The following is a 144,179-nucleotide window of genomic DNA, read 5'->3' as shown; positions in this document are numbered from 1 at the left end:
CCCCCTCCTCCCCTTTCCCTCTCTGTCTGTCTGCTCGTGACAGTGCCTCCCCTGCCTGATCATGTGATCACAATCTCGGCTGTGAAATATGTTATTTGCAGCATTTATATTTATAAATCATACACAGAGGGGGACACAGCAATGGGAGGCAGTGCTGATGGTGTATACCAGGGGTAGGCAACCCCCGGCATTGGTGCTGCAAGCGGCACATGAATTCTCCTTTGTCGGCACACCCCCCCTTCCCATCAGCAGAACAGTGCAGGGAAGTGTCAGTGAGACACTAATGCATTCCAATTTCAGAATTCTCCACATCGAACCTGTACTGAGGGGGAAGCACTGTGCCCCCAAGCATTGTAAAAGATGGGAAACATTGTTTTGTTCTCTAACTCTGCTGTAGTTTCGATCGTCAGCTCTTGTTATGGGGAAGAGATTGGGTGCAGTTCTGCTAGGGGAGGTCGGTCCCTGTTTCCAGGAGGAGGAGGACTGTCACTGGCCACTGCTAAAGCCAATCACAGTCCTACTAGCCCCGCCCACCATCTGGAGGAAGAAGACGCCCTTGGTGGCCACTACTTATCTCAGAAAGAAGGGATTTCACTGTGATTGAGAAAACCAAAATCAGGTGACAGTTGTGGAATTAGTTTTTCTTCATCTGGGAACTTTGTTGAAAATTATTCCTGAACCTTTGTGTAGCGCTACCCCCGAAGGAGCCGCTGGTTGATTTGGGATCTACTCTCTTTTGGCTCAACTCACCCCCGTTTAACTAGCTCGAACCCTCCCTTGACACATCAGAATTCTGGTAGTGGGATATTGTGATCCCTGCAGGGCTGGAGTCACAATAGCAGGTACACAACATGCAATGACAATAAGATAATGAATTACCTGCTGTAATGGCTGGTCCATCCAGACAAGAAAAATACACTCCACACAGTGAATGTAGTTGAATATAAGAGATAAGTTTACTGTATAGAAACTTAGAAACAACAGGTATATAGTTTAGACATAAACACAATCAATAAGTGATAACCCAGTCTGATTCGCAAGGGCCCTTTCAAGAATCAGCAATTAATGTAGGTTGGTGAGATTTCTCTTTGAACCTAGGAATGGTACCATCTGTCTAAACTAAAAGGGAGTCTATACTCGTGAGCGCCCCTAACGGGCAGTTCTGCAGATCAGTCAATATCTGTGTCGCGGCCGGTTGGTGCACATTAAAATTGTAATCCACGGGTAACAGTTAATGAAATAAGCTGTGCAACAAAATGTCTAAAGGCAGCAGAATGTTGGTGGATTGATCGCTCGTCAGCGCCAATCTCTTCTATGGAACACTGATACGATTAACTGGGCCTCTAAGTTTCGGCTATGGGCCGAACACGTGTCTGCGGCCTGTGAAATAGTACTGGGTGACTATAATAACCAGAAAGTCAGAAGCTGAGCCTGTACTCTCTCACCCAACAGGCCGATCCGCCTGATTTATCCTCAGGAAGGGGCACGTTGGTAAGGCACTGCTCCACAGCACGAAGGATCCCGGACGAGGGTGCTCCACGGTTTCTTTTGTCAGCTGGGCTGCCTCTTCGATCTCCGGGAACACGGGCTGGATGCTGGGGTCTTGCTTCTGTCTGGAAGGCTGGTCTCTCTGTGAATTGGCCCAGGCTTCTGGCCTAGTAGCACGGCTGTGATTATCAGCAGCTCCGCTGAGGAGAGAGTGCAGATCCAGAGAGAGAGAGAGAGAGAGAGAAAGAGAGAGGTAAGCCTCTCCCTTCTCTTAAATAACTTTCCACGTCCGTTCTAACTGGCTGAATGGAGTTGCCACGTGGTCCAATGGTACGGGGCATTGCAAGGGGCGTAGTCTGTTTTCTCCTCAAAGTCAAATGGAGTCCATATCTCCTGCTACTCATAGCCCCGCAATGCATAACTTCATAACAATGTCTAACATATTTTACAAATGTGAATGTAATTCCAGCGGGGAGGACCAACCCCTCTGCACTCTGTGTCATCTACTACTGAACCCCTCTGCACTCTGTGTCACTTACTACTGAACTCCTCTGCACTCTGTGTCACTTACTACTGAACCCCTCCACACTCTGTGTCCCTTTAAGCCAGAGCCAGTATTCAGCGCAATGAAAATCACACCCAACTTTTTCTGTGGTGCAGAGCGCCCCACTTTTTCTCAGCTGCGGGGGCCAACTAATGATCCTGCACACAGGCCCACTGTTTTCAGAAAAGGTGGGTCAGCAGGATGAGTGTGCCAGGACAGGTAGATGTGTCTCATCTCTGCTTCCTTTCACCACTCTGCATATCATGCATATCATAGATGAGAAGAGGGTACAGCGGTGGGGAAAATAAGCAGGAGGGGTTCAGAGGTGGGACAGATGAGCAGGAGGGTACAGCAGTGGGGCAGATGTGCAGGGAGGTACAGTGGTGGAAGAGATGAGACAGGGGTTCAACAGTGGGACAGAAGAGCAGGGGGTTCAGCGTTGGGCCAGATGAAGAGGGGGGTTCAGCGTCGGGCCAGATAAACAGGGGGTTCAGTTTGGGCCAGATGAGCAGGGGGGTTGAGTGTTGGGGCAGATGAGAAGGGGGTTCAGTGGTGGGACAGAAAGCAGGGGGGTAGAGCAGTGGGGCAGATGTGAAAGGAGGTGTATTGGTGAGGCAGATGAGCAGAGGGTTACAGTGGTGGGCCAGGAGAGCAGGGAGAACAGAGGTGGGGCAGAAGAGCAGGGGGGTACAGAAGTGAGACAAATGTGCAGGAGGTACAGTGGTGGGGCAGATGTGAAAAGGGGGTACATTGATGGGGCAGATGTGCAGGAGGTACAGTGGTGGGAGGGATGAGAAGGGGGTTTGGCAGTGGGACAGAAAAGCAGGGGGTACAGTGATGGGGCAGATGAGCAGGGGGTTACAGTGGTGGGACAGATGAGTAGGGGGTTCAGTGTTGGGGCAGAAGAGAAAGGAGGTACATTGGTGGGACAGAGGAGCAGGGGGTTACAGCGGTGGGGCAGATGTGCAGAGCATAAAGGAGGTATATCGGTGAAGCACATGATCAGGGGGTTACAGTGGTGCGGCAGAAGAGTAGGGGGTACAGTGGTGAGACAGATGTGCAGGAGGTACAGTGGTGGGGCATATAAGAAAGGGGGTTACAGTGGTGGGGCAGATGAGCAGATAAGTTCAGTGTTGGGACAGATGAGAAGATGGTTGTTCAGCAGTGAGACAGAAGAGCATGAGGGTACAGCGGTGGAGCAGATGTGCAGGGGGTTACAGTGGTGGGGCAGATGAGAAAGGGGGAACACTGGTGGGGCAGATGAGCAGGGGGTTACAGTGGTGGGACAGAAGAGCAGGGGGTTACAGTGGTGGGACAGAAGATCAGGGTGCTACAGTGGTGGGACAGATAAGCAGGGGGTACAGAGGTGGGGCAGATGTGCAGGGGGTTACAGTGGTGTGGCAGATGTGCAGGGGGTTACAGTGGTGGGGCAGATGAGAAAGGGGGTACATTGGTGGGGAAGATGAGAAAGGAGGTACATTGGTGGGCAGATGAGCAGAGTGGTACAGTGGTTGGGCAGATGAGCAGGGTGGTACAGTGGTGGAGCAGATGTGCAGGGGATTACAGTGGTGGGGCAGATGTGCAGAATGGTACAGTGGTGGGGCAGATGTGGAGAATGGTACAGTGGTGGGGAAGATGTGCAGGGTAGTACATTGATGGGGGGGTACAGTGGTGAAACAGATTTGCAAGGGGGACAGTGATCTGAGGTGTGAAGGTGCATTAATTAAGGCTGGTCTGAGCAGGCCCATCGGAACAAGACAGGCAAAACAAGCAACTGCTTGGGGCCCCTGAGATGGCCTGGGGCCCCAGCAGGGCTGCAGCCTGTAGCGTGGCCAAGCTCCTCTTCCTAGTTCCTCCTGCAGTCCAGCCCGGGTACCGTGAACCACGCGGTACAGGAGATTCCGTTTTCTGTTCCCGGCCGGACTGACAGGAAGTGCACACACTCCGTGCTCACTTCCTTTCAGTCCGGCCAGGAACAGCAAACTGAATCTCCTGCTGTGCGGTATGCGGTAGGGAGGGGGGGTAAAAAGAACATGGGGGGGAGTAAGGGGGGAGACAGTCCGAAGTATAACCCACCGCTTATCAGAAGAAGTACTACCCGTTCAGCGGCGGCAGCAGCGCACCCCCCCCCCCACTTATCAGTACTACCCGGTTAATGATGCTTTCACAGCTTGCACAGTGACAACCCCCCGAATCCTCCCCCCCACCCCACCCCGCTTATCAACTTGCAATGACAGAAGAAGTGGAGAAGTACTTCTCTGTGTCTGGCGGCAGCTGCATCTGTCCCCCACCAACCCAACTTGAAGCTCAGCAACACCCCGTCCCACACTTCTTGCTTGGGGCCCCCAAATTCCTTCAAACGGCCCTAAGTCTGAGGCGTAAAAGTGCAGGATGTTACTTTCTCACTACTAAAGTAGTTTACAGCATTTAGTTTATAAAAAATCATTTGAAGTTGACATTTTTGTTATAAAATCGGCACGCTCAATTTCTTTGAAAACATTTTTCGGCACACTGTGCTCAAAAGGTTGTCTACCCCTGGTGTATACAGATTAGAGTGGTTTAACAACCACTTTAACATACAGCCAGAGCTACGATGGAATGGTTTAGATCAAAGCATATTCATGTGTTAGAATGTCCCAGTCAAAGTCTAGACCTAAATCCAATTGAGAATCTGTGGCAAGACTTGAAAATTGCTGTTCACAGACGGTCTCCATCCAATCTGACAGATCTTGAGCTATTTTACAAAGAATAATGGGCAAAAATGTCCCTCTCTAGATGTGCAAAGCTGGCTGAGACATCCCCCAAAAAGACTTGCAGCTGTAATTGAAGGGGAAAGGTGATTCTACAAAGTATTGAACCAGGGGTTTGAATACAAATGCACACCACACTTTTTACATATTTATTTGTTAAAAAAATTGATATCCATTTATCATTTTCCTTCCACTTGACAATTATGTGCCACTTTGTGTTGGTCTATCACATAAAATCCCAATAAAATACATTTACGTTTTTGGTTGTAACATGACAAAATGTGTAAAACTTCAAGGGGTGTGAATACTTTTTCAAGGCACTGTATTACTATCACTAGCCAGATTTCTCCACCAATGGGGTAGCTGGAATAGAATGGCTCTAGTGTGGAGACACAAAATGCTAGGCAGAAGAGTAGTCATGTACAGGCAAAAGAAATGGGCAGGCAAAAGGCAAGAGAGTAGTCAGGTAATTCAAAGGAAAGCAACAAGCAAGGCAAACAAAGTATTATTATTATTATTATACAGGATGGCCTGGATTCACAAAGCACTTACGCCGACATATCTCGAGATACGCCGCGTAAGTGTAACTATGCGCCGTCGTATCTGTGCGTCGTGCCCACAGAACTAGATACGCCTGAAAATAGGCTTCATCCGACCAACGTAACTTTCCTACGCCCGCGTATCGTGGGCGCATATTTACGCTGGCCGCCTCATTGCAAATATGCAAATGAGGGAGATACGTAGATTCACGAACGTAGTTGCGCCCGGCGCATAATATACGCGGTTTGCGTAAGGCTTACGTCCGGCGTACAGTAATCCCCATCTATGAGGCGCAACTCATGCAAAGGTATGGACCAGGGAACAGCCGTCATATTTTACGTCGTTTACGTAGTAGTACGTGAATAGGGCTGGGCGTAGGTTATGTTCACAACGTAGGCATTGAGCCGTCGTATCTTAGGGAGTATATTCGAGGTGATTCTGAGCATGCGCCGTTCGTTTTAAGTACTTCTACTACCTCTTACGCTATCTTACGTCAAGCGTATTTTTAACAGCGAGTGGGGGCGAGTGCTTTGTGAATCCAGTGCTTGCCGCTCTGCTCTACGCCGGCGTAGCCTAAAAAAGATACGCTACGCCAGCATAACTATGCGCCGATGTATGTGAATCCCGGACGATTTATATAGCGCTGACAGTTTGCACAGCGCTTTACAACAATAGGGCAGACAGTACAATCACAATATAATTCCATATAGGAAGAATCAGAGGGCCCTGCTTGTTAGTGCTTACAATCTAGGATAATAGCTCTTTGTGCTGTTCTCCTTATAGTTATTTGTACATTACATTATTAATCTTTATTTCTACATGTTTGTTTTCATGCATTTCTTTCACTGCTGCCATCTGCTGGCCAGAATTTGCATGCCACACGTCCCTGTTCTTGTTAGTAAAGTTTTTTCTATTCGGAGGCGTGGACTCTTGCTGGGCAGGTCTCTTCACTGGGAGCAGCCATTTTCAGTATCTCCTCATGGCTGTGTGACTAGACACTCCACATTTTTGGGCTCGAGAGAAGGCATCAGTTTTTGACCACGCAGAAGTCAGCAGAAGTCAGCAGTAGTTAGCAGCAGCTCAGCAGCAGCTCTGTAGCCACAGCAGCTAGCCTCAGGACATATTCTAACAAGTCAGCATTGATACCACTACTACAGAACAGTATTGTATCACCGTTTGTTGTCTTATCTGGATTGAATAAACCCACGCTGATTTCATCTTCATGTCTGAGTCTGGATCCATCTAACCTGAACATCTGCCGGTCCTGTCTGCCCCACTGCTTGGATACGAAGGTAAGAAGTCACACAGCTATTATCAGTTATACCTTCATTCGCCTTCATGTGGGAACAGAACAGTCAAAAACTGCCTTAATGTCCACACCCCAGTCACAGATTCCCTCAGAGTTACCACACTAAGGAATCTCCCTTGTAACAGGCCCATCTGCAGTGAATCTGCCCAGCTACAGTGCATGTTCCACAAGTCTAAGGGCAAGCACCGCATGTCCACAGTATCTTTACTGTTGCCTGAAAGCCCTCCACAACTCATCAAGCCGTTTCCTATATCCCATATCAATCTTTGCTCGCATAGCAGAACTGTTAACGCACACGGGGTCCCTCTCTAACCTAAACCCCCGCAAATCACTTAAAACACCTGAGGAACCTTGCCAGAGTGCCCCAGCGCAGCCACACTGCAATTTTCAGCCCCCAATTCAAAAGTTTATTTTCTTAAAGAGACAGCGCACCTTAAATCAAAATGGACAAAAAGGACCTTGCACAGTTCCCCAGTGATGAAACAGAGCTAATGCAGCCTGATACTGATCACCAAGAAGTACAGGAAGCAGAACCCACACTTCCAGCAGACCAAGTCGTGCGACCAAGACGCTCCCTCAAACCGACAATAAAGGTCAGGGAAAACTATCAAACCACAAAAGATGAGCTATGCGATAACCTGGAAGAGCTATGGGAGCGAGTTTCCTCCCTCATGTCAGGACTTAAATCCTCTGGTGATACCTCAAGCTTACAAGTTGGCATCAGGCGGCTGAACACAGCTCATGAAGGATACAAGAGACTGTTCACAAGGTATATAACCTTTCTAAAAAACGTTAATAATGATGAAGCCCTTTCAGAATTGAGCAAGGCAGAATCTATAGACATTCAAAGAGACACCATGGTGCTGCTTGCTAAAGATAAAGCGGAACTCCGCATCTCCCATTTGCAAGAAACTAGATCACACAGATCAAATTCATCCAAACATTCCTCTCGGTCATACAGATCATCGTGCTCAAGAAGCTCAACCCTAAGCGACAGACTACTAGAGGCCCGCATAAATGCACAGCAATCCAAAGTCAGGCGTTCCTTCACTGAAAAAGAAGCTCTGGCAAAAGCAGAAGCAGAGGCCAAGAGGGCAGATGCAGAAGCAGAGGCCAAGAGGGCAGACGCAGAAGCAGAGGCCAAGAGGGCAGACGCAGAAGCAGAGGCCAAGAGGGCAGACGCAGAAGCAGAGGCTCGAATAAAGATTCTTGAATCAGAGATGGAAGAGGAAGTTGCATTAGCTAAAGTAAGACTACTTGAGCAAGCATTAAGCCAAGGTCTTGATCCAGTCTGCTCGCTACCACAGGAGGTAGAAGATTCAGCTTACCGCACCAGCGACTATGTGCTGAAACAATTATCTGCATCACCCCCAGTATGCAGTACCGTCCAAGCTGACAACACCGAAACCTCAAAGTCATCTCCACCTACAGTGCCAGTGTCACTTACAGCACCCGAGAAATCTGATGGTGTTCACCCAGATGTGCCTTCTCAAGGACAGTTATTACGAAACTACAAAAAGGGCCATCAGGTGTTTCCTGGCCTACCTCCACAGCTCAAGCAGCAGTCCTCACGATCTACAGAGACTAGATCACAGCTCAACCCTGCAGCAGCATCATTCTACCTGGATGCATCTCACCCTTTCACGCCGCAAAGCCTACACGCCCCGGCGGCACCACAGGTTGTCGTGGCAACAAGCAGTGAGAAATCAGATATGTCTGAGTTGGCCAGGATTATGGCGATCAGAGAGCTAATTAACACAAGTCTCTCAAAATTTGATGACCGTGCAGAGAGCTACAGAGCTTGGAAGGCAACTTTCAAGGCCACCATTGCCAACCTCAAACTAGATGCAGAGAAGGAGCTCAACCTCATGATCTCATGGCTGGGTCCAAGCTCCACAAATCGCATCAAGAGCCTCAGAACTGTCTATGTGGGACAAGCAGAAGCAGGTCTCGCTGCCGCCTGGCAGAGACTCGAACGTACCTTTGGCAGTGCAGAAGCTATAGAGAAGGCCCTATTTAAGAGATTGCAGAACATTCCAAAGATCAATCTTAAGGACGTCCATAAGCTTCAGGATTTGAGTGACCTGCTCATGGAACTAGAGCTTGCCAAAAGAGACCCTCGTCTGATCGGGCTATGCTACCTGGATACAGCCCATGGAGTGAACCCAATTGTCGTGAAACTACCATACAGTCTGCAAGAAAAGTGGGCGGCATCAGTCTCAAGGTACAAAAGGGTGCATGACATCACCTTTCCCCCATTTATTCATTTCTGCAGATTCATTGAAGAACAGTCCCAGATGAGGAATGACCCCAGCCTCGATTTCCTGGAGTTCAACACTACAGCTCCAGCGACACCATCACCAAGGTATGAGAGTGCCATGCATAAACACAGAGACTTTAAGAGCAGCGTGAGTGCTAGAAAGACTAACCTACCGTCTTATGCAGCACCCACGGGTAAACAGTACAATACCTCATCAGGAGACAAGTCCTTCAATCGTGAATGTCCCATTCATAAGAAACCACACTCACTGAACAAATGCAGAGGGTTTAGATCCAAACCCATACAGGAGCACAAGAAGTTCCTCAGCGAGCTTGGGGTATGTTTCAGATGCTGCGCTTCATTGGAGCACATGGCTAAGGACTGTAAATCCATCATCAAGTGTGAGGAGTGTCATAGTGAAAGACATGCCTCGGCTATGCACCCAGTTCCACTGCCCAGAGACTCACCAGCTGCCGTCACCACCAGTCCCGCTCCAAGTCATGGCGGGGAGCCCCAGAACCACGCTAACGCAGCCGCCGCTGTTTCCTGCTCATGTTTGGAAGTATGTGGCGAGGGCCAGGGTGAGAAATGTTGTGCCCGAATATGCCTAATCAAGGTCTATCCAGAGGGACTACCAGAAAAGGCAGTAAAAATGTATGCCATCATCGATGACCAAAGCAACCGGTCCCTAGCAGGACCTAAATTCTTTGAAGCCTTTGGGATAAAGGGACCATCAGAACCCTACATCTTAAACACCTGCTCAGGCCGCATTGAGACTAGCGGCAGGAGGGCGCAAGGATTCATTGCTTCCCCCATCAGTGGGAATACAGAAATACCCCTACCAACACTGATTGAATGCGATCAAATACCCAACCATAGGGATGAGATTCCTACCCCAGAAGCTGCGTTTCACCAACCGCACCTAAGGCACCTAGCCAACGTTATCCCACCTATGGACAACAATGCTGAGATTCTACTCCTGCTTGGCAGAGACAATCTAAGGGTGCACAAGGTGCGCCAACAGTGTAATGGTCCTGACTACGCACCATATGCCCAGAGGCTGGACCTGGGATGGGTAGTCATAGGAAACGTATGCCTGGATCAACCAGAAATCGACTCCTTCAAAACGTACGTGCGTGGAGACGGACGCACAACTTGCATTAAGCCGTGTCCTCATCACTATGAAGTGAAGGAGAAGTCTCCAGACCTCGTACAACCACCTGACATCATTTCTCCCCTCTTTGCTGACGACTTGGGGAGATCAGTCTTTCGCGCAACCAAGGATGACGATAAGGTAGCCTTATCGGTAGAAGACAGAGAGTTTTTTAAAGACGAAACCAATCACTGCGTTTCTCCATTACCCTACGGAACCACCAGGGTAAGACTCCCAGACAATCAGGAGCAAGCGCTATCCAGATCTAACTATCTTCAGCGTACCATGAACAGCAAGCCTGAGACGAGAGAACACATTGTCGTACCATCCGAACTTAATCCAGAAGATCATGCCACCAGGCCTACATCTGTGGGTTCCTTTGCTAAATCTACTTGGCTTACAGGCCCAGAGTTTCTGCTAGGACGGGCAGACAAATGTGAACAGGAAGTTTACAGCATCCAGGATCCGGATAATGATCCAGAAATCCGCGCCGAAGTTAGCGCATTAGTCACTGAAACAAAGCAGACCTCCAGGCTTGACTGTCATCGTTTTGAACATTTCTCCAGTTGGATGAGACTTGTCAGAACCATTGCAAGGTTAGTGCACATCGCCAGATGTTATCACAATACTCAGAAAGATAAAGATTGTCATGGTTGGCACGTCTGCCATAAACCATTCTCTGCTGAGGACATTTCTCATAGCGAGTCTCTCATAATACGTCATGTCCAGCAGCAGGAACTTAACGTAGAATGGAAGTGCTTGAACAACAGACAGCAGATTCCTATAAAAAGTCCCCTTGCAAACTTAAACCCAATTATGGACAGTTTTGGCCTGCTCAGAGTCGGTGGTCGTTTGAATCAAGCCCACCTAGGAGTTGCGGAGCAAAATCCTGTCATTATTCCCAGCAAACATCATATCACCACGTTGCTGATCCGACATTACCACAAAAAGACTGAACACCAGGGCAGACAAATCACTGAGGGCAAGTTAAGGTCTGCGGGTCTTTGGATTATAGGTATGAAGAAACGTGTAGCCCAACTACTGCATGACTGTGTGCACTGTCGTAAAGCCAGAGGAAAACAGCTACACCAACAAATGGCCGACTTGCCCGCAGATAGACTATGCACAGAGCCGCCCTTCACCTACACTGGCCTAGACGTCTTTGGACCATGGATGGTGTCCGCACGTAGAACCCGTGGTGGTCACGCAAACAGCAAACGTTGGGCCGTGCTATTTACTTGCATGAGTGTGCGAGCCGTTCATATAGAGGTGATAGAATCTATGGACACATCCAGCCTCATTAATGCCTTAAGACGGTTCTTCGCCATCAGAGGACCAGTGAAACAGTTGAGGTCAGACCAGGGAAGTAACTTCATCGGCGCCTGTAGAGAACTGAACATCGACACTAAGCCTATCCAAGATCAGTTGGCGGAGAAAGGTTGCACCTGGATTTTTAATCCTCCTCATAGTTCCCACATGGGGGGTTCCTGGGAGAGAATGATCGGGATCTCACGCAACATCTTAAATTCTATGTTGATGGATGTAAACTCTTCAAGACTTACGCACGAGACTCTCGTCACTCTTCTCGCTGAAGTTTCAGCTATCATCAATTCAAGACCCCTTGTGCCAGTATCTATGGATCCTGAAACACCAGCCATACTGTCTCCGGCTATTCTACTTACCCAAAAAACGGACAATATGCTCACGCCTAGTGGAGAATTTACCCATGGGAATATCTACCAAAAACACTGGAAACGTGTACAACACCTGGCAGATTACTTCTGGAACAGATGGCGTAAGGAGTATCTCAATATTCTTCAAGGAAGGAGGAAATGGCAACATCAAAAACCAAACTTGAAAGGAGACCTCGTATTGATGAAGGAGCAACAAACCGAAAGGATCACCTGGCCTATGGGACTAATTACAAAGGTTCTTCCTAGCAAGGATGGCAAGGTCCGAAAGGTGGAGCTGAAGATCTTCAGGAAGGGTGAGCTTAAAACTTTTGCAAGGCCGATTAACGAACTCATTCTAATATTACCCATCGAGAACGTTCCCGAAGGATGAAAAAGGACTGAACTCGAACTTCACAGTTTTACCCGCTATGGGTCAGCCAACCCACTATGTCATGTTTATTGCATTTCACATGTTCTTTGTTACAGGTTGTATTATATTTTATGGACATTCGTCATAGTGAAATCTCCTTACGTAAATTTCAGACGGGGAGTGTGCTGTTCTCCTTATAGTTATTTGTACATTACATTATTAATCTTTATTTCTACATGTTTGTTTTCATGCATTTCTTTCACTGCTGCCATCTGCTGGCCAGAATTTGCATGCCACACGTCCCTGTTCTTGTTAGTAAAGTTTTTTCTATTCGGAGGCGTGGACTCTTGCTGGGCAGGTCTCTTCACTGGGAGCAGCCATTTTCAGTATCTCCTCATGGCTGTGTGACTAGACACTCCACATTTTTGGGCTCGAGAGAAGGCATCAGTTTTTGACCACGCAGAAGTCAGCAGAAGTCAGCAGTAGTTAGCAGCAGCTCAGCAGCAGCTCTGCAGCCACAGCAGCTAGCCTCAGGACATATTCTAACAAGTCAGCATTGATACCACTACTACAGAACAGTATTGTATCACCGTTTGTTGTCTTATCTGGATTGAATAAACCCACGCTGATTTCATCTTCATGTCTGAGTCTGGATCCATCTAACCTGAACATCTGCCGGTCCTGTCTGCCCCACTGCTTGGATACGAAGGTAAGAAGTCACACAGCTATTATCAGTTATACCTTCATTCGCCTTCATGTGGGAACAGAACACTCTTTTCTACAAAATATACTTGGCAATAGCAGCACTAACTATGTCACAGGCTAGAGCTTAAATACCCTTTTGGTTGGAGGACACACCGAGCGCTGTTTCTGGGAACTCTGGAGGTCCTGGCAGGGATTCCTCTAGTACTATAGGGATTCTGTGAGTACCATTGGCGTTCTGGCTGGAATTTCACGAGTACCTTTGAAAGTTCTTGCAGGGATTCTGCCAGCACTACTGGAAATCCTGGCAGGTATTCCGTGGGTGCGATTGGAAGACATGGCAGGGATTTTGCAAGTGCCATTGGAAGTCCCAGCAGGGATTCTGCAAGTGCCATTGGAAGTCCCAGCTGGGATTCTGCAAGTGCCATTGGAAGTCCTGGCAGAGATTCTGACAGTACTTTTGGAAGTCATGGCAGGGATTTTGCAAGTGCCATTGGAAGCCCCAGCAAGGATTCTGCAAGTGCCATTGGTGGTGTAGCTGGCCAGCTAGAACCTGTCCTAGGTAGCTAATATAACCTACATGTATATACAGCTAAACCTGCTAAGAACCTAAATGTAGTGCACATGTTTATATGTGAGAGACAAAAGCAAAGTTATTCACTGTGATTTTATGCTTGAATGTCATATAATAGTTGTATGCTGTGTTCACAGAAGCAAAAGAAAAAATATGCCTTTAAGGCCCCGTACTCACGACCAAACATGTCTGCTGAAACTGGTCCGCAGACCAGTTTCAGCAGACATGTTTGTCCGTGTGTAGGCCCGAGCGGACCATTTTCGGGCGGATCGGACAGGTTTCCAGCGGACAACTGTTTCCTGGACTTGCTTTAAAACAGTCCGCTGGAAACCTGTCCGCCCGGACATGTACGGTCGTCTGTACAGACCTACCGTACATGTCCTGCCGCCCGCCATCCCTCGCATGTGTCAAATGACTTTGACGCATGCGTGGAAGCATTTTAAAGGCAGGCCGCCCACGTCGCCACGTCATTGTAGCGGCGACACCGCGTCATCAACGCGGCGACACCGCGGACACGCCCCGCGTATTGTTTACGCGCGGACCTCTGTTCGATGGTGTGTATAGCCATCGAACAGAAGTCCCCAGGCAGACATGTCCGATGAAAACGGTCCGCGGACCGGTTTCATCGGACATGTCTGGTCGTGAGTACTCGGCCTAAGAATCGTTTATTTATATGACAGTGAAGGTAAGCTCAAATTACACAGTAGAATTCATACCAGAAAGCATAGAGTTAAGCTTTTGTGATTCATCAGTAGCCTTGGCCAATCACATCTAATCTCACATTGAGCGGAGTCTTGACCTATCACAGCTACCTTTGCATCCATTCTGTCTGGGAGGTTCCTAATACTATACATGTGCTGCATTCATTCCACATGAAGACAGAGAGCAGAGCAGACATACGGGGCCAGATTCATGTACAATGGTGCAGATTTGCACCGGCGTGGTGCATCATTTTTAGACTACACCGGTCCAGCGCGGAGAGGCAGTTAGGTGATTCAAGAAACTTTTTTTGTCTACGATGCCCCAGCGAGGCGGATTTTAGATGGCGTAAGGCGGGGTAAAGCCAAATGGGAGTCATCCTATGCTAATGAAGTGCCGACCGTGGCGCAGGGGTCACGCCGGGGCGCATCTTAGACCGCACATGCTCAGTGACATCCAGGGGTAAATGCCCCAATCTGCACATGCTCAAAACTGCACCCTGGCGTGACCCCTGAGCTACGCCGGCCCACTACCAACGCCCAGTCCATAAATCAGCCCAGACTTCCGCCCTGCAGGTGCAAATGTACTTAAGCTTTTTTTTTCCAAGCTAGGTCGTTTGCATTGTGGTGGGGCAGTTATGTCTGATGAGGAATCCTCAGGTGGGCGGATGACCAATTTCAGCCCAGAGGAGAGGGCTGTAATTATTGAGGGCCTCTCCCAACATGGGGACCGCCTCTATGGGCCACAGAGTGGCTGCCCCTGGCATGTTGGCACACAGATGTGTTGTCCAGCAAGTGTTGTTGCTCAGTTCGTTTGTAACGCTGCTGCTTTAGCTGCTCTCCAGCTGACCTGTGCAAGTCTGGTGCAAAGCTACCCCTGCTTTTATGAGGGGTAAATTGGCGCCGGAATTTTCTCTTCCGCTCACCGGGAGTAGCCTGCGCCGGACAAGCTTAAAGCGGGGGTTCACCCTATCGACCAAAAAAAAAAATATTTTTTTTCTTTTACCATAAAATCAGGCATTGTAGCGCGAGCTACAGTATGCCTGTCCCGAATTTTTTACCCCCGTACTCACCTTGTAGTCGTAGATCGAAGATACCGGGGAATGGGCGTGCCTATGGAGACGGAGGATGATTGACGGCCGGCTCTGGCGCGTCACGCTTCTCCGGAAATAGCCGAAATAGGCTTGGTCTTCACGACGCGTGCGCATATCCTGTGCGCAGGCGCCGTGAAGAGCCGAGACCTACTCCGGCTGTCTTCGGGGAGAGTGACGTGCCAGGGCCGGCCGTCAATCATCCTCCCTCTCCATAGGCACGCCCATTCCCCGCGGGAGCCGAAATCTACGATGTCGGATTACAAGGTGAGTCCGGGGTTAAAAAAATCGGGACAGGCATACTGTAGCTCGCGCTACAATGCCTGTCTCGATGGTAAAATGTGTCGGGGGGGGTGAACTACCGCTTTAAGTTGATGAATCGGCCCAAAAAACTAATTTGCATATTTAAAACACAAAAACCATGGCCGCGCCAGATCCGACCAGCGTAAATCTGCACCAACGCCGCGCCGGCGTGGAAATGTTACACCGAGGCGATGAAGTCTATTTGGAGGCGTAATCTGGTTCTCTGGGTACGGCGCAGCGATCCGCCGGCGCAAATCTGCACTTACGCCGCGCATCTCCCAAAAAAACAGTGTAAGTGCTACATGAATCTGCCCCACAGAGTTCAGTTTTATGGAAGCAACGGCCTAAATAGGTATGTTATACAAGTTATATATATGTTCTTATTGTAAATAGTGTGATCTGAACTGAATACTGATCTAGTTGTGTGTTCACTTGTAGTTCCACCAAACAAAGTCATCTAACCGCCCTAACTGTAGTTCCACCGAACTAAGCCATCAAACAAAGTCATCGAACTAAGTCACATACCCTGCAAACCAAGTTGAAAACCACAGTTATACCTTTCAGAGAAATCAGAGAATGCTTTGATAACTTACAGACAGAGAGAGAGAGAGAGAGAGAGAGAGAGAGTATAAATACTGAAGAAAGAAATATATCCACCAATTTATGTTGAATGACAAGATTGAATATTTGAACCGCCATTTTGTGATACTTATTCAACACGTGTTTGTACATGGACTGTCTGCTGCAAAGCAGCAGTGTTATCTATGAAGAAAAGTGAAGTTAATAAAGAAGTTATTTTAAGCATTTGGTGTGCTCTTTAAACCTTACTGCTTCCATAGAACGGCAATAGAGGAATTTTCAGAGTAATAGACAGTCTTGTTGGACTGAAAAGTCAGAGATAACACAATTCTTCTGATGCCACAGCGCATGAGGCACTTTATAGTGCTGCGCCTGCCACAGGTAGTCCTGGCAGGGATTATGGAAGTTCTAGCAGAGAATCTGAGCGTAGGCATTCTAAAAGTCCCAACAAGGTTTCGTCAAATACCATAACAGTATTGCATTCCTCTGAGACTTCCTCTGTGGGTCTCTACTGAAGTATTCTGTCATGTATTGTTAGTGTGCTTCTCCTTGCTGATCAGGGTGCACATCGTCAAGCTTAGATAAAAGTTTTTGAAAAAAGGTCTTGTAAAGAGTCCCATTGTACAGTCTGAAGAGCCTCCACATCGCGGCCAGCGGTGGGGCCAGATGTAGAATGAGCAGCGAAAGTTATAGAAAATAATAGAGAGATGTCCTTGCTGCAGAGAGAAACTTACCACTGACAATAGCATCTATTTTCAGGTTGAAATAGTTGCTAGGCGACTCGTTTCAAGGTTCTCCCCTTTTTCAAGCCTGTAAGGCCTCGTATACACGACCGAACATGTCCGCTGAAACTGGTCCGGAGGTTTCTAAGAAACATGTCCGCTGGAAGCCTGTCCGTCGGACATGTTCGGTCGTCTGTACGACTCACCGGACATGTCCGCTCGGCCGAAAGCCCTCGCATGCGTCGAAGTGATTCGACGCATGCGTGGAAGCATTGACCTTCCAGGGATTGCGCACGTCGCTGCGACGGCGCAGCCACGTCACCGCGTTCGCTGTCCACGGGAAATTTGGTCTGATGGTGTGTACAGCCATCAGACCAAAATCCGCCAGCGGACATGTCCGATGAAAATGGTCCGCGGACCGTTTTCATCGGACATGTCCCGTCGTGTGTACGAGGCCTTAAACTCCAGGTCAAGCACCTTTTTAATATAATTATTTAAATGCATGAACAGTGCTTATTATAATGCCCTATTTGCAAAGCAAAGTTCTACTCGGTGGAGTGGACAGATTTCTGTATAAGCACAGTCATGACTGTTTCTCTTTGGAACATTATTCCTACAGATGAGCAGTAGGCTCAGCTATCACACTGACGGCCTGCATTTCGTCTACATTTAACAAGAATTCTGATAAACTTAAATGGCTTTCAATAGATCATTTCACAACAAAGAATGTGTAATGAATGTCTCCTGATAATCCTGTCTTTTCCCATCTTTGTACAGCAACATGCTGGAATTCTGTCTCCTCAGCAAAACCTGTGAATTCATAGATATAAACATTCCTGCTGTCATAGTGGTCTGTTTCCCATGGATACAATGTTCTTCTCCAGAGCTGGGGTTATTAGTTAAACCACTGTGTCATTATGTAACATAAAAGTCATGTGTTTATTAAATGGCCGCCTATGACTCCCTGCATACCAGAAATCACAGTGAGCTAGAGAGCTTCAGGCTCCATTTCACTGCACAGTACAGTCCCCCTAACATATTTTGTATTAGTGCTACTGGACACCTCCCTCTCTCCATTTCTGTAACATAGGAGAAGGTGCTCTGTAGTTCACAGAATTAAGCTGGGCAAGGCTGATAACACTACCTGAGATAAGACTGCAGAGTGCACAGGACAGCACTAAATTCCTGCCAGGATCAACAGACTTTTTTTGCACTTATTAAAGCGGAGTTCCAGCCCCACTCTCCAAAAATGAAAAGTACGAATAGTGTAGCTGCTGACTTTTAATATTAGGACACTTACCTGTCCATGGATCCCACAATGTCAGCACCCCAGTCGATTTTTCAATTGGCTCTAGGGTGCTGCCACCACTATTTCTTCTAATGCCCCGTAAACACGATCAGAAATTCCGACAAGAAAAGTCTGATGTGAGCTTTTGGACAGAAATTTCAACCGTGTGTATACTCCATCGGACTTTCCGCCAACAAAAGATTGAGATCTGGTTCTCAAATTTTCCGACAGAAAAAAATCTGAAAATCCGATCGTCTGTAGTAATTCCGACGCGCAAAATTCCGACACATGGTCGGAAACAATTTGACACATGCTAGGAAGCATTGAACTTCATTTTCTAGGCTCGTCATAGTGTTGTACGTCACCGCGTTCTTGATGGTCGAAAGTTCAGAGAACTTTTGTGTGACCGTGTGTATGCAAGCCAAACTTAAGCGGAATTCCCTCTGAAAAAACATCCAAGGTTTTTCCAATGGAAAATCCAATCATGTGTACGCAGCCGGTTCCCTACTGCACATTCGATCTCGCCACGGCAAGGTACCCCCACCCCCCCAAAAGGATCCAACTATGGCAGCGGAGGGGGGGAGCAAACAAGTGGAGCTTCCTCTTTCAGGTGGAGCTCTGCTTTAAACAGATATAACAAAACAATATATTTAGAGAAAATAAAATAAGTTAATTAGGGCTGTAGTAGAACAGATCTAAAAGTCAGTATAAATAGGAAGAAATGTGCCTATTATATTACACCCAGAGGCACTTTCATCACACAGCAAGTCCTGCACAGGGCATTCCTGCGGAGATTGAAATACATCAATAATATCCATACAAAAACTTTCCCACTATACCCCAATAGGGCCCTAACATATTTATCGTATTTCCTATTTGCTAATACAATTGTAAGTCTCCCATAGGCGTGCGCACAGGGTGTGCCAGGTGTGCCTAGGCACACCCAAATCACCCTGTGCTGGGAAGATCTGCCCTGCTGCTTGGCTGCAGAGAAAGGAACTGGGGAATCTCTGTCCCCGGTCCCTTTCTTTGTCTCAAAAGTGAGACATCAGGGGCCTGTTTAGACCCCTGATATTTCACCAAAACCCCCCCATAGGAGCACCTAAAAAAATTGTTAATTTTTTTTTATAAAAATGATTGTATAAAAATACTATAAAAAATAATACAATTGTAAAAATGTAATTGAAAAATAAACTACTGACACCAACCTCTGCTCCACTGACATCATCCACTGCTCTACCGATGCTGTCCATTGCCCTACTGCCCTATATATTTATACACACTCAAGTGTGTTTGCATTTTTGGGTGCATACCCTAATGCAATAGGCTGCTCACACCTATGAAGTCTCCTGAATATAGTAGGATAATTGTTTACTGAGGTTACACTATCATATTGGTATAAGTCTCAGGAATTTTTCCTTTATCTGCAGATGATTCACACAGTGTATAGAATGTAATCCTTCTTCGAGACATCTTACCCCACATACAGAACCTAGACAATCTTCAGTGTCAGCACTCTCATCCCATAAAGATACCCTGTATTTGTACAGAGAATGAATAGTGTAACAATTGAACATACAGATGGCCACTTTCTACAGGGTTTCCATACACTGTAAATGGCTATAGATATTTTCTATTTTTATTGTAAGATTCTCAGACAGATTTTTTTTTTTTTCTCAGAAACAAGTTTATTAAAGAACAGGTTTTACAAACATGTCATACTTTCCAGTTCCGCCATAACACAGTTATCATACATCACATTATATCATCTCCACCCCACCACCCGAAGCATGGTAGAATCTGTGTACATTTCACGAAGGTTGTGCATCCATCCACATGGCCTGCTGCGCCTGCCATTGTCTACCGGTGAAGTGTTCACCTTGTTCGGTGTACAATTGACTCAACCCAATAGCCTATTGATTATAAGGTCCCATTAATGAGGGCTGGGATACCTCCAGTCACCTGCCCCTTATCTATCCAGTCATGTGCTCCTACTGAGGAGACTTAAAATGCAATGTTATAGTTAGGACTGCAGTATACAGAGAGCCTTGACGGGGCCTGCAACTTACACATGCATTTGCAAATGCGTGCAACTAAACCTCTGTTTTTAACACACACTGTTAGACAGGTGAATTCGGTTGGTTGCTGATTGGTCAGTAAGTTTGAGTCTGGATATTCCATGTTTTTGTATGTATATGCGTCCTTTCCAGCGCTCCTTATTGTATAGACCAGTCATAGGTAGGGGCAATGACTTTTGTTTGTTGTATTTATGTCATTGTGGTCAGGCAGCGCACTGGCACCTTTGCTTCCATGTGCTGAGTGTGCAGTGTGCTCCTGCCCCTTTAATGAGGGCTGGGATACCTCCAGTCACCTGCCCCTTATCTATCCATCAGCAGTCATGTGCTCCTATTGAGAAGACTTGAAATGCAATGTTATAGTTAGGACTGCAGTTTACAGAGAGCCTTGACGGGGCCTGCAGCTTACACATGCATTTGCAAATGCGTGCAACTAAACCTCTGTTTTTAACACACACTGTTAGACAAGTTAATTTGGTTGGTTGCTGATTGGTCGTTAAGTTTGAGCCTGGATTTTCCAGGTTTTTGTATCCACTGGGGATAAGCCCGGGGAACTCAACCATGGTTACCACTGCATTTGAAATTTACCAGGGCACCCCCTATGTTGAAAAATAAACTTTTCTAGCCTTAACGTGTCTCCCATCTTGTTAATCCATTCCTTGCTTGAGCAGGGGGGGATTCCACGCCTTCCAGTGTCGAAGGATGAGCAGGTGTGCCTGAAATAGGGCTCTAGCAATGGGTGGTTAAAAGTTGTTCTCTAGGGGAAGGTCTACACGATTTGGGGTCAGTCGGGATATTCACTGAAAAGGCAGTATTGATGGTGGTCAGGGCCCCTGTCCAATAGAGATGTAACTTGGGGCAGCGCCACAAAATGTGAATTAAGTCTCCATGGTCTCTCGCACACCTTGGACAGTCTGGGGTTGGCCGCACCCCCATCTTGGCCAGTCTGGCTGGTGTATAATGCACTCTCAGACAGATTATTTGCAGGGAATGGATTAGAAGGCATTCCATGCCAATTGTCCAGTGTATGGGCTTACAATAGCCAATGATAGCTTGTGAGGACAGCTGGTATCTGGATGGAAGATTCAAACGTGTGAAGGTGGTAATACAACACAAATGAAGTCCTTGTGTACTCTCTAGTAGTCTAAGAATTCTAGACATTAGTCCAGACAACCAAACACAGAGTGAGATCTGGACCTGTACAACTCTCCAGCCATGCTGGATGTACACTTTGCTAGGTAAGACACTAGAACACTTTAAGTTTGACCTCCCCCCGAGACCACATCCCCCAAAGTTGTCCCAGCTTCCTCCAGAAACCTCACCCCCTTACAGAGCCACTAACTCTGCTGCAAATTCCCCATCATCCACCAAAATCCAGAGCCCTCCAGCATTTAAATACATTTTTTGTATTCTCATACTTTTTTTTCTGTGAGTATAGTTTTTTGTTGTTTTTTTACTGTTGGGGTGTGGAATGTTTTGAAGTTTTGGAAGAATTTACTTATAATACCTTTAAACTCTTTTAGGTGTGATCGTTTAGGGCAACCCAGATATAGACAACTACAAGGTTAAAAATTCCATCATTTTATTTCACAATGTATTTATATAAAATCATAAGAAATGTTTGCCATTAATTTCATACAGGGCTAGTTTATATCATCAGGCAAATGCCTTTCATAATCATGACATAACAAATATGCAAAAGTAACAAACAAAAATAACAAACAACACAAAGCGGTATATCCAACGATTGACTATTGTATTCCATCTCTAATGTATACAACCCATACACTTGATGGTATCAGAAGAAAAGGGTCAAGAGGAACATGAAGATCCAGCGGAACGTGCATGCAGCATTGTGTTAGGTGAGAAGTCAACAAGAGAATCATCAGAAATTAAATGGGACTCTGGTTTGTCTGAATGTTTAGAATGGCAGAGCCCACAGATGATGTTAGAAGGCATGTAGAACGACTATGCATAAAAGAAGGCACCTGCACTAGCACGAAAGGCAAGTAGGCACTTGACAATGACGTGGAGCAGAATCGGAGGCAGAAGCAAAGTCACAGTAGAAGCTGAGGTCAGTAACAAGCGGGCAAAAATTATCAAATAAGGAGGAGCTGGATCAAGGTCAGGGATGAAGCAGAGGTCAGCAATGGGTAGAATGAAAGAATAGAGCAGGATTCCAAGCAGGTCAGGAGGAAACGCGGTCAATAACAGGAATTTCATGCAATACACAAGTCAGGGAGCAAGGAACATGCTGAAGACCAGTCTGCACTGACACTACAGTTACAGTGTCCCGTTAAATAAGCCACCTGGCGCCAATTCTGTATGCATGTCCATGCACGCACCACGATGAACACGCACAATGATGTGCGTTCTTACATACACACGCCTGGCTAATGTTTTTGCAGAAGTATGCACATGCACATTTTTTTGAAACAGTTGACTATTAGGAATTCCCTGATAGTGGGGAACACAGGCATCAAACACTCATTAAATTGTCAAGTGTTAATATAACCAACAGAGGGTGCAGCACTAGAACAGAGGAAGGGTAGATGACTCAGACCACTGAAGGGGTGAGTACAGTATAATTCTAGATAGGTTTTTGCCAGCGGCTGTACACACTGTATGTGACCAGCAGCAGCAGCTAGATTTATATTCTGGGTGAAGACAGTGTGCATCTAGGGTCAGTGCAGTTTGTGTGCAGCCATAGCACAGCATTTAGCTGTCTCTAAATGCAGCAAACTACCTGGAAATATGCATTTCTGTGAATGTAGCCTAAGTGCTCTCCTCTTCTAAGAATTTTTTTTGTGTCCTTATTGGGCATCAAATGCCCCCATCAGAGTGCCCCCTACAGCAAATGCCCCCATCAGAGTGCCCCCTACTTCAAATGTCCTCATCAGAGTACCCCCTTACATTAAATTCCCCAATCAAAGTACCCCTTTACATCAAATGTCCTCATTAGAGTACCCCCTTACATTAAATGCCCCCATCAGAATGCTCTCCTCTTCAAGGAAACATTTTTTGTGCCCTTATAGGGCCACTTTTAACTGTGATTGCAACACTTCCCCTTGTTCTGATAATCAGTATTCACACCTCTAGACATCCTGTAAAAGCCTGTAATGATGTTTCCAGAGAAAGACAGAAATATAAAGCAGAACATGACGGGGTCGGATCTAGCCTATTTGATCTGGGGGTGCCATTAAATATATATCAAGTGGCATAATGTCAATAGTGTGACAGTAATGCAGGGAACCAGTACACTTCTGTACCACAAGTCACACCCAGGATGTAAAGTTTGACAGTGCATGAGTGAACAGGGAACGCTAGTATGTATTAGGCTGTCCTTAGATTGGGATGAACAGAACCTGTGCCCTCTTATACTGTATCAGAAGTCTTCATCAGAATTCCCCCTTACATCAGGGTTCCTTTAAGTCCGCCCTTTCATCAAATGTCCTCATTAGAGTCCTGCTTACATCAACTGCCCCCATCAGAGCACGCTTATACATCAAATGTCACCATCAAATGCACCCCTACATCAAATGTCGCCATCAGAGTCCCCCCTACATCAAACATCCTCATCAGAGTGCGCCTTTACATCAATTGTCCTCATCCAAGTTCCCCCTGCATTAAATGCCCCCATCAGAGTACCGCCTTACATCAAATGCATCCATACATCAAATACTCATCAGAGTGCCCCCTAAATCAAATGTCTTCATCAGAGTCCCCCCTACATCAATTGTCCTCACTAGAGTGCTCCCTACATGAAATGTCCCCATCAGAGTGCCCCATGCATCAAATGTCCCAATCAGAGTGCCCCCTACATCAATTGTCCTCACTAGAGTGCTCCCTACATGAAAGGTCCCCATCAGAGTGCCCCATGCATCAAATGTCCCCATCAGAGTGCCCCCTACATCAATTGTCCTCACTAGAGTGCTCCCTACATGAAATATCCCCATCAGAGTGCCCCATGCATCAAATGTCCCCATCAGAGTGCCCCATACATCAATTGTCCTCACTAGAGTGCTCCCTACATGAAATGTCCCCATCAGAGTGCCCCATGCATCAAATGTCCCCATCAGAGTGCCCCCTACATCAATTGTCCTCACTACAGTGCTCCCTACATGAAATGTCCCCATCAGAGTGCCCCATGCATCAAATGTCCCCATCAGAGTGCCCCCTACATCAATTGTCCTCACTAGAGTGCTCCCTACATGAAATGTCCCCATCAGAGTGCCTCATGCATCAAATGGCCTCATCAGAGTACCGCCTTACATCAAATGCATCCATACATCAAATGTACTCATCAGAGTGCCCCCTAAATCAAATGTCCCCATCAGAGTCCCCCCTACATCAATTGTCCTCACTAGAGTGCTCCCTAGATGAAATGTCCCCATCAGAGTGCCCCATGCATCAAATGTCCCCATCAGAGTGCCCCCTACATCAATTGTCCTCACTTGAGTGCTCCCTACATGAAATGTCCCCATCAGAGTGCCCCATGCATCAAATGTCCTCATCAGAGTACCGCCTTACATCAAATGCATCCATACATCAAATGTACTCATCAGAGTGCCCCCTAAATCAAATGTCCCCATCAGAGTCCCCCCTACATCGATTGTCCTCACTAGAGTGTTCCCTACATGAAATGTCCTTATCAGAGTTCCCCAAGCATCAAATGTCCCCATCAGAGTGCCCCCTACATCAAAATGTCCTCATCAGAGTTAGATAGTTACATAGTAGGCAAGGTTGAAAAAAGACACAATTCCATCAAGTCCAACCTATGTGTGTGATTATATGTCAGTATTACATTGTACAGGGAGGGCCATTTATATGGATACACCTTAATAAAATGGGAATGGTTGGTGATATTAACTTCCTGTTTGTGGCACATTAGTATATGTGAGGGGGGAAACTTTTTAAGATGGGTGGTGACCATGGCAGCCATTTTGAAGTTGGCCATTTTGAATCCAACTTTTGTTTTTTTAATAGGAAGACGGTCATGTGACACATCAAACTTATTGAGAATTTCACAAGAAAAACAATGGTGTGCTTGTTTTTAACGTAACTTTATTCTTTCATGAGTTATTTACAAGTTTCTGACCACTTATAAAATGTGTTCAATGTGCTCTCCAGTGCTACGCTGTGGGCTCTTGCTGAATGAAGCTAGGACAGCCACTGATGTTTCTTCATTAGTGACAGATTTCATGCATCCACATTTTGGCAAATCCAACACTGAACCAGTTTGACGAAACTTAGCAAGCAGTTTGCTAACTGTAGCATGGGAGATGGGTGGTCTCGTAGGCTGTCTTGCATTGAAAAAATGTCCGCCATGGTCACCACCCATCTTGAAAAGTTTCCCCCCTCACATATACTAATGTGCCACAAACAGGAAGTTAATATCACCAACCATTCCCATTTTATTAAGGTGTATCCATATAAATGGCCCACCCTGTATATCCCCATATGTTGGGTCGTTCTGGTGCCTATCTAAATTTATTTGAACTTATCGATGCTTCCAGCTGAAACTACTGTCTGTTGAAGGGATTTCTACATCCTTGCCGCTCTTACAGTAAAGAACACTCTACGCAGTTTAAGGTTAAACAGCTTTTCTTCTATTTTTAGTGAATGGTCATGTGTCTTATTAAATTCCCTTTTGCAGAAAAGTTTTATGACCGTCATCAGAGTGCCCCCTTACATCAAATGACCTCATCAGCGTGCCCTCTGCATTGAATGTCCTCACCAGAGTGCCCCCTACATCAAATGTCCCCATCAGAGTGCCCCTTTACATCAAATGTCCCCCATCAGAGTGCCCCTTTACATCAAATGTCCTTATCAGATTACCCCCTACATCAAACGTCCTTATCAGAGTACCCCCTACATCAAATGTTCTTATACTAGTAACCCTACATTAAATATCCTTATCAGAGTGCCCCCTACATCAAATGACCTCATCAGAGTGCCCCTTTACATCAAATGTCCTTATCAGAGTACCCCCTAAATCAAATGTCCTCATCAGAGTGGCCCCTACATCAAATGTCCTCATCAGAGTGCCCCTTTACATCAAATGTCCTCATCAGAGTGCCCTCTACATCAAAGTGCCCCTACATCAAATGTCCTCATCAGAGTGCCCCTACATCAAATGTCCTCATCAGAGTTCCCCACTATATCAAATGTCCTCATCAGAGTACCCCCTAAATCAAATGTCCTCATCAGAGTGGCCCCTACATCAAATGTCCTCATCAGAGTGCCCCTTTACATCAAATGTCCTCATCAGAGTGCCCTCTACATCAGAGTGCCCCTTACATCAAATGTCCCCATCAGAGTGTCCCTTACATCAAATGTCCCCATCAAGTTTCACGGATTAGTGGATGCACACTCAGAGATCTGGGGGCACAAAAAAAATCTGGGAGGCACAGCCCACCCCGACACCCACCTAGATCCGGCCCTGGGACATGATCAGAAGTGATCTCTAGTCGCGTTCACAGCCCAGAATGTATAACTTGCAACAATTTGACCTTTCCTCCATAATTTACTTCATTTATCACTCAACGTTTATAATGTGTGGACATAGTTACAGCAATGGGTACATCTAGGAAGGCATTGTTACAGTGTCTGAAATGAGTAAAACACAGATTTACATGTGTTTTTCTTTCTAGTGTTTTACCTACATTCTTTACTGCAGGCACCCTTTCCTTAGATTCAAAACTCAAACAATAGCAAGAAAAGCACGCAGAAGGGGCTCGGCTGCTACAAAAAGAACTAAAAAAGCTCTCAGGAGGAGATTTCCTAAGGCAAGTATGTTTTATGCCAAATCAGCCAACGGATGTTCACATTTCAAGATCCAATTTCATTACAGAAATGCATTGGTGTCAAAGGGCCCCATTGCTGATGTCATTGGGAGGAATTGTGTCCCATTATTGTTGTCGCTGGACCCCTTTGTTGGTCTTATTGGAAGGAATTGTATCCCATTGTAGTCATTGGACCCATTTATATGTCATTGGGAGGAATTATGCTCCATCACTAGTGGGAGGAATTGTGTTCTATCATTGGTGTCAAAGGGCCCCATTGCTGATGTCATTGGGAGGAATTGTGTCCCGTTATTGTTGTCGCTGGACCCCATTGTTGGTCTCATTGGAAGGAATTGTTTCCCATTGTAGTCATTGGACCCATTTATATGTCATTGGGAGGAATTATGCTCCATCACTGGTGTCATTGGGAGGAATTGTGTTCTATCATTGGTGTCAAAGGGCCCCATTGCTGGTGTCATTGGGAGGAATTGTGTCCCATTATTGTTGTCGCTGGACCCCATTGTTGGTCTCATTGGAAGGAATTGTATCCCATTGTAGGCATTGGACCCATTTATATGTCATTGGGAGGAATTATGCTCCATCACTGGTGTCATTGGGAGGAATTGTGTTCTATCATTGGTGTCAAAGGGCCCCATTGCTGATGTCATTGGGAGGAATTGTGCCCCATTATTGTGGTCGCTGGACCCCATTGTTGGTCTCATTGGAAGGAGTTGTATCCCATTGTAGGCATTGGACCCATTTATATGTCATTGGGAGGAATTATGCTCCATCACTGGTGTCATTGGGAGGAATTGTGTTCTATCATTGGTGTCAAAGGGCCCCATTGCTGGTGTCATTGGGAGAAATTGTCAAACACAGATTTAGGGGGCACACCCTAAAAAATGCATTAAAGATGGTGTAGCCATAAGACCATACAGACAAAACAAAAGATTACAGCGCACACATACAAAAATTTAATTTTTGTGACAAAACACCAGAGCATATTCAGAAAATATGGTTATTTACTTACACCATATGGCCATATAGTGCTAAGCCCACTACTACATCAAAGTACCCCATTATCAGTGGGTCCTACGCTATCCATAGAATGGAAGATCCTTCTTCTCTGAACCATGGGAGAAATACTGAATATGCTCAGGTGTTTTAAATAGCCTTGCAGGAGTTCAATGTAATTTTTGTATGTGTGCGCTGTAATCTTTTGTTTTGTCTGTATGGTTTTATGGTTGCACCATCTTTCATGCATTTTTTGGGGTGTGCCCCCTAAATCTGTGTTTGTCTATTGTACGGATTCTAAAGAAATTCCTTTGGGCAGGAGCACTCCACCCCCCATCATTGCCTCTTATTAGTGTTCACCTTTGTTATAGGAGGAGTCCTGTAGTTCTCGCATATAGAGGAGTGTATTTCTCCCATGGTTCAGAGAAGCAGGATCGTTTTTGTATGTGTGCACTATAATCTTTTGTTTTATTGGGAGGAATTGTGTCTCATTGTAGTCTTTGGCCCCATTGGTATGTCATTGGGAGGAATTGTGCCCCATCATTGGTGTCATTAGGAGGAATTGTGCCCCATCATTGGTGTCATTGGAAGACATTTTGCCCCATCATTGGTGTCATTGGAAGAAATTGTGCCCATCATTGGTGTCATTGGGAGGAACTGTGCCCATCATTGGTGTCATTGGGAGGAACTGTGCCCATCATTGGTGTCATTGGGAGGAACTGTGCCCATCATTGGTGTCATTGGGAGGAATTGTGCCCCATAATTGATGTCATTGGGAGGAATTGTGCCCCATAATTGGTGTCATTGGGAGGAATTGTGCCACTTCATTGGTGTCAGTGAGGGGAATTATGCCCCCTTGTTGGTATCGTTGAATGAAATAATGCCGCAAGGGCCAGTTGAAAGCGAGCAAAAGGGCCACAGTTTGGAAACAACTGATATAAACCAAAGAAGTTTAGCAATGACAATTTTTATATACTGTATATTATATATTGGCCCAGCTTGTACCAATGTAATAAGAATAATAATTATTATTATTATTATTATTATACAGGATTTATATAGCGCCAACAGTTTACGCAGTGCTTTACAATATAAAAGGGAGACAATACAGTTATAATACAATAAAACACAAGAGGATTAAGAGGGCCCTGCTCAGAAGAGCTTACAATTTAATAGGGTGGGGCAGGTGTTACAAAAGGTAGAGAATGGGAGAAAATATTGACAATAATTCATAAAACATCTAAAGCGGTTAAATATCAAGAGAGAAACTGCAAAACAGTAATGAAATGGTATTGGAGTCCAATAGCGTTAAATAAAATAAACAATGAAAATACAGAGATGTGTTGGAAATGTGAGGGGACTGTGGATCACATTTGGTATGGATGCCATCTGGTGAGAAACTTTTGGAATAAAATAAAGGCGATATATCAGAAAGTGTCGGGAATAGAGAAGAACTTAAGTATAGATATCTCATTGTTATCTCTGATGCCAGAATCAATAAAGAATATTAAAACTGATATTCTTCATCATATGACAACGGCAGCAAGAACAATAATAGCTTGCAAATGGAGGGACAACAAAAGTCCAAACATTACAGAATTTCCTTTAAATGAGAAGTCCAACCTGAGCTTTTTAGGCTGGGCTTCTCCTATGGGTCACAGGAGTGCAATTTGTTTTGCATTCCTGTGACCCGTTTTCAGCGGAGAGCGGTCTGAAGTTCACTCTTCGCTGACGTCACTGCCATCAGTCAGGGCAACGTGTCATCATGACTTCCAAGTCGGGATAGGCCAGCTGCCTTGATTGGTGGCAGTCTCAGCGAGCCACTGAGACGCTGAGATGGCCACTCCATGCCCCTCCATGGCTCAGTGCTCCAATAAGCACGGAGAAGTAGAGCAGAAGCGATGCTGACTGACAGTCAGCATCGCTCTGCTCGTGGAGGACTGAGAACCGAGCCATCGGCGGTGTTCGGTGGCTTGGTTCTCAGTGCAGAAGCTGGGGGACAGATGCAGCATCAGTCTGATGCTGCATCCACCGAGCTAAGTATAACTAGCAAAAAAAATGTAACTAACCATATTTAAGCTTGTATTATGAGTAGGGTTGTCCCGATACCACTTTTTTGAGACCGAGTACAAGTAACGATACCTTTTTTCTAGGGCTGTTACTGATCAAAATTTTTGTGTTCGATTAATCGATTTTTTTAAAATCGATTAATCGACTAATTTCGATTAATTATAACGCACATACAGATCCAACTACTTTTAGCTGATCTCCTTGCAGGCTGATTCCCAGTGCAGCTACCAACCACTGGAAAAATGGATAGCAGGATACAAAAAACACACAAAGGCAGCGCTCGATGGGAATAGCATTAAAACTTTTATAGTCTTCAAATAGGTAACAAAATAAATATTGCACTGGAGATAAAATCGATGTAGCTACATAAACTGTAAAAATGGTGCGAGTAATACCAAACGGTACCAAAAGCAGTCATAAAAACATGTAGCTAAGTATGATACTGGTATAAAAATGTGTACAACGATGCCACTGCTGAATCCAGATGAGGAGAGGTTAACATCAGCCCGTCGGCATGTAGATGTCCCGTGAAGGGAACTATCACAACTCCCAGTGGATGGTTGTAGAATCCCAGGTTGATAGAGGGAAGTGATAGAGGGAAGTGTAACAGCCCTTGCGTGTGGCAGATAGTAAGGTCCCGCCGGCATGCAGATATGAAGGCACAGCAAAGGAGCCCTTCAGATGGACACGGCAAGCGTCACCGGATCTCCGACGGAACTCCCTGAAGGCCTGGAAGCCGGCGGAGAGGTGAGTACCAATCAAAATAATTGTGATCGATCAAAAAAATTAAAGATTAATCGATTAATTAATAGTTAATTTCCACAGCCCTATTTTTTTTCAAGTACTAGCCAATACCGATTACCGATACATTTTTTTAATGTCATGTGACAGTGGCAGTATATTCTTTTCTTTTACAATTTTTTTTTTACAGTGATTTCCTTTTTTCTTTTTTTTTATTAGGGGGGGGGGAGTGGATTGTCAGTGTGTTTTTTTATTTTTTTATTTACATTTTTAAAAATTATTAATTGCAATTTATTTATTTATTTTTAATCAGCCCTGTTGGTTGGGGGTCTTTGGTGAGATATCATGGGTCTTAACAGACCTCTGACATCTCCCCTTTAAGACAGAGAAAGGGACTAAGGACACAGATTCCCCAGTCCCTTTCTCTGCAGCCTCAGCTAAAATGAATGGAGAGAAGCTCCTCTCCATTCATAAACTGAAGCATCGTAAACACAGGTTACAATGCTCAGTTATATGAATGGACAGAGTCAGTGATTCAGAGTCAGGATTTAGCGGCTCCTACCTCCGCTCTCCATCCTGAAAAATTGAGGGGGGAGAAGACAGCACGGAGGGGGAGAAGACAACACGTAGGGGGGAGAAGCCAGCAGGGGGGAGGGAGAAGACATCATGGAGGGGGGGAAGACAACACGGAGCACGGAGGGGGGAAGACAGCACGGAGGGGGGGAGACAGCACGGAGGGGGGGGGGGAGACAGCACGGAGCACGGCGGGGGGAAGACAGCACGGAGGGGGGAAGATAGCATGGAGGGGGAGGACAGCACGGAGGGGGACAGTCAGCGGTGATCGGTGCGGCTTTGGGGGGAGTTACAAGCACCGATCACCGCTGTATTACTTTAACCAAAACAGCTGAAAAGCGGGCAGATCAGTGCTTGCAACTCCCCTGCTGCACCGATCACCCTGACTGCCCAGGTATTGGGTGAAGCATCGGAGCATTTCCCCCGAGTACAAGTACTCTGGGAAATGCTTGGTATCAGTACCGATACCGATACTAGTATCGGTATCGGGACATCCCTAATTATGAGGATGGATTGGCTAAATCTTATGCTATGCATGAATCTACCCATTAACCATATAGGGGGGTGGCGTGGACAGAGGGGGCGGTGCCCTTGCACCCTTAATGGACGGGCCACCCCTGGGGACAACCTGCAGTTTTCCCCTTTTGTATTTGATAGAAATCAAAAGTATTGTAAAGTAATAACAGTACACTATTTGTTGAAAGAGATTTGAAACACACGCAATAAATTTTGAGAAGCCCAGTCCTTCCCATAAGACCGCCGCTACACTAACAGTGTAGCGTGTACAAAGGATAACATCAGTAGAAGAGAGAGTGAGTCAAGTGGAGGATGAGGTGTACACTTTAAAACAACAGATGCAAGAATTAAAGGAACAAAATGGATGGCAGGCATCTAAACTTGATGAAATTGAAAACAGGTTACGCAGAAACAACATTCGGGTGGTGGGCCTCCCGGAACACAGTGAGGGTACTGACCCCATAAAGTTTTTTGAAAAGTGGTTCAGAGACACTCTTGGGGAAGATGTCTTTTCACCACTCTTTGCAATAGAAAGGGCCCATAGAATTCCGTAAAGAGCGCATCTCAAGGATGGACACCCCCGGCCCTTACTACTGAAGTTTCTCAATTTCACTGATAAGACAGCAGCACTGCAAAGAGCAAGAGAGAAAGGGGACATTTTTCATAATGGCTCAAGAATCTCACTATTTCCAGATTTTTCTCCAGAACTCAGTAAACGTAGGGCGGAGTTTACACCTATAAAACGTAACCTATTAAAAAACAAAATGAAATATGCACTACTATATCCAGCATGTCTAAGAATAATAACAGCAGAAGGCCCTCAATTTTTTGATACACCAGGAAAAGCAGCACAGTGGCTGGAACAGAACAAAGCACAGGAATAAACTATGAGCTGATTGACTGGATAATATAGAGAAGACTGAACAAGGGTTACATATTGGGAGGAGGGAGGGGGATTTTTCCTTTTTTTTTTTTTTTCTTTTTGTTTGGGGAATAATTGGGAATTATTTTTTGAAAAACCAAGGAAGGGAAAAAATAGAAAAATTAACTCACTTTTAACACATATTAAAGGGGGAAAAAGGAAGGGGGGAAAAAAAAGAAAATCCACATAAATAGATAGACATGGGGTAGGGGGGTAGGGGGGAAGGGAAGAAAAGGAGCACACACCTATATACATACTTATATACACACGTTAAAAACGTGTGCACATTAAATTAGAAACCCACCACTGGTGGGGGGGGATTTTCCCCTCCCCCTTCTCTCTGCCCCTCCCTTTTTCTTTTTCTTATTTTTTTTTTTTTTTTTGGGGCGAGTGTAGGGGAAGGATCTGCACGGGATCACGATAGATATGGATGGTAATGTAAGGGAAGGATGGAAGGGAGAGGTCACATGTACAGCTCCAAGGGTAGGCCTGGATAGGCAGGGCGGGAGGGGTGGAAGGCGGGGGGTGGGAGGGGGGGAGGGTAAAAATATATCATAGCACAAGTATCACGTTTCACCTATTAAGTATAAGGGAAGGGAGCATACTTGTATATACATTTAAATGCTTTTTTCTTTTTTTCTTCTTCCTGGGTAGTTTTAAAAATGGTATACATTTTTTTTTTTTTTTTTTTACCTTCTGATGTTAAGAGTCTGTTTTGGTTTGATATCTTTGGCCTGGTATGAGACCTAAAATGATAAATATAGGCTCCTGGAATGTCCGGGGGATGGGGGACCCAGTGAAAAAAGCTGCAGTTTTTACTTCCCTGGAGTGGTATGGGGTGGAGGTGATTTGTATTCAAGAGACCCATTTGACTAAAGAAACAAAGTTAAAACTGGTTAATAAAAGAAAATATCAAAGCCAGTATCATTCTGTCCACTCTTCCTACTCTAGAGGAGTGAGCATAGTGGTAAAAACTGGGGTATCATTTGTATGCATGGAGTCAAGAATAGATGAATTGGGCCGCTATATCTTTTTGCACTGTTTGATAGAAAACGTACCATATGTATTGGCTAACATATACATACCTCCTCCCTTTAAAATGGAGGTTTTATATAAATTAATGGAATTCGTGGTAAACAAGGTAAATATTCCGGTATTAGTGGTTGGAGACCTAAACAACGTGCTAAATAGAACGATGGATAGATTTCCACCGGGGACACGGAGCCTAGGGGAAGGAGAGGGGCATCTAAGCCAATTTCTGAAAGAGGTTGGGTGGTGGGACATCTGGAGGGTGAAACATCCAGACCTACGGCAGTATTCTTGTTTCTCAGGTACACATTCTACATTATCAAGAATAGATATGGCTCTGGGAAACGATGTATGTTTACAAGCAGTGAGTAAAATATCCTACTACCCAAGAGGGATTTCTGACCATTCCCCTCTGGTGCTGTCACTGAACACAGGGAAAAAATGTCCCCCAAGTAATTGGAAAATAAGTCCCTTCTGGCTAGAAGTGATGGGGAAGCCAGAAGAAATTAGCATCAAATTAAGGGAATTCCTGGACTTTAATGCAGGGACAGCATCAGAGGGAGTGGTGTGGGACGCCCTTAAGGCATTCCTTAGGGGTATATTGATCCAGCAGGTAGCTAAGATTAAGAGAAACTCAAGGGAATGGGAGGAGAAAATTAGGGAGGAGGTCCTAGAGGCTGAAAAGCAATATGTGGAAAATCCAACACCGTCTAAACAACAACTATGGCTGGAGAAGCAACAGGAATACAAGTTAGTGGTTAATAAGAAAGTTGAAAATAAGCGTCTATTTCAGGAGCAGAGCGCTTATTCGGAGGGGGAAAGTGTGGGCCATACTTTGGCCCTCCTAGCGAAAACTAATATGGCACCCTCTAAAGTACCAGCAGTTAGGACGGTAGGGGGTGGGATTTCATTTGAAACATCTGTAATAGTGGACATGTTTGCAGCTTACTACAAAGATTTATACAGATCAAAAAAGGGGGAAGCTAAAGTGCAGATGGAAGAATTCTTTAGAGGAATAGGAACCCCAGTTCTGTCAGAGGAAGATAGGAATGATATGGAATCCCCAATCACATTGTTGGAACTACAACAGGCAGTCAAAGGACTCTCCAATCAAAAGTCCCCAGGGCCAGACGGCCTGCCAGCGGAGATTTACAAACAATATGGTGAGGTGCTGCTCCCGGAATTACTAATAACGCTGAACTGGGCGATAGAAGGAGGAAGGCTACCCCCCTCAATGATGGAAGCAATTATTATAGTGCTCCAGAAGGAAGGGAAGGATCAACTAGATACATCATCTTATAGACCCATATCTCTGCTTTGTTCAGATGTAAAAATATTGTCTAAGGTATTGGCAACGAGAATAAATAAATATATTCAGAAATTAATACATCCAGACCAATCTGGATTTATTCCAAATCGGTCCACGAGTATAAACATAAGAAGGCTGTACCTAAACCTACAGACTCCGGCGGAGAATGAGGGAGATAGATCTATTCTATCATTGGATGCCACCAAGGCCTTTGATAGTCTGGAGTGGGACTATCTCTGGCATGCTCTGGAGAAGTTTGGGTTCGGTCCATCTTTTATTAAATGGATAAAGCTACTGTATAATTCCCCAAGGGCCAAAATAAAAATAAACAATGAAGTCTCACAGTCGTTTGAATTGGAAAGGGGAACGAGACAGGGATGTCCATTGTCCCCCCTTCTCTTCGCCCTGGCAATTGAGCCTTTGGCAATTGCTATTAGAACAAGACAGGAAATACAGGGATTTCAGAGAGGATCAGAGGAGGAAAAAGTCGCACTTTATGCGGATGATATCCTTCTTTTTTTGGGCAATTCAACAACCTCCCTTAAAACGTCAGTTCAAACAGTAGAAGCGTTCGGTCGATTCTCGGGCCTAGTAATAAACTGGGAAAAGTCAACACTCTTATTAGTGGATCCGGTAAGCAATATTGATGGAATAGGAATTCCTCAATTAAAAATTGGGGAGAAGATGGAGTATCTAGGCATTGTGGTAACATGTAACCCAGAACAATTTATAAATAATAACTTAGTGCCACTTCTGGCTAAATTTAAACGCAAAGCGGAGATATGGGGACATTTGCCACTATCGGTGGCTGGCCGCAGCAATTTAATCAAAATGATATGGATGCCACAATTGCTCTATATACTCCACAACTCCCCAGTATGGATTGATAACCGATGGTTTAAAAAGATAGAGACCCTCTTTAGGACCCTAATTTGGAAAAAGGGAAAATCAAGGATCAGTCTTCGAACGTTGCAATTACCAACAAATAGAGGAGGGCTAGCGGTCCCACACCCGTATAGTTACTTTCTGGCGGCTCAGCTGCAGCACCTGGGGGGGTGTAGTATAGAGGGGGGAGGAAACGCAAGCGGGAAAATGATATTAAGAGGATCTCCCCATAGATCTGTAATAGAGACCCTAGAGGCCAACTCCTTCTCGGTGAAAAATCCAACAGTAAAGATGGTGGTAAGAATATGGCAAGCAGCAAAACTAGCTTTGGGCTATAAAGGATTAACAGAATATTCCCCATTATGGGACAATAATAATCTAAAAGAAATTTTGGCCATGGGGAAATTAAAAGAATGGGATAAACGGGGGATAACCAGAGTGGTACAATTGTACACAGGCTGCATATTAAAACCCTTTTCAGAGCTAAGTAGGGAATATAATATCCCAAACTCCATGTTTTTCACTTATTTACAGGCTAGACATGCACTACAAGCCCAATTTAAACTACAGCCGATAAGATGGCAAAAGCTCACGCATCTCCAAAGACTAATCAAGGTGGGGGTTCTGAAAGGTCTTATCTCGGAATTATATGAACAGATTAGCGATCAGTTAATAGGAAAAGAGAAGTTGAGCAGAAACAAGCAGAGATGGGAGGAGGATATTGGACTTTTAACGAACGACCAATGGGACAGGATACTGGAACTAGGGACAAGGGTCTCATTTGCCCCGTCACAACGGGTCTCCCATTTATTCCTCCTACACCGGGTCTATTATACCCCAAAGAAACTATATGGATTCGGATGGAAGCAGGATGATAAATGTCCCAGATGTCAAAACACAGGGGACCTCATCCACATGATGTGGAAATGCCCAAAATTGCATAGATATTGGGTTAAAATTCTGGACACTATAAATGAAACTTTTAGTACAACTCTGGAACTTGAAGCTAGGGTCTGTCTATTAGGATGCATTGAGGAGGGAATGGGGCAGAGGGATACATTAGAAGCAGTTATAAGATGCCTGTTCCAGGCGAGGAAACTAATAGCACTAAAATGGCAAGCACAAAATCCACCCACAGTAGAGGAATGGTTGAATGTAATGAATAGCACAATTGGGAAGGAAAGGGGAACATGGATTAGAAGGGGTAACCTTAAAAAATGTAATGCAATATGGGAGCACTGGTTACGTAAAATAGGCCGCTCACTTTAAATCAAGCAAAGATGGGTAAAAAATAATATAAGGAAAAGAATGGAACTAAAAACGTGTATGCACTTTAAAAGTAAGATAGGAGGGAGGGAGGGAGGGGAGGGGCGGGAATGAGATGAATGGACATTTTAAATCTTTGTATGCACATAAAATGTACTAAGTATATATATATAAAAAAAAAAAAAAATGAACATGTAAAAATTTTCTTGGCACTTGTATGGAAACAATAAAAAAAGTATTGAAGTTAAAAAAAAACAGTGTAGCGTAAGCTGGCGGGGACTCTTTCCGTGCTGCCCCCCTGCAAAGTGCTGCCCTAGGCCTGGGCCTTGTTGGCCTAGGCCAGGATACAGCGTTGCATAGAGCTGATCGGAGACCAGAATGGCTCCAATCATCTCTATGGCCTAGGAAACCGGAAACTGGGCATTTCATGACTAGTTTTACCGGATATAAACAGCACCAATGGGAAATTGGAAAAGCATCTGATCACACCGATCTTGGTGTGGTCAGATGCTTTGAGGGCAGAGAAGAGATCTAGAGTCTAATAGACCCCAAATGTTTCAAAAAAGAGTACCTGTCACTACCTATTGCTATCATAGGGCATATTATTATTATACAGAATTATTATACATTATGATATAAACAAGGATAAATCCAAGGAAAGATCCAAGCTTACTCACCGGCCAGCCCGCTGACCTATCTCACAGTATGGGTTAAAACGGGGATTTAGTCTGCACTCATGTGCAAATACATGCGTAAGCCACAGAGCCTTGCCAAGGCACCCTGGTATCTGTGGTCCTATCACTAGCTTATGAGCAACTGACCTCCACCTATCCATCAAAATGCATGTGCTTCCATTGTGGAGTCACTCATAAGCTAGTGATAGGACCCCTGTTTTAAAGCATACTGTTAGATAGGTTGATTCGGTTGTCAGGGGGGTGGCCGGGGAGTAAGCTTGGATCATGTTTATACCATATTTTGCCTTCCAATGCTACTTGCTGCAATGGCCAGTTATAGGTGGGGGTAGTGGACACATTTTTTTGTAGTCATTTTTACATTCCCTGTGATAACAATACAAATTATAAAAAAAAAAATGTTTAAATGAATGGGACAGTGTAAAAAAAAAAGTTAAATAAATAAATAATTAAAGCACCCCTGTCCGCCGTGCTCATGCGGAAAGGCGAATGCAAACATCGGTCTCATGTCATATGTAAACAGCAATTGCACCATGCATGTGAGGTATCACCGTGAATGTCAGATCAAGGGCAGTAATTCTAGCAGTAGACCTTCTCTGTAAATCTAAAGTGGTAACCTGTAAAGCAGTGGTCTCAAAGTACCGGCCCGCGGGCCATTTGCGGCCCGCGGACCAGTTATAAATGGCCCGCAGGCAGGGTGGAATTTTTTTTGAGCTGGCGCCATCTGGTGGTGAGCCGTTGGTATTACAAGTTATTACCACCAGATGTGAGCTGGCGCCATCTGGTGGTGGCCGTTGGTATTACAAGTTAAAGCGGATGTGCCACTAAAAACATGTATTAAAAGCCAGCAGCTACAAATACTGCAGCTGCTGACTTTTAATATAAGGACACTTACCTGTCCTGGAGTCCAGCGGTGATCGCAGCAGATGACGAGCGATCGCTCGTCACCCTGCTGCTCCCCCCTCCATCCACGGTGAGGGAACCAGGAAGTGAAGCGCTCCGGCTTCACTGCCCGGTTCCCTACGGCGCATGCGCGAGTCGCGCTGCGCCCGCCGATTGGCTCCCGCTGTGTGCTGGGAGCCGAGTGTTCCCAGCATACAACGGGGGACGGACGGGAAGGAAGGAAAAAACCCGTCCTTTGCCCGTATCGTAGGGCCGGAAATGGGTGCAGATACCTGTCTGTAGACAGGTATCTGCACCCCCCTCCCCCCTGAAAGGTGTCAAATGTGACACCGGAGGGGGGGAGGGTTCCGATCAGCGGGACTCCACTTTAGAGTGGAGATCCGCTTTAAGCATTACAAGTTAAACAGCAATTCTAATGTCATTTTACACTATTTTCACTGCCATATTCTTCCCTCTAATTAAAACCCCCAAACATTATATATATTTTTTATCCTAACACCCTAGAGAATAAAATAGCGATCGTTGCAATACTTTCTGTTACGCCGTATTTGCGCAGCGGTCTTACAAGCGCACTTTTTTGGGAAAAAATTACACTTTTTTTAATTAAAAAATAAGACAACAGTAAAGTTATCCCCATTTTTTTTAATATTATGAAAGATAATGTTACGCCGAGTAAATTCATACCCAACATGTCACGCTTCAAAATTGTGTCCGCTTGTGGAATGCCGACAAACTTTTTTACCCTTTAAAATCTTCATAGGCGACGTTTAAAAAAATCTACAGGTTGCATGTTTTAAGTTACAGAGGAGCTAGAATTATTGCTCTCACTCTACCAATCGCGGCGATACCTCACATGTGTGGTTTGAACACCGTTTACATATGCGGGCGCTGCTCACGTATGTGTTCGCTTCTGCGCGCAAGCTCGTCGGGATGGGGTGCGTTTTCTGGCCCCTAACTTTTTTAGCTGGCTCCTAGATTCCAAGCAAATTTGTCAAACCCTGACTTACACCAGTGCTGGTGGTAATAATGCGCTCGCTGACACCAGTGCTGGGGGTTAATAATGTGTTCGCTGACACCAGTACTGTTTTTGAAGTTTGAAAGTTTGCATGCGGCCCCCCATGGCATATGAAAACTTGTCTTGTGGCCCTCAGGTAATTTGAGTTTGAGACCCCTGCTGTAAAGGCTTTTAAAGGTTTTTAAATATGAATATAGTTTGTTGCCGCTGCACGGGTGTGCACAATTTTACACCATGTTGTGTTTGGTATCTATGTACTCGGCATAAAATTATCTTTTATATTTTACCAAACATTTGGGTAATATAGTGTGTTTTTTCCCCCAAATAAAATTGCTTTTGAAAAATCGTTGCGCAAATACTGTGTGAAAAAATGTTTAGGGGTTCAAAGTGATTTTCTAGCAAAAAAAAGTTTTTTTTCATGGAAACAAAAATTGCCAGAAAGGGCTTTGTCTTCAAGTGGTTTTAAGAGCGGGTGATGTGTGACATAAGCTTCTAATGTTGGGCATAAAATGACAGGACAGTTTAGAACCCCCCCAAACGACCCCATTTTGGAAAGAAGACACCCCAAGCTATTTGCTGAGAGGCATGTTGAGTCCATGAAATATTTTATATTTTGCCACAAGCTTTGAGGAAAATTACAAAAACATATATTTATTTTTGTTCAACACCAAGTTGTCACTAAATGATATATTGCTCAAACATGCCATGGGCATATGTGGAATAAAATCCCCTGAGTACGGGGATACCACATGTGTGAGACTTTTTGGGAGCCTAGCCGTGTACTGGACCTGGAGGCATGTTGAGTATTTTGCAGATCTCGCTTTTTGTCACACATATACATTTTTCTTTTCTTTCTTCATTTTCCAAAACAAGTGAGTTGAGTCCAATTGAGTTTATTGGATTTTTTTTAGAACAAAAAGTTGAAAATACATTTTTTTTCAAAACTTTCGATCTTTTTTCGTTTATATCGCAAAAAATAAAATTCCCAGAAGACAATCCCAAGACATGTGGCTGAAGTAATCAAATACCACCAAAAGAAAGCTCTATTTGTGGGGGAAAAAGGACGCAAATTTAGTATGGGTACAACGTTGCATGACCGTGCAATTACCAGTTAAAGCGGGGGTTCACCCTAAAAAAAAAATTCTAACATTACATCCAGCATACTAACGACATTTACAGTATGCAGGTTTTTTTTTTATTCCATACATACCGTTATATTGTGATTTTCTCCCCGGCTTCCGGGTTCTGATTCCCGCGGGACTGGGCGTTCCTATCCCTGGGTTAGATGATTGACGTCTGGTGAAACAGATCCCATGTCGCACAAGGCGCGTCACCAGATTTCCGTAAATAGCCGAGCTGCGAGTCAGCGCTATACTGCGCCTGTGCCTGCCGTGTAGAGCTGACTGCGCAGGCGCCATATAGCGCAGACTCGCAGCTATTTACGGAAATCTGGTGACGCGCCTTGTGCGACATGGGAACTGTTTCACCAGACGTCAATCATCTAACTCAGGGATAGGAACGCCCAGTCCCGCAGCAATCAGAACCCGGAAGCCGGGGAGAAAATCACAATATAACGGTATGTGCGGCGAAAAAAAAAAAACCTGCATACTGTAAATGTCGTTAGTATGCTGGATGTAATGTTAGAATTTTTTTTTAGGGTGAACCCCCGCTTTAAAGCAGCGCAGTGCCAAATTGCAAAAAGTGTTCTGGTCATTAAAGGGGTAAAACCTTATGGGGCTGAAGTGGTTAAAGCAGAACTCCAGGATTTTTTAAATTTGCAAATTAACGGGTAACACCATTTTCCTTAAATCTAAGAAAAAAATATTAAAAAAATTATAGCGAAAAAATAGCTATATACAATTGCTATACATGCCATGTTGTACTTTAACCACTTGTTCCACTTTAACCACTTGTACCAACTGTACTTTAACCGCACGACTATTTACGTCCGCAAAATGGCACGGACAGGCAGAAGGGCGTATATATACGTCCTTGCCTTCTAGTGGGTGGGGGATCCGATCGGGACCCCCCCCGCTGCGTGTAATCAGGGACGACGGCGCAGCTATTCGTTTATAGCCGCTCCGTCGCGATCGCTCCCCGGAGCTGAAGAACGGGGAGAGCCGTATGTAAACATGGCTTCCCCGTGCTTCACTGTGGCGGCGTATCGATCGAGTGATCCCTATTATAGGGAGACTCGATCGATGACGTCAGTCCTACAGCCACACCCCCCTACAGTTGTAAACACACACTAGGTGAACCCTAACTCCTACAGCGCCCCCTGTGGTTAACTCCCAAACGGCAACTGTCAAACAATGCAATTTAAATGCATTTTTTGCTGTGAAAATGACAATGGTCCCAAAAATGTGTCAAAATTGTCCGAAGTGTCCGCCATAATGTCGCAGTCACGAAAAAAATCGCTGATCGCCGCCAATAGTAGTAAAAAAAAAAATAATTAATAAAAATGCAAAAAAACTATCCCCTATTTTGTAAACGCTATAAATTTTGCGCAAACCAATCGATAAACACTTATTGTGATTTTTTTTACCAAAGATAGGTAGAAGAATACGTATCGGCCTAAACTGAGGAAAAAAAATGTTTTTATATATGTTTTTGGGGGATATTTATTATAGCAAAAAGTAAAAAATATTGAATTTTTTTCAAAATTGTCGCTCTAATTTTGTTTATAGCGCAAAGAATAAAAACCGCAGAGGTGATCAAATACCACCAAAAGAAAGCTCTATTTGTAGGGAAAAAAGGACGCCAATTTTTTTTGGGAGCCACATCGCACGACCGCGCAATTGTCTGTTTAAGCGACGCAGTGCCGAATTGTAAAAACGCCTTTGGGCATTTAGCAGCATATTGGTCCGGGGCTTAAGTGGTTGATGTTATTATAAATGACTTTTTCCTTTTCAATCTGCAGACACTGTAATTTTCTGTAAGTGAAAGGGGGTTTAATCCTGTTGCGGCCCTAAAACAAGGCATCACAGCCGTGGCATGTGTACACCACTGGCCACTGCATCTGCAGCTGGGGTGGTAAAAGTGCAGCTCAACCAGAGGGGTTTTACTGCCCCCCAACCGCTAGTGCGAATGAGACCACAGAGTGACACTTTTTTAGCTCAAAGTATGTAGGCAAAGGACAAAACCTTGACAATACACAACAAACAGTTGGTTAAACTCTCAATTGCTTTTTTCACTACTATGTTTCCTTTATTCTGGTTTATATAAATAGCAAATACAATCATTTAAAGGCTGGATACAGCTTTACACTTTTTTTTTTTTATCACAGGACTGCTTATCTCCTCCAGCTTCTTATAGCAACTTCCTTTATACATGCAAGTGCTCCTGAATCAGCTACACTCCATTGCTCTGAACTGGTTTGCTGATTTTATCAATGGTATACCAAACCTGTGCACTGTATGTCAGCAAGGCCACTTACAGTCCCAACTGGGGGCACATGCGACTGGGTAAGTATGCGGAAGAACTATTGGAAGACAGGGATGTATCGTTCCACAATAAGTGCCAGAACAGGGTTCTTCATGACAAGAGCAACAGGATTTCCATGGTCACAACATACATTTTAATTTGATAAGATCAGCATTATAATAACAATACCAACAATAATTATATATGACAAAAATAAAATAAGCTTACCTGAAAAATCCCCTTTCATGACTTCCTGCTTTCCCTGCATGCTTTCCAGCTTCTCCTCCAGTTCCAAGGACTACATATTCCATGGTACCTTGCTGCCTGCACTCACTCTGCCTCCTGAAACTCCTCCTTTCAGCACCTCTGTAGGTCAGAAGGCAGGCTCTGTGAAATGTGTGACACAGCAGTGTCTACTCACAGGGTGTAGTGACAGTGTGTCACAGAATTCAAGGAAGTAAATGTGTGGGGGATCTTCACTATGTAAGGCTGACCAAACATTATAGATGTAGCACCGGCTTAGTATTGCCTCTGTAATATATGCAGAGTATTGCTCTCTGAAACATTGCATTGCATTTTCTGGCTAAACTGATAGCAGGAGGAGAGACTCTATTGGGTATAGCTGCAGGATTAAAGGCAGATTGGGTCCTGCTGTAGCTAAGAAGGAAGCCCACCTCTAACAACAAAAACAAGGAAGGACAGGATTGGATAGCAGCCCAGGAGAGCTGTGATTGGGGGAGAGAGGAGGACACAGGAGGAGAGACAGACTGGCATTGTGTGAGGCAGACAGAACAAGTGTCCCATGTGCTTGTCTCCTGAGCACTTCCAGAGCCTGTGTTGCTGTCTGTGACTCTCCTGTGAGATGCACACTTTAGAGGGGAGTTTGCAGTGTGTAAGGCCCCTTTCAGACGTACGACGAACGGTCCGTTTATTACAAGTCCGTTTACGGACTTGTAATGGTTCCCTATGGGATTGCAGACGTTAGCGGATGATGCATCCGCTAACGTCCGCAACCATCCGCGTCCGCAAAGATCCGCTTTTGCGGACGGAAGAAAACCCTATTTTTCTTCCGTCCGGCGGAACGGATTGGATGAATACGGACACACGGTCCGTATTCATCTGATTCCCCATAGGGGAGAGCGGAGGAGAGACAGGGCGGTCTCTGCACTGTGTGCGGGGACCGCCCTGTCCGCCGACAGCTCAGCGGGTATCCCCGCTGAGCCGACGGACAGTGCAGTGAGCTCTAGAGATGAATTTCAGTACTGCAGCAATCATCATCATTATCCTGTTTGGAGGATTCTGTGGCATGTGTTGCTCCCATCGCCATCCAGTCGATTGAGACAGCAATCAATCTACCAATTGCTGGAAGGAAGATATGCCAAGTGCATCTAATGGTGAGAGATCTTCTGCCATCCTTGTGTAAGTGGACCTTGCTTAATCCTGCTAGGTTCTATTTACCGCTCATGCAGCTCCATCTGACGGTGGATCACCACATCTGTTAATCTTTGTTACCCTGTGACACTTTTGTGAAGATACCCCTTTCCATTCTGTGGATTACAAATATTACTTCACAAAAGTCTGAGTACTCAAACACAGGATTTAAAGGGCCCCAACGCTGGCAGACTCTGTGTGTGTTAGAACCTACAAGACCTAGATATAATCTTATAGTCAGTAACATCACTTTTGGGTTATTGTTGAACGTTATTTTTGTATTGTATTGTACAGTTTCGTTCACCACTAGTTCAGTGCATTTCAGGCAAGGTCTCCCACTGGCGGTTAAAGTGAACCAACACCAATCCTGTTTTAATGTACTGAGCAGTTGTATTATATCATTGCATTTAATATTGGTATTCTGTTAATCAATTTATCTCTTTTCAGGATGTATTGCTAGTTCTAATAAATCCCAGCTAAGTTTAAACAGTGTTTTGGTGTTACTTGGATCCAGGTGAGGGTGAGCCATCACTGGTGTGGGACAGAAAACCTGTATATTACAGCGGCCCTTGCGGGGGTAGCGCTACATACAATTTTCCTATTCAATGTCCTTTAGATTTACCGTGCACTACAAGGAAAATATCTCCATTTATTTTGCACGTTTGGGAGATATTTTCAGTACATATTGGTAAGCCTTATTATAGGCTTACCAATATGTAGAAATGGGGGGTTTGCAACCACTTTAAGTTTACAAATTTCAAGATCATTCAGGAGGAGGCTAAAAATTATTGAAATTCAATTAAAAAATGTATTAATAATTTTCCATTTTGACCATAAATACTGTATTTATTGGCGTATAACACTCACTTTTTTACCCTGAAAATAGAAGGTAAACTGTGTCTGCGTGTTATACGCAGGGGGCTGTGGAAAGTTTTCTATCCTTAAACTTCCCTCTTAAAGTTAGGGTGCGTGTTATACACCTGTGCGTGTTATACACCGATCAATACGGTATGTATATTATTAAAACCACATATTTAAAAAGATTTATGACACTTTATAATATTACATTATAAAGTTAAAGCTTATCGTGCTGACAGAAGTATTGATGCCACTGTCACTACTCCTGTCAGCGTTATAGTAGAAAGAACCTGTGGCGCCCCCATTTCTACAATACACGCTGTGCCCAGGGCAGCTTCTTCTGCCCACCCATTGTCCTGGCGCTGCTTGCACCACAGCATTTCAGTGTACCACAACACATAGTAGAACATTACTGTGCACTTTGTTGGAATAAATGCACATGTCCACTGTTTTGTCAATCCTTGTGCTGCCTACACGCACTGTAACACACAACATGCGTTAACGCAACGCACAGGAAAGCAAAGTGTGAATGGGTCCTCAGGGACTGCCCGCTTGCAGAAGCCCTGAATTGTACTCCTGATTTCTCTGCACTCTGCATTCTTCAACATCTATAGAAATCAATTTTCTCTTTTCCTGTTTCAACACCGCCTTTTACAATACTCCAGCCCTGCCAACTGCCTTCTCTTCCTCTCTACGCCAAGCAGGTTTGATTCTGCAATTTTTCCTGTTCCCCTCAATACCAGCTTTCCGGTTATTCAGAAAAAAAGCAACAGCGACCAGCAGGGGAGGACTGAAATAATAATAACTTCAGTGAAGGGTCACCGCAGAGTTCTGATCTCATTAAAGTGACCACGGTGAGGGTGGAGAGTGATGATGTAAATGAAAGCTGACTCAAGACATGACCACTGCCCCCATATCAGCAGCTTTATAAAGAGCGCTGCAATGTGGAATTCGGTACATTACACAGGCAGATGCTGTGCAGAGGTAAGTGACATCTCTCTCATTACAAGATGCATTCCTAGTTCTAATGAATGGCTGCTGGTCAACCTCAGGCTGGACTTATCTAATCATTGGGTTGTGTGCCAAAAAAGAAGAAAAAGTACTTTATTGTACTTTTCACTGGGACTTTTCTCCTCTGTATATCAGTATATAGGACACAGTGTGCGGTATATATATCTCATTTATATAATAGGACCTTTCTCCTCTGTATATCAGTGTATAGGGCACAGTGTGCGGTATATATATCTCATTTATATAATAGGACCTTTCTCCTCTGTATATCAGTGTATAGGGCACAGTGTGCGGTGTATACATCTCATTTATATAATAGGACTTTTCTGTTTCCTGTATCAGTGTATAGGACGCAGTGTGCGGTGTATACATCTCATATATATAATAGACTTTTCTCCTCTGTATATCAGTGTATAGGGCACAGTGTGCGGTGTATACATCTCATTTATATAATAGGACTTTTCTGTTCTGTAAATCAGTGTATAGGAAGCAGTGTGCGGTGTATACATCTCATTTATATAATAGACTTTTCTCCTCTGTATATCAGTGTATAGGACGCAGTGTGCGGTGTATACATCTCATTTATATAATAGACTTTTCTCCTCTGTATATCAGTGTATAGGGCACAGTGTGCGGTGTATACATCTCATTTATATAATAGGACTTTTCTGTTCTGTAAATCAGTGTATAGGACGCAGTGTGCGATGTATACATCTCATTTATATAATAGGACTTTCTCCTCTGTATATCAGTGTATAGGACGCAGTGTGCAGTGTATACATCTCATTTATATAATAGGACTTTTCTCCTCTGTATATCAGTATATAGGGCACAGTGTGCGGTGTATACATCTCATTTATATAATAGGACTTTTCTGTTCTGTATATCAGTGTATAGCATACAATGTGTGATGTATAGATCTCATTTATATGTTTGTACTTTTCTGCTCTGTATAACAGTGTATGGGATGAAGTTTTCAGCGTATCTCATTTATTGTCACCTTCTGACTGGCCATTTGAAAAGAGCCTTAGGGGGTTATTTACTAAAGGCAAGTCCACTTTGCATTACAAGTGCAAACTACGGGCTAGATTCACATAGATTAGCGGATCTTTAGATCCGCGTAATCTATGTGATTTACGATCCGCCGGTGCAATTTTGCGAGGCTAGTGCAGTATTCACAAAGCACTTACCTCCAAACTTGCGCCGGCGGATTGTAACTCCCCCGGCGGAATTCAAATTCCGCTGCTAGGGGGAGTGTACAATTTAAATCAGGCGCGTCCCCGCGCCGATTTAACTGCGCATGCGCCGCCTGCGAAATTTCCCAGTGCGCATGCTCCAAATGACGTTGCTTGTTTTCGGTGTTAACGTCAATTACGGCCATCCGTATTCGCGACCGACTTACACAAACGACGTAAAAAAAAAATTGACGCGGGAACGACGGCTATACTTAACATTGGCTGCGCCTCATAGAAGCAGGGGTAAGTATACGCCGGGAAAACCGCTGCGTAAACGTCGTAACAACACTGCGTCGGGTCCGCGTACGTTCGTGAATTGGCGTATCTCGCTGATTTACATATTTCTCAGTGTAAATCAGCGAGAACGCCCCCCGTGGCCATTTTTAAATTGCAGTTAAGATCCGACGGTGTAACACAGTTACACCGGTCGGATCTTAGGCATATCTATGCGTAACTGATTATATGAATCAGTCGCATAGATACGACTGGCCTAAGTCAGAGATACGACGGTGTATCAGGAGATACACCGTCGTATCTCTATGTGAATCTGGCCCTACAAGTGCAAAGTACACTTGAAATTGCACTGGAAGTGCACTTGGAAGTGCAGTCGCTGTAGATCTGAGGGGGACATGCAAGAAAAAAAAAAAAAGCATTTTAGCTTGCACATGATTGGATAATAAAATCAGCAGAGCTTCCCCTCATTTCAGATCTAACCCTCAGATTTACAGCGACTGCACTTCCAAGTGCACATTCAGTGCAATTTCAAGTGTACTTTGCACTTGTAGTTTGCACTTGTAGTGCAAAGTGGATTTGCCTTTTGTAAATAACCCCCATAGTATCATGTTTGCACCCAGAAAAAATTGTAAAAAAGCATTTTTTTCCTCAAAACGTGTTAAAATGTGCCTAAAAAATACCTAAATCCCCAAAGCATTCTATATTTTCTGAAAGCACTGAATCTGTAGAATAAAAAAATTGGTGGCTGAGAAATTTTGTCATGTGATATTTGGGCAAATGTTTTTCAAATCTATGGGCTAGATTCAGGTAGGGGCACGTAAGTTTGTGCGGGCGTAGCGTATGTTATTTACGCTACGCCGCCGCAATTTACAGAGGCAAGTGCAGTATTCACAAAGCACTTGCTCCGTAAGTTGCGGCGGCGTAGCGTAAATCTGCCGGCGTAAGCACACCAAATTCAAATTGTCAAGAGGTGGGGGCGTGTTTTATGTATATAAAACATGACCCCACGTAAATGACGTTTCTCACGAACGGCGCATGTGCCGGCCGTGAACGTATCCCAGTGCGCATGCTTCTAATCACGTCGCAAATAGTCAATGCTTTCGACGTGAACGTAATTTACGCAAAGCCCTATTCACTAACGACTTACGCAAACGACATAACATTTTCAAAAATCGACGAGGGAACGACGTCCATACTTAACATTGGCTATGCCTCATATAGCAGGAGTAACGTTACGCCGGAAAAAGCCTTACGCAAAAGACGTAAAAAAATCCGCCGGGCGCACGTACGTTTCTGAATCGGCGTATCCAGCACATTTGCATATTCTACGCTGAAATCGACGGCAGCGCCACCTAGCGGCCAGAGTAAATATGCAACTAATATACGATGGAGTAAGAGACTTATGTCAGTCGGATCTTAGCCTAATTTCGGTGTATCTTGCTTTCTGAATACGTTGGCGCAGCTTTGAATTTACGCGGCGTATCAATAGATACGCCGGCGTAAATTCTTTCTGAATCTAGCCCTATATTTTTATAAAAAAATACACTAAAGCTAATTTTTTTGCACGCAAACTAAATATAATTAATATTTTATTTATTTGGAAAAGTTAAAAGACAAGACTGTAAACGCATACAAGAAACAGATAATAAATATCTTACTCATTGTTCAGCTTCAAACTATAAGACGCCTTTCGCATTTGGGCGTTTTTCAGGCGCTTTAGCATTAAAAAAAAGTGTGTGTAAAGCGCCTGAAAGAAGCTGCATCTGCAATCCCGTGTGTACAGGCCATTAGGCTCCATTCACACTTGTACCACTCCAAAGTTGCACAACTGTTGCATTGTGTAACATTCAGATACGACTTTCAGGTATGACTGTCACGCAACTTTTGAGGGTTAAAATTGAAGTCTATGGCCCTCAAGTTACATGAAAGTTGGACCAAAGTAGTGCATGAACTACTTTGAAGTTGCTGCAACTTTAAGTCGCACATATATGAATGGTTAGCATTGGAAAACATGGAGGACTCTGAAGTCCAAAGTTGCATGACAAGTCGCAGAAGTGTGAATGGACATTAGGAGAAGGCCCCTATATTTCTGGCTCTGGGCCTCTTCTTTCAGCAGCAGATTCTTCTCAGATCGGTAATAAGGCTCAGATCGGTCTGAGGTCAGGAGTCAGTTCCTTCATTGCGGTCTCTGTTTATATGAGGGAGCTGGGAGCTGCCATGATAGATAACCTTGTGGCTGGGTGAGATAACTGGTATCAGCTGCCCTGTGGGGGGGGGGGGGGGGGGGGGGGGTTCATCACATAAACAACCGTGCTGGAAGCTGGCAGCCAGAACACAAGTCAGAACAACAAGTTTTCTAGTCCTAGAGAGCACAGTTTAAGGCTTCATGCACACAGGCATAGGCATTTATGTTACATTTTTTTTGCCAGAGCTTAGCAAAGAAAATGCCTCTAATGTCACATATGCAGGCCCGGACTGGGAAAAACGTGGCAGGGGTTAGTGATGGGATGTGGGGTGAGATAAAGAAATATAGATAGACAGAGAGAGAGATAGATAGATAGATAGATAGATAGATAGATATATAGATAGATAGATAGATAGATAGATAGATAGATAGATAGATAGATAGATAGATAGATAGATAGATAGATAGATAAAGAAAGAAAGAAGGGAAGGAAGATAGATAGATAGAGAGAGAAATAAAGATAGATAGATAGATAGATAGATAGATAGATAGATAGATAGATAGATAGATAGATAGATAGATAGATAGATAGATAGATAAAGAAAGATAGATAAAGATAGAAAGAAAGAAGGGGAGGAAGATAGATAGAAAGATAGATAGAAAGGAAGATAGATAAAGAAAGAAAGATAGATACAGATAGAAAGAAAGAAGGGAAGGAAGATAGATACAGATAGAAAGAAAGAAAGAAGGGAAGGAAGATAGATAGATAAAGATAAATAGATAGACAAAGATAGAAAGAAAGAAGGGAAGGAAGATAGATAGATAAAGATAAATAGATAGACAAAGATAGAAAGAAAGAAGGGAAGGAAGATAGATAGATAATAGGGAGAGAGAAAGAAAGAAAGGTAAAGAGAGAGAAGGGAATGAAGGGCACCCCTACATCAGTTTACAGTACTCACTCAGAGGCAGGAGGGACTGGATGGATGGATATCAGACTCCATGTTTCTGTTTGGCTTTATCTTGAATATAGACCGGCAACCCCTTGGTACACCCCTGGGGAGATGTGGCATGCGGGCCGCCGAGGGCCGTTCGCGGGCCGCAACCGGCCCGCGGGCCGCCGCGGCCCACCAGGCGTATGCCCTGTGGCCAGTCCGGGCCTGCACATATGTATACCCATTTACTGGCCAAAGAATCTGGTCATTGAAATGAATTTACATTCATACATGCGCTGCGCATTTATGCATGTTTATACACCTAAGTTATGCTTGTAGAGGCCTCTCTAAATCCAGTTTTGGTGTGTGTTTTTTTGCCTCTAAACATTTCTCTTAAAATACTGATAAAAACGCCTAATATGGCCAAATAGACTAACATAGAACTGCATCTATAGACCTAAAAATAAAATATGTTGTGTGCCTGTAATAGCAGCATTTTCTATGCCTATGTGTATGTCCCATTTATATTTTTACATGCTAATGGATCAAGAAATGTACTTTTTCCTCAAAAAAAATTAAAAGTTTTTATTTGCTTTTAGATGGGGTTGTGGAAGGTCAGAGCCTGTGTCAGGTTTTTACTGCTGTCTGTATCCCTATTGGGAAATGTACAGCACTGGAAGTGATGGAAATCTCTCCAACAAGTGGCACAGACAAAAACACATTTTTCTTCAGTTTAAAAAACAGAACGGAAGAAAAACGGATGTAAACAAACAAGTGGTCTGTTTTTGCATTGGTAGTGGATGTAAAAAAAAACTGATGTAAAAAATTATGTAAACTGAATGAGCTAGATTCAGGTAGCTCAGCGCATCTTTTGGCCGGCGTAGCGCATCTCATATGCGCTACGCCGACGTAAAACAGGGAGCCCAGAACAGTATTCTGAAAGATCTTGCGCCGTACGTTGCGCCGGCGTAGTGTAAATGTGCCGGCGTAAGCCCGCCTAATTCAAATGTGGAAGGTAGTGGGCGTGTTGTATACAAATTAGCCGTGACCCCATGTAAATGACTTCCCGAACGAATGGCGCATGCGCGCACATGCTCAGAATCACGTTGCAAATACTCCGTAAGATACGTCGGCTCAGTGCTTTTGACGTGAACGTAACCTTCGCACAGCCCCATTCACGTACGACTTGCGTAAACGACGTAAAACCCGACGGCTGTTCCGACGTCCATACCTTAACATTGGCTGTGCCTCATATAGCAGGGGTAACGTTACGCCGGATGTAAGCCTTACGTAAACGGCGTAGCGGGCACAAGTACGTTCGTGAATCGGCGTATCTAGCTCATTTACATATTCTACTCGTAAATCTACGGAAGCGCCCCTAGCGGCCAGCGTAAATATGCACTCTAGATACGACGGCGTACTAAGACTTACGTCGGTCGGATGAAGCAGGAATTCAGGCGTATCTAGTTCCCTGAATAGCGCGCATAGATACGACGGCGCATCTTTCAACTTACGCGGCGTATCAAAAGATACGCCAACGTAAAGGGTACGTGAATCTAGCTCAATACATTTTTCTTTAAAAAAACGTGACTGAACTGATTAAATAAACAAAATGCCTGTGTGAAAGGGGCCGAAGGCTGTAATTTGGTGTGACGGTGTGTATGCAAGACAGCTTGAGCGGAATTCCGTCGGAAAAACCCGTCTGAGTTTATTCCGACGGGAAAAACGATCGTGTGTACAGGGCATAAAAGGAAGTTATGTCGATTTGATAGTTTTGATCTAATAATCCATCGATTTGATAATACAATCGAAGCATGCATCGCCACCATATGTATCTGTGATCATTATTTTAAAATGTTGACAGATGTATTAAGTGTTTTTTTCTGTTTATCAAATATTATATGTTATTTCTTTTTATTTTGTAACTTTTTATTGACATTCTTGTGAATTACTTCCTTTGCTGCCTCTCACTATGACTTTTGTGATTGATTGCTTCCCTTATTTGCTTTGTATGCTCATTCTCCCTCACTCCGGAGTGTCTCTAGAACTTCCTCCTGATGGTTTTGTCCTCTTTTCCTTTCAGTTTATGTTGTGGTCCTGCAGCCCTTGTTCTCTCCTCCCCCTACACGTCTCCCCTTCTTTCTCCCTCTTGTCTTTCACTCTGCTGACTAACTGTTCAGTTATGTTTCTCTCTCATCTCTATGCAGCTGCTTCAAGTCTACCAGGAGAACAGCAGCGAAACTTTAACGGAGAAACTCCAGGAGAACAACAGCGAGACATCAACTGAGAAACTCTAGGAGAACAGCGAGACATCAACCAAGAAACTCCAAGAGAACAGCGAGACATCAACTGAGAAACTCCAGGAGAACAGCGAGACATCAACTGAGAAACTCCAGGAGAACAGCGAGACATCAACTGAGAAACTCCAGGAGAACAGCGAGACATCAACCAAGAAACTCCAGGAGAACTACAACAAGACTGAAGGTATCTGGACATGCATTATATTTTATAACACATAGAACACCGGCCTGCAGTCATACAATTGTAAACTTGTAAACAGAATATCATACAATTGTAAACAGAATATTGGCATGCATTAAAGCGGGAGTTCACCCGAATTTTTTTTTTTAACATTAGATTGAGGCTCGTTTTGTCAAGGGGAATCGGGTGTTTTTTTTACAATCGAAGCAGTACTTACCGTTTTAGAGATGCATCTTCTCCGCCACTTCCGGGTATGGGCTGCGGGACTGGGCGTTCCTACTTGATTGACAGGTGGAGGTTCATCCAAAAAAAGGTTTTTGGATGAACCTCCACTTTAAAAAGGGGATTAACTCCAGAGATAAAACAATAATTCTCCCACTCTACAAGACTCTGGTCCGGCCGCAACCTGGAGTATGCTGTCTAGCTCTGGGCACCAGTCCTCAGGAGGGATGTACTGAAAATGGAGAAAGTACAAAGAAGGGCAACAAAGCTAATAAAGGGTATGGAGGATATTAGTTATGAGGAAAGGTTGCGAGCACTGAACTTATTCTCTGTGGAGAAGAGACACATGAGAGGGGATACAATTTAAATTTACAAATACCATACTGGTGACCTCACACTAGGGATAAAACTTTTTGGCCTAAGGGAATTTAACAAGACACATGGCCACTCATTAGAATTAGAAGAAAAGAGGTTTAACCTTAAACTACGTAGAGGGTTCTTTACTGTAAGAGCGGCAAGGATGTGGAATTCCCTTCCACAGGCGGTGGTCTCAGCCGGGAGCATCAATGGTTTTAATAAACTATTAGATAAGCACCTGAACGACCACAACATGCAGGGATATACAATGTAATGCTGACATATAATCACACACATAGGTTGGACTTGATGGACTTGTGTCTTTTTTCAACCTCACCTACTATGTAACTATGTAACTGTCTGTGTTGCTTGACAGCAGTCCAATGGTTTCAGTCCTGGGTAAAATTAGACATTTATGTTGTTTTGTTTATGCAGAATGCCCAGTGACCTCCTGACTGTAGGTGATCGGTACAGGATCATTGCAGTGACTTCCTATGTGTATACAAAGTGTATGTCATGTTGTTGTCACACAAAACAGAGGTGCCACCAACTAGCATTTTGTAATCTATATATTGTTATTCTAATGAATGTGTAAGGCAGGACATAGATGGACTGTTCTTTTTTTTCTCAAACAGCCAGTAGGCTGACCAAAAAAACAACAAAGTGATTCCCCCTTCGGCACAAGCCAGGTGGATGGAGGAATCCTCACTTTGGTGTTATCACATTCTGACAGCAGGGACTACTCCACTGTCAGAATGTATTGATCAGTGCTGCAGCCCCTAACCAAATAAAAAATTTCAAACATCCCGTTCAACAAAAGTTCATCATTAGATCGATTTCTGTGGGAATGGCTATAGATGGATCAAAATTCATCTGGTCTCTGTGAGCAGGGCCAGGACAAGGGCTGGGCAGGAGGGATGGCTGCCCTGGGCACAATGGTTTATTGCAGGGATTGGGGGCTCCCTGTGCCTGTTGTCTCTGTTACAAGACTGAGAGGAGTAGTGACAGCGGCATTACTGATTCACGAACGTACTTGCGCCCGTCGCTGTAATCTACGTCGTTTACGTAAGGCGTTTTTCCAGTGTAAAGTTAAACCACCAAATAGCTGGTCTAAGTCGTTTAGGGTATGGATGTCGGAACTGCCGTCGGATTTTACGTCGTTTACATAAGTCGTACGTGAATGGGGCTGGACGTAAGTTACGTTCACGTCATACGCATTGAGCTGTCGTATCTTAGGGAGTATTTGCGACGTGATTCTGAGCATGCGCGCGCATGCGGCGTTCGTACGGCCATGCATTTACATGGGGTCACGATTCATTTTAATACAACACGCCCACTGCCTTGCTACTTTGAATTAGGCGGGCTTACGCCGGCCATTTTTCGTTACGCCGGCGCAAGAAAGGGAGCAAGTGCTTTGTGAATACAGTACGAGCCTCTCTATGTTGCATCGGCGTAGCGCATATCAGATGCGCTACGCCGCTCTAAAGATACGCCGATCTCTCTGAATCCGGCCCTTTAAGTCTAAACCTTTCTCTGGCACCTGCTGCTTACAAGTTAAAATCGATATTTATTGCTAGAAAATTACTCAGAACCCCCAAACATTATATATATATATATATTTATATTTATTTTAGCAGAGACCTTAGAGAATAAAATGGTGGTTGTTGCAATATTGTATGTCCCACTGTATTTGCGCAGTGGTCTTTCAAACACAATTGTTTTAGAAAAAATACACTTTAATGAATTAAAAATTAAAAATAAACAGTTAAGTTAGCCCAATTTTTTTGGATGATGTGAAAGATGATGTTACTCCCGTGGGAATTGTGATCTTTATTCTGAGCCGACAAAATTGTGCAGCTCTAATTAATAGTTACATGGGCTAGTTTTTCAAAAAGGATGTTTTATCATCAGCCAGGATTAAGTGAACTGAACCTTTTCTTAATTATTAATTGGGCTTCAGTACATTCTTGTCATTGGCACAGAACAAGCATGAGCAGGGTCAGAACTTATCATCTGAATATTCTTTTGGAAACCAAATGATTGTCATGACAATCAGGCAACTGCCATTTTTATAAGGAGATCAGCAAAGGGGGCCCCATATTTTACTAATAACAAGACACCTTTAATAATGTGTCTGTAGGCATACTTTACCATGTACTATCACAATCCAGCATGGTAGAAGTACATGAAGATCATTTGTCATGATGGACAGTGTTATTTTTGCAGCAAATTTTGATTTAGTTTTAGTCTTAGGACCAAAATGGCATTTTAGTTTTAGTCCCATGTTGGTCTTCTGCAATTGTTGTAGTCGTATTTAGTGGACTAAATACTCCAGTACATTTTAGTCGTCTAAAATCGAATCAAATTGTAATGCATTAGTTAACATTTCTCTACAATTTCCAAAATCATGATATACTGCTGGAGTGAAAAATATCATATGTTATTATTTATGGTATTGAGGTATGAACATGCACTATAGATCAGTGTTAATGTTGAAGTCAAATTTCTATTTAGTTTTAGTCTTATGCCACGTACACACGATCATTTTTCGGGTTGTAAAAAACTTTGTTTTTTAAAAATGACATTTAAAATGATCGTGTGTGGGCTTCAGAGCATTTTTTAGGTTCTGAAAAACGACAAAAAAAAAATTCGAACATGCTCTATTTTTTAACAACGTTTTAAACTATGTCGTTTTTCGAGTTGTAAAAAATGATCGCGTGTGGGCTTTAACGTCGTGAAAAACCTGCGCATGCTCAGAAGCAAGTTATGAGACGGGAACGCTTGTTCTGGTAAAACTACCATTCGTAATGGAGTAAGCACATTCATCACGCTGTAACAGACAGAAAAGAGCGAATCGTCTTTTACTAACACGGAATCAGCAAAAGCAGCCCCAAGGGTGGCGTCATCCGCATGGAACTTCCCCTTTATAGTGCCGTCGTACGTGTTGTACGTCACTGCGCTTTGCTAGAGTATTTTTTTTTTCACTATTGTTTGTGGGCAACATAGTTTTAATGATGAAGTTGAAAAAAACGTCATTTTTTCTAAACGCTAAAAAACGTCATTTTTTACAACACGAAAAATTATCGTGTGTACGCGGCATTAGTCTTTTGACTGAAATGGCATTTTAGTTTTAGTCCCATTTTAGTCTTTTGACTAAAATGCCATTTTAGTTTTAGTCGTATTTTAGTCATCTCAATTGTTTTAGTTTTAGTCGACTAAAATAGTATTCATTTAGTTGACTAAAATTAACACTGGACGGCGAGTCCCTGTCCAGTCTGAAAATCACTTGTGTAGCATTTGCTTACAGCCAACTTGGCATGTGCCAACTGTCTGAGCAACCAAAAATAAAAGCTTGTTAGAGGAATGAATGATTATCGCCATATACATCTGCTTCAGCCTGTGGCTTAAAACAACTTGCATTCCCTGTAATTGAGGTTTTGTCTTGGCTCTTTGTGAACATGCAGAAGCAGTTGTCATAAGGATCCATGACTCAACGCGACAGACATATTTCTCAGGTTCCACATTTGTGCCAATGTTATAGTTTCTTGTGTGTAGAAGAAAGACTTTAGCCTTAAGAGCTATATATTGGTCATGGTTGTTGGGCTACTTTTGAATGGATGTCAGTTAGCCATCCAGTAAGCTGCTTTGGAATCCTAGTCCAACCACAATAGATCTATAGATAGAGGGGTTAGTAGGAGAATACACTTTGATTGCACAGGGTCCTATAGCGATACTTCAACAAATACCACCTACCTATAGTATAAAAACTTAAAATGTGTCACTCTTAAAATAAAAAAATAAATAATAAAACCATATTTCTCTTCCTGCTTTCCACTAAATTTTTGAAAAAAAAATACACTATAGGGCAGTGGTTCTCAACCTGGGGGTCGGGACCCCCTCAGGGGTCAAATGATAATTTGCCAGGGGTCACAGAATCCTTGGCTATTCCTGAAGCCCGCACCACTCTCCCAGCCTTTTTGCGGCTACCCAGCAAGGCTGTCCCTGGAGCCCGCGGCCGCCCACTCAGCCTCTTTGCAGGCACCCATTTAGTTCACAGCATGGCTGGGGCAGAGACTAGAGGTCAGCTGACTGGTGAGGAATGTGAAGTGGGAGGGGCTGGAGGAGACCCCATCTCCTGATTTCGGCATTGGTGTCACTGCTGCGAGACACCACAAAGTCGGAGACACAGTGAGTGTGATTATAGTTGCCATTAAAAGGACACAGGGAGCGCTAAATGTCTGTGGTTTAGGCACAAATTACTTGTCATGCCTTGGGTGCTGACAACCCACGCTACAAAAATAATTTTACTGTTAGGGGTCCCCACAACTTGGGAAATTTTATCAAGGGGTCACGGCACTAGAGGGTTGAGAACCACTGCTATAGGAGAACAGAAGGAAAAGCTGGTTTCCAGGCAGATACACAGTTGGACTGTGTTACTTACTAAAAAAAATGTAATTCTTTCGAGCCAGTCTTGTTATCTAGATACCTCTGCTAGACAGCATAGCTGGGTCAGTGACCTCACCTTTCTCTACTGCAATAATCTACTGTATGATACCTTGGTTACCAGTCCATCTGAGCCATTTGAAAGGACCAGGAAGAGCAGCAGCCCACAGATGAGGTCATCCCTCTGCTCTCCCGTCCTGTAAACAGTTTCAGGAAGAATGACAGTGCTAAGTAATACTGTAATAAGTAATACAGATGAGGCTGACTGGCTCAAAGTACTGCCATTTCCTCTTCTACTGACTGTGATGGGATCAGGGCAGGCTGATGGTAGAAATTTGTAGTTACACATTTTATATTTTATGGTTAACAATATTTTTTATTAAAGTATTTTCACAAAAGAGAATACAGAAGTTAAGCAAAAGATTGCAGATCTTCCACAATGTAAAGTACATACAAAAATGATTTGTGGTCCAAAAATGTTAAAATAACAAGATATAGGAAAAAAATACTTCCAAAAGTAGAAACTGTACCATCAATATAAGATGCACATTTTATATTTTTTAATGAATATATACAGTATATACTCAAGTATAAGCAGGCCCGGATTTACTCCCTTTGCCGCCCCAAGGCCGGGTCCTTCAATGCCGCCCCCTGCCTGCGCAGTACAGGGGGGACATTATCCGGGGACTTTTTCGGCAACACACAAAGAAGGAGGGGGGGGGGGGGGGTTTGCTGCCGAATATGACATTGAGAGGCGGGGGGGTGCTGCTGCTGAAAATTGAGAAGCAGGGGGGTGACATTGAGCATTGGTGGGTCTGACAAAATTACATTGAGAACCGGGGGGGGATTTTGCTGCTGCCGAAAATTACATTGAGAGCCATCTCACTTCCTCTTCCCTTGGTTTTCTCTCCTCTCACCATCCGTGACATGACAGGGGGGAACTCCGGAAATGAAAGTGAAAGTGTCCTCTCCTCTCAGCCGCAGTGCCGCCCCTGCACCCACTGCCACCCCGAGGCCTGGCCTTGTTGGCCTTGTCTGGAATCCGGCCCTGAGTATAAGCCGAGTTTTTCAGCAAATTTTTTTGTGCTGAAAATGCCCCCTCTCGGCTTATACTCGACCTGTCTCCGGGACTTTGGGGACCCGGTGCCAGCCCTAAGTTATCTGGACCCCACTCTTTCTCTACAAGTGTACAAAGTTTGTTGTCCGTGGGACACTACAGTTGCCCTTTGGTGACTCTGCAACTGTGTTACATTTTTCTTTACCATACTGTCTTTCTGTGTAAAAACACTTAATAAAGACAATTAAAAAAAAAACGGAAATTCCCAAATTCCCCAAAACAAGGCTGCTTTTATTATAATGCTGCAAAAAGTTCTTTATAATGTCACATTGATTCAGAAACAGGAGGTTGTTTAAAGGTTATACAAAGCTAAGCCAGCACTAATTAGTGTGATTGTGAAATATTGTCTGGTCATGAAGGGCTTGGAATAAACAGCCAAAAATACTTCCACAATTTATCAATTGATGACAAAACCAATCCGGCTAGATCTCCTATACAGTGTCTACTGGGAATTGGCTGCATTCAATATAAACAAAAAGCACAGAGTGTGTGAGGCATGGTTGTACATAAGATGTTGAGGAATGATGAAAAAAACATAGTCCCTTCATGTTTCTTCCAAGCATGTCAGGCACTGAGCCAAGTGGAGTATTCTCTGGTAATCTGGAGGGTCAGACTGGGCCCCAAGCAATGTTTTTCTCCACTTCGCAGCATAAGCCTATGAGTCATCTGATGATCCACAGAGATTGGCTCCACACCCAAACCACAACAGTCAACTCTTAGCATATGGAATCTATATAGCATTATGCGAAAATGGCTATTGGGCAATCAAGCTTAGGTACGATGGATTTAACATGTGGGCCTTGGACCAAGATATGTAGATTTGAATTCCGCCGCCAGAATTACACTACGCCGCCGTAACTTTCGGCGAGCAAGCTTTCAGGATTCGAACCAAAGCCGGAAAAGTTACGGCGGCGTAGCGTATCTCTGATACGCGGCGCAGGTGTAAAGGTATGTGAATTTAGCCCAAAGTGTCCCACTCTAATCAGCTAATTAAGCCATAACACCTGCAAAGGGTTCATGAGCCTTTAAATGGTCTCTCAGTCTGGTTCAGTAGGAATCACAATCATGGGAAAGACTGCTGACCTGACAGTTGTGCAGAAAACAATCATTGACACCCTCCATAAGAAGTGAAAGCCTCAAAAGGTAATAGAAAGTTATGTGGAAGGGAAAAGTGTGGAAGAAAAAGGTGCCCAAGCAGCAGGGATAACAGCAGCCTGAAGAGGATTGTCAGGAAAAGGCCATTCAAAAGTGTTGGGGACTTTCACAAGGAGTGGACTGAGGCTGGAGTCAGTGCATTAAGAGCCATTGCAGACCAAAAAAAGGGTCATGTGCGAGTTTGGTTCGAATATATGGCTTAAAGCGCATCCCACCGACATTGCTTGTCATTTGCATTGCAGTGCAGTGCGAATCACATGCGATCTCACACCATGCACTGGTTTGAACCAGCACTAAGGCCTGATTCACACCTATGCATTTTTTGTGCTTTTTTGCATTTTGCAGATTTGCACTACAGTCCATTTAACATGGTTTCCTATGAAACACGTTCTGTAGTACAAATCTGCAAAAAGCACTAAAAATGTATAGGTGTGAATCAGGCCTCAGGTTGCAGTTTGCATATTCCAGGTGCATGTTGCGTTTTTCAATACACATTTTTTAACCATAGAAGTCTATGGAACCAAAAACCAGAAAAGATTCCCTGGCCCTTTCCATAAAATGCACAGATGTGAACTTGACCCATAGGAAACCATGTTAAATGGACTGTAGTGTGTTTCTGCAAAACTGAAAACACACTAAAAAAATGCATAGGTGTGTACACACGTTCATTTTTCGGCATGAAAAAAAACCGACGTTTTTCGGCGTGTAGAAAAAACAACGTTTTTCCAACTTCATCATTAAAACGACGTTGCCCACACACCATCGTTTTTTAAAAATGCTCTAGCAAAGCGCGGTGACGTACAACACGTACAACGGCACTATAAAGGGGAAGTTCCATGCGGATGACGCCACCCTTGGGGCTGCTTTAGCTGATTCCGTGTTAGTAAAAGAGGATTCGCGCTTTTTTGTCTGTTACAGCGTGATGAATGTGCTTACTTCATTATGAATGGTAGTTTTACCAGAATGAGCGCTCCCGTCTCATAACTTGCTTCTGAGCATGCGCGGGTTTTTAACGTTGTTTTAGCCCACACACAATCATTTTTTACAACCCGAAAAACGACATTGTTTAAAACGTTGTTAAAAAATGCAGCATGTTCGGAAAAAAAAATTGTCGTTTTTCAGAAGCCGAAAAATGATGTGAAGCCCACACACGATCATATTAAATGACATTTTTTTAAAACTACGTTTTTTAAGAGCTCATTCACACCAGCAAGTTGCACTGAGCGCATGGGTGCTGATGTGCACTAAAATCAAACAGTGCCAATACGCCAATCCCTGTGTTTTGGAAAGTTTACCTTCTTTTTTTTTTACTTTATTGTAACATCACAAGTGACATTTAATCAAGTTCTATTCACACACTTACAGTATGTTGCAATGTGGTAATTAGTGTTCCATGTAAACTTCCCTCATAGGAAGCAAAGCTTTTTGTCTTGACAGAAAAGACAAGTTGTTCAGAGCAGTGCCTATATACAGTAGCTGGTGTAATGCCGCCGCGTACACACGATCATTTTTCAGCATGAAAAAAAAACGTAGTTTTTCAGCATGTCTAAAAAACAACGTTTTCCCAACTTCATCATTAAAACGATGTTGCCTACACACCATCGTTTAAAAAAAATGCTCTAGAAAAGTGCGGTGACGTACAACACGTACGACGGCACTATAAAGGGGAAGTTCCATTCGCCTTTGGGCTGCTTTAGCTGATTCCGTGTTGGTAAAAGAGGATTCGCGCTTTTTTGTCTGTTACAGCGTGATGAATGTGCTTACTTCATTATGAATGGTAGTTTTACCAGAATGAGCGCTCCCGTCTCATAACTTGCTTCTGAGCATGCGCAGTTTTTTTTGTAGTTTTAGCCCACACACGATAATTTTTTACAACCCGAAAAACGACATCGTTTAAAACAACGTTTAAAAATGCAGCATGTTCGTTTTTTTTTTTTCCCGTTTTTCAGAACCTGAAAAATGATGTGTAGCCCACACACGATCATTTTAAATGATGTTTTTGAAAAAGGAAGTTTTTTTCATGCTGAAAAATGATCGTGTGTACGCGGCATTAGACTGGATTCACACCTAATGCATTTTTAGCACTTTTTGCGTTTTGCAGATTTGCACTACAGTCCATTTAAAATGGTTTCCTATGGAACACGTTCTTTAGTGCAAATCTGCAAAATGCAAAAAGCGCTAAAAATGAATAGGTGTGAATCCAGCCTAAATTAGCCCTTAAACTGCCTGTTGCTAACAATACATTCTGAGGAAAGACGATGCTCTTTGCAGTGTACAGGAAAAAGAATATTGGCCATGAATGTGTATACTTTCCTCTCTACTCACTAGTCTGTCTAGAATGAATCATTCAGCGACTGGAAAAACTACAAAATAACTATGAGGATGACCCTTCCATTGCCTGCCGTTTCCCGGTAATAAAATATTCTGGATGAGACAAATTGTCAGCTATTATTGGCTTACTATTGCAAATTCAGACATAGTAGGTTGGACTCTCAATACATACTATTCAAATTTATGTTACAATAGCAACGATGGTGAAAGAGTAGCTTAGTGATAACTGTACACATTTCATCAATATCATTTCAACTTCATCAGGAGGGATGGTTGGTAACCAGTAAAATCAATATAACATAATCTATTTACAACCACTGTCTATGGGCATTCCCAAGGCCAACAATAAGGAAGAGGGTGCTGGGAGAAGCATATCAACCTTGTTAGGGTCCCAATTGGGAAGGGGTAAGTAGTATGTTTCAGACCACAAGAAAGCACATCAAGGGATGTAGGAACCTCGATTTGGATACCAAAGGATTTGGGTCTATTTGGGTCTATATATTCTTCTTATATAAGCTTAGTCTTATTAATTTCATATATACAGCTGCAAAAAATATATATATATATCATCAAAAAGGTAGTTTATTTCAGTAATTCTATTCAAAAAGGGAAACTCATATTTTATATAGATGAGTTAAACACAGAATGATATATTTCAAACATTTCTTTTTTATTTTTACTTTGATGATTATGGCTTACCAAGCTACTGAAAACCCCAAATTCTGTATCATATTTTTTTTTAATATTACATAAGAACAATAAAATAAAGGATTTTAAATACAGAAATGTTGGCTTACTGAAAAGTATATTTTCAGAAAAACAATCAGCACCACAATACTAATGAATGACTCCTATAATGACGTGGAAAAGAAATCAAATATACCCCTCTGAGTGTCTACACAGCTGCTGCACACTTATAGTGATACACCACACCTATTGCAATATTAATTTTGTGAAAATAGTGCAGCGCTGCGTATCTATAAATCTTATATAAACAAATAATTCCAATGGAATGTATAATTATTTGTTTATATAAGATTTATAGATACGCAGCGCTGCACTATTTTCACAAAATTACTGAAAAGTATGTCCATGTACAGTATAGTATGCACTCAATACTTGGTCGGGGCTCCTTTTACATGAATTACTGCATCAACGTGACGTGGCACGGAGGCGATCAGCCTGTGGCACTACTGAGAAGTTATGGAAGTCCAGGTTGCTTTGATAGAAGTGAAAAATGTGGTGATACTGCGCTGTCTGATAAATGAAAATAAAAAATGCTAGCAGCTTAAAATGTGAGATACCCACAATAAACTAGTACAATGGAAAACAAGCTGCGCAACTAATGTGAACACTCAAATATCTATGACACAGTGTGATGTGGTACAAATAAAATGAATTCACATGGAACAAAATGATTTGCCCCATAGGTGAGATGAAAAGTCCCAATGGTTTACAAATACAATGTAAACCAAAAGAAAAAGTGAGAAATAAGTCTGTTTTATTAAAAAAACAAAAAACAAAAAAGTGCATCTGATGATATTTGATAGCAGTAAAATATTGTTCTCCTTCAAGCAGATAGTGACATCAATGCAAGACAACCTCAGAATAGTGCACAGATAGACAATACACCTCCACCTTTCAATCACACTGCCCCTTACCAGAGGGGAAGATCCCAACTAGAGATCTTCTGACGGCAGATGGCTTACTCCCCAGCCAAGGGCTTGCGTGGCAGGATATCCGAGAGCCGAAATTTCTCCCACAGTGGACCGATGATCAGTGTAGTTTAAAACCAATATGGAGAAGGAAAAGAGCTGACATAGTGTGAACCCATATAGCAATTTATTGTAAAAAAATTTAAATCACACTTACAAAAATGTAGATAAAATTCGCTTGTGAATATATATAGCCGGCCGGCTAGCACAACCCGTTCACTCCGGGACACAGTATGCGGTTAAAGACGTCAGCACGCCGCTACCCTCTGTATTCTGCATTGTTGGTTCTGGTGTCTCTCGTCTTCCTCTAGACAATACCTCACAGTTTCTCTGGGGTTTAGTAGATCAGGGGAGTTTGCTGGCCAATCAAACACAAAGATACCATGATCATTAAACCAGGTATTGGTACTTTTTGCAGTATGGGCAGGTGCCAAGTCCTGCTGGAAAATGTAATCAGCATCTCCATAAAGCTGGTCAGCAGAGGGAAGCATGAAGAGCTCTAGAATTTCCTGCTAGAGGGCTGTGCTGACTTTGGACTTGATAAAACACTGTGGACCAACACCAGCAGATCACATGGCTCCTCAAATCTTTAGGGACTGTGAAAAATGTTGCATCTCATTTGGAAATTAGGATCCCAGAGTCTGGAAGAAGAGTGAAGAGGCACAAAATCAAAGTTGCATGAGGTCCAGTGTGAAGTTTCCTCAGTCAGTGATGATTTGAGGAGCCATGTCATATGCCGGTGTTGATCCACTGTGTTTTATCAAGTCCAAAGTCAGCCCAGGAAATTCTAGAGCACATCATGATTCTCTCTGCTGACCAGCTTTATGGAGATGCTGATTTTATTTTCCAGCAGGACTTGGCACTTGTCAATGGTTGCTTTTATTAGGAGATGAAGCCAAGAGCTATGTTGCAGCAGATTACGGGTATTGCATCCCTTCTATTTGATTTATTGTAGTGGAGGAAGTGAAGTCTGCTTGATGAGATTTATTTCAGTCACCCAAACAGTAAGTATTTTTATATACGGCGATACCTCAGTTCATGAACTTACTTTGTTTCACGACTCCCATAGGGTTCAATGTAATTCAGGTTTTTTTTTTCACAACCTTATTCTTGCAATTCCTGCTCTGCACTTTCTTGTCACCTTCAGTACCGCTCTGCACATTCTTGTCACCTTCATTACCGCTCTGCACATTCTTGTCACCTTCATTACTGCTCTGCACTTTCTTGTCACCTTCATTACTGCTCTGCACTTTCTTGTCACCTTCAGTACCGCTCTGCACATTCTTGTCACCTTCATTACTGCTCTGCACTTTCTTGTCACCTTCAGTACCGCTCTGCACATTCTTGTCACCTTCATTACTGCTCTGCACATTCTTGTCACCTTCATTACTGCTCTGCACTTTCTTGTCACCTTCATTACCGCTCTGCACTTTCTTTTTGACAACGTGTTTGCTCTGAACAGTCTTGTCACATTCATTACTGCTCTATACTTTCTTCTTACTATCATGCTTGCTCTGAATTTTCTTTGGAGCCATACTGGGTGTCCGGTACAGTACAGTATGTGATAAAAAGCACACAAAAAAAGCTTTACAGCAAGTGTGCACAGGGATGTAAAGTGCAGTACTGTACAGTATGTGCTAAAAAACACGCCAAAAAACTTCTCAATACTGTAATGCCGGGTACACACGAGAGGATTTCCGCGGATTTTGATCCGATGGAGTGTACTCACCATCGGATCGAAATCCCATCACGATGACGTGTCGCGCTGTCGCCGTGATGATGACGCGGCGACGTGCGCGACGCTGTCATATAAGGATACCCACGCATGCGTCGAATCATTACGACGCATGCGAGGGAGGGAATCGGACGGATCGATCCGGTGAGTCTGTACAGACCACCGGATCGATCCGCTGAAGCCGATTCCAGCGGATAGATTTCTTAGCATGCTAAGAAATTTTTATCTGCTGGAAATCGGTCGGCCCGAAAAAAATCCGCGGAAAATGATCCGCTGGGATGTACACACCAGCGGATCTATCCGCTGGAACTGATCCGCAGATCAATTCCAGCGGATAGATCCTCTCGTGTGTACGGGGCCTGAGTGTCTTCGCAGTACACTTTCAGTGTCTCTCTGTGACCATGATATCACGTACAGGAAGTCACGACCACTTGTCCGAGCAGGGAAGATGGCCACGGCTCCTGTTCATGAACCGAAGAGGAGTTTGTGTAAGGTCTCATGTACACTGCTGCTGCTAAACGGACGTTTAGGAGCAGTTGGACATTTTTTTTTACCTGCTCCTGAACTCTCCTCTATGTTATCTTATCAGTACATGTACACAGGGTCGTTTATAGTTGTTCCCAGGCAGTTGAGTTTAGAGTTTTTTTTGGAACGCAAAAATATGGGTTCAGAAGCTGAGTTTAGAGGTATTTCAAGCGCCAAAAGCTTCTAAATGCAGTAACTCGCGTTTAGCCATGTTTCCATTACAGGCGTTTTTCAATTTTGGTTATTTTTTTTTTAAACCCTTCTAAATGCAAGCGCGGCATGAAAACGTGGCAAAACTGATGTTTTAAACGTGGATTACTATCTGTCGAGTTAAATCGCTCAGGAGAGGTTGTAAAAAATGTCCCGTGTACATGAAGTCTATGAGATTTTTTGTGAACTCTTCTCATCGCAAGCTGAGTTGTTCATGAACAGAAGCGTTCGTGAACCGAGGTATCACATATATATATATATATATATATACATATGCAACACAAAGACTAGCAATGTTGCTTTGCAGCACTAAGGTTCTGGATTAAATTACTGCTAGGAACATAAGGAGCATGGTGCTACATATTCCTCTGAGGCCCCGTACACACGGTCGGACAAAACCGATGAGAATGGTCCGACGGACCGTTTTCATCGGTTCACCGCTGAAGTGGCCTGATGTGTGTACACACCATCGTTCCAAAAAACTATCGGGTCAGAACGCGGTGACGTAAAACACACGACGTGCTGAATAAAACAAATTTCAATGCTTCCAAGCATGTGTCGACTTGATTCTGAGCACGCGCGGGTTTTGAACCAATGCTTTTCTGTACTAACCATCGGTTTGGACCGATCGGGCAGCGGTCCATTGGTTCGGTTTTGAAGCATGTTTTAAAATTTTGGACCGAAGGAAAACAGACCGATGGGCTATACACAACTTCGGTTTGGACCGATGAAACTGAACCTTGGTCCATTCTCATTGGTTTTGTCCGACCGTGTGAACGGGGCCTGAGGTGTGTGTGGGTTAACTCCAAGTGCTCTGGTCTCCTTCCATAACCTAAACATACTGATATTTGTATGAGTGTAGTAGGACCATTACTGTAAGCCTTGTGTAACTGTAAGCTGTGTAGCTGGAAAACATAAAACCTTCACTCTGCCGTGATTTAATCTCCCACCCACACATATTTTCTGGTCTGACACAACACACACTGGCCATGTATTTATTTCAGTGTACGATTGTTTTACACATCTAGCTTATATTTACAATTGATATCCTGTTCCAGGTTACTCATTGTAGAGTCACGTTATTGCTCTGATACTAGAGGATGGAGGTAAACACCATCATACTGACAGCAGGAAGAGGTGTTCTGGCCTTTGTCAGCAGAGATATAGTCAGGATACTATGTGTGTGATGAGATGATGACTCTTAGAACACTCATTCCAGGACAGGCTGAATGAGAAGGGTGTAATTGTTAAATGCGAGGCTAGGTTCAAACTACAGTATTCTCTGAAAAGGGATCCGTGGTGGACCGATTTTCAGAGAGCAGTTACGCTGTGGCCTCCATGAAATGAGTTGCCTCCTGAATGCCTGTTTTTTTTTTTTCTTCTTCTTTGTTCAAGTGACAGCGCCGCCTGTCAACTCAACAAGTTGTGTTAAATTTGCCACAACGCAACTTATCATGACCGTGGCATGTGTACTGCCCCCTCCACCTAACAGTAATATATATAACTGACAGGAGGTCAGGAATTGGGAGGTCCAGTCCTCAGACTTCTAATGTAACAGTGATACTATATATAACTGATAGAAGGCCAGGAATTCGGAGGCCCACTACTCAGCCATTCAATGTAACAGTGATATATATATATATATATATATATATATATATTGTGACAGGAAGTCAGGTAAATCTGTGGGTGTTGTCACTGATGGGACATACATTTCTGCCTTGTTTAGACGATACACAGTTTGTTATCGGGCGTCGGCTACAAACGTAGCCAGAGGAAGGCTAAAGGCCGTTAAAAAACTTCAGCTGTTCAGAATGAAGCAATCAAGGCCTTTATAAGTAGCCAGAGGGTTACCACTTGGTTGCTGCATCACTCCTAAGGCTGTGTGAGTAGGAGAGCAGTGCCCGAAAGTCTCCTGATGAGGTGAGGAGACCATTGACTTTTTCCTGTGTTATAAATATCAAAAGACTACTGTTTGTGCTGTATGACCAGCATTGTCTACCCAGTGCTAGGCTGAGCCAGACTCCTTAGGTTCCTGTGTGGAAGGTAGACGCCCAGAGTGGCTAGGATTTATTTTATATTTGATTTTGTTTATGCAGTTTGGATGCTTGCAATTGTTTTCCAGCAAGATGGAAAGTAAACCAAAAACGTTGTTTTCAACCGTTTTCGACTGCCAGTCTGTATAAATTCAGTGTGTCCAAGGGGTCACACACCCCGCTACCGAGCTAACCCCTCACAATATATATATATATATATATATATATATACAGTATAAATATATATGTAGCACCTGTGTACTTTATGGTACCGGTGCTAGTCAAATTTAAGGGTAAGATCAGAGTGTAATTAGACTCTGATCTAGATTGTTAAGTGCAAAACAGAGTCTCTGCCTCAGTTTGGCTGTGCTGCGGGCTTATTCTGTTGTACTGGGGTGTTCTTCCAGCCCCGGTGCTGCAGGTGGCAGCAGTGGAGTCAAGGTTTGGGTGCTCTTTCCCAGCAGCCAATCAGGAGGGTTTGACCTCACTGTGCATGCTGGGAAGGGGTATTTATGGGGCAGACGCGATTGGTTCTGGGTCTTCTTCGTCCAGTGTGGCACCCACCTTTAGGGTGGCCACATCACGACGCGCCAGCGTTATGGCCTGCCTGGCCGGGGCGTGCTGCGCGGTGTTCCTGGTCCGGAGCCATGCTGGCCCAGAGCGTCTGAACAGCGACGGGGACCCAGTGAGTGACTGGGTTCCCATCTTTGAGGATGCCAAGCTGTACTGCTGTTCGGTGGGGAGTCAGTCTGAGAAGCGCCATTGAGAGGCTGGCGTTCCACAAGGGGCCTGGACAAACCACCGGGGATCAAGGTAGATGGACACTGAGGGATTCATCACCTATCAGTCGGTACCTAGGTGACAAGTTGAAGGAGACCCAGGCATAACTCATCTAAGGAGGTATATCTCCAAGAATTCAATCCAGAGAGGACCTGTGGCAGAGGTATCTTTCTGAGGCTCACCGAGGAGAGTCTGTGGCAGAGACTTCTCCTCAAGTTCAAGTTCACCAAGGAGGGTCTGTGGCAGAGACTTTATCCTACAATTGTCTGAGTGATACTCCGGCTGCCAGGTCAGTGAGAGAGGCCTGTCCGGGTACGCTAAAACCCACTCCGACAGGAATGGCGCCTAGAAGTGTTACGCTTGGGAGCAGGACTGTTTCCTATCCTCTTGCCTGAATCTGCTATTCTTCTTCTTCAACTTTTCTCACCATAAGTTTACTGTTTTTACCCGGCTGGGTAATAAAGAGCACAGCAAAGAGTACATGTTGTGGACATTCCTTTACTTCTACTATATGCAATACGCATCACTCACCCCTAGGAATTCGGAGGAGCCATGAGGTAATGTGCCACCCAAAAATCCAGCAGCTCCTCCGGGGGTAGTGCTACATATATACCGTATTTATCGGCGTATACCGCACACTTTTTTGCCCTGAAAACCTGGGCAAAATCGTGGGTGCGCGATATACACCGATACCCGCTTTCCCGCGCCGAGTTTGAACACTGCGCCGGCATATACCGAGCGCAGTACACTCGTGTATAGTCGGGCTCCTTTTGCGCTCACGTCCTGGACGTACAGGACGTGAGCGCGAGAGTAGCCGAGCCTGCCTGACTATACACGAGTGTACTGCGCTCGGTATATGCCGGCGCAGTATTCAAACTCGGCGCGGGAATCGAGCGGGGAGGACGCCGCAGAAGGACGCCGGACACAACGAAGAGGACACCCGAAGCCGCAGACGGACGCCGGACCCGACCAGGCCGCCGATGGACGCCGCGCAAGACACCAAAACTGTAAGTACTAAAATGTTTTTTTTACAGGAATGTCGGGTCCACTTTAGGAGTGCGAGCTATACACCGGAGCGCGCAATACCCCGATAAATACGATATATATATATATATATATATATATATATATATCTGATAGAAGGCCAGGAATTGGGAGGTCCACTCCCAATTCCAATGGCCAAATGCAATGTAACAGTAATATACTGTATATAATTGATGGGAAACCAGGAAGTGGGGGGGGGGGGCTTTCTGCGCCTCAGTCTTACTGTATTTAGATTTAATTAATGTCAGATGTGGTAACTGTTGTGGTTCCAAGGATTGCAAGCTAGCTTATTCCACCAGTAAACAACCCATTGAAACTATCCCCTGGTGTTTCAGAAGTGCATTTGAATATTTTTTTATTACAGCTTTTAAAATAAGAACATAGAATAAAGAATAATAAAACATTTTATCAGAACTTCAGGGATGAGAGTAAATGCTGTAATAAATATGATTTTCATTCCAAGCTTTTATTTTTATAAGTGTTGTTTGTGATATCGGCCATCAGCAGGAAGTCAAATCTAATTCTGGCCAAACACACATCTATTTTGCATCAATTTGATCTGAATTTTCAATCACATTTTGAGTGTTTCTATACTTAGACCCTTTTCATGCAGGTGCCTGCATTCCCAGCAGGGCCTCATAGACTAATCCCTTGCTGAGATGGTTTAGAACAGAAATGGGTGCCATATCTGTGCGATCAATGGGTCTCACATATATGATCTGTTCTATTTTTTCCTCCATCTTAGGACTTCATTTGTATTTTTCTAGCAGATCGACCTGCAGCAGGGCTTTTTTTCAGCAGGAACGTGGGGGAACGCAGTTCTGGCACCTCCAGCACTAAATGTATGTAATGGCAAGGGGTGATAGGGTGTGCTGGAGGGTCTATTGATGCTGGCTGCTGGGAGATCTATTGTTGATGATAAGATCTTTTGTTGCTGGGGTGGATCTACTGTTCCTTGGGGGTATATTGTTGTGGGGGTTCTATTGTTCTTGGGGGAGCTATTGTTGCTGGCTGCAGGGGATCCATTTTATTGCCTTTCTTGTTATCATTAACAAATGTCATTAACATACCTTAACACCACAAAATGATACTAGGTTCTGTATTCTCTAAAAGGGGCAGTATTGGGCAGTAGGTAGGGGGTGAAACCAAGGGACAGTGCTCAAAGGTGGGTAGGGGGCGGAGACAAAGGGGTGATTTAAAAGGGGGGAGTACCTGCACCTTTTCACTGAGAAAATAAGCTCTGACCAGCAGTAATGAGAGGTTGGCACAGCATGCCATAGAATAGCCCTTCTCAACCAGGGTTCAGCAGAACCCTGGAGCTCCCCCAGGGATTGCTGTGGCAGATTGATTTCCTGCCTACACTGACCATTGGAAGGGGCCACTTCTGCACTGACCACCAAAATAAGGGGTCACCTCTACACTGAACACCATCGTAAGGGGTCACTTCTATAGTGACTACCAAAGTAAATGGTCACTTCTACACAAATCACCAATGTAAGGGGTCACTTCTACACTGATCACCAATGAATGTACAGGGTCACTTCTACACTGATCACCAATGTAAATGGTCACTTCTACACTAATCACCAATGTAAGAAGTCACTTCTACAACGACCACCAATGTGAAGAGTCACTTCCACACTGACCACAAATGCATGGGGTCACTTCTATAAGGACCACCAATGTAAATGGCCACTTCCACACTGACCACAAATGCATGGGGTCACTTCTATAAGGACCACCAATGTAAATGGTCACTTCCACACTGACCACAAATGCATGGGGTCACTTCTATAAGGACCACCATTGTAAGGGGTCACTTCCTTCAATGTAAGGCATTTCTAGGATTTTCACTGTCTGTATTTCGTTTCTGACCATTATTATTTGTTTAATTTCATGTTTATTAAGTAAACCCCATTTTTTATTATTTTATTTAAAAGTCTCTACAACCTACTGATCATGCTAATGTAATGTAAAGGTCTAATAAATTGAATGAGGGTCCCCTGAGACCTGAAAACTATTTCAAGGGTTCCTCAATGGTCAAAAGGTTGAGAAAGGCTCCTATAGAGGTACATGTGATTTAACCTATGTTCAGAATTTGTACCTTGTCCGACATTTTCCATGCTGGGCCACATTGAGTGTTGTGAGTTAAGGTCTTTCTTTTTTTCTTGCAGTTTAACATGTCTTTAAAGATCAGCACCATGAACATGTTTGTGACCCTCATCCTCTTTGAGGTTATATCTTCAACAGAAGAGGTAAGCATATACATAATGATTTTATTATTAACCTAAATTCTAGAAACTTCTAGTGACCATCAATAACTCAACTTTTATACTGTATACTTAGAATAGGTTTCTAAAAGCTAAGCTCTGATTGGTTACGATGGGTTACCACACACCACTTTTCTTTGTACTGTGTGTATATATAAATTATATATGGTGTCTCTTTCTTTCGTACACACGGGGCCACAAAAAACGGACATTTGGTCGTCCAAAAATCTAAGCGTGTGTACGAGGCTTTAGAGTGATCTATGTGCCTTCAAGCAGCCACCATTTTCTTTAAAGGGAAGGTATAGTGGTTTTGTATTGAGTTTAATTATTATAGTTGGGGCTAAAGAAAAAAAATCGAATTTTTAAAATATTTTGTAATGTTTTAGTTTGATAAATGTTGTTGAGTACTATATAGGAATATTTTTTCTTATATACTTGTATAATATACTTTAATTTGTAGCCAAAAGGCTGATCTTTAGGCTACTTTTAAAATGTTATGCAACCTATTTTTAAAATCCAAACTGGTTTCATTAAAAAGCCAATTCTTTAGTAAGTGAAGCTGCAATTTACACATACAGAAGAGCAACTGCTCCTTCTCTTCTTTGCCCTCTCTGCCCACTTTGTTCAGACTCTTCAATTCAAAGTGGAGGTTCACCCGGAAATGTTAATTTTTAACATTAGATTCATGCTCATTTTGTCAAGGGGAATCGGGTAGTTTTTTTAAAAACAAAGCAGTACTTACCGTTTTAGAGAGCGATCTTCTCCGCCGCTTCCGGGTATGGGCTGCGGGACTGGGCGTTCCTATTTGATTGACAGTCTTCCGACAGGCTTCCGACGGTCGCATCTATCCCGTCACGATTTTCCGAAAGTAGCCGAACGTTGGTGCGCAGGCGCCGTATAGAGCCGCACCGACGCTCGGCTTCTTTCGGCTACTCGTGACGCGATGTATGCGACCGTCGGAAGCCTGTCGGAAGACTGTCAAACAAATAGGAACGCCCAGTCCCGAAGACCATACCCGTAAGCGGCGGAGAAGATCGCTCTCTAAAACGGTAAGTACTGCTTCGTTTTTAAAAAAACTACCCGATTCCCCTTGACAAAATGTGCATGAATCTAATGTTAAAAAATTTTTTTCGGGTGAACTCACGCTTTAAGGTTTCAATTAGAGAGAGACCATCTGAAGCAAACAGCTTCTGCTGCTTCAGACAAGCTTTGCATTGGATGCACCCTTGTATTGGGCATTTATTTGCTAAATAAAGATTTTATTAAATAATAAATTGGTTCATTTTAAAAACAATAATATGCCACTGTGTATATTTTGAGTACTTCTCTTGTACCTTCGTTTAGTGACCGCATACCTCATACTCATGTTTGTTTTTTACAGTCATAATCTTTGATCATCAGATCTACTAAAACGTAACTGCTTTCTTGCCTAGGTTCTTCACCACCGAGAGAAGAGAGGAACAAGAACATTCAAATGTAATTATTTACAAATTATTACTTTTAAGTGAGATTCTGATGTCTAAGTCTAAGCAAACTGAGCAAACAAATTACCTCCCCCCCCCCCCCCCTGTCTCCTCAGCCGTGTGCATTGAAAGGTCCTCAGGAAGAGTCTTCAGGGGTGATGACACCTGGCTACGATCTGCAGGACGGAGGGTAGAGTTCTGTCGCTGTGAGAATGGGAAGAGCAAATGTCATAGTGTGCCAGTCATGGGTAAGGGCAGAATAAAAAGTGTTGTAAACACCAGTAGTGATGAATAGATGGAGGTTTAGGGGTTTTCAAAATTGGCAAAAATCAGTTTTCTATATCGGCCAATAAGAAATCTTCTTTCTTTGTTATAGCAATGCTAAAGCGAAGATGGCTGAAATCTTACTGGTTGCTATGGGGTATTGAATAACATTGGTCTTTGCATCATGTTGGCAAGACATAATCCAGATAGAGAGATATACCTATTGGAAGACTTCAAACAGCAATGGTGGCCATTACTTAAAGAGCCACACAGAGCTGCTGCATAAAATCTAAATAAAAAATAATCATCTACAATCACTTTCACCAACAGACTGTACAGAAACGAAGTGCTACAATGGAGGTCGCTGCCGCCAGGCCCTGTACTCCTCAAACCATCTCTGCCTGTGTCTGAGCGGATTCTCTGGAGAAAACTGTGAAATAGGTACAGACCTTGATATGGAGATATTAATCATACAAAGCTATATACACTGATAATGAACACTGTGCTCTGTATGTAGGTGAGGTACAGCGGCAATAAGAAGTCACACAGTCAGGTGCAATGAAAAACTTGTATTGAAATAGCACAGCAACAGTTTACAACAAACCCAGTGGAAAGGCTGCCCAACAGGGTGCTTTTATGGTTTCCAATAATGGGAAGATAGCAGGTATCAGAAATGCGGCCTGACCGTCTTGTGCCCAAGTGGGGTGACCCTTACGATTTCCCTCCTCATCAGGAACCTCTCCCTACTGTTAGTGCTGTGCCTAAGAGGCAGGGTACCTATCCCTGCGCTACCAATTTACAAATGCGCTCCAAACCTGGGAGCCAATGACCTAAATAGGCTCTGCCTGACCCAAGATGACTGCCAGAGTCACATGAGGGTGGCAGCATCCAAACAGATTGCTTCCCCAGTGACCCCGGAAGCCATAGGAACTGTGTTCCACTTGACTTCCTCTCCAGCTACAGGACCGCTGTAATGATCACCACCTGCAGTGGGGAAAGTAGACTGCACCTGCCTACACAGAGTATATCTATTCACTGATAATGAACACTGTACTCTGTATAATGGTGATGAATATCTCTAATTGATAATGAACACTGTACTCTGCATAATGGTGATGAGTATCTTTAATTGATAATGAACACTGTGCATGATGGAAGAATGTTGAAGATCTGTATACTGTGATAACATTGGTGAACGGTGGTAATGATACAAATGTCACAATGAAGTGATGCCCACTGTCTCTGTCTCTTTTTGTAGACACACGTACTACATGTTACCAGGGCTCCGGAGAGTCTTACAGAGGAAATCACAGCCGCACAGTGAGCGGAGCAGTTTGTGTAAACTGGAACTCTCCAGGGCTCAATGGAAAAAGATACACCACACAGAACAGAGAGGCTTTACAATTCGGACTGGGAAATCACAACTTCTGCAGGTATGCAGCAGGCTATACCATTTGTAGTAAGAGGCGGTTAAAATATGCACTTTGTTTGAAAGTGATTAGATCAATACCTAGACCCTAGAGAGATGCCCCCAAGTTCTAAGCCACATATACCTATGCTTGTGCTTGACGAGCTCTGTAATATGATGTAGCCTGTTTATCATTTACCCATAACAAATTACCTATGTCATACTGCCACCTGCTGGTTGTTTAGCTTTACTACATATGAAATAAACTTCAGAAAAGTGGATTTTATTTCAGGTTATAGCCTTAGGCTGTATTTTATTCTGTATATAAGGAGCAGCAATGCTTGCACTGAATGGCTAGTATTTTGTCTGATGTGACCTTCATTTCCTGTTACAAGCCCAACATTTTAATAACATACTTGTTCTTCAGAGTGCATGAAAAGACACAGCAAACACATAAATATTGCATCCAGTCATCACCAAGTCTTTGAACCAGGATCTCTTCTATCCGAAGACCACCAAAAAAAGGATTTATTCCTTTTTTAACTTTGTGACAACAATTCAAGTTCAAATGCTAATAAAAATGTTAACTTTGCAGCACAGAACTAGGAATGTGCAATTGTGCATGTTCCTGGTTCTCAGACCAGAACATTTTGTCAATCAGAAAAATTTGTAATAGAGTGATTGTCAAATTAACTAATTGCGCTGCTAAAGTTGTCTGGGTGTCTATGCTTCAAAAACTCAACAAAAGGGGCATGCAGATAATTCCTTTATTATTTATTTATCCCTTAGCATCCAGAACTAATGGCTTATAGCAGTGGTCATCAACCCTGTCCTCAGGGCCCACTTACAGGCCAGGTTTGCAAGATAACTGAAATACAGCACAGGTGATATCATTTGCTGCTTAGTGATTGCAGTATTCTAGTCTGCATCTCCCCAAGGTAAGGCTGGGTTCACACTACGATTTTCCCGTCCGTCAGCCGCATACGATTTCAGTATTGAAAACGTACGGGCCCGTACGGGAAAACGCATACATAGACAATGCATTGCAAATCGTATGCACTCAGATGCATCCGGGTGCGTACGATTTGCTGGCAAAACGTTTTTTAACAGTACGCAAAACCGCGTTCGACCACGGTTTTGAGGCCGTTTTTGAAACCGTATGGCAAACGCATACGTTTTTTTTTAACATGAAAGTCAATGGAAAACGCACATATGTGCGGTTCCATACGTTTCAATCCGTTTCAGCCGCATACGTTTTTTCATATAAATCGTATGCGGCTGACGGACGGGAAAATCGTAGTGTGAACCCAGCCTAATACATACAATCTGGCCTGTTAGTGGGCCCTGAGGACAGGGTTGATGACCACTGGCTTAAAGCACACTTGCAGTTATAGAACCACTTATCCAACTCTGAAACCTTCTTTGCAGATGGTTCCAGTCTTTGATACTTTAGGTAAACCTGTACTTTGCCCTTATTAGACAAAATAACAGCTTTACTTTACAGGCAGCACTTACCTTTCTCACACCTGAGAAATACTTCTAGGTATGGGGGAGCATGTGATGTTACCAATGCCTTCCAGTGCAGTTCTTAGTGCCAGAGTGATCAAGACATGTCACGTTGGGGTGTTGAGGACCTGTGATCAGAGAATAATTCTGCTACAGGAATCTGGCACTTGACTGGGGCAACAAGTAAGTGTGGGAAAGGTGACAACCAACTGCTGTTATTTTGCTTAATAAGGACAAAGTGTAGGTTCACTTTTTTTCTGAACGACCTATTTATTCATTCATGCAATTAAAAATGAAGGTGAGCAGAGTAGCAAAGTAACCAACCACATGGGCTGCTAGTCGTATGTATTGAAGATTCCTTTTTATTTTGTAGGAACCCTGATGGCGAGGTCTCTCCCTGGTGTTATGTATTTAAAGATGGTGCGTACAACTGGGAACATTGCAGAGTGCCATCCTGCCCAGTAGGTAGGTATCTTTATGATCTAGGTTTTCAGGAGCTAATATTAAAGAGACCCTTTCGTCAGACCTTTTAATTAAAAAAAAATCTTTCTATTACATTAAATATGCATTTAACATATTTATTGGATGATATTTACCTGCAACGGCTTTCCTTGTGTAAACATCCAAAAGCCCTGAGACTGCTGCTGGGCACTGCCATTTGGAAGTGGTCATCAACCTCAGCTTACTCGTAATTGTCACTCAGATATTCCCCTTCTCTCCTCACCCAGCAGCTACATAGAAAGTTAGATGAGGAGGTGAGGAAGGAAGGAGCTGGGTCAGCACAGACAGTAATTAGATACTTATAGAAGAGGAGGGAGCTATGATGTGAAAGGAGGAAGGTGTATAAATTATAAGAAGTGTTTGACCAAAGGTAGACTACGATGTTGCCAACATTCCGTATGCAATTATACAGAAAAAAGGGGGGGGGGTCCCCTATAGGGGTTGGGACTTTTAAGGCAACCAATTATACGAATAACAAAATAAGTAGAACATTTATTTACTAAATAAGGATTAAGAAGTCAAGAATGTAAACAACATTAAATTGACTGGTAAATAAAAACAATGTCAAAATCTCAAACACATTTGCACCGATAGTAGTTTGACATGAATGGTGTCTCCGAAATACAGGTAGGGCCGACGCGTTTCAGGATATTATCCTTTCCTCAGGGGCATTCCTTAGTGGAGAGCAAAATATACTGGGCTAGATTCAGATAGGTTAGCAGATCTTTAGATCCGCGTAACCTATCTGATTTACGATCCGCCGGCGCAAGTTTTTGAGGCAAGTGCTGTATTCAGAAAGCACTTGCCTCTAAAGTTGCGGCGGCGTATTGTAAATCCCCCGGCGGAATTCAAATTCCGCGGCTAGGGGGCGTGTAGAATTTAAATCAGGCGTGTCCCCGCGCGAACGAACTGCGCATGCGCCGTCTGCTAAATTTCCCATTGTTCATTGCTCCAAATGACGTCACTAGGATGTCATTGGTTTCGACGTGAACGTAAATTACGTCCATCCGTATTCGCGACCGACTTACGCAAACGACGTAAAAAATTCAAAATTCGACCCGGGAACGACGGCCATACTTAACATAGGATACGCCGCATATAGCAGGGGTAACTATACGCCGGAAAAAGCCGAACGCAAACGACGTAAAAAAAAAGCGCCGGGCGGTCGTTCGTTTCTGAATCGGCGTAACTCATTTGCATATTCGTCGCGTATACAAACGGAAGCGCCACCTAGCGGCCAGCGTCAGATTGCAGCCTAAGATCCGACGGTGTAAGTCATTTACACCTGGCGGATCTTAGGGAGATCTATGCGGAACCTGATTCTATGAATCAGGCGCATAGAAACGACGGACGGAACTCAGAGATACGACGGCGTATCAGAAGATACGCCGTCGTATCTCTATCTGAATCCGGGCCACTGTATCTATAACAAAGAGTACAAAAAGAAGGTTGGTAACATTGTTTCGATGTTACCAACCTTCTGAAAGGAGAGTGGATGGAGAGTGAATTGAGGTCCAGTTTGTACTTGTATATTTAACCACCCCGAGGTAACAATAGGGCTGTTTCGAACATTATGCAGAACACTTACAACTGGAAACATATTGAAGGTATAAAATAGTACACGGTTCATTTGGCTTATTCAATTAATTTGAGCCTGTAAAGTGATCCAATAAATACTGCCAAATGGACTGTGTATTGTCATAGTGTGGTTGCAGGTATCCATACAATGCATTAGGCCATGGTTGGCAAATCTTACTTGAATGTTCAGATGTGTCTTGTTTTTTGTTGAACCCGGGTTGTTCCATTTTTTTTTGCACCATTAAAGGCATGCCTAATGATTCAACATTAGCCTATAAAATACTGCACAATTTAAACAGCTTCCTAAATATGGTGTAATAATGATGAAAATGTGCTTTATACATTGTTTATCCCAAATAGACATCCCAGACTGTTATTCAGAGCGAGGAACTTCATATCGAGGCTCTGGCAGTGTCACCATCTCTGGTGCCCGCTGTTTGCGGTGGGACTCAGCCCTGGTGAAGAACAAAGTCTTCAATGCCTGGAGTGGCAAATCCCGCAGCCAGGGTTTGGGAAGCCATAACTACTGCAGGTGAGTTCTGTATACTGTAAGGGGCCCCTGGCTAGCAACATGTGAATTGAAATATAAATACTCCTCATTCTTCTCCTAAATTAAGATTAATGACCATTCAAGGGACAATAACTGACAACAGAAATTTAATCAAGTATGCTGAAAATTTTTGCTGTATAGCTTGCCAATTCTAAAGCCAGGAACATGTCCTGGAAAAAGACTTTCTATAGACAGAGCTCCAAAACCAGGAATTGTGGTTGCAGATCGGGGACTTATAGACCACCTCAGTATCACTTCACGGCGCCGAGTTGTTTCATGCCAAGACCGGTGTAATAGTAGACCATTTATTGTGCCACCACCTCATTGTTTGTCCATGCATTCTCATGTGTGTGAAGACACCACTGTCTGACAGTTCTTGGTGGGAAACAATAGCAATTATATAGGTTAGAAAAACAAGTCCAGTTACTATCACTTCCCCCATGATATTCAGGTTCAGGGCTGCCAAAGTTACATAGTTACATAGTAGGTGAGGTTGAAAAAAGACCATCAAGTCCAACCTATGTGTATGTGATTATATGTCAGTATTACATTGTATATTCCTGTATGTTGTGGTTGTTCAGGTGCTTATCTAATAGTTTCTTGAAACCATCAATGCCCCCCACTGAGACCACCCCCTGTGGAAGGGAATTCCACATCCTTGCCGCTCTTTCAGTAAAGAACCCTCTACATAGTTTAAGGTATTACCTCTTTTCTTCCAATTTTAATGAGTGGCCACGTGTCTTGTTAAACTCCCTTCCACAAAGTTTTGTGGAAGTCACCAGTACGGTATTTGTAAATTGAAATCATATCCCCTCTCAAGCGTCTCATCACCAGAGAGAATACGTTTAGTGCTCGTAACCTTTCCTCATAACTAATATCCTCCAGACCCTTTATTATCTTTGTTGCCCTTCTTCGTACTTGCTCCATTTCCAGTACATCCCTCCTGAGGACTGGTGCCCTGAACTGGACAGCATACTCCAGGTGCAGCCGGACCAGAGTCTTGTATAGCGGGAGAATTATCGTTTTATCTCTGGAGTTAATCCCCTTTTTAATGCATGTCAATATTCTGTTTGTGTTGTTAGCAGCAGCTTGGCATTGCATGCCATTGCTGAGCCTATCATCTACTAGGACCCCCAGGTCTTTTCCATCCTAAATTCCACAGAAATTCTCCCCCCAGTGTATAGATTGCATTCATATTTTTGCCACCCAAATGCATTATTTTAAATTTTTCTTCATTGAACCTCATTTGCCATTTAGTTGCCCACCCCGATAAAGTGTTGGTGCTTTTTTTTAATTGCAACCCATATCATTGGTGTTTATTGTTTTACACTTTTTACACAAACTGTAATTGCACCAGTGATGCTGCACTATGCAAACTCTCTTTATGTTATATATTTAGGTGATTTTGAAATGACTGTCTATCTGTACTGAATTGTTCTCTTGTTTATATTGTAAAGGAATCCAGATAATGATGTGCGTCCTTGGTGTCATGTGATGAATGGAACTCAGGCTGGCTGGGAATTCTGTGATGTCCCTAAATGCTGTAAGTAACACAGTAAAATCAAAAGTCTACGGAGTAGCAAAAGGCTGACAATATCTGACCGATAGGCCAATCAGATGTAGCGTATTATTGCTTAGAGACTTCTTCAACCTATCTAAAGGAAACTATACAAAATACAAAAATATCCAGAAAAACGCATTTCAAAAAAGTTATGAAATGATTTGCATTTTAATGAGTGAAATAAGTACTTGATCCCCTATCAATCCACAAGATTTCGGGCTTCCAGGTGTCTTCTATACAGGTAACAAGCTGAGATTAGGAGCACTCTCTTAAAGGGAGTGCTCCTAATCTCAGCTTGTTTGCTGTATAAAATCTCTTCACCATGGACAAGATCAAAGAGCTGTCCAAGGATGTCGGGGACAAGATTGTAGACCTTCACATCTGGAATGGGCTACAAGACCATCGCCAAGCAGCTTTGTGAGAGGGTGACAAAAGTTGGTGCGATTATTCGCAAATGGAAGAAATGCTAAATAACTGTCAATCTCCCTCAGTCTGGGGCTCCATGCAAGATCTCACCTCGTGGAGTTTCAATGATTATGAGAACAGTGAGGAATCAGCCCAGAACTACATGGGAGAATCTTGTCAATGATCTCAAGGTAGCTGGGATCATAGTCACCAAAAAAACAATTGGTAACACACTACGCCGTGAAGAACTGAAATCCTGCAACGCTCGCAAGGTTCCACCTGCTTAAGAAAGCACATGTACAGGCCTGTCTGAAGTTTGCTAATGAACGTCTGAATGATTCAGAGGAGAACTGGGTGAAGGTGTTGTGGTCCGATGAGACCAAAATAGAGCTCTATGGCATCAACTCAACTCGCCGTGTTTGGAGGAGGAGGAATGCTGCCTATGACCTCAAGAACACCATCCCCACCTTCAAACATGGAGGTGGAAACATTAGGCATTGGGAGTGTTTTTCTGCTAGGGGGACAGGACAACTTCACTGCATCAAAGGGATGCTTGACGGGACCATGTTCCATCAAATCTTGGATGAGAACCTCCTTCCCTCAGCCAGGACATTGAAAATGGGTCATGGGTGGGTATTCCAGCATGACAGTGACCCAAAACACACGGCCAAGGCAACAAAGGAGTGGCTAAAGAACAAGCACATTAAGGTCACCTGGGGTGGTCTAGCCAGTCTCCAGCAGTGGCGGCTGGTGTTCAAAATTTTTGGGGGGGGCGCGGAAAAAAAAATGCAGCTTCACTGTGCCCATCAAATGCAGCCACTGTGGCATCAATTGTCACCACTGTGCCATGCCATCAAACGCAACCACTGTGCCATCAATTGTCACCACTGTACCATGCCATCAAATGCAGTCACTGTGCAATGCCATCAAACGCAGCCACTGTGCCATCAATTCGCACCACTGTGCCATGCCATCAAACGCAGCCACTGTGCTATGCCATCAAACACAGCCACTGTGCCATCAATTGTCACCACTGTGCCATGCCATCAAATGCAGTCACTATGCCATGCCATCAAACGCAGCCACTGTGCCATCAATTCGCACCACTGTGCCATGCCATCAAACGCAGTCACTGTGCCATGCCATCAAACGCAGCCACTGTGCCATCAATTCGCACCACTGTGCCATGCCATCAAACGCAGTCACTGTGCCATGCCATCAAACACAGCCACTGTGCCATCAATTGTCACCACTGTGCCATGCCATCAAACGCAGCCACTGTGCCCATCAATTGTCGCCACTGTGCCAATTGATGCCACTGTGCCCTTTAATTGTCGCCACTGTGCCCATAGATGTCACTGTGCCCTTTAATTGACGCCGCTGTGCCCATTGTCGCCACTATGGCCATTGATGCCACTGGGCCCATTGTCGCCACTGTGCCCTTTAATTGTCACCACTGTACCCATTGTCGCCACTGTGCCCATTGATGTCACTGTGCTCATTGTCGGCGCTGTACCCTGTAAAATTCCCCTCCCCCCCCCACCCGGCACTTACCTTTCTGGGGGTCAGCCATCCTGCTTCCACGTCCCTCGATATCTTCTCCCGCCTTCGATGACGCTTCAGCCAATCAGGTTACCGGTAACCAGAACCGGTTAACCTGATTGCCTGAGACGCCTGTCAGTCTTATCCAAGGAACGCACCCCCCGTACGTCCCCTGGATAAGCATCCGGAAGGCTGAGGGCTGTACTCAGAAAGCCTATCAGAGCCGGCACTTCCGCACAGCCAACCAGCTGCCGTTATTCAGGTGGCCGGCGCTCACCGTCCGGCCATCTGAATAGTAGCGGCAGCGGCCGGCAACAATAACATAGATTCATGCAATGCATGAATCTATGTTATTTCAGGGTCTCCAGATATGTAGAGGGAGCTGAAGGTTCGAGTTACCAAACATCAGCCTTGAAATCTTAATGACTTAGAGAGAGGATCTGCAAAGAGGGGTGGGACAAAATCCCTCCTGAAATGTGTGCAAACCTGGCCAACTACAAGAAACGTCTGACCTCTGTGATTGCCAACAAGGGTTTTGCCACCAAGTACTAAGTCATGTTTTGCAAAAGGGTCAAATACTTATTTCACTCATTAAAATGCAAATTCATTTATAACTTTTGTGAAATGCTTTTTTCAGGATATTATTTTTTTAAATCAAAGATGTTTATTGAGAGAAACAAAAACATTTTTCTTAAACAGAAAAGAAAATCACAGCAAGTACACAGCTCATAGACACATCACCGAAACATTCTGCCAGTGCAAATGACAGTTCACACAGAAAGTACAGTAGACTCCCATACAACATACAACCTCAGTCCGAGGCAACTGTTTAGAAGGCACTAGCCCCACTGGAGTACCCACATCCTCCAAATGCCAAACACAGCATAGTTCCAATGAATCAACCTCCCCACTTTCTGACTGCCCCCTATGGCTGACTACCCCCTCATCTATCTAAGCAGCCTATCCATGACCAGATCTACCGGGGATAAGCCAGGGGAATCTAACCATGGAGCCCACACTTGCTCAAATTTTCTTGAGCACCCCCTGTGTTGATAAACATACTTCTCCAATCTTATGGTGTCACCCATTTGAGCAATCCATTCCAATGCCGAAGGATTAGCTTACGGGCCTGAAACAGAGCTCTCAACAAGGCTTGCCTGCTATTATCGTCCATTAACGTATCATCTATAATTCCAAGAAGACACGGTTTTGGGTCTTCAAGATATTATTGTTGTTATTCTGTCTCTCACTGTAAAAGTAAACCTACCATTAAAATTATAGACTGATCATTTCTTTGTCAGTGGGCAAACATACAAAATCAGCAGGGGATGAAATCCTTATTCCCTCACTATACATAACAATGTAATTCCACTCAAACCTGATATACTATAGAGCCAGAAAGTATGTGAATACCTGGCTTTCCTCATTCCGAAGTCAGGAATATAAGGTTGTTTTCCTTTTCCTGCTAAAACAGCCATTAGACATTTGGGAGGGATTTCTCTAGATGCTAAAAAAGTGCTGGTCGCATTTGCTTCCAGTCATTTGGAAGAGCATTAGTTATATTGGCGGTGATGTTGAGAAATCATTAAGGCTGTTGCAGTTGGCATTCCAGGTTATCCCTCAGGTATTCAACTGAGATCTAATCGGGGGTTAGTGCAGATCAGTCAGTTCTTCCATTCCTGTATCAGTAAACCTCTGGGAAATATCAACAAGGACATAAATGTGATGCATAATCATGTTGCATATGTGGCAGCCTATGATGGTGTTTCTTATTATAACCTATTTCCAGTTTTTATTACTGGAGACTTAGGTGTTGTATGCCTACATAAACACGTGGGGACGGGGCTGGTGTATTAAGTTCAGTTATGCACAATTCCTGGCAAGCTGCATTGATCAGTGGCCTTTTGTATCCCTTTAGAATTTGAGTGCTGAGATACCTGCCTCGAACTCACATTTCCTCATAATTGCCATTAGAAAGCCAAATGATGGTGTCATACTTGGGCACCCCATAATGAAGAAAATATTTAAATTAAGGGGGGGGGGTTTGCTGTGCTCAGTTGACACAGAGGACGAGCATCACATACTTTCATTGTTGTCACTGGCCCATATTAACAGTAAAATTGCAAATATCACCAGTTTTCCAGGACTAGAAATGTCACAGCCATTGCAGAGGTATAAATCCTGACGAACATTATAGTTTGTAAGCATTGCATTCTTTGACATATTCACATCATTGCAAATGTAGTTTTGAGGCCTACAACTCCAGGCAAGTAGTTACACCAATCTAGCATGAAGGCAAGCAATGTTCTAATTTTAGTTTGGTCTCTGCACAACTCGATCCGAATGGTGATGTCAATTTCTTGCTCCTCAGCCACTTGTGGAATTCGAAATCCTCCACCACCGTTACAGCCCCGATTCCGTATTGCTGGAGGCCGAGGTGCACAGATTACATCTCATCCATGGATGGCGGCTCTCTTCCATGTTTATAGGCGATCAGAGTTCTTCTTCTGTGGTGGGACCCTGATAGACCACTGCTGGGTCCTGACAGCTGCTCATTGTCTTTCAAGTAACAAGTGAGTAATTTGTTTAATTTATTAGTTGCTTAACCAGATATCATTAGGACCTGTTAATATGTAGACTTTGCTTCTTCCAGGCTGTCCGCCAACAAGATCCGTGTCAAGCTGGGCCGAACAATGCGCGCTGTGCCTGGAGTTCAGGAACAAAGTTTCAGAGTGGAAAAAATTTATAAACACCCACAATTTGATGAAGATACCTTTGATAATGACATTGGTAAGTAAATAGGTTTAGTATACTTATTACTGTATCTTTAAAGATAACCTTTTATGAAGCAAAACGCCTGTGTGACAAAGCTTAGAAAAAGGGCAGACATTCCTCAAGCGTATGTGCTGCATGCTAGTTCTGGGGCAGGAAGGTTTAGCCTGTCCCTGAAACTGCCCTGGAACTAGCATGTGAACTATAAGTAAAAAATCTGCTGTCAAAATACAAAGAACATTGACATGGATCACTCATTGGAATGATAGATACATGTGATAATTCGATAAATGGGTACAGTAAAAAAGTGAATGTATACGAGGACAACAAGCGTATTTGATCATATACATTTGTTGTCCTTATACATTCCCTTTATTTTATTCTAACCATTTATCAATTTATCACATGTATCTATCATTTCAATAAGTGATCAATATAAGTGTATAAGTGTCACTTCCAATTTACCATTGGACCTCTGCTCTTGAGATACTTATCAGTCGATTTTATTATTTCCCTGTATATTAGCAGTGATGAAGGAGGAAACATTTCCTCCGAAACACGCTGGCTTTGCTTATCACCTGTGAACTGTCAACTTCAATAAACCTCTTAAATATAACCTCAAGTGGGATGAACCTTAATAACAAACCACCTCTACACCCATCCAATAGTATCTTGCAGAGAACCTTTTCCATTACTTTTAGAGTGGCTGCAACCTGAGACACACATTGGATTCCTTATACTCTAGGACTCTAGGACATGTTGGGTGTTTGTCAAACACCAAAAAAATGAGAATACTGTTACTACTTCCACCCCCTGAGCTTTACTGGGCCCCTTTTGCAGCAATTACTGCCTCAATGCGGCGTGGCATGAAAGCTATCAGCCCGTGGCACTACTGAGGTGTTATGGAAGATCAGGATGTTTCAATAGCGGCCTTCAGATCTTCTCAATTGTTCAGTCTCATGTCTCTCATCTTCCTCGTGGCAATGCCCCATAGATTCTCTATGGGGTTCAGGTCAGGCGAGTTTGCTGGCCAATCAAGCACAGTAATCCCACGGTCATTGAACCAGGCTTTGGTACTTTTGGCAATGTGGGGGAGGTGCCAAGTCCTGCTGGAAAATGAAGTCAGCATCCCCATAGAGCTCGTCTGCGGAATGAACCATGAAGTGCTCCAAAATCTCCTGGTGGACGGCTGCGGTGACCCCGGACTTAATGAAGCACAGTGGACCAACACCAGCACATGACATGGCTCCCCAAATCAACACAGACTGTGGAAACTTTACACTCGACTTCAAGCATCTTGCAGTGTGCGCCTCTCCATTATTCCTTCATACTCTGGGTCCTTGGTTTTCAAATGAGATGCAAAATTTGCTCTCATCAGAAAGAAAGACTTTGGACCACTGAGCAACAGACCAGGTCTGTTTTTCTTTAGCCCAGGAAAGATGCTTCTGACGTTGTTTGTTGTTCAGGAGTGGCTTGTGAAAGTCCCTTTTGAATGGCCTTTTCCTGACAATCCTCTGAAGGCTATGGTCATCCCTGCTGCTTATGCACCTTTTTCTTCCACACTTTTCCCTTCCACATAACTTTCTATTAATGTGCTTTGATACAGCACTTTGGGAACATCTAACTTTTGCAATTACCTTTTGAGGCTTTCCCTTCTTATGGAGTGTGTTAATGATGGTTTTCTGCACAACTGTCAGGTCAGCAGTCTTTCCCATGATTGTGATTCCTACTGAACCAGACTGAGAGACCATGTAAAGGCTCAGGAACCCTTTGCAGGTGTTATGGCTTAATTAGCTGATTAGATTGGGACACTTTGAGCCTAGAATATTTTTTACCTTTTCACAATATTCTAATATTCTGAGATTGTGGATTTGGGGTTTTTATGAGCTGTAAGCCATAATCATCACAAGTATGACACATCACAGCTTGAACTATCTCATATATTAGTTTCACCTTTTAAGTTGCATTAGTGAAATAAATGAACTTTTGCACGATATTCTAATTTTTCGAGTATCACCTGTATAATGCTGCTTTAACATCTCTACCCCAGCATTTTGACAATAATTCACCTTTTCGGCCTTGCAAATCGAAGGATTAACACTTATATAGCCTCTCTGACACCAAAAATAGGATTATGTAACTAGGACAGGGTGGTTCCAAAATGTTCACACCTTCCATTCTGTTCTTGAACAATAACATCTGCATTTTCATGGTGACTAGATATAGTTGTAGGTGCTAGCGGCTTCAATATTAATGCTGGGGTATTTTTCTAACACTCATCAGAGCTAAAAATCATAGAACAGTTTCAGTTAAATGTGACTAACTTGTGACAGAACCCACTGTCACTGTGTGTTTTGGAAAGAACTGTGCCCGTGCCTCCTACCGACAGACTATGGGCCAGAAGATACTGGAGACCCGGGACAAGCTGGCATGGATGTAATGTAATGTTACAGCCCTTCTCCCCACCCCCCCCCCCTCTTGTTGCTGTGTCTAATTGTGTTGATTCATGACACATAGACAATGGCCTAGACTGCAGACATCTCTCCGCAGGGGGTGTGTATTGAGGCTGCCTGCTTACCATAAACTCATTAGGTATCTGTAGACTGTTTCAATGTACAAATGTTCAGTTTCCATTGATTGTTGCTTGCCCCCCCCCTCCCCTCTTAGACAAGGCTAAGGGGAGTGTCCCTAGCTCTGTGTAAAACTGTATGTCTTGGAATTTAATAAACAGTTTAAGCTCTGGATGTTTAACCCTCAACACCTGTGTGGATTGTTCCGTGATTGAGGGGTTAAGGGCTGGTTATGGCGAGGTTGCAGGCTGCGAGTGCGTTTGGAGGACAGGAGACACAGGTCTGGCGGATGTGCCCACCTGGGGTATCTGAGATCCGTCACATAACTACTACTAGATATACCTTGACCTGGATAAATGAACCTTTCCTAAATTACACCTAGGAAGAAGTCAGGATTTAGCAAAGACCAAATTTGTTTATAGACAGATTCGCAAGTTTTTATTTCCTGCTATAGAAATACAAACACCTTATATTATGTATTCTGCAAATACGCAGCCTCCCCATTGGTATACCATTTCCTGATCTCCTGTCATGTTGGCTCTTCATCTGTTACAGCTCTTCTGAAGCTGCAGTCTACATCTGGATCATGTGCTATGGAGACAGACAATGCCAGGCCGGCCTGCATGCCTGAGAGGGGACAGAAGCTGCAAGACTGGACGGAGTGCGAGATCTCTGGATATGGGAGGCAAGAAGAATGTAAGGAAGCAGAAATGTTTATCATTTGGGCATATAACTAAAACCAATACATTTTTGCTGATGTGATTTTTTTTTTTTTGCCACTGCCCCAGAAACCTGATTTTACAGTAAAACCAGCTTACATTACATTTAAAGTAAATTTGAACTGTCTTAAAATATTTCAAAGGTAACTAATGCTAAATTGCATGTACTCTGTTAAGTCCCCAAGATCCTAGGCCCAGGTGGCAAGGAACCTTGTTGCGTGTATGCCCCATATAGGGGAAAATATTGGCCAAGTGGCAAGGTGGTGCTTTGAGTCTGGAGACTTCACAATGGGTCCATTCACCTAAAGTCTAACTTTAACCAATCCTTTTCTCTTTCATTTTAGTTTCTCCATTCTACTCTGATCAGCTGAAAGAAGGACATGTCAGATTATACCCTGAAAACATGTGCACTCCCAAGCAGCTTGACGACCGAACAGTGACTTCCAACATGCTGTGTGCTGGTGACACAAGGAACCAGGATGATGCCTGCCAGGTAACATAGGACTAATTATACCTTAAATTCCAGCTCCAGGCTCTTGTTCACCCCCCCCCCCCTCCCCATTCCTCAGGCACCAAAGGACCCTGTTGGGGGCCCCCAGGGGTATGTTATGTTTTTATGGCCATTCACTTGATGATAGATGACCCTGGATGATGCAGAGAGTGGTGCTGATGTGATGATATCAGCTCTGCTCCCCAAATCGATACACTGCTCAGAGAATGAGGCTATGACACCCTGCATTCGGTCTTCCCAGTTGGTGGCGCAGGCCATTATTCTACTAGGAAGACTGAGGACATCCTGTGGCAAAGAAGTGGTCCTGAAAGGGACAACTCCTAGTTAAAGGTGAATATTGCAATCAGGAGTGTATTTTTTTCTTTTTTTTTTTACCTCCAAGAGAAAATTAAAGTTGGGTTTTAAACATAAGGAGATGGCATGTAGAAATCAAGCGACCTTTCCTTTATAGTCTTTTTACAGTCCTTTTATGTGAATTAATGTTCAGTAAAAAACTTATTTGTGGGTGATAATGTTTTGAAAACTGTTTCTGCACACAGTGTGTAATTTTTTATATATGCAGCTTCACTGCATTTCTGTGTGCAAGCCTCACCTGGTTGAAAATTTTAACTAGGATTACCTCAACAGTCCTTTTAAGTACCGTATTAAGTACCGTATTTATCTGCCTATAGCGTGCACCAGCGTATATCGCACACCCCTAATGTAGAAGGAAAATTCCTGGAAAAAAAATTGAATTACTTACAGTTTTGGTGTCTTGTCCGGCGTCCATCAGCGGCCTTCTCCGGTCGGGCGTCCGTCTGCGGCCCTGGTGGTGTCCTCCCCGCTTCTCCCGCGCTGTTGTTGTGCCGATCCGCACTTCCTGCGCTGTGTTTGAACGCCGCCGCCAACATATACCGAGCGCAGTACACTCGGGTACACTCGGGCACACTCGACGACGCTCGGCTCCTCTCGCATAAAGGCTAGGAGGCGGCACAGGGCGTGACCGAGAGCAGAGCTGAACCTGGCGGAGTGTACCCGAGTGTACTGTGCTCGGTATGTCGGCGACCGGTTCAAACACAGCGCGGGAAGCTGGTATCAATGTATATCGCGCACCCACGATTTTCCCCTGATTTTAAGGGGAAAAAAGTGCGCGGTATACGCCGATAAATACGGTATATGTAGTTAAGTTGCAAACTCTTTTTTGGGAGGGGGGAGTGGGGCATTTTTCTGTCCCAGAGACACTTTAGGGAGTGAGGATTTCCCTCATCTCCTGTTCCATTGAAAACTTATAGCCAGATTCACATACGCCGGCTTAACTTTGTGCGGGCGTAGCGTATGTCATTTATGTGACACCGCCGCAAGTTATAGAGGCAAGTGCAGTATTCACAAAGCACTTACTCCGTAAGTTGCGGCGGCGTAGCGTAAATGTGCCGGCGTAAGCGCGCCTAAATCAAATTGTGAAGAGGTGGGCGTGTTTTATGTAAATAAAGCATGACCCCCACATAAATGATGTTTTTAACGAACGGCGCATGCGCCGTCCGTGGACGTAACCCAGTGCGCATGCTCCAAATTACGCCGCAAAGACTCATTGCTTTCGACGTGTACGTAAATTACGGCCAGCCCTATTCACGGACGACTTACGCAAACGACGTAAAAATGTAAAAATTCAACGCGGTTCCGACGTCCATACTTAACATTGGCTGCGCCATCTTTTTGGTGGTTTATCTTTACGCCTTACGTAAACGGCGTATCTTTATCTTTAAGTTCGTGAATAGGCGGCCCTAGCAGCCAGCGTAAATAGACAGCTAAGATACGACGGCGCAGGCGGTCGTATCTTAGCAACATTTAAGCGTATCTCAATTTGAGAATACGCTTTAATATACGACGGCGCAGATTCGGAGTTACGACGGCGTATCTACTGATATGCCGGCGTAACTCTACCTGAATCTGGCTAAATGTCTATACATAATGATGAGTAGATCACATTCTGAGACGATATCAATTTAAGAAAGATGGAAGATTGTTGAAAGTTTCCACCACCACCAAAAGGAAAAGGGGGATGAGCCTCTCCGTCCACACAGGGAGAAATTAGGACTCTTACCGGATGAAGTGGACCTCCTATTATAGGGAGGTCACCTGCGCCTGCAGATATAGGCCTCTGCTGGGTCTGAGATGGATCTGGGTTACTTGATGTTAATAGACTCCGGTCACCTTTCTTACTCAATGGTCACCTTCCGTCCACCTCACTTCCAAGTACGATCTCCAAGATGGAAATGGAGCATACATATATCGTTTTCAAACACAACTCTTTTATTTATAAAAAAAATTCAATTAGGATATTACTTTTTAAAGAATGTTTCAATAATAACAACTTAATGTACAGTGTGTACACGTTGTAAATAGGCTAGTTTCCTTTTAAATAAACGTTATATTCGACAGAAACAAATGCACAAAACAAATAATGGTAGAAAATATCCTATACGATTTAAGGTCCAGCTTAAAGCTGTGTTTCTAATTTGAGTGGATTCTGCTGGGCTGAATTACCCTTTGGCTTCTTTAATATCTTGGGAAGTCTTGAGGTTAGATATCCCTGTCTTTTCCAACCTCAACAAAACAGAATTAAAGTCCAAGGATTAGCGTAAGAAGCAGGTGGGTGATTCCAGTATTAGTGGGCAGAATATCTACCACCCAAGGTCCACCCAGAGATATAAAAGAAGACATTTTTTGTATTTGTATTTGAGTCACTGTTCTAGGGTAGGTTGCGAAAATAAGGACATGGCAAGGATGGGGATAACTACTGATTTCCCAGTGTTATATATAAGTCAAGCTTAACCTTCTCATATATGTCATTTTATTTCCTGTAGGGTGATTCTGGAGGACCCCTGGTCTGTCTCACAAATGGCCGCATGCATCTGTTTGGCATTGTTAGCTGGGGTGAAGGATGCGGGCGAAAGGGAAAGCCTGGCGTTTACACCAAAGTGACTCAGTACCTAGACTGGATAGAACACCGTACGGGCCTTCGAATGTACTGATAACAGAGACTTCAGACTTTGTAACAACTTTAAATGACTACAAAGTCTTTGGAGATGTCAGGCATCATAAAACATATCGTTAAAGAACTCTTACCATTGGACAGAGGCCATTTCATGTTCTGAATTAATATTCTTGAATATGCGGCCTATTGATTTGCCAGGAACTGGTGTCTCCCCTGGTGCTTGATGCTGAATAATAATACAGAACACACTGGTGCTTTTTTATAAAGATGTCCAGACACCAACTACATCAAAAACTGCTATGAAGTATGAAGATGTCATCTGTGACTTGACTAATGTGCCAGCTTCTCATATCTGTGGGAGATTCTAATGGTGAAACTTTGGCATCTGTGTGTCTCCACCCTACCCAAAAGATCATGATGAAGATTTCAATGCTTTACAGCCGTACTCCATGTCTAGTCTATGTTTTGGAACTTACATATGTATAAGTATACATATATCATCTGGCTTTTTAATCAGCAGCAGTCAGGGAGATCTGGTGGGTATCTCTCAACTCTGAAGGGATGTATGAAATCAGAATTTGATTAAGGGCCTGTGTCGTGGGCTTTGGGCTTGTGTCAATGGCATCAGTTGATCAAAATTAATTTTACTTGCAATTGACCTCCAACTCACCTACTTCAAGCACGCTTTGCATTCCCATAGAATTGCATAGGAATGAAAACTCATTTAAAACAAACCCAATGATACAGGCCCTTACTTTGGCAGTTAGGGAGTTAAGATGGCCATACATTATACAAGTTTCATATTCAATTTACTTTATATTACCTTCAACTATGTAGTGTAAGGGTCTGCCTGATTGCATACAAATTGAAAGTGTTTAGGTTTGACCTCATTTTATATGGTTTTGGCAAATTTTATGGAAAATTGTACAATAAAATGGTATAATGTATGGCCAACCCTAAGCCTAGTACACACCATGAGTTTTTTTTCTATTTCAACCTAGTGGGTTGAACGAAAAAAAAAAAAAAAAAAACTGACAGCTTCCATACAGCTCTGGCTACCATACACACGGGCTAAATGTCAGCTGGTTTTTATTGAACCGGCCTATGTCACCAGACATTCGGCCCGTGTGTACTAGGCTTAAGTCTGTAAGTAAGCACTGGGCCAGATTCACATAGAACTACGTTACGCTGCGGTGGCGTAACGTATCCCATTTACATTACACCGCCGCAAGTTTACAGCGTAAGTGCCTGATTCACAAAGCACTTACCTGTAAACTTGCGGCGTAAATCCGCTCGGCGCAAGCCCGCCTAATTCAAATGGGGCGGGCACCATTTAAATTAGGCGCGTTCCCGCGCCGAACGTACTGCGCATGCTCTGTCCGTAAAATTACTCGACGTGCATTGCGCTAAATGACGTCGCAAGGACGTCATTGGTTTCGACGTTAACGTAAATGGCGTCCAGCGCCATTAACAGACGACCTACGCAAACGACGTGAAATTAAAAATTTCGACGCGGGAACGACGGCCATACTGAACATGGGTTACACCACCTAGAGGGCACCCTTAGTTTTACGCGATGCATCTCTACAGAAATACGTAAATTTAGATCGACCGGCAAAGCGGACGTTCGTGAATCAGCGTAACTAGTCATTTGCATATTCTACGCCGACCGCAATGGAATCGCCACCTAGCGGCCGGCCTAGAATTGCAGCCTAAGATCCGACGGTGTAACACAGTTACACCTGTCGGATCTTATGGCTATCTATGCGTAACTGATTCTATGAATCAGCCGCATAGATACGACAATCGTATCTCAGAGACAGCGTATCAGGAGATACGCCGTCGTATCTCTTTTGTGAATCTGGCCCACTGTCTGTACTGCATTAATTAATCAATTACAAGTTTTCTGTTACCAACTGATATTGGAGTATATAGAGTATACTGTGAATGGCTGCTGTAGGCAATGTCAAAGACACTAAAACATGAGGCTCTTGCTCAGCGTATAGTCCCTGGAGGCAGACCATCTTTTATCAAAGTGTCTTTCATCAAAACTGCCCACGTTCCCCTTGCAGCAACCAAGCATATTCAGAATTGCAAAGGTAAAATAAAGGACTAAATCTGGATTAGCATGGGGAATACAGAGGGTGCTTATAAAAGATTTTGATCAAGCATGTACTGATTGTTTGTAAATGATATCTATACTTAATTACTAGGGAGGAATATATTTAATATGTGCAATAGAAATAAATAATATTTATTATTTTTTATATTTAACCTTACTAAGACCAAGTAAACACTTTAAAGTGGAACATTAGGCAAAAAAAATAAATTTTCTTAGAAAAAAAAAAATACGCCTCTCGATTTTATTATATATTATTGTAAAACGTTCTTGTTTCCAAAGTTTTTACCTATTATTATTATTGCAAATTCCACTATTCCCTCATTGCCTGAAGAGGGCCAGCAACACAATAATGTTTCTGCTGAGGTTGTAGCAGTGCTGTCAACCTCTCCATTTTTTGTTATCATTGTATTAAGCAGTGACATCATGACGTCAGTGCTGCACCACTGTAACAGACCTGTCAGCACTTGCTCCCAACTGACAATCCCTTTACAGTGGTGGTGGCACCAACATGATGAAGTCACTGCAACTCCTTTCCTCTTCCCGGCTTCACTTTGGTGCATTTCCTTAAATGCTGTAGGTGCCCACGACCCAGGTGGGAAAAAGCCCTTGTGATGTCACATATTCTCACCCTCAGGGCTCAAGTCCTGTGGGAACGGAGTTCCTGCACTTTTTTCACAGCAGGAACGCAGTTCCCTTTGCAGGACTAGAGCAGCCAAGCCGCCCGAGCCAATCCTTCACTAAGCGGCGATGCCCAGCTCGAGTCACTGTCAGGGGCAGGCGAATCTTAGTAATCCTTTATGTTACTGGCCGCTTCCTGTATATGGATTCATCAGGTAGTGTGCGGGTATTCCGTCACTTCTTCGATGCCGCAATGTCTCCTGGGAGCTTTTGTCATTGTTCCCAGGAGACATTGCGGAGGTCTTTAAGCAAGTTCTTTCTAAATCCCACCACAAAACTCGTAGCAGACCTCCGTAATGTCTCCTGGGAACAATGACAAAAGCTCCCAGGAGACATTGCGGCATTGAGGAAGTACAGGAAGCGGCCAGTAACATAAAGGATTACTAAGGTACAGTGGATCGGGAAAAAAAACATGTGGTTTAGTAATTATGCATATTAGAGTATCATTTTTTTTTTTTTTTGGTGGGGGAGTGGATCTTGGGTGGGAGTTCCCACACTTTTTTTCCCAGGACTTGACCCCTGCTCACCCTTCTCCCAAAACAGGGCATTTAGAGGTATATTTCTGTAAAAAATGAATAGCCTTGAAGAGAACCTGACACCAACTTAAAAAATTTGCAAGTGAAAGTATTTTAAATTCTTATTGTTTTTTTTTACAAATTTGGTGAGTATGGTAAAGAATGTTGTTTTTATAAACATTTTGATACAATAAAATTATTATTTGTAATAGGAAAAAAGTTAAGTGGTGTCATTTTTTTACCATTTTTTTCATAGTAACTTTCTATAGCAGGGGTGTCAAACTCAATTTCATTGTGGGCCGCATCAGCATTATGATTTCCCTCAAAAGGGCCGGTTGTATCTGTAAGATTAGATGTCCAGCGCATCCCCTCCCCTTACATTAGATGTCAAGAGCCGCCCCACCATCAGAAGTTGAGTCCCCTGCTCTCCCTTAGCTTATGCTGCTGCTGGGAAGAAGATGGATGCATTGCTTGAAAGTACAAGGTTTGGAGGAGGACCAGAGGAGGGCACGAGAGGTGTGAGGGTCACATGAAATGGCCTGGAGGGCTGGATTTGTCGCGCGGGCCTTGTGTTTGACACCTGTGAGATGATTTGAGCTTTGTGATATGGTACATTATTTTGCTGAAAGGAGCCATCAGAAGATGGGTACACTGTAGTCATAAAGGGATGGACATGGTCAGCAACAATACTCAGATAGGGCGTGGCGTTTAAACTATGCTCAGTTGGTACCAAGGGGTCCGAAGTGTGCCAACAAAATATCCCCCACACCATCACACCACCAATACCAGCCTGAACCATTGATACAAGGCAGGATGGATCCATGCTTTCATGTTGTTTACGCCAAAAATGTACCCTACCATCTGAATGTAGCATCTGAAAATGAGACTCATCTGAACAGGCAATGTTTTTCACTTTTACCGACCATTCTCTGTAAACGCTAGATACGAGATAGTTGTGTGTAAATCCCAGTAGATCAGCAGTTTTTGAAATACTCAGACCAGCCCATCTGGCACCAACAACCATGCCATGTTCAAAGTCAATAAAATCCCCTTTCTTCCCCATTACGATGCTCAGTTTCAACCTTAAACAAGTCGTCTTCACCACATCTAGATGCCTAAATGCATTGAGTTGCTGCCCTGTGTTTTTGGCTGATTAGCAATTTTTGCTATCGTGCAATTGAAGAGGTGTTACTAAGAAATGGCTGGTGAGTGTACATTAACCACTTCACGCAAATCACCGTACCTATACGTCGGGACTTTGATGCTAAAAAATGTTGTTGTATTTTCAGGAACGGTGTGCGTTTCTCTTTAACCACTTCCAGACCTTAGGTGTTTTTCAGATTCGGTGTTTGCAAGACTAAAACAGTTTTTTCTGCTAGAAAATTACTTAAAACCCCCAAACATTATATATATATTTTTTTCTAACACCCTAGAGAATAAAAAAGTGGTCATTCCAATACTTTTTGTCACACCGTATTTGCGCAGCGGTCTTACAAGCGCACTTTTTTTGGAAAAAATTCACTTTTTTTAATTATAAAATAAGACAACAATACATTTTGCCCAATTGTTTTATATATTGTGAAAGATAATGTTACGCCGAGTAAAATGATGCCCAACATGTCACGCTTAAAAATTGCGCCCGCTCGTGGCATGGCGTCAAACTTTTACCCTTAAAAATCTCGATAGGCGATGTTTAAAAAATTCTAGAGATTGCATTTTTTGAGCTACAGAGTAGCTCTAGGGCTATAATTATTGCTCTCGCTCTAACGATCGCGGCGATACCTCACTTGTGTGATTTGAACACCGTTTTCATATGCGGGCGCTACTCGCGTATGCGTTCGCTTCTGCGCGCGAGCTCGTCGGGACGGGGCGCTTTAAAAAAAAAATTTTTTTGTTTTCTTATTTATTTTAATTTATTTTATTATTTTTTACACTGAAAAAAAAATAAAAAATAATTTGATCACTTTTATTCCTATTACAAGGAATGTAAACATCCCTTGTAATAGAAAAAAGCATGACAGGTCCTCTTAAATATGAGATCTAGGGTCAAAAAGACCTCAGATCTCATATTTGGGCTTAAATACAAAAAAAAAAATGTCATTTTTTCAAATGACCAAAAAAAAATGTGTCTCTTTAAGAGGCTGGGCGGGACTGACGTTTTGACGTCACTTCCGCCCAGCCGAGCTATGGGGACGGGCGAAGGAGATTTTTCCTTCAGTCTCGTCCCCGCTCACCAGCCGACAGCATCCGATCGCCTCCGCCGCTACCGACGGCTCCGGTAAGCGGCGGAGGGCGCGGGAGAGCGGCGCCCTCTCCCGCCACTGATAACGGCGATCTCGCGGTGAATCCGCCGCGGAGACCGCCATTATCGGATTCCAGACCGCGCACACTAAAGATTGATACCTCGATTGTGGCAGCAGCTGCTGCCGTTACCGAGATATCAATCTTTAAAAATAGGACGTACATCGTCGTGCGCAGGTCTGGAAGTGGTTAAGATAAAAGTGGTCTCTGTGGCGGATTCGCCGCAAGACCACTTTTATCAGTGGCAGGAGAGGGCCCCCCTCGTCTCCGCCCTTTACCGGAGCCTGTCGGTAGCGGCGGAGCCAATCGGTTCCTCTCCCCTTACTGCCTGGATGCCGAGTGAGGGAAAGATGGCCCCTGCTCAGCTCCATAGCTTCGGAGGGTGGAAGCAACGTCAAACGTCACTTACACCCAATGCTCTTAAAGGGGATTTTTTATTTTTATTTTTTTATTGCATTTTAGTGTAAATTTGAGATCTGAGGTCCTGTCATGCTTTTTTCTATTACAAGAGATGTTTACATTCCTTGTAATAGAAATAAAAGTGACCCAAATTATTTTTTCTAAAAGGACAGTGTAAAAAAAAAAAGTAAAATAAATCTGAATTTTTTTTATTTATTTTTTAAAGCGCCCCGTAGTCGCGTCCACATATGAAAATTGTGTCATCACTGCGATCTTTAGAGCAAAAGCAATAATTCTATCAATAAACCTCTTCTGTAATTCAAAACTGGTAACCTGTAGACACTTTTAAACGTCGCCAAAGAGGGTTTTTAAGTGCCAAAGTTTGTGACCTTTCCACGAGCAGGCGCAATTTTGAAGCGTGACATGTTGGGTATCAATTTACTCGGCGTAACATTATCTTTCACATTATAGAAAAATTGGGCTAACTTTACTGTTGTCTTTTTTTTTAACTCAAAAAAGTGTTTTTTCCCACCAAAGATTTCGCTTGTAAGACTTCTGAGTAAATACGGTGTGACATAAAGTATTGCAATGACCGCTAATGTAGGGCGTTTAAAAAAAAATATATATATATACATAGATATATATATATATCTATATATATATATATATATATACACACACACACATATCTATATTTTTTATATATATATATATATATATATATATATATATATATATATGTAGATATAAATATATATCTATATATAATGTTTGGGGGTTCAAAGTAATTTTGTAGCAAAAAAATAAGATTTTTAACTTGTCAAAAAGAACCTCGATCCTTAAGTGGTTAAATACACTTATAATCTTACAGGAAGATTTTGTTGAAATTAATGTTCCAAGATCAGAGACACTGACCTCTCAAAGACTCATCAAGGGCTTCTCCCCGGCATATCGCTCTGTGATCTTCTCTTAACAGCTGTTTGGAATGCTATTTTTACTGCATTATTACAAAAGGCTGATATTTTTAACACCCCAGACAATACATTTGGCTGAAGATTATGTGTACACACACTGATTTTATGTGATTACTGCGTTCTTTGTTCAGTGTACTCGCTGCATGTTGGCTGCACAATAGGCATGAGCCCTTGGCATATGTTTTTAACACCTGCCCAGTGTCCTCCCTACCCAAAAAAACTGACGCATTTAGATCTATTTCTGGCATTCAGGACCACATCAGGGTGTACAAGTGACGTACTTCCAGTTGCATTTAATAGACACATTGCAAAAAATAGTCAGCTGAGGTCCCTGTGTGCCCAACACATACAAACACTGCATACAGAAACGGCAAAGTAATGAGTACATACCCTTAGGGATAAAAACTGAAAATGTAGTCATCCTGCTTGTTTCCATACGAATGAAAACTGAAATTATGCCAGATTATTAATAGAGTGTGATTAGAATTTGTGCCCCTATTGTGGATGTGTGATAGAGGAAGAGTAGATTTTAAAATAAAGTTTGTGTGCCTTTTAGACTCTCGTTTTATAATAATTTACTGGTGTCTTACAGCAACTTTTCTCAATCAGGGTTCTTCCTGAGGTTGCTAGGGGTTCTTTATGCTGTGGGCAGCTTCATTCCCGACCTACACTGATCACCAAGGGGGCAATATTCCACTAACCAACCTCATACACTCAGCCACTTTGGACCATATAGCGCAGTGGTTCTCAACCTGGGGGTCGGGACCCCCTTGGGGGTCAAATGAGGATTTGCCAGGGGTCACCAAAACCTGGGCTGTTCCTGAAGCCCGCGGCCGCCCACTCAGCCTCTTCACAGCTGCCCATTCAGTTCACGGCATAGCTGGGGGGGCAGGGACTAGAGGTCAGCTGACTGGTGAGGAATGTGAAGTGGGAGGGGCTTGTAGAGACCCTATCTCCTGATTTCAGCATAGGTGTCACTGCTATGAGAAACCACAAAGTCGGAGACACAGTGAGTAACACTACCTATGATTAGAGTTGCCTTTAAAAGTCACCACTACAGGTCAGCAGATGACCTTGATCAAGAGCACCTAAGTTGGCTGATCCCAACTCCCCACCAGCACTGCCACTGATCCCAACTCCCTGCCAGGGAGTAAGAGAAGGAATAAAAATAGAGAATACATGGAAGGGAGAGGAAAAGAGGGGGAGGAACAAAAAGAAGGGAGAGAAAGAATAAGAGAAAGAACAAAAAAGATGGCTAGAGAGGGATGGTGAAAACAAACAAGAAATGAGGATAGAGAGATACAAGGGAAAGAAAGGAGAACAAAGAGAAAGAGTAGTACATCCTAAAATGTACTATAAGGGTTTTTAATATTGTACGAGTGGAAGGGACTCAGGGAGCGCTAAATGTCTGTGGGTTAGGGGCTCAAATTACTTGTGCCGACAACCCACGATAGGAAAATAATTTTACCGTTAGGGGTCCACACAACTTGGGAAATTTTATCAAGGGGTCACGGCATTAGAAAGGTTGAGAACCACTGATATAGCGCAAATCCTTGGTGGGTTTACATGCAATTGGGGACAGATGAGTGGGATTAGGGACTGTCTCAATCCAGGGCTGCTCATCTGTCTATAATCACACTTACCACCTCAGGTGTCAGATGTCTGTGTTGCAAAATGCCTATATTACATGTAGCACCTTTGTCCTAAACAGGGCTGATAGTAAATTTAGTTGTGCTAGGTGGTTACTTGTAGTCTTTGATCAAATGGTTTTCTCCTAATATTGGGTTTAACTGTGATTTCTATCTTTTGTCAATAGGTGGCACTTTTACCTTTGGCATTAGAATGAAAGATAACATTGAATTCAGGTTATGAGTGAATATGCTTTCCTCAGCCAATCAGCAGGAGTTTCTTTGGCCGCTGAGGCTGTTGGGATAGTCTATTTATTTGGAGAAAGTCAGGTGATCAGGGTTCTTTCCACCCGGGCTGGGGCCTGGTGGGTGGGTGTGTGGAGCAGCAGCAGAGGTGTAGGCCTGAAGCCTGAGGCCTAGCTACATGTAAAGAGGCTCAGCCAGAAGGAAGCCTGATCGTTGCCAGGGGTCATAGGAGAAGAAGTTGCCAGAGGGTCAACCACTCTTGTTGCTAGAGGCAGGTGTCAAAGGGATGGAGTTTTGAAGGAGTACCAGAGCGGACTCTTCATCAGCCGGGGTCTGTGAAGTGTTGGGAAAGCTTTAGCATAGAACTCATCCAAGATGTACAGCGGGTAGCTGGGAAAAGAGTACAGTGGGTAGCTGTAAGTAAAGCTTGAAGAGAAGTACAGCGGGTAGCTGTAAGAAAAGTTTGAGGGATCCAACTGATAGCTGTGAGTCCGAGGAACTTAGCGGGTAGCGGTGGGTGAAGCTTGAGAAGTTCAGCAGGAAGCTGGGAGCTTAACTTGAGGATCTACAGTGGTATACTGTGAGTGAAGTTGTTGCCATAGGAGACAGCAGATGCTACAAAATACAGATTGCTGCATTCAGCTTAAGGTCTGGTTCACATTGGGTACAATTTAGTACGATTTGAGATGCGATTTGACATGTCAAATCGCATCTCAAATCGGCGGCATTTGCCGCAATGGCACCGTCCTGATCGGTGCGACGCCACATCTGCAGTGCTGCACTGATTTCAAAAAGTAGTTCCTGTACTACTTTTTGCGATTTCGGGTCGCGATTTAGGCCCCTTTCACATTGAGGCGTTTTTCATGCGGTACAGCGCTAAAAATAGCGCTGCTTTACCGCATGAAAAATCATGCCCTGTAGTGTTCAATGTGAAAGCCCAAAGTCTTTCACACTGAAGCGGTGCGCTAGCAGGAGCGCTCCAAAAGTACTGCTAGCCGCATCTTTACCGCGGTATAGGAGCGGTGTGTTCACCGCTCCTATACCGCGCCTTCCCATTGAAATCAATGGGAAACCGCGGTAATATCGCCTGCAACGGGGGCGGTATTAACCCTTTTTTGGCCGCTAGCGGGGGTTAAAACCTCACCGCTAGTGCCCGAATATCACGGTAAATACGACGGTATAGCGGCGCTACAAATAGCGTGGCTATACCGTCACCGCGGCTCCACACCTCAATGTGAAAGAGGTCTTACATTGACATCTGTGCAGAAACCTGTCCAAATAAAACTCTTTGTTCTTTTTAAAGGTGACTGTCGCCCATCTTTCCATCTTGCACCAGGGATGGACTGGCCATTGGGACTACAGGGAGTTTCCCGGTGGGCTGATGGCTCAGTGGGCCGGCTTCAGTGACAGCGGACTGTCGCTCCTCTGTCTCTCCCTCCCCGCAGCGCTCACCTGGGGGTAACAAAGAAGCAGGGGGAGGACCAGAGGAGCAGGGGGGATGACAGAGGAGCATGGGGGGGAGGGGACAGACAGCTGACTCAACAGCTATGGCCTGGGAGTTTCTCACTTCTGCCTAATCGTGTCCCAAGAGTACCAGTACCAGCTCTACTCTACTCTAATAAAGTAGAATGGCTAGTGGCTAGTGAAGGGGGAGAGGGGGATTGGGTGGCCAGGGGGGAGTGCAGAAGTTGTCCGGCCGCCATGGGAGAGACCTGTCAAAGTGGGCCAGTCTGGATGAAGTCCAGGGCCAAATTTCTGTCCCAGTCCAACCCTGTCTTGCACTACACCCTCCATGCCTAGTAACCTGCACCCTGAGGAGCAATGCCAGCCCTTCTGGCCACCAGGCCCTTGCCATCACTTCTGGTAAGCTTCCATACAGTTGGTGGCAGTTCTTCTTGCAAGTCTTCACTCTTCACATTATTGTGACGTCTCCTTTTCCAGTGATGTCATACTGATGTTCAATCATCTCCTCATTAGGACTATTTAAATTTTACTCACATTGGTAGACTGTTGCATCCTTTCATTTTTAAGTGTTATGGTTCATTATCATATCATTTATGTATGATCACTAAATATATTTGATAATAATTTTATGACCATATATAAAGCGCTGCACTATTTTTACATTTAGACCCCTTTCACACTGGAGCGGTTTGCAGGCACTATTGCGCTAAAAATAGTGCCTGCAAACAGACCCTAAACGGTCTCCAGTGTGAAAACCCTGAGGTGCGCTAGTAGAACGGTAAAAAAAAAAGTCCTGCTAGCCGCATCTTTGGAGCGGTAAAGGAGCATTGTGTATACCACTCCTCCACCGCTCCTGCCATTTGAAATCAATGGGACACAGCGGCTATATCGCCAGCAAGTAGAAGTTGAAAGGATCAACAGTCGCACCTCCAAAAAAAGCCATGACTAAGCACTGATCGCAGTGCGAAACGCGTAGGCTGTATTCCACCCTTTGCTGTTTTCCACCTATTTTTTTAAATAAAGACAACCTAAGGTTTTTTTTTGGAGGTGCGGCTGTCCATCCTTTCAACTTCTACATTTTGCCTCGTGCATTGCCGGCACTCCTGGCTTTCTGAGCAGCTACTGATTGTCCAGCGGACCCACCTTGAGCGGTAATTTCTCTTTTCCTTATATTGCCAGCAATGCGCCTCTGCAGAGGCACTTTGCTGCGATTTTTAACCATTTCCCGGACGAATATCGCCGCGAAATTGGCGGTAAAGCACCGCTAAAAATTACCCCCGCCCCAGTGTGAAAGGGGCCTTAAATATTTTGCTATTGGTCTTGGGCTGTGCTGGCTGATACATATATATTTATCTCTAGAAGCACATTGTGATATACACATTTTTTATCTACTCCTCATTCATGTCTATGTTCAAAGCACTGTATTCAGGATACAATGAAGAGTCATTGAATTTGCTCATTTGCATTTAAAGGTGAAGTTTTTATTCACCGGAATTGTTGCGGTTGAATGTTTGATCGATACAGGCTGGTGAACTGGTCCTAGGTTTGCCAATATTTTATATATGACCCTTGATGAACAATACTGTCCCCTCAAGATAGAGGAATGGCACATAAAGCTTATTGGCACTTTTTTGTTTACATTTATTTTCTGCTTGGAAATAAATTTTATTACTTATACGATAGGAATTTGGGGGCCAGATTCACAGAGCAGATACGACGGCGTATCTCCTGATACGCCGTCGTATCTGTTGTTCTATCTATGCGACTGATTCATAGAATCAGTTGCACATAGATAGCCAGAAGATCCAACAGGTGTAATTGTTTTACACTGTCGGATCTTAGGATGCAGTACCGCAGCCACCGCTGGGGGGAGTTTGCGTCGTAAACCAGCATCGGGTATGCAAATTAGGAGTTACGGCGATCCCCGACGGATTTTTGCGTTCGCTACGTCGCCGCTAGTCTAGTTTCCCGTCGCAAAGTTAGTCGTTATTTTACCTGCCCTAACTTTACGCAGCAATCGTATTGCTGTATAAAGTATGGCCGTCGTTCCCGCGTCGAAATTTAAAAATGAACGTCGTTTGCGTAAGCCATCCGGGAATACGGAATTACGCTACGCGCGTCGCCGTTCGAAAAAATGATGTCACGGCGCGCAAAGCGCGGCGGGAGTTAGGAAACGGAGCATGCACGGTAGGTCCGGTGCGGGAGCGCGCCTAATTTAAATGGCACACGCCCATTTGAATTGGCACGCCTTGCGCCGGAGGCCGCCGGCGTAGTTTTCATCACAAGTGCTCTGTGAATCAGGCACTTGCGATGAAAACTTGCGGCGGTGTAATGTATCTACGATACGTTACGCCGCCGCAGTTCTACGTGAATCTGGCCCCTATTCTATTAAAAAGAGAAACCATACAGTGCTATAGGTTAAACTGAATTTCAGGCAGCTATAAAATACAAATAAAGGCAGCTCTGTAGTCATTAATGGACCCAGCATATCTGCCCTGTGATATAAATAAGGGGAAAGGCTGGGTTCCAGAACTTCAGCCTGCTCAGGAAGATGCTGTGATTGCTGTGGAGCACCAAAGGGAGGACCCGTCAGAAGGCACCAGGAGTCCAGAGAACCACCGAGTCTTGGGGATGCCACTAATTTACTATCACCTTGCTGGGCAGCCTAGTTGAGTTTGAAAGGGAATAATTTATTGAATTGTTCATGTTGAACTGTACTGCAAAACGTTCAAGTAAAGCTGCATCAACTGGTCTGGTTTAAAGTCATTGCAAAGGGGTGCATGAAGGTTCCCGGTGTAAGAAAGAACTAGGGTCAGTAAAGTAAATGTGGGGTGAGGCCCCGTACAAACGACTGAGAAACTCGACGGGCAAAACACATCGTTTTCCCCGTCAAGTTCCTTGTTCGGCTGTCAGAAAACTCGTCGAGCCAAATGTTCCCATTGCCCAACGAGGAAATAGAGAACATGCTCTCTTTTTGGCTCGACGAGTTTCCCGACGGGTTTCTCTGCGAAAAGTGTACACACGACCGGTTTTCTCGGCAGAATACGTCTCCCATCGAGTTTCTTGCTGAATTCAGCCGAGAAAACCGGTCATGTGTACGGGGCCTATGAAGCAAAGCCACTACGGAAGGTGTATGGAGGAGCTGTTGGTACCCAGAAATAGTGCAAGATACATTGCAGCCAGATATGAAGCGTGGTACCTGGTGTATGGTACCTGGTGTAGATGACGGGTCCTCTGGTAGTGAGGGGTTCGATGATCTGGCTCCTTCGTTTCCCATAGCCTGGCCACATGGTAGGTGATAGGAGGATTAGTTAATTAATGCATACATGAGGTCCACACAAAGTGCAAGGCTGGGCCCCATTATGTCTCAAATATGTGGGTGACCAAACAAATCTTGGTAAAGTGGATGGCTTGGAGGCCATTTCTTTTATTTAATGTGTCAAAAGGAGAACTGTCTATGATTGTCATCTAGATGGAAGTCTCATTCATTGAATCATTGGAGAAGTTTACTAAAGAAGTGGGTCACTTAAGGTATTCTTTATTATCACACAGGAAAATAAACAACCATCAGATCAGATTTTATTTAAGTAAGTACATGCTGAAGCAGACATTTCCCACTTGCCAGGTTCACCATCAGATCAGCACCTCGGAGAGGGTCAGTGCGTTGCACATTCACCATCAGGATTTCATGCACAAGTTTAGCTGCTCTGTAGTATTGCACATTTGTGCTGCGATAGCTGAGTAACACCAGTCAATGGGCTTTAGGCTTGTCATGGTGACATCAGTTTGGGGAGCTTCAAAGATCATTCAGAATTGACAGATGCATTTGTTTTCATCTTACCTGCTTCATGTGGGTTTTGCATTTCCCTTGACTTGGATGGTAATGCAAAACCCATTTTAATTGAACAAAAACCCATCAACACAGGCCCTAAGTCAGCTACATTAGTAAACAAAAAATAGGGATTATTTACTAAACCCCGCACACCCAAATTGGTTGCTGTAGGCAGCAAATGCATTTTCCTATTATAGGGGGGTATTCAAACTTTCTAAGCAAAGGGCCAGTTTACTGTCCATTAGGCTTTTTTTTTGGGGGGGGGGGGGTCAAACTGTGGACAGTGGGAGTAAAAAATGCTTCGGGATCAGTGGCCATGAACAAAATGGTCCATCACTGGGAGACCCCATTGTTGGTATCAGTGGGAAGAATAGTTCCATTGATTGTGTCAATGGGTCGGAGGATTGGTGTCAGTTAATGGAATAGTGCCCCAAAGGCAAGATAAATATAAGCAAAGGGCCACATCCAGCCCCTGAGCCAGAGTCTGGAGACCTATGTCCTATAGTGGTCTCAAAACTATGGCCCAAGGGCCAGATGTTGCCCTTTGCTTGCCTTTATAAGTCCCTTGGGACACTATTCCTCTCACCGATACAAGGCACTATTCCTTCTACACCAGCAATTGGGCGTAATTTCTGTCAATGATACCAACAGTAGGGCACTATTCCTACCACTGACCCCAACTGCAGAGCCCTCTTCTTCCTACTGACATTAATGAGGGGGCACTATTCCTTGCCCTGATACTAACAATGCGGCACTATGCCTCACACTGACACCAATTACCGGGCACTATTCCTCCAACTGACACCAATTGCAAGTCCCTATTCTTCCCTCTGACACCAAGGATGGGGCACTTTGCCTTGCCCTGATTCCAACAATGCAGCACTATTCCTCCCTCTAATATCAAGCATTCTTTACTCCCATTGACATCAGGGAATTTAAATTTGAGTCTGGCCCTCTCAAAGTCAGAAGGACAATAAGCTGGCCTTTCGTTCAGAAAGTTTGGAGACCCCTGTCGTATTGCATACTTTTTTAAACTGCAACCAGATGTGCCACGTTGGCATGCCAAATTCAATTCAGAGACATCAGAATGACCGTAATCCCTTCGGCCTGGTCATTGCTATGTTCTTCTTAGCTTCTTTGTGTTTTATGCCAACAACGGAGATCTCATGACTATTATGGGAATGGCTCCAGCAATCAAAATATCTGACAATTTTACAGTACAGTTTAAAAGGGCTAGTTGACTTTTAAAATAGAATTTGCAGCACACTCAAGGTGCCCCAGCATTTTAGAGAAATTCAGCTTCCTTTAAGTTACATACCTGCAGGGCAACTGCATCTTCCATAATGCCTGGCCAAAAATTAGCATTCTCATTAAAGCCATCTATGAGCTGGGATGGTACGTTGAACTCAGTGGAGCTGTGACAGGGGAGGGACAGCACACTGCGCATGTTCAGACTTGTAGAAGAGCAATACAGCAGAGCAAGGTTTGCTTCTGTTATCCTAGGGGCACACTCCAAAAAACATAGGGCCTGATCCACAAAAGGGATACGCCGGCGTATCTACTGATACGCCGTCGTATCCCTGTTTCTATCTATGGAACTGATCCACAGAATCAGTTTCCAAAAGATAGGCAGAAGATCCGACATGTGTAAAGCCCCATACACACCATCAGATTATCTGCAGATTTTTGTCTTCAGATTTACCAAAACCATGTAGTACAAGGGCCTGCCTGATTGCATACAAATTGAAACTCTTAAGGTTTGACCTCATATTATATGGTTTTGGTAAATCTGAAGACAAAAATCTGCAGAAAATCTGATGGTGTGTATGGGGCTTTAGGGACTTACACTGTCGGATCTTAGGATGCAGTACCGCAGCCGCCGCTGGGGGCATTTCTCGTCGAAATCCAGCGTCAGGTATGCAAATTAGCACTTACGGAGATCCACAAAGCTTTTACGCTTCGTTTTTTCTCCGTAAGTATTAGTTTGCCGTCGCAAAATTAGGGCTGCTTTTACAAAGTGTAAACTGTTTAAAATTAGATCCTTCTATCCCGCATCGCTGTAATTTTTTTTTATTTATTTTTTTCCCGCCGCAACTCTTTTTTTTTTTTTTTTACGCCCGTCGCGATTCTCAAAACCCGGCGCAACGTAAATCCGTGCAAAGCACGTCGGGAAAATAACGTCGGGAGCATGCGCAGTACGTCCGGCGCGGGAGCGCGCCTAATTTAAATGGGACTCGCCCCATTAGATTAGGCACGCCTTGTGCCGGACGGATTTAAGTTACACCGCTCAAAATTTCTAGGTAAGTGCTTTGTGGATCAGGCACTTAGGTAGAGATTTTGCGGCGGTGTAACTTAAATGGCAAAAGTTAAGTTACGGCCGGTTTTTGTGGATCAGGCCCATACTTTCTAGCTTATTCGCAGGATGTGGATGAGAGTGCTATTTTTTTTTTAGGCTAAGCTTTAAGGAAATCACTTTTGGCCTTCAGGTATGTATTTTTCCCCAGGAGATAATCCAGAAAACCGATCCGCACACCAGTTGTAGCGCTTAAAAAAAAAATCTTCATATTTATTCAAAAACCACAGTACAGAAATGCAGATAGGATCTGTTGATACGTTTCAGCCTACAAGGCCTTAGTCATAACTATTATGACTAAGGCCTTGTAGGCTGAAACGCATCAACTGATCTTATCTGTGTACTGTAGTAGTAAGAGCAACAGCTGGCGTGCAGATCGTCTTTTTGGATTATCTACTCAGCTCAACGACTGTGGCTCAAGCACCCGTAAGCTCAATTATCAGTATGTTATATGGGTAGAAGCATTGTTTTCTCTCTTTGGAATGTTTTTTCACGAAGCTGACTTTCTCTCGTGCACTAGTATTTCTAACCTACTGGGGCCCTTTGCCCGCATTACAAATATTATTATAAAGTGAACCAACTCTTTAAAACTACTTATAGAAGCAAATTAGGTATAAAGTTACCAGAATTTCTGGTTGCTGCAGATTAGATCAAACCATCAATATGCCGCTTCAGTAGTCATAGCATACAATAAACAGAGTATGTTATTTTCTTTTCTCCAGTATTACCCAGCATGCATTTGACAGTTTTCTTTAACTTTCAGTAGTCATACACTGGAGAACAGTGGGCCACAAACACGTGCAGTATACAGACTTTCCAGCAGGGGAAGCAGGCTACACTTTATACAGGCCAAGTTTCAGGATTTCCTCATTTTCTAAGTGCTAATTAACAAGAGTTTACATTATGTTTTACATAAAACCTGATAGTGTCTGGTTCCTAAAGACTCTATACTTACACAATATATCCCATACACACATTGTCTCCATACAAGACACGCCTGCCATTTAACATGACATTGCCTCTACAGTACTTGTTATATAGAAAACACACACACAGCAGGTCACATCCTCCGCATACTCTGCTTATTTACATGGGAGCAAAGCAGCAGGAGCACCAGAGATGGCTGCACACTTCACAGGTATTAGGGGATATTTCTTGGATAGCAGCACCCCCTTATGTTCTGACTTGGAACTTTCCCGCCTTGGTCATGTATTTGATTCCTTTGAAGGGTTTGTACTTTTCACCGTACATGTCCAGCCTGTTCACTTTCAGACCTGCAGGGGGTTAAAACACAGCATGAAAATCAGATAACATAACAGCTTGGCATTAACCTGGATGGAACTACAAGTCCCAACATGCCCTGTTAGCAGAAAGAAAATCACAGGTCACCTACCACTGGTATATGGCAAGGTCATTAGGATTATATTTAGTATCGTTATTGCTACCCTCATTGATTTTTTTTTTTTTAACATTTTCTGCAAGATGTCATTTATATTGTCCAAAATGGTCCATAGGTGTTGCTTTAAGGGCCCTTATAGGCTCAGTTTAATGGAACAGTGACGATAGCCCTAGAAATTTCTCTCTCTCTCTCGCCAACATTCATGGAGATATGCAACATGTGTGGCAAAGATTAGCTTCTTCCCCCGCCACAGCAGCATAATACTCACCACCTCTGTGTTCATTTACCAGAGGGGAGATCTGCAAATGGACGTTCACTGGTCTCCCTTTGAGAAGGAGACCAGTAAACGTCCATGTGCTGATCTCCCCTCTGTTGTACCCACTGGCTTCAGATTTGCAGGTGGGAAAGTGGACCCCGGGATATATATATGGTCAGGTGGGATGGTACCTTTGGAGGGCTGTGGAAGTGATACTCTGTACATACTAATGCCGCGTACACACGGTCGGAATTTCCAACAACAAAATGTTTAATGGGAGCTTTTGGTCAGAAATTCTGTCCATGTAGGCTCTATTGGACATTTGCTGTCGGAATTTCCGACAACAAAAATTTGAGAGCTGGTTCTCAAATTTTCCCGACAACAAAATCCGTTCTCGTAAATTCCGAACGTGTGTGGACAATTCCAACGCACAAAATTTCATGCATGCTCTGAATCAAGTATGAGACAGAAGCGCTCGGTCTGGTAAAACTAGCGTTCGTAATGGAGGTAGCACATTTGTCACACTGTAACGGACTGAAAAGCACGAGGCTGAAAAGCGTGAATCGTCTCTGACCTAACTTCTACTAACACAACTGGTATTGAACTTCCCTTTAATAGTGCCGTCGTACGTGACCGTGTTTTTGGCGTTCGGAATTTCCGACAACATTTCTGTGACCGTGTGTAAGTTTGAGCCAACATCCGTCGGAAAAAAATCCATGGTTTTGTTGTCGGAATTTCCGATCGTCTGTACGCGGCATTACTGTGCAGTAGGCTTGAGCCTACTTTAGGATACCATGGCTACAGTAGCAGAAATATGTGCCTCCCATCTTTAAAAGAAAGGGCTTATTCAGACATTTGCCCAGGGGGCATAAAAGTGAGTGGTTGACTTCCAGTTTTACATCCCATTTTGTTGCAGCTCATCTGTAGTTCAGGTTTAGTAGAGCTGATGTTCTTACGTCAGAACTGCATCTAGGGAGTGGATCTTGTCTGTGCATCTGACTGATCCATCTCTGCCTATGCACACCTATACGCTTTTATTCAAACAAGCAAGTACTAGACTATCAGTACATGTCGCAAGAGATCATGGGACAATTATGAATGAAAGAAAGGTGGATGATTGCAAGGCCCACTCTCTCCATTAATAGATTATCCCTATCCTGCAGTACAGGTTCTATGAATAGAGCAGCAGGGTAAAAAGGGAGAGCCTGTGACAGCTCTCACAGTTCTATTAACCTCCCTGCACTGGAAGATTGTGGTGGCAGGGATGGGAGACATTAATGGGGGAGGGTTGCACTAAACAGAAGAGGCATTAGCACAAGGGACATATCCTACTAACTGGAAGTTATGTCCATTGTGCTGATTTTTGTGTTTTTCATTTTGACTGCGCTTTGGCAGTTAGGATTCTTTGTAAAGACTTATTATAGGTCCTGACACAAAGGGATTGATTTATGAAGAGTTCATATAGCCATTTACCCAGTGAAAGTGCATGCATATATTTGTTCTGCACAAATGGGGGGAAAGATAAATATAAAATAGACCATTTCCTTTGCTGTTTGAATGTAAATCATTGGTTTGAAATGGAAAAATACCAAAATTTGGCGACTAGATGGAGCCAAGCATTATAGGAAATTATTATGATGCTTTAGCACCATCTAGTGGCCAAATGCAGTATTTTCTATTTTGAATAAACAATTTACTTTTGAACAGCATAGTGCTCACAATGTTTTTTTTTTTTTTTTGTTTCCCCATTCCCACAGAACAAATGTACATGCAGATTAAATGGGAGAGTGGTTTTACAAATTTGTAAAAATCAACCTTTGGAGTTTCACCTCTGTGATCGTTGCTACAAATAAAGCCAGCTATCTCTAGATTTAATATCGTACATAGCATACCTGAGATTGCCAGCTGCTGGATCTTGAGATTAAGGTTCAGCGTTGGATTTTCATCCGGCTTTGAGCATCCAGCTTGGAGAATCATGGTTCCCTTTAAACTTGGTAGTTTTTGAGGATTAATTTTCCCCACCTCCCATGACAACAACTGTGGAAAGGGATAACAACAACAAGTGTGAGGAGTTTTAGTGTATGCTGCTGCATTTTGCAGTAGTATTCATATTGCACTGGAAACACACCTTGGTCACTGGATCGAAGACATACGTCCCCTGAGATGAGGTGAGTGTCATATTCAGGACCCCCTTTGGCATCTGTCCAGTAAGAGTCACCCCTTCCACGGTTTTGCCCATGCTCTGCTTAGGTCCCAGCGTCACTTCAAATCGCCCAGAACTGGTGCCTTCCCGAAAACTGATTGCATGCTTTACATAGACTGGAATGGCCACCAAGCTGTAAGATAGAACTAATGAGCTACCAATCTGAATACAGCTGCAACATCTCTGGTGTTCATTCATTCACACTGAATAGCTAATGCATCATGGCAAAGTGAAAAATATACTTAGCGACCTCTACACAGTGTACTCCACAATACAAATCAATAAGGTGACCTATAATGCCATCTACTGGACAAAAATATTACTGCATTTCCAGCAAGGGCCCACTCACAACTTGGCAACCTAGTGCATTAGAATTACTTGTGTTTGTTTTGTTTTTTCAACTCCTTAAAGTGGAGGTTCACCCAAAAACTAAATTTTTAACATTAGATTGAGGCTCATTTTGTGAAGCAGAATCGGGTGTTTTTTTTTAAATCGAAGCAGTACTTACCGTTTTAGAGATAGATCTTCTCCGCCGCTTCCGGGTATGGGCTGCGGGACTGGGCATTCCTATTTGATTGACAGGCTTCTGACGGTCGCCTACAGCGCGTCACGATTTTCCGAAAGTAGCCGAACATCAGTGCGCAGGCGCCGTATAGAGCCGCACCGACGTTCGGCTTCTTTCGGCTACTCGTGACGCGATGTATGCGACCGTCGGAAGCCTGTCAATCAAATAGGAACGCCCAGTCTCGAAGACCATACCCGGAAGCGGCGGAGAAGATCTCTCTCTAAAACGGTAAGTACTGCTTCGATTTAAAAAAAAAAACACCCGATTCTGCTTCACAAAATGAGCCTCAATCTAATGTTAAAAATTGTTTTTCGGGTGAACTCCCGCTTTAACATTCATTGTGTTAAGGCAGCCCATTCAAGTGAATGAACTCAACAGTCCCTTCTGCTGTCAAAATTTTCCTCTCTCTCTCCCGTCTCCCTATCTCATGGTTTTCAAAAAATTAACAACATCTGACAAATGGAATCTAATGGCCTTTCTGAAGCATCTTGAGTAGAAGTTTCCAAATTCTGGATTGACTATACCTACTCCCAGGAATGCAGATCCATTCTTGCCAATGACTAAATCCTATGGAAAATAACCAATGTTGTAGTCAGTGGCTCCTTTCTCCATTGGTGAAGTTGATAAATGTAAAGATATGCACTTGTGGGCTAAGAATATGCATGCGTCATACATGCTAGGGGGAGTACAACTGGGGGGATCTGTAGTGAAGGATCTGGGGGTCTTGGTAGATCATAAGCTCAATAATGGCATGCAAAGCCAAGCTGCGGTTTCCAAAGCGAGCAAAGTCCTTTCTTGTATTAAGAGAGGTATGGACTCCAGAGAGAGATATCATTTTGTCCCTGTACAAATCATTAGTAAGACCTCATCTGGAATATGCAGTTCAGTTTTGGGCCCCAGTTCTCAAGAAGGATATCAGGGAACTGGAGAAAGTGCAGAAAAGGGCAACCAAACTGATAAGAGGAATGGAGGAGCTCAGCTATGAGGAAAGATTAAAGCAACTGAATCTATTCCCTCTTGAGAAGAGGAGATTAAGGGGGGATATGATCCACATGTACAAATATATAAGGGGTCCATATAGTGAACTTGGTGTTGAGTTATTCACTTTATGGTCAACACTGAGGACAAGGGGGCACTCTTTACGTCTAGAGGAAAAGAGATTTCACCTCCAAATACGGAAAGGTTTTTTCACAGTAAGAGCTGTGAAAATGTGGAATAGACTCCCTGCAGAGGTGGTTCTGGCCAGCTCAGTAAAGTGCTTTAACCACTTGCCGACCGCCCACCGTCGTTATACGTCGACAAGTTGGCTCGGCTGGGCGAGAGCACGTAGTATGACGTCCTCTCTCCCAGCCGCCACCCGCTCGCCCCCGACTCCCGTGCGTGTTGCCGGCGGGCGCGATCGCCGCCGGGCACACGCGATCGCTCGGTACAGAGCGGGGACCGGGAGCTGTGTGTGTAAACACACAGCTCCCGGTCCTGTTAGCAGGGGAAATGCTGATCTTCGGTTCATACAATGTATGAAGCGAGGATCAGTGTTTCCCCTAGTGAGGCCACCCCCCCCCCACAGTAAGAACACACCCAGGCATACTTAACCCCTTCCCCGCCCCCTAGTGTTAACCCCTTCACTGCCAGTGGCATTTTTATAGTAATCCAATGCATTTTTATAGCACTGATCGCTATAAAAATGCCAATGGTCCCAAAAATGTTTCAGAAGTGTCCGCCATAATGTCGCAGTACCGAAAAAAAAAAATCGATGATCGCCGCCATTACTAGTAAAAAAAATATAATAAAAATGACATAAAAATACCCCCTATTTTGTAAACGCTATAACTTTTGCGCAAACCAATCAATAAACGCTTATTGCGATTTTTTTTTCCGAAAAATATGTAGAAGAAAACGTATCGGCCTAAACTGAGGAAAAAAAATGTTTTTTTATATATTTTTGGGGGATATTTATTATAGCAAAATGTAAAAAATATTCATTTTTTTCAAAATTGTCGCTCTATTTTTGTTTATAGCGCAAAAACTAAAAACCGCAGAGGTGATCAAATACCACCAAAAGAAAGCTCTATTTGTGGGAAAAAAGGACGCCAATTTTTGTTTGGGAGCCACGTCGCACGACCGCGCAAATGTTAAAGCGACGCAGTCCCGAATCGCAAAAAGTACTCTGGTCTTTGGGCAGCAATATGGTCCGGGGGGTAAGTGGTTAAGAAAGGCATGGATACTTTCCTAAATGTACATAATATAACTGGGTACTAAGATTTGTAGGTAAAGTTGATCCAGGGAATCTCAGGGGATCAGGAAGGAATTGTTTCCCCTGCTGTAGCAAATTGGATCATGCTTTGCTGTTTTTTTTTTTTTTGCCTTCCTCTGGATCAACTGTGGGTATAGAATTGGGTATATGTGATTGTACTATTTTTATTTTATTTCTTATGGTTGAACTTTATGGACTTGTGTCTTTTTTCAACCTGACTAACTATGTAACTATATGGCCCCGTACACACGAGAGGATCGATCCGCTGAAATTGATCCGCGGATCGGTTTCAGCGGATCGATCCGGTGGTCTGTACAGACTCACCGGATCGATCCGTCCGAACCCATCCCTCGCATGCGTCGTAATGATTTGACGCATGCGTGGATATCCTTATATGACAGCGTCATCATCGCGGCGACGGCGCGACACGTCACCGCGGACGGAATTCCGCTGGGATTTTGATCTCCTGGTTAGTACAACCAGGAGATCAAAATCCGTTTCCGCGGATAGATCCTCTCGTGTGTACCCGGCATATGTGATATGAAGTTGAATGGCAGCCACCTTGCTTTCCTCTCCTTTATTTCCTTCCTCCCCTGCCTTTCCTTTCCCCCATATCACCTTTTTTATCCCCATATACCGTTCTCTTTCCTCCCTATCCTTCCCCTGTTAAGTAAAAAAAAAAAAAAAGTTGCAGAAAGGCTATAAAAACCTCAAAAAATTGCAGAATTAAGGAGACACTCTTTCATGTTATGACACTCTGGAATGTACATATACTATAGGTTGCAATTTGTGTCATTTATTCTGCTTGTATTTTATAAAAAATATAGAAAGAATAAAATAAAATAAATATTTATGATGTCCACTGATTTGTTTTAGGAAATGTGCTGCAGTCTTTCGTATAGTGGTCCCCCTACACCCCAGTCGGATTCCAATGTTCCCTTTCTTACTTCTGAGCACTGACGTGGTAGGACAGCAGGCGGAAGTTGCCATCTGGGGGGATGAAAGACAGAATTCGCTCAGATTCCCATCTCTTAAAGCGTACACAGGGGTGGAAACTGACATCATCCAGGAGACGAGGATTCTGGTTAACAAGAAAAGCATATCATTACATAATTTATAACATCAGTTAATTTTCCTGTAATATTGTAAGGCACTTGCTGTCACTGGTAACAATGTATTGTTCATCTGTAAAGCATTGTTCTATTTAAAAACATTTGCATATACAGGAAAATGTTAAATGGCATTAGTACTAAAAGAGAGAAGTAAATTGAGATTAGTACTAAAGGGTAATACCCGATATATGAAATCAGGTGAATTGTGAATGCTATCCAGCATACACCCCATGCTTAAAGAATATCTACTCAATGTACCCTAATCGGAGTTCTATGCAATCCACTGCACCCAGACTTCACAGAGCTCCTCACATGTGCTGTGGGAGAGTCAGTTTCTAAAATTCTGGACTGAGCAATTTCTTAGCGCTAATCGCATGTGCTGTGGATGGGTCTGCTTCCTAAACTCTGCACTGTACAACTTCACAGAGCTCCTCACATGTGCTATGGGTATGTTTTTTCCTAAATTCTGGACTGAGCAACTTTACAGAGCTCCTCACAGGTGATGTGGGTTGGTTGGCTTCCAGAACCCTGGACTGTGCAACGTCACAGAGCTCCTCACATGTTCTGTGGATGGATTGGTTTCCAAAATTCTGGACTGGGCAATTTCACAGAGCTCCTCACATGTGCTGTGGGTTGGTCATCTTCCTGGACTGTGCAACTTCCCAAAGCTCCTTACATGTGCTACGGGTAGGTTTGTTTCCTAAACTTTGGACTGAGCAACTTTACAGAGCGCCTCACATGTTCTGTGGATGTATTGGTTTCCCAAATTCTGGACTGGGCAATTTCACAGAGCTCCTCACATGTGCTCAACTTTACAGAGCTCCTCACATGTGTTGTGGGTTGGTTGGCTTCCAGAACCCTGGACTGTGCAACTTCACAGAGCTCCTCACATTTTCTGTGGATGGATTGGTTTCCCAAATTCTGGACTGGGCAATTTCACAGAGCTCCTCACATGTGCTACGGGTAGGTTTGTTTCCTAAACTTTGGACTGAGCAACTTTACAGAGCGCCTCACATGTGGTGGGGGTTGGTTGGCTTCCAGAGCCGTGAACTGTGCAACTTCAGAGAGCTCCTCACATGTGCTGTTGGTGGGTCTTTTACTGTGCAACTTCCGATTTCTTTGCCGGATGCATTTTCAAACAGTTTTAAAAGAGGTAAAGAAAGTTTGTCCTTTCATCTGTCTGACCTCCGGGGACTACCCAAGTCTGCTTGTTGGATGTGAGAAAAGAAATGGCTGCACATCCAGGAATTTCAAATGCCTTTTATTGTTCAAAGTGATAACACCAAAGACACCAACAAGAGGTCTTGTTGGATAATCTATTTATTCTGTTAGGGCTTTATGGTTGCTGATTTGATATACGGTATTTACTATATGCTCTTTTTCATTTGGATGGCACCAAGTAGAGTTTAGGATAAGGTGATTTTTAAAATTAAATCCGGAGACATTTTTTTTTACTAGTAATGGCGACAATCAGCGACTCTCTGCCCACTACCGCCCGCCTCACAGCCTGTCAAGTCTTACTCTCTGGCCCCCGGCTACCACTGGGTGGGGAGCGGAGGAAGATCACTCTGCCAGGGAAGGCAAGGAGATAAACAGGCAGGCGGCTGGCCGGGACTTGAGTCAAGGCACAAGAACATGCGAGTGGAGCTGAATGGGCATACACCCGAAACTGAAGAAATATTCTCTCCCCTCCGACCAGCACATGATCATCAGAAAGGGGCACAGATAATGAAAAAAAAACATACCCCTAAGCTAGTAGGAGTGGCGGAGCGTGGGTGTGCAATTCTGTTTTTTTTATTTTTTTATTCTGCACGGTCTTTGAAATTGCCCCAGCCCCTGTTCAAATCCAGTCCGGGGACAAAACCAGGGACAGACTTTTTCAGGGACAGTGTCCTCAATCTGGGGACTGTCCCTGGAAACCAGGAATGTCTGGTCACCCTAGTTTAAGAGAAAGAAAAGAGTGTTTCACAAAACACGTACAATGATTCCATGAGGTACCGCTTCTTGTTCAGGAGTGGGTGGAGTCGAATTGCCAATTGTAGACGTTTTACTTCCCCTTTGCTGCACAGAACTGTAAGGACTGGCCTGTTTTACCACAGCAACAGCATCCCCAGTTGCTGGCAACAGTAGGGATGAGGGATATATAGAAACCAATTTAAACTGACTGTTCATTCTTGCCAAGTGTTTGGGAGTGTATTACTGCTCTTTTTTTATTTAACACATTGTCGGCAGCATTGCTTTTCTCCACTGTGAAGGATGCGACTGCCTTGGATTTAGTATTGAGATGAGAAATTGGCGAATGGCATTTTCTATCAGACAGCTATTAAGTACTACTGACATACCATGAAGGAGAGGGTTAGATCAGGCATCCCACTCAGTTTTACACAAGCATCGATCACACCCTGGATTTCAGCAGTTATTGTGCAGCCTGTAATACAGAAGGCAGAATTAATATGGCTTATATTTGTACACACATTGAAGAACTGTAGACAAATGTACTGCCTCTAATTAGGTGTTAGCTAAATTCAATATCACTTGCCAAAATTTCACTGAAATGTCAGTAGGAAACTGACACCAACTGCTAATCTATCCATACCTTGAATAGATGCAACTCAACCTTAACCAGAAATGCACTTTGCATATTTGGTGGCAAAGCTCCACCACCTTTTCTACAGGCACCTGGGACAATGTCCAGAATCCCCAACCTGTTAACGTGTATTGACGGCCACACACAGTTTTTGGGCTGATACCTGCTGAAACAACCAAAATTCGAGCATTGGGTAACTTTGTTTGCACCACCTAGCTTGACAAACTTTGACCTGAAAATCAAAAGAGCTGGGTGGAAATTCTTGGCAGAATAGCAACTGTAGCCCATCAGATGTAGTCACTATTCAGTTATTCTGTAAGCTGACTTTTCAAGCAAACAAGTTATTTTTATGTACATTATGGCATTTTGTTTCTCTATCTGTACTAAAAAAAAAATATGATGACCTCTTCTTCAAAAAGAAGATTCGCGGTTGTCCCTGGATTTATTGTACTGGGCCAATAACTCAAAAAAAGCAATGAAGCCATTGTATAAGCATTACAGCAAGTACCATTGTCTGATGAGATTTAAGCGTGGCAGCCCATTTATTTCCTTCAGTCAGGTTTCCTTTTAACAAAATATAATATATCAAGAGGTCTGACTGGTAAAGAACTGTACTTTGCGGTGCTTGGCAGAAATGTAAAAAATCATCAAGTACCTCTGTTATGCATCCATGTGCACTTAACGTGTTACTAAACCCAGGACCCTGCATTCACTATATTTGGTCTCTCACAGTACACAGAACATGGAAATGCAATTATTGTAGTAAGTATAAACTGCTAAATTCATTTTCTCACCAACAGAGTCTTGTGACTTCTATCAGTGTCCAACCAAACACTGGTTAAAGCTTGTAGGAGGAGTTTGCTGACTGTCCTATGAGACTGCAAGACCCCTGACCCTCTGTGCTGATTGGCCCTGTGCTGATCACAGGCACCCTCCCAAAAAAAAACCTCTCTAGCAATAGACACCAAACTGAGCATGTGCAGCCAGATTCCATAGACTCTGTTTTTAGGAAATTTTTAGGGGACCGTTTAAGGATCAGAGAAGACAGGATCAAACAGCCTTTTTACACAATGTGGAAGAGTAACCTCTTAGGTTCCACAGTGAGTATAAGAATTATGCTTTACTGCATATATAGACTGGTTTTACTGTTGTGGGTTTAGTAACACTTTAACCTTGAGCAACAGATTTTTCATGTAGCTAAGTTAAGGTGTATTCACTTTAATCATCCAAGCATACATAAGGAAAAGAGAGAAAAGAGAGAAATTCTAAGTCCTTTGCACATGGTTGGACATTCAGGCCGGGTTCACACCTATGCGAATTGGTTGCAACTTAAAGCGGGAGTTCACCCAATTAGTTTTTTTTTCTCTTTTTAGATTCCTGCTCGTTTTGTCTAGGGGAATCGGCTATTTGTTTTAAAATATGAGCCGTACTTACCGTTTTCGAGATGCATCTTCTCCGTCGCTTCCGGGTATGGGTCTTCGGGAGCGGGCATTCCTTCTTGATTGACAGTCTTCCGAGAGGCTTCCGACGGTCGCATCCATCGCGTCACTCGTAGCCGAAAGAAGCCGAACGTCGGTGCGGCTCTATACTGCGCCTGCGCACCGACGTTCGGCTTCTTTCGGAAAAACGTGACGCGATGGATGCGACCGTCGGAAGCCTCTCGGAAGACTGTCAATCAAGAAGGAACGCCCAGTCCCGCAGCCCATACCCGGAAGCGGCGGAGAAGATGCATCTCGTAAACGGTAAGTACAGGTCATATTTTAAAACAAATAGCCGATTCCCCTAGACAAAACAAGCATCCATCTAAGGGGAAAATGTGTTCTCTATGGGTGAACCTCCGCTTTAAACCGCATCCAATTCGCATATTATAAAATACATTGATTTCAATGAGGCTGGTTCACATATGTGCGAAGTATATGTATGGGCACGCATCTGATTCGCAGATGTGTTCATTTCTCTTCAGGATTTCTCTCATTCACCTTAATACACTCCCCCCCCTCCCCCTCCCCTCTCCCAGATCTCCAATAAATGTGCCAACTTGTGATGTCTGCTGTGTAAACATGGTATTATTTTATATTTTATGAGGTTGAGGCAGATTCATTGTTATGCCGCGTACAGACGGTCATTTTTTGTGATGAAAAAAAACGTAGTTTTTAAAAGCGTCATTTAAAATGACCGTGTGTGGTGAAAACGTCGTTTTATGTCTTCTGAAAAACGACACAAAAAAAAATTCGAACATGCTTGAATTTTTTGTGTCGTTTTTCAAAACGTCGTTTTTTGTGTCAATTAAAATGATAGTGTGTGGGCAAAACAACGTTTAAAACAACGTTTTTAAACCCGCGCATGCTCAGAAGCAAGTTATGAAGCTAGCTTCAATGGAAAAGAGTGCTGAACGTAACCGCGCTTTGCTAGAGCATTGTGAAAAAACGATGGTGTGTAGGTAACGTCGTTTTTGAAAATTAAGTTTCAAAAACGTTGTTTTATTTCATGATTTAAAACGTCGTTTTATTTCATCACAAAAAACGATCGTCTGTACGCGGCATTAGAGTTTCCCAAGTCAATGATGTAAGCTATATAAGAGACAGTGGCCACCACAAGTATGCATACTGTACCCGCTACCACTGAAACACATACATTATCAGCTGGTGGAACGTGTCCAGTAGGTAGCGCAGAATTTAGGGGACAGCTTCAATGTTGTGCATTGCTTCTATAGTTTAAGGCCACAGAAGGGCAAGTTTTCACCAAGAACAGCCAACGTCAACCAATGTGACCATCTGGTTAGGATCCTGGCACCCACAGTGATCTTTACTCTAACTCAAATGTGGTGATTTCCATTTTACAACTGTATGCAGTCCTTGTAATAGATATCCGATGCATCCCATTAAATATTTTTTAGACATGGTGATTTCAAGGCCATGTTTGCAATGTCTACTTCACTTGCTTACTTTATAATGTTTATGGCCACTGTAAACTTATTAGATCATTGATAAGTTATTGTATATATTAACCAGTGACCTGATTTGTCAATGATGGCATCAATCTCTTCTATGACATCAAAGTAAGCCTCGTTGTTGGTATACTTGACTCCTGTTCTCCTCCATGGCACTACTGAGAGCTGGCCTGTTGGGAGCTGGTCACCCACATTCGAGCTACCTGCAACCAAAACCGAAAAAAACAAAAACACAATCAATCAGCGCCTGCCTTCTGCGTTTTGGAAAATTTGAGAACCAGCCTACACACAGTCGGAATTTCCGACAAAAAGCTCACATCGAATATTTGTTGTTGGAATTTCTGATCGTGTGTATGCGGCATAACAGCAATTATTCGTAGCACAACTGCGTAAATAATACAAAGCCAGGTACCTGTAATTGTGTTGACCACACTGCGGAGTATAGTGGGAGGTTTAATAAGCTCCTTCAGTATATTTGATTCAGTGGCAAGAGGGAATCCATTATCCAGCATTTCCTCTAAAACTTCATAGACAACTACAACATTCTCTTTGATGACAATTTCTGAGCATGAACCAAAATAATCCTTAAAAAAAATATATAATATAAAGGGAAGAAGAGCACAAAGATAGTTAGATGGTCAGACAATTCAAATCCTATAAACAATTGCTAACTTATGGGTATGTTTATTCCAAATGCTGATTGCAGTTGCAGAACATCTCATTTATTAAAACCTAAGCAAAGGGAAATAATTTCCTGCCTGTGGCAACCAGTCAGTAGTGGACATTCTGGTAGATAGTAAATGTTATGAGCAACAAAGAAGAAGCAAAGGAAAGGGGAGGAGAGTCATTTTCTTGCTTCTCATTTCCAGTGAAAACCATCTGCTGACAACACATCGAAGATAGTCATGACCAGTAGCAATTTCAAACCTTTTGAATGTCTACACAAGGGAGGAGTTTACCTTTCATAAAACATGTTAAATGTACATGCCGGTTGGAACCCCAGCCATGACACTACCTGCTTGGAAATTGCATGGGTTTCCTCCAAGTATTCTGGTTTCCTCCCACACTCCAAAGACATGCTGGTTGGTTAATTGGCTCCTGTCTACATTGGCTCTAGTATATATGTGTGTGAATGTGACTAAGGCCCCTTTCACACGGGGCGGATCAGTAATGAGCCGCCCCGTGAACCTCCGCTTGCTCAGCGGGGATCGCTCTGTTGATCCCCGCTGAGCCGGCGGATGACAGGGCGGTCCCCGCACACTGTGAAGGGACCGCCCTGTCTTTTCTCCTCTCTCCCCTATAGGGGGATCGGATGAACATGGACCGTCTGTCCGTGTTCACCCGATCCGATCCGCCAGACGGATGGAAAAGTAGGTTTTTCCTCCGTCACACTTTGGCGGATCGGAGCGGGTCGGATGTCAGTGGGCATATTACCGCTGACATTCGCGGCTCCATAGAGGAGCACGGAGCGCCCGTTCAGGTCCGCCTAAACAAATGGCAGGCGGACCTGAACGGGCCACCCGTGTGAAAGAGCCCTAAGGGACCTTATATTGTAAGCTCTTTGAGGGATGAGACTGATGAATAAACTCTAATGAGCAGGGCCGTATGATTCCTCCTGTATTGAATTGTATTGTATTGTAAATGTACGGTTTTCAAGAACGTTGTAAAGCACTGGGCAAACTGTTGGCGCTATATAAATCCTGCATAATAATGCACATTATACTGTATATGTAAAGCGCTGTGTACTATGACGGCATTGTATAAGTACCTGTAATAAATTAAAAAAATCTTATGGAAAGATTATTGCTAAAATAAATTATCTGGTGACAGGCTCTTCTTGGGGCTCATTCAGATGTGCGGCAATCCTTGCTTCCCCTCTGAGAAGTTGTGAATTGCTTTTTATAGGGTGGTTTACAGGTGGTTAGGAGGCAAAAAGTCTCCTCAATGCCAAACCATAATGCCACAACAGTGTGCAATGCAGGGTAGTTGCACAGCACCCTATTGAATTAAATGGGATACAGGCAGTGGGCAGTACCCCGCAGGGGGGTTTCATTTTTTTCTGGATTAAGGTTTTAAAAAAGCGTAGCAGTAACAAGAGCCCTGTGCAGAGCAGCGAACAATCCTCGCAAGCTCTGTATAGACAATGGTATAGAGGTGGGGAGAAGAAAAAAAAATTGTGAAAATCTTGGCAATTAGGTGGGTATTCGTTAAGATCACGGGTGAGCATTTGACCATCATCAAAAGTGAACCGGAATAACATATTTTTTGTTAGACCATGGGTATAAAACATCAAAATGATTGTGGATACTAGGAAGTATGGGCCAGATTCACATAGCCCGGGCGCAGCGCAACGTAACTGGTTTAAGTTACACCGCCGCAATTTTTCCAAGTTAGTGCCCGATCCACAAAGCACTTACCTGGAAATTTGCGGCGGTGTATCCTAAACCCGTCCGGCGCAAGGTGTTCCCAATCGAATGGGGCGAGTCCCATTTAAATTAGGCGCGCTCCCGCGCCGGACCTACTGTGCATGCTCCGTTTCCTAACTCCCGCCGTGCTTTGCGCGCGCCGTAACGTCATTTTTTTGAACGGCGACGCGCGCAGCGTACTTCTGTATTCCCGGACGGCTTACGCAAACGACGCTGATTTTTAAATTTCGACGAGGGAACGACGGCCATACTTTAGACAGCAATACACTTGCTGACTAAAGTTAAGGCATCAAAAAAAAAAAGTGTAACTTTGCGACGGGAAACTATACTAGCGGCGACGTAGCGAACGCGAAAAACGTGGATCGGTCGTAACTCCTAATTTGCATACCCGACACTGGTTTACGACGCGAACTCCCCCCAGCGGCGGCCGCGGTACTGCATCCTAAGATCCGACAGTGTAAAACTATTACACATGTCGGATCTTAGGGATATCTATGCGTAACTGATTCTATGAATGAGTCGCATAGATAGAAACAGAGATACGACGGCGTATCAGCAGATACGCCGTCGTATCCCTTTTGTGAATCTGGCCCTATGTTTTCCATACGATCGCCCCTTGAATCATAGTGCAGGACAACAAAACCCAAGATATCAAGGTCAAAAACATCTTAAATTATAATCTCTGGAAGTAGGCCCAACAGGATGTAAAGCCCACGTCCAGCGACCACGGTTCGCAAAGTATTTCCCGTTGCCAAGCATTGCAACGATTCCACATAAGGGACTCCCGACCCCCAAATATGAACATCAGGAGTTTAAATAGAAAAGAAAAAAGCCAAGAGGACGTGATGCCAAGGCTGAACAAAGTTAAGGGAACAAAAAACAAACAAAAAAGGGGGAGAAGAAGAAAAGAAATGGATCCGTCCAGGGATCCTGCATGAACTTATTCGTACTGGAAGATTCAATGCCTGTAAAAAAGTAAGCCAAGGGGACCATATTTTGTGAAAAAAATGTATTGTTTATCTCATAAGACATTCACTATTTTTCTATATGAGTTTTTGTTTTACTATCGCAATGTCTATTATGGGGCTTTTTCCACGCTGTGGCTATCATGATTTTGACTGCTAGAAATATAAAGTAGATCAAGGTCTGAGCGTGTCGTGGAGCATTTTCAACAGGTTTATTTAGTAGGGCAATATACGTATCTTTAGTGATGTTGACCCATGTAACTGAAAAAAATAAATGAATGAGCCCTCATCCAAAAACGACGAACCTTGGGACATGACCACCACACATGCAATGGTGAACCCATCTGGCCACAGCCCCTGAAACAGGTAGCTGAGGTGCCTGGGTACATTTTTGACAGGCGTTTTGGTACTTAATACCATCTGGCGTGAAACTTGCCTCAATCAAGGCAACATTAGGGATCCCTTTATGGATTATCGTACTCCATTTGCGGCAGTCCTCCACTTTAGGGGGGGGGTTAAATTTTTTTCTGCGCACAGCCCTGTGCAGTTGCATGTCATTGTTAAGGTGGGTGGCCAGGGGCAGTAAAACTGTGGTTCAACTGCCTGCTGTTACTGCCCCTCAGCTACACATCTGAACGAGCCCCAACAATACACTTAAGCCTCATACACATGATCAGACTTCCATCAGACTTTTCTGTGGATTTTGCTCCGAATTGGCGTTGGCCGTGAACTTGGTATGCACACACACAGCAGGACTTTTTCAGCCAACATTCACCAAATCATGTGGTTTTTCAGCTCTTGACCTCCACCCTGTGGGGAACTTCTGATATTGTTGTCTGATCTTTAGCATTGGTTCTGAGCATACACGTTTGTACTTTGGACTTTAGTACACACGATAGCATTAGTCTCCATCGGACATTTGTTGCCGGAAAGTTTGTCTGTTTGCACAGCGAACATTTGTCTGATGAAAAACACAAAAAGTTTGTCCGATGGAGCATACACCTGGTCAATTGTCCGATCAAACAGGTCTGTCGGACATTTGTTGTCAAAAAGTCTGATCGTGTGTATGGGTCTTTACATTCACATAAGTGCATAGATTAGTAAGTATATGTAATCAACAGTTTCTGCTCATCACCGAAACAGAACAAATTAGTTTAGTTTTTAACCAAAAGCATCTAAGATAGACAGTTCTCATTGGGGTAGATTCAGGTACCTTTGCGCAGTTTTTACGGAGGCGCAGGGCAACGTTTTTGCCCTGCGCCCCCGCAAATTTTCTGCGCTACGTAAATTGCGTGGGCGCTCCGGCAAAATGCCCGGCGTAAGCACGCGCAATTTAAATGATCCCGTAGGGGGCGGGAATCATTTAAATTAGGCGCGTTCCCGCGCCGATCGTAGAGTGCATGCTCCGTCGGGAAACTTTCCCGACGTGCATTGCGGCAAATGACGTCGCAAGGACGTCATTTGCTTCAAAGTGAATGTGAATGGCGTCCAGCGCCATTCACGATTCACTTACGCAAACTACGTAAAGTTCAAATTTTGCGACGCGGGAACGACGGGTATACGTAACATTGGCTGCCCCTGCTAATAGCAGGGGCAACCTTACGCGAAAACCGCCGTACGCAAACAACGTAAACTGCGTACGGAGGGCTCGCGTAACGTTGTGAATCGGCGTTAGTATGCAATTTGCATACTATACGCTGAGCACAACGGGAACGCCACCTAGCGGCCATCGAGAAGAATGCAGCCTAAGATATGCGGGCATAAGAGCCTTATGCCACGCATATCTTAGGCTGCAGTCGGCGTAACGAGGTTCCTGAATCAGGAGCATTCGTTACGCCGGCGCAAGTAAGCAATTGCGCTGCGTAACTATGGTTACGCAGGCGCAATTGCTCTCTGAATCCGGGCCTTTGTTTATAGCAACTCGTGTTGCCCTTTCATGCATTTCGCATATTGGACGATGATATCGGACATTTTGACGTATGTAAGAACACTTATTCTCTGAGGCACTTCTAGGTATAAAAGGGAACAGCTATTGTAAGGTCTCACCTGGAATGTGTCCACCACTCGGTGAAGAAACTCAATAGCAAACAACGGAGGTACCTCAGTTTGTATTACAGCCACAAAAAATATGGAATGCCTGTAAACACTGAGCAGGTAATGATGGGGGGTCTGGATGATGGGTGGCACATTCTCTGGATCGGATGCCCTTTCTTGTGCCTCAAAAAAGTAGTCACAAACCGATCGGGACACCACACTTTTCCAGTGTTTCTCCAGGAAGATATCCCCGGAAGGGTTGATGAGGAACAGGCTGTGGATCATGGTTGGAGGTGGGAAGAAAGTGATGGATGATCTTCTTGGTGCTGACCCTAGAAGAAAAAAAAAAAAAACATAACCTTTAAAACATTGTCATACACAAACTAGGGTTGTCCCGATACCATTTTTTTTAGGACCGAGTACAAGCACACTTTTTTTCATGTACTCGCCGATACCGAATACCGATACTTTTTGTGTCCCCAAATGCAGCCATGTCCCCCCACATATGCAGCCATGTCCCCCACATATTACAGCCATGTCCCCCACATATTATTACAGCCATGTCCCCCACATAATGCAGCCATGTCGCCCCACATATTCCAGACATGTCCCCCCACATATTCCAGCCATGTCCCCCACATATTGCAGCCATGTCCCCCACAAAATGCAGCCATGTCGCCCCACATATTGCAGCCATGTCCCCCACATATTGCAGCCATGTCCCCCACATATTCCAGCCATGTCCCTCACATATTCCAGCCATGTCCCCCACATATTCCAGCCATGTCCCCCACATATTGCAGCCATGTCCCCCACATATTGCAGCCATGTCCCCCACATATTGCAGCCATGTCCCCCACATAATGCAGCCATGTCCCCCACATAATGCAGCCATGTCTCCCCACATAATGCAGCCATGTCTCCCCACATAATGCAGCCATGTCCCCCCACATATTGCAGCCATGTCCCCCCACATATATCCAGCCATGTCCCCCATACCTGGATGATGCCGCCACTGCCACGTTAATCAGCGTGCGGGGAACATTACAGCTTTCGTTTGAATAGCTGTATCCCCGCCGCGCCGTGTATAGACACTCCCCCTTGCTCGGGATTGGACAGATCATCCGTCCAATCCCGCGCAAGGGGGAGTGTCTATACGCGGTGCGGCAGGGATACAGCTATTCAAACGAAAGCTGTAATGTTCCCCGCACGCTGATTAACGCGGCGGCGGGTTTGCGGCGGCAGCGGCGGCGGGGGGGCAAGTATTCTATTCAGGTATCAGGGGCATTTGCGGGAGTACAAGGTATCGGTATTGGGACAACCCTAACACAAACCAAGCCCTCTCTCTTATGGGCACAAGTGTGAAATCATTATTGGCGGGGCATGGTGATATGACTGATGGCACATGGCTGCACTGGGAGCCCATGTAGTTCTACATCTTGGGAAGGCTACAAACTATCCCACTCATAGGGAACGATGTACAGCGGTAATGTGCCGAGGCCTATAGATCTTCCTGCGTGCAGGAAAAATGCCCCTATACACCAAGCCTGGGTACACCTCTAGAGCCCATTGCTGGTCCTCCTTTGGTCATATGATTACTGTGCTCTCTTGTGCCTAGTTTATTGGTACTATAAAAGATTTTATACTATTTACACGTTCACTTTAATTAGGCAGAACAGAATAAAATGTAAACAGAATTTGCTTCCAAAGCTTTCTACAATAATTCTTATATAAACATCCTGGAGAGGTTTCCGCGTACACATTCCTAAAAGTTCACCCACGGAAGAACTTTCCAAAAGTCCCTACTATCCAGGGGAACTAAACAGAACCATTTTGGCAAGTGTACAGCGTTACTGAGTGACAAAATTGTATGGTAGTGTGTTTATCACTGACGAAGGCAGAATGTTTAGAGTTAAAGGAATTACTGGCCAACTCAGAAGACGGAAAAAGCAAAGTTTCAAAACACATTTGATTTCTTCATCGGGCATGCCTGAGAAAACTTACATAACTTTCTCGTTTTCTGAGTCAGCCAATAAAAACGATCACTTGAACGCCAAACTTTCTAATTTAACTCAGAAAATCTTTGAAGCAAGATCATAAATGGGCAAGAAGATCCTCTTAACCACTTCGGTACCAGAGCATTTATTTTGTTTTAACGATGTGTCTCTATTCTGCACATTTGAGGGTTTGTAGTCTATGGTATTATATATATATATTTTTTTGTGTGACAGATAGGCCTTAATTTGGTAGCAAATTTGAATACTTCTATTTTTGTTTCCTTGTTTTTTAGAGAATAAATAAAAAAAATAAAAATAAAAAAAATAATAATATTTTTTCTGTCATTTTTACCAAACGCAGCAATAGTGCACCCCATATATTTACACGAACATATACTCAATCAATTCTGCTGATTAAAATGCCATCACATTAGTGTTATTTTTTAGCAGATTGGTAAAGCTCAAAAAGTCAAAATGAACATATGGGCCCGGATTCAGATAGAATGCTCTATCTATCTGCGGGCGTAATGTATCTTAGATACGTTACGCCGCTGTAACTTTGGGCGCAAGTTCCGTATGCAGAAAGAACTTGCGCCCTTAGTTACGGCGGCGTAACGTATGTGTGATGGGGATGTTGTGGGCGTGTTTTATTTAAATTTAAGATGACCCCGTGTTTTTGAAGTTTTTTTTGAACGGCGCATGCGTCGTCCATGAAATATCCCAGTGTGCATTGCTCCAAAGTACGCCGCAAGGACGTATTGGATTCGACTTGAACGTAAATGACGTCCAGCCCTTTTTTTTCAAAACTCGGCGCGGGAACCACATCCATACTTAACATTAGCTACGCCTCATATAGCAGGGGTAACTATACGCCGAAAAAAGCCTAATGTAAACGACTTAAAAAAATGCGCCGGCGGGACGTACGTTTCTGAATCGGCGTAAATACCTCATTAGCATATTGCTTGCGTAACTATAAAGAAGCGCCACCTAGCGGCCAGCGCAAATATGCAGCCTAAGATACGACGGTGATACGGACCGTTTCCAGCGGAGATTCCTCCTCCGGATTTTGATCCGATGGCTTGTACACACCATCGGATCAAAATCAGCGCGGAATACATCCGCGGTGACGTGTCGTGCCGTCGCCGTGACAATGACGCGGCGACGTGCGAGACGCTGGAAGGCAAGTACTTCCACGCATGCGTCGAATCATTACGACACATGCGAGGGAGGGGAGCGGACGGATTGATCCGGTGAGTCTGTACAGACGACCGGATCAATCCGCTGGATACGATTCAAGCGGATAGATTTCTTAGCATGCTAAGAAATTTCTATCCGCTTGAAATCGATCGGCGGGACAAATCTCCGTGGATAAATATCCGCTAGGCCGTACAGACGGCCAGATTTGTCCGCTGGAACTGATCCGCGGATCAATCCCAGCAGATAGATCCGGTCGTGTGTACGAGGCCTTACGCCGGTCGGATCTTAGGGAAATCTATGCGTAACTGATTCTCTGAATCAGGCACATAGATACGACGGCCCACACTCAGAGATACGACGGCGTATCAGGAGATACGTCGTCGTATCTCCTATCTGAATCCGGGCCATGCACTTTACTTTAGAAGAGCTTTACTCCCGTTTCGACGCTATTATCGCTATATAGAAAAGCACGAAGGATGGAAAGAGGCTGTTTGTGAAAATTGTTGGTATAACACTAGGGTAAGGTTAAGTTGGGTTGACGGGAGAACAAGATAGCATGATGGCTACTTTTTTCACAGGTTTGTGATTGCAAACATTTCTCTTACATGAGCATTTGATGCTTGCACAATGAACATAAGAGTCATCTAGATCAGGGGTCTCAAAACTGCGGCCCGAGGGCCAGATGTGGCCCTTGACTAGCCTTTATTCGGCGCTTGGGGCACTATTCCTCTAACTGATATGAGGCACTATTCCTCCCACTGACACCAACAAGGGGGCACTATATCTTCCTCTGATACCAATGATGGGATACTATTCATCCTACTAATAGGGACACTACTCCTCCTCCTACTGAGACCAACCTTGAGGCCATATTTATTGTCACCGATGCTGGGCCCGAGACATTTGCTGTCTCCGCTGGCCACAATTCGGCCCTCCTAAAGTCTTAAAGCAGATGTCCGCTGAAAAAAAAATATTAAAAGTCAGCAGCTACAAATACTGCAGCTGCTGACTTTTAATATCGGCACACTTACCTGTCCTGGAGTCCAGTGCCGTCCGCAGCAGAGGACGAGCGATCGTTTGTCACTCTGCTTCCCCCCCCGCCATCGTCTGTGAGAGAACCAGGAAGTGAAGCGCTCCGGCTTCACTGCCCGGTTCCCTACTGTGCATGCGCGAGTCGCGCTGCGCCTGCTGATTGCGCTCTGGGAGCCGAGTGTTCATAGAACACAACGGGGGGGGGACGGGGACGGGAGGTGACGTCCTGCCCGCAGTCTGTGGCTGGAAGTGGGTGCAAATACCTAACTTTAGACAGGTATCTGCACCCCCCTCCCCCTGAAAGGTGTCAAATGTGACACCGGAGGGGAGGAGGGTTCCGATCAGCGGGAGTTCCACTTTAGGGTGGAGCTCCGCTTTAAAGTATATAAACCACGGGCATCAGGTTCACATTACAGTTTGTCACTTAAAAACTCATCTTCTTTCAGCTGTCAGTCTAAAAATGTTGGTGCAACCTATGTACATGTAATGCACAGTAGCGATGATCATCTACATCAACGGCCAACATGCACACTATTTCAACTAATTCAAAGTTATCCCACTACCGCACGTGTACGAAAACCTACAGAAACCTGCGAGGGGGACGCAAAGGTTTCAACTGCCTAGGAGCCTGCAGAGTTTATTCCGGCACTGCTCCTTTGCTGTATGCCCAGTGTAGCGCCTACCCCAACTTTCTGGGAGCCTAATGTTGACAATCAGAGGTAGGGAGGATGACATAACTCCTCAGGGTGCAGGTTACTAGACATAGTCGATGATGAACAAGAAAGAAAGTTGGGCGCCAGTCACTTGTATGCTTAAACAAGAGAGACGTTTATTTCTCAAAACAGGAAAAATGCATTTAAGCTGAACCAGCTCATCTGTACTTTGTAGGATAGGCTGTCTGAAAAGGGGTGTTCCAGGCTTTTTTTTATGTTTATTAAAAGTCAGCAGCTACAAAAAGTGTAGCTGCTGGCTTTTAATAAACATACACTTACCTGTTCCCCGGTCCAGCGACACGCCGCTGCACTGCAACTGTGGGCACCCGGCCGTGACAGCTTTCGGCTTCACGGCCCGGGCACCTACTGCGCATGCGCGAGCGGCGCTGCCCCATTTGATTGGACAGGCGATCGCCTGGGACCTGTCACGTGTCCCAGGCGATCGCCTACAGGGAGGGGCTGCCAAAAGGCAATTAGAGTATTCGCCTTTGCAGCCCCTCGGCGGAAGGAGGAAGTGGGACAGGAAGTCCCACTCCTCCTGAAGCCCCCACTCCCCCCCCCCCAAAAAAATGACATGCCAAATGTGGCGAGGAGTGGATTAAGCGGAAGTTCTACTTTTGGGTGGAACTTCGCTTGAACTTTACTCACTGCATCATACTGAATTCTCTCCTGAAGCTCTCCCAGCCACCTCACGGATCCCTGGTCCGTGAAGAGTCACCTCTGGTGCTTCTCTAGAACTCCATCCCTCTCAGAATTGTTTCCATACATTGAGCAGGCTTTTCTCAGAATAATCTTTAAACCATACCTCCCAACTTTCTGAGGTGGGAATGAGGGACACCTATCAGCAAAAGTATGCAGGCATAGGACACACCCCTTGCCACACACCCTTAAAGGAGAATTGTCCAAAAAAATAAGATTGGTTAAACCCTCAAGTGCTTTTTTACCACTACTATTCCTTTATATTGGCTTTTGGAATTTACAAATGCAGCAATTTAGAGATCAGATAAAAGGTTTAGCTCTGGAAAACACTTTTTGATAGAGAAAAAGTACATTTTATATACATCTATATAGTTCAGACCAAAATGAGGGACAAATGAGGAGAATGAGGGACAGAGGGACATTGCTCCAAATCAGGGACAGTTGGGAACTATGCTTAAACACCCATGTAGGCCTCGGATAGGCCTAGCAGCCAGGAGCTGTTTCATACACATCACCCAGATCACCTGACTCCTTTCGAATAAATACCTCCTCCCACCATTCATTGCAACAAATTTGATTGGCTGAGCTCATCATAATAATGTACCACAATGGCAACAGCACCACCTACTGACAAAAAGAAGCCACAGCTAAACAGGATTAGAAGAGAAGCCATTTGACCTCTAAACCAGGGGTCGACAATCCCCGGGCGCCAGGTCGCAATTGCGACAAGAAATTGTGACCTTGTGCCTGCCGGTAATCGAGGCCGCGGGTTTGCGGCCTACAAGGCTGTGAAGCCGCGGCCTCAATTACCGGCCACCACGGGCCTGCCGCGATCGCGCGGCGGGGGAGCGCACGGAGGCACAGGATCCTGTATCTCCATGTGCCCCCACCTCCCCCGCCGCGCGATTGCGGCGGGCCCGCGACAGCCGGTAATTGAGGCCGCGGCTTTGCGGCCATGTGAAGTCCCTCTGTGTCCTGTGAGCTGGCGCCATCTGGTGGTGGCTGTTGGCTTTACAAGTTAAACAGCAATTCTAAAAGTGTCATTTTTCACTATTTTCACTGCCATCTCCTTCCCTCCCTAATTAGAACCCCCAGACATTATATATATTTTTCATTCTAACACCCTAGAGAATAAAATGGCGATCGTTGCAATACTTTCTGTCACGCCGTATTTGCGCAGCGGTCTTACAAGCGCACTTTTTTTGGGAAAAAATACACTTTTTTTTAATTAAAAAAATAAGACAACAGTAAAGTTATCCCAATTTTTTTTATTGCTGCTTCTTACATACAGTATTTGAGCAATAAAATTTACATGGGGTTCAAACACTTATCTACCTTATCCAAAAATTGTAATAATAAAAAAAGAAAAATTGACAGAGATACGCTTTAATTAATTGTTACGAATACAATGACCTCACAGCAGTACACTGCACACAGTGTCTTGTTCCAGGGTTATGTCACAGGATTGTATTGATTAGGCTAACTAGGGTTGATCATTAGGCCCCTGTATCATTATGGTGGAACTAATTAGTGTCAAAGAGACAGGGGGTAAAGGGAACATTGCCCCCATTGTTCTGATTATAATCCAAGATATGGTGGTGCCACAGTTCACTGCCTAACGTTTTCTAGCATGCACTGTTCACTAAACCTGCACATCAGATAACAACGCATCTTCTGGATGGACAAGCCATCATTTATGAGACTTTCACAAGACTATATTGCTCTAATATTTCCAATATCAGAATAAGCATACCCGGCTATAATTCAACATTTACTGGACCTGTTGAGTTACTAGTAGACTTTACTGTATTATATGACAGGTCCTCTTCCACACTTTCGCAGAATTCTGAAAAAAACAAAGCGCCATATGATAACTAGATCGTTCCAATAAAATATTTTTCATCGTTTTGTAACAAGTTCTCTGGTGTTTAACTGGTCAACAATATGGTGCCCAACCCACGAGATAAGTAAATGTTGATAAGAAATATCACTTTCATATTCAGCGCAGTTCATTTCAAAGGAACTTGTTCTCTAAAGGGTAAATCCACGTTCGTGGGAAACAAAAAAGCAAATAAAAAAAAAAATATTATATCATATACAATTGCGACTCAAGTCATATTGTAATTGAATGTTATTAAAAATTACCTTTCCTTTTCAATCTGCAGCCGCTGCAATTTTCTGTAAAATGCAAAAGGACTACCTGGAGGTGTTCTGTACACAGATTGTGAACAAAACGCCCCCCCACAGAAACATAATTTCCTGCTTGTGTGATTGGCTCACCGATTTTCCCAAAAGTATACACCAGTGGCGGCTGGTGCTCAAAATTTTGGGGGGGGGGAGCAAACAAACTGAAAAAATAAATAAAAAATCAACCGCAGCCACTGTGCCCATCAGGCACAGCCACTGTGCCTATCAATTGCTGCTAGTGTGCCCATCAGTTGGCACCAGTGTGCCCATCAATTGCCACCAGTGTGCCCCGCACTTACCTGTCTCGGCGCTGTCCTCCACGAGTCCATGTCTTCTCCCGTCCTCCTCCCGTCTCTGCTATGATTGGATGCCCGATAGGCGTCCAATCACAGCGCCTGTCGCTTCAGCCAATCAGGTGACAGAGTAACCAGACCCGAGCACCTGATTGGCTGAGAGGCAGGTCAGTGTTAGGGATTAATTTGCTTTTTCGGCCTCCCATACTGCCTGAATGTGAAAGCCTGAGTGTTTTCACACTAGGGCAGGGCATTTGTGGGACATTAGAAAAAGTCCTGCAAGCTGCATCTTTGGGGCGGTTTGGGAGCGCTGTATTTAGCACTCCCAAAACGCCCCTGCCCAGTGCAATGAATGGGCAATGCTTCTGAAGTGCATGAAAAGCACTTCCAAATCGTCACAACAGGGGCGTTTTTAACCCCTTCTTTGGGGTTAAAAGCACCCCACTAGTGGCCGAAAAGCGCTGCTTAGACAGCGGTAAAGCACTGCTGAAACTAGCGGCGCTTTACCGCTAACGCACGGACGGCCCCCATGTGAAAGGGCTCTTACGGCGTGCTGCTGCACAATGCAGTAAAGCGTGTTGTTAGGCTGCATTCACACCTAGGCGTAGGCGATTTGCGGCGTTTTTTACCGCGATTTGCCTCGTCAAATTGCAGCGTTTTTTACCGCGATTTGCCGCGACAAAACGCTGCGTTTTTAACCGCGGTTTTGTATAGGTCATTGTCGGGTATGGAGAACACCGAAGCCGCCCGATATGCCGCGACAAAAAAGGGTCCGGGACTTGTTTGAGCTTCAGGCGTTCGGCGTTTGGCGTGGAGATGTGAACCATCTCCATAGAGAATCATGTTATTTCTCCCCTCCAGCGTATTGTAGCGTCGCGCTTCAGGCGTTTTGTCGCCTAGGTGTGAATGCAGCCTTACAGTGCCTTACCACAGCACTATGGTTAAAACTCGGTCCAGTTTTCAGTAAGAAAAACTGCAAAATCCTTACCAATGAGGAGATAATGCTGTGAAAACAGGATCTCAATTGTCCTGTAGTTGGCAGGTTGATGGTGTACCATAGGCCTAAAAATCTATTTTCACAAGAGCTTTTACGCACAATCCCAGTGGCAAGAGTCTGCGGATTCCTGAAGCTGGGATTGACAGATGTGTGTGGATTGCTCCGGCTGTTGAGCTTATAAAATCCAATGACAGGCTGTTGGCGGCTGCTGTAGCTATTCGTGACTGTTTGCACAGCCAGTGATTACTTGCAATGGTCGAGGCTGTATGGAGTCAGTGTAAATGAAGCCTAAAGCTGGCCACAGAGGGATCGTCATTCAGCAGGAACCGGCATTTTGATCCATGTATGGGCAGGCTGGTTGTACTGAAGTCAATCGATAATTTTCAAGTAGAACTATGGGCAATACTTTGTTTTACTCATTTTCTATAGAGTAAGGGAGGGTTAAAACCCCTGTAAAAAAAAAAAAAAAAAAATTCACCGTCTGTATTCAATTGCGGAGATCTCCCTTCACTTCCTGTCCCATAGCCAAACAGGAAGTGAGGATATCTCTGCAAATTAACCATCTACCTAAAGGGCACTTTCACCCCCTTCCTGTCCAGGTCATTTTTCAGCTCTGTCACACTTTGAATGATAATTGCTTGGTCATGCTACACTGTAACCATGTGAAATGTTTATAATTTTCTTCACAGAAATAGAGCTTTCTTTTGGTGGTATTTATTTAACCACTTCATTACTGGGCACTTAAGCCCCCTTCCTGCCCAAACCAATTTTCAGCTTTCAGCGCTGACGCATTTTGAATGACAATTGCGTGGTCATACAACACTGTACCCAAATTATATTTTTATCATTTTTTTCCCAACAAATAGAGATTTCTTTTGGTGGTATTTGATCATCTCTGCGTTTTTAATTTTTTTGCGCTATAAACAAAAAAAGACAACAAAAATTGAAAATAAAACACAATATTTTTTACTTTTTGTTATAATAATATCCCAATTTTCTTTTCAAAAAATATATTTTTTCCTCAGTTTAGGCCGATACGTATTATTTTACATATTTTTGTTAAAAAAATAAAACTAAAAAAAAAAAAAAAATCGCAATAAGCGTATATTGATTGGTTTGCGCAAAAGTTTTAGCGCCTTTTTTTTTTTTTTTTACTAGTAATGGCGGCAATCTGCGATTTTTTTGGACATATCGGACACTTTTGACACTATTTTGGGACCACATTTATACAGCGATCAGTTTTATAAAAATGCACTAATTACTGTATAAATGTGACTGGCAGGGAAGGGGTTAACACTAGGGGGTGAGGAAGGGGTTAAATGTATTCCCTGGGTGTGATTCTTACTGTGTGCGGAGGGGACTGACTGGGGGAGGTGACCGATCGGTGTCCCTATGTACAAGGGACACGGCATCGGTCTCCTCTCTCCCTGACAGGACGTGGAGCTCTGTGTTTACACACAGAGCTCCACGTCCCTGCTGTCACTGCCAATCGCGGGCACCTGGCGGACATCGCGTCCGCCAGGCACGCGCATCGGCATCTTAGCGATGTGCCGGGCACAGTTTTTCCCTGCTGTGCGCCCCCAGTGGCGTGTGCGGGGAATGCAAATAAAAGGACGCTGAGGGACGTCCACCCGGCAGTTAAGAGCCGCGCTGTGGATGTCTTTCGTCTACAGCGCGGGTCTCAAATGGTTAATTACTGCTGGGATTTACATTTTTTACTAAAAAAAAAAATTATTAAAAAAAGTTTGTCAGTAAATTTTGTAAATAAGTAATTTTTCTCCTTCACTGATGTGCGCTGATGAGGCGGCACTGATGAGCACTGATAATCTGTATTTATGGGCACTTAGAGGTGGCACCAATAGGCACTGGATAGGCAGCACTGATGAGCACTGATTGGCATCACCAATGGGCACTGATTGCTGGCTCTGGTGGGCACTGATTGCTGGCACTGATTGCGCTCTAATGTAATCAGTACCCTGATTACATCTCTCACTGTCCCCTGCGAGGAGATGCCGCTAATTGGCTCTCCTCGCCACACACTGGCCACAGTGTGAGGTGAGGAGGGACGATTACCGACACTTCCTTGTTTATATGTGACTGGCTGTGATTGGACACAGACGATCATATGAATAAAGAGCCATGTCAGTGGCTCTTTACAGAGAGAGATTGGGATAGCTCTGTGTCCTAGCAACACAGCAAAACCGCGATCGACATGCGTCCCCCTGGGAGCAGCCACTCGGGTGCGCTGTCATATGACGTCCACCCAGAACGAGAGCCACACCGTCACTCTGTCATTTGACGGTGGGCGGGTGGCAGGTGGTGAAAGGGAATTCTTTGAGGACCTCAGGTCACCAGAACTAGTGTCCCCATTGGAAGATTTCCCCCTCTATTACTTCTCTGGGCACAACCCAAAATTTGGGATTGTTTCTTACTTTCAATGATAATGATAAACAGGATAAATAGAGAGGGGGAACGCCCTAAGAAGGGCACAGACAGCAATAAAAACTGACAAGCATTCTAACCCCTCTCCACTCTATCCAAAAAAGGTTTTGCCTTAGTTATACTTTCAGTACAACCAGCCTGACTGTTTTTTTTTCACTGCCGGTGGCTATAGCTGCAAGCAATGATCATTTTATTCTGACAACTGAGAAACCTCCAACTGTCAGAATAGAATAGCCCCCCCCCCCCCATCAACATTGAGCAATTTTATTTTCTTGCATAATATATGGGCCTGCCTTTGACTAAATACTTATCTTACAACGACACGTGCCCTTTTGTGGTTGTTTTAAAAGAGAAGTATGGGAATAGTTTTTTATTTTAGAATCATAGTTGCCTAGGTGGATGCTGCATCTGTCCCTCGCCAGTGTTCTATCGAGAAATGCCCCCCGTCAAAAAATGCCTCAGACGGGTATGCTCTTGTACACTAACCAACGTCACTCCAACTCATCTTTTGTGACGTCAACACAGCGCATGCACAGGTCGTCGGAGGCAGTAATAGACGATCTGCTAAGCGCCAAGGGAGAATGTAATTGTCAGATTCTGCCTCGCTATTGTGGGGCGGGTTGTGAGTGTCTTGAAGGGGGGGTTTTGTGTGTGTGTGTTTTAACCCACCCTTACACACAGCCAAAACACGCCGCTTATCACACTGAACCCGCCGTGCAACAGGCAGAAAACACTGCGTTCAATACAGGCAAAATCCACCAGCAACAGCGAGGCAAGTGCGTTCTCCCTCCGCTGTTTGCACAGCATCGGATAAGGCCTCAGACGATGTATGCATGCATCGTGTTGACGTCACTTCAGCTGATCAATATATCAGCTGAAGTGACATATGTTACTGCGCATGCGCAGACCCATCGGAGGCATTTTTGGACGGGGGAGGGGGAATTCTCGCTAGCACACTGGCACTAAGGCTGAGAACCGAGCGATCAAACACTGGCGATCACTCGGTTCTCAGGGCTCCCTGAGCAGAGAGCTGGTGACTGTCAGTGACCTCTGTCAGCTCTGCCCCCCCCCCCACACTCACTAGAGCGCTGGGCTGTGAAGGGAGTGGGAGCAGGAGCAGGCAGCTCAGGCTCTCAGTGGCTCGCTGAGAGGCTGAACTGGTGCCCCCGGCGAAAAGTGCCGTGCATGTGCAGAACAGAAGGGCACTCCATGTGCCTCGCTGTTGCGGCGTGGGTTTAGAGTGTGCTCAGGGTCCGGTTTTGTCGGAGTGGCAGGGTGGGTTTGGTTTGTTGAACGGCGGGTTTTGCCTGTGTCTAAGGGCGGGTTGCATCACAGACAAAACCTGCCCTTCAACACACCCACAACCCGCCCTGCAACAGCGAGTTACAATTAGCCAACTGCGGTGTCCCTCGGCTCTTTGCATAGCTTGCAATTTTGCCCGTTAAAGAGGAAGTAAACCCTGATGGGTTTTACTTCCTCTTTGTTGCCCTGCAAAGGCATCGCATAGTAGCCCATTATGTGTCACTTACCTGAAACCGAAGCCTGCGATGTCACCGATTTCCTCGCCTCCACGAAGCGTCCATCTTTCACCCTCTTCCTTCCGGGTATCACGGCTCCGGCACTGTTATTGGCCGGAGCCGCGATGACGTCACTCCCAAGCATGCGTGCGGGAGCCGCCAGTCACAGCACGACCTCCTTTAGAAATGGCACGATTCCCGTTTCTAAAGGTTTTTACAGTGCACCTGCGCCGTCGTCTACGGTGCATGTGCCGTAGACATCGGCGCCCGTCTCTTTTGCAAATATCTCCTAAACCGTGGAGGTTTAGGAGATATTTCGAGCACCTACAGGTAAGGCTTAATCTAGGCTTACCTGTAGGTAAAAGTGGTTGTATTGCCCGGCCAGAAAAGGCTCCTGCGGTGTGCGCATGCGCTATAGTGAAGTCACGCAAACTGAGATATCAGCTGGAGTGCCCATCCGTTCTGCACATACGCGGGCACTTTTCGATAGAACACCAGTCCAGGCATGTGGGCAAATCCCGACCCTGGACCAGCTCTATGACAGCAGCGGGTCACAGGAGTGCAGAACAAACTGCACTCATATGATCCACAGAAGAAGAAGTTTAGTCAAACAAGCTTTGGCTGTACTTCTCCTTTAAAATCCTTGCCATCAGCATCTGCTGCTCTTGCTGTGTCCAGGCTGATGTTGGCAAGAACAACTCACTTGATGTAACTGCCATTTTCTAACCTGCTTTGGAAAAGGGACAGGTGGGACGTGGGTAACCAAGGGCAACACCCCCAGCTCTCCCTATGCCACATTTATATCCGACGTTCCCTTTGGAATAACCTTCATCTACAAGGTTCCACCTGTAATCCTAAACCATGCTTTATCTGCAGGAACACATGAATGCTCTTTGTGTTGCCGGATAATGACCAGGCATAGACCGGGGTCATAGGGTGAAGCGCAGCAACAATATGGCTTATGTACTACAACACGTATCTTGTATGTAGAACCGTATAACACATCACATGATAAGAAACAGGCGGCCGGAGCCCATGGAGTCCAGGAGCCATGCTGTATACATGCACAGCAGATATCACATGTTGTACCATACTGATCTGCACCCGCTGCAGTACAATTAAAGCGTATGTTGTCCATGTATCTGTATGCAATGGTGACTATGGAGGATATGAAGAGCTCTTACCTTACACAGGAGATCCCTGCACCCGGGGATACAATGTCACACTCATACAGCTCCTTCCTCTGTATCATATGATGCTTCCTCCCCTCTCAGCTGACTCCCTCCTCCCTCCACCAGCTGCTGATCTCCTCTTTGTCACAGAGGGAGGAACCAATGTGTGCTCAGGTCTGGTCCTCCTCTCCTCCTCTCTCTCATATATAATGGATTATTCCTGCGATGCCGAGCATGCACCCCTTCACATATGCAATGAACCCCTTTGTGCACCCCTTCACATATGCAATGAACCCCTTTGTGCACCCCTTCACATATGCAATGAACCCCTTTGGTCTCATTGCTGTCACACCATGTCCAGGCCATCTTGCTATAGCTTCACTTGCACAGGTCTCTCTTCGGCTCCATTCACACTAATGCTTTTTTTTTATGCATTTTGCAGAAAGGCAGGGAAATTTTTTAACATGGTTTCCTATGGAACATGTTCACATCAATGCTATTTTGTGCCTCTGCGTTTTTGGAAAGGGTTGGGGACTTTTTTTCCTGCAAAAAGCATCGTTTTGCATGCAATAGAATTCAATGGGTCTGCATCCAAAACACAAGTACCGCGATTTGCGTTTTTTAAACCTGTTTATAGCTGGTTGTTAAAGGAAATGCAAAAAAATAAAAATTACTGGCCAAAAAAAAAAAAGAAAAACGCAAATCGCGGTAAAAACGCACGTCAAATAACGCAGCAAGCAACGCAAAAAGGCTCAAAAGCAACATGCAGTGGCGGTG

At 44.0% G+C, this 144,179-nt stretch overlaps 2 protein-coding genes across 3 annotated transcripts; one reads left to right on the top strand and one right to left on the bottom strand.

The window, feature by feature from the left end:
• The first annotated feature begins 46,298 nt into the window (after positions 1-46,298).
• Positions 46,299-95,048, top strand: PLAT (plasminogen activator, tissue type). 2 transcript variants are annotated; one of them, XM_040346206.1, is made up of 15 exons: positions 46,299-46,535; positions 53,356-53,632; positions 73,474-73,554; positions 75,003-75,045; positions 75,149-75,280; positions 75,627-75,737; positions 76,555-76,729; positions 78,584-78,675; positions 80,650-80,821; positions 82,297-82,382; positions 86,719-86,920; positions 87,001-87,137; positions 90,245-90,385; positions 90,753-90,901; positions 93,763-95,048. In XM_040346206.1, exons 3-15 carry the CDS (start codon positions 73,480-73,482, stop codon positions 93,928-93,930), a joined length of 1,683 nt encoding a protein of 560 aa, XP_040202140.1. In that variant the 5' UTR covers positions 46,299-46,535; positions 53,356-53,632; positions 73,474-73,479; the 3' UTR covers positions 93,931-95,048. The 2 variants fall into 2 exon arrangements, with proteins under 2 accessions (XP_040202140.1, XP_040202141.1); XM_040346207.1 differs by lacking the exon at positions 46,299-46,535 and having other exon boundaries at positions 53,242-53,478; positions 53,611-53,632.
• Positions 95,049-110,492: 15,444 nt separating this feature from the next.
• Positions 110,493-143,522, bottom strand: AP3M2 (adaptor related protein complex 3 subunit mu 2). Its single transcript, XM_040346205.1, has 9 exons — positions 143,415-143,522; positions 129,169-129,488; positions 124,144-124,315; positions 123,797-123,934; positions 120,537-120,622; positions 118,030-118,163; positions 114,189-114,396; positions 113,953-114,097; positions 110,493-111,679 (listed from the first exon to the last, which is right to left on the bottom strand). The coding sequence occupies exons 2-9, from the start codon at positions 129,439-129,441 to the stop codon at positions 111,579-111,581; spliced, it is 1,257 nt and encodes a 418-aa protein (XP_040202139.1). The 5' UTR covers positions 129,442-129,488; positions 143,415-143,522; the 3' UTR covers positions 110,493-111,578.
• Between the last annotated feature and the right edge of the window lie 657 nt (positions 143,523-144,179).

This window comes from Rana temporaria, chromosome 3 (genome assembly GCF_905171775.1).
Source record: "Rana temporaria chromosome 3, aRanTem1.1, whole genome shotgun sequence".
Lineage (NCBI taxonomy): Eukaryota > Metazoa > Chordata > Amphibia > Anura > Ranidae > Rana > Rana temporaria.
The sequence above is the reverse complement of the archived record's forward strand: the minus strand, read 5'-3'. Positions and strand labels throughout refer to the sequence as shown.

Excerpts from the sequence above, each read along its gene's own strand:
- PLAT (XM_040346206.1), top strand. The coding sequence starts at position 73,480 with ATGTCTTTAAAGATCAGCACCATGAACATGTTTGTGACCCTCATCCTC. Across the intron at positions 78,676-80,649 it reads AGTGCCATCCTGCCCAGTAG|ACATCCCAGACTGTTATTCA; the intron begins GTAGGTATCTTT and ends TATCCCAAATAG. Across the intron at positions 86,921-87,000 it reads CATTGTCTTTCAAGTAACAA|GCTGTCCGCCAACAAGATCC; the intron begins GTGAGTAATTTG and ends TGCTTCTTCCAG.
- AP3M2 (XM_040346205.1), bottom strand. The coding sequence starts at position 129,441 with ATGATCCACAGCCTGTTCCTCATCAACCCTTCCGGGGATATCTTCCTG. Across the intron at positions 123,935-124,143 it reads TGTGGTCAACACAATTACAG|GTAGCTCGAATGTGGGTGAC; the intron begins GTACCTGGCTTT and ends TTTTGGTTGCAG. Across the intron at positions 111,680-113,952 it reads CCAGCAGCTGGCAATCTCAG|GTCTGAAAGTGAACAGGCTG; the intron begins GTATGCTATGTA and ends AACCCCCTGCAG.